At 43.2% G+C, this 144,179-nt stretch overlaps 3 protein-coding genes and 1 long non-coding RNA gene across 20 annotated transcripts in view; 2 read left to right on the top strand and 2 right to left on the bottom strand.

Annotated features, from left to right (window-relative positions):
- Positions 1–1,778: 1,778 nt before the first annotated feature.
- LOC308581544 (uncharacterized protein C3orf20 homolog) lies at positions 1,779–63,721 on the bottom strand. Of its 12 annotated transcripts, none has more exons than XM_081184081.1 (18): positions 63,384–63,679; positions 58,815–58,912; positions 57,430–57,591; positions 56,740–57,326; positions 53,956–54,066; positions 52,990–53,118; positions 52,305–52,377; positions 50,501–50,692; positions 47,754–47,906; positions 39,949–40,069; positions 38,913–39,044; positions 33,091–33,214; positions 30,910–31,111; positions 28,218–28,539; positions 26,010–26,117; positions 19,443–19,585; positions 5,491–5,538; positions 1,779–2,013 (listed from the first exon to the last, which is right to left on the bottom strand). In XM_081184081.1, exons 4-18 carry the CDS (start codon positions 57,278–57,280, stop codon positions 1,917–1,919), a joined length of 2,496 nt encoding a protein of 831 aa, XP_081040207.1. In that variant the 5' UTR covers positions 57,281–57,326; positions 57,430–57,591; positions 58,815–58,912; positions 63,384–63,679; the 3' UTR covers positions 1,779–1,916. The 12 variants fall into 12 exon arrangements, with proteins under 12 accessions (XP_081040207.1, XP_081040208.1, XP_081040204.1 ...); XM_081184082.1 differs by having other exon boundaries at positions 63,380–63,679; XM_081184078.1 differs by lacking the exon at positions 57,430–57,591 and having other exon boundaries at positions 28,218–28,410; positions 63,384–63,681.
- LOC308581685 lies at positions 30,006–74,841 on the top strand. 6 transcript variants are annotated; one of them, XR_014005151.1, is made up of 6 exons: positions 30,006–30,123; positions 30,515–30,710; positions 33,162–33,219; positions 53,968–54,099; positions 69,769–69,912; positions 72,392–73,227. It is a non-coding gene; the product is annotated as an uncharacterized lncRNA (long non-coding RNA). The 6 variants fall into 6 exon arrangements; XR_014005152.1 differs by lacking the exon at positions 30,515–30,710 and adding an exon at positions 74,437–74,841 and having other exon boundaries at positions 30,013–30,123; positions 72,392–73,112; XR_014005153.1 differs by lacking the exon at positions 30,515–30,710 and adding an exon at positions 74,437–74,841 and having other exon boundaries at positions 30,013–30,123; positions 72,392–72,452.
- On the bottom strand, positions 64,693–78,450 carry CCDC174 (coiled-coil domain containing 174). The gene is made up of 11 exons (XM_081184267.1): positions 78,286–78,450; positions 75,741–75,845; positions 74,864–74,964; positions 73,628–73,686; positions 73,238–73,418; positions 71,584–71,679; positions 69,927–70,063; positions 69,008–69,102; positions 68,214–68,337; positions 66,522–66,671; positions 64,693–65,938 (listed from the first exon to the last, which is right to left on the bottom strand). The coding sequence occupies exons 1-11, from the start codon at positions 78,325–78,327 to the stop codon at positions 65,613–65,615; spliced, it is 1,416 nt and encodes a 471-aa protein (XP_081040393.1). The 5' UTR covers positions 78,328–78,450; the 3' UTR covers positions 64,693–65,612.
- Positions 78,451–106,364: 27,914 nt separating this feature from the next.
- Positions 106,365–144,179, top strand: part of GRIP2 (glutamate receptor interacting protein 2) — a 385,704-nt gene continuing 347,889 nt past the window's right edge. Inside the window, exon 1 of the mRNA XM_081183991.1 lies at positions 106,365–107,049. Coding sequence (XP_081040117.1) covers positions 106,995–107,049 — 55 coding nt within the window. The 5' untranslated portion in view covers positions 106,365–106,994. The remainder of the gene's footprint in view (positions 107,050–144,179) is intronic.

Below are 144,179 nucleotides of genomic sequence, written 5' to 3' on the forward strand. Positions count from 1 at the left end.
CAGCCAGCTGCTCCATGGGAAGGCGGTCTCCACCATTCCTCCTCTGTCCAGTCCCTGGCATAGCCTTTGATAGCCCTCTCCCCCATAAATTTGTCTAATCCTCTTTTAAAGCCTTCAATGTTGGTGGCCATCACTGCCTCCTGGGAGAATGAGTTCCATAGTCTGAGTGCACTGTGTGCAGAAGTCTTTTAAGTGTCCTACATCTTCAAACATTCAGCTTCATTGGATATCCATGAGTTCTAGTGTTATGAGGGAGAAAACCTTTCTCTATCCACTTTCTTCACACCATGCATAATTTAATAAAATTCTGTCGTGTCACCTCTTACTCACCTTTTCTCTAAACTAAAAAGTCTCAGCCACTGCAACCCTTCTTCATAGGTTATCAGAACTGTACACAGTACTATTTTCAGTTCCATTCCTAAAGACTCCTAGCCTGCAATGTGACTTTTTCATGGCAACCACAAACGACATCAGCATCTTCATTAAGCGATCTACTATGACCCCCAAGGCCTCACTCCTGGTCTGTTCCCTCTAGTGCAGACCCCATGAATGTGATGTGAAATTAAGATTTTTTGATCCAACATGCATCACTTTACACTTGTTTTCATTGAATGGCATTTGCCATTTTACTGCTCATTCACTCAGTCTGGAGAACTACTACCAGTTATTGAAGGTCTGGTGTAGCCAATACGATTCCAAGATTAGGAAGAACTTTCTGGTGATAGGAGTTGTTTGACAATGGAACAGACTGCATCAGAAGGTGGTGGTCGCTCCTTCATTGGAGGTTTTTAAACAGAGGCTGGATGGCCATCTTTCAGGGATTCTTCAGGTGTGATTAATGCATTTCTGGGGCTGGACTAGATGACCATTTTGGGTCCCTTCCAACTCTACAATTCTATGATTCTATGGTTGCAACTCCAGGCTGAAAGGCACCTGATCTAGTCTCATGACTCTCAAGGGTTTTCAGAAGCTCCGGCCTCCCAATGATTCTTCCACCCACTTGATAAACATGTTACTTTTAATATAATGCAGGAAAGAGGTTATAGACAACTAAGAAGTTTACAGACATATGACAATTCTACTCCATGCTGTTGTGTTTCCACAGGAATCCTTCTGCAGTTTCTTGAATGAAGCAGTGTTGGCTCACCTGAGCTTGGTCTAATGTGAAATTGGCACAGCTTATTCTCATTTGCCATCTGAGAGCCACATGCATGTGGAACATTCAGAGCAGAATTGAGTGATATTTTCCCTAAATTGTAACATTTTAGGCTGTGACAGGGAAGGTGGTGGAGGGGAGCTCATGTCTGAATGCTTTGGGGGGGGGAGGAGAGGGGCACACAGAAGAATAGCATGTGGGGGAGGATACTAACACTGATATCTTCTTGTGAAAATGAATACTGGACCCTAAATTTCAGCTGGGCCAAGTCCATGCTATTGTAGTTCCTTCTTCCTCACATGTAAATGGAAAACTAAGAAGGTAAATTCACTTCTAGCTAACATTAAAACTCATATCTCACTTTACTGGTTTTGGCTCATCTCCATTCCCTTGTCATCCTGAGGAACCTGCCCTCCTGCTCTTTTGTCTTACATATTCCAAATTTGGATGATACCACTCTGATTTTGCTTCCATTTCAAAGTGTTAGGACTTTGGTACACTGGGAAACCAGACATTTGATGCAAATGATTACTACAAGAACTCTCACTGCCTGTTTGGAGAAGTGATTTCCATATGTTTTAGAAAGGCAACCTTCTGTATGGAATGAAAGAAACCAAGGCTGTCCATTGTGGGTTCTTTCTTCATAATGAATAAAATATAGTTAGCTGCATCTATATGGGTACATTAAGTGTGTGTGATACTATATATATCTATATACACAATGTCAACAACAACAAAAAATCTTTCCAGTCTCAGCATGCTATTTCTTTGATTTTTTCTTTCCACGTTTTGACTTCTCTGTCTCTTTCTGCTGCTCGCGAACGGGCTCTTCCAGAGGCAAAGGCTCACTATAAAAACTATATATAGGGGGAAAGAAAGGGAGAAGTTTGCAGTGTGAGTTGTATCATAAGGCTAACTGAAAACCACACACAATGGGAACCCTAATCATCTTGCAGGTGGTGTTAGGTGTTAAGCGTCATATTGCAACATTCATGATAAGCTTGTGAACTCTGGTGTCTATTTCAAGGCAATATAATATATCAATCTGGCAGCATGTTCTGAATGCCACTATGGTGAATTCACATGTGCCTCACTGTGTGGTCATCCCATCACTGTGCAAAGGTTCTGTTCTATCAGTTCTATCAGTAAGAAACTGATAAAAGAGCATTAATACAGCAGACCCAGTGTGTTTTTAGCCAAAAACTTGTCGCAGCAGCATAACAAACCAGAATCCTGCATATTTATCATGTCTGCCAACACTTCATTCAGGTATGGAATATAGTACATAATTTGGCATCTTGAGAATATTGGGTGGTATGCAATACTAGTCCTACTCAAGAGTAGACACATAGAAGTTAATGGACACGACTAAGGTCACATTCACACCATACAGCTGAAGCATTATAGGTTCAAAAATTTCAGTGGGTCTACTCTGAGTTGGACTAGCTGACTACAACCAATCAAACTGATCTTTTTAAAAGTAAGTTCCTGGCAGAGAAATAACAGAAATGTGCAAGCAATGATTGGTGAAGGTTAAAACAATGGAACCTTAGTGGGTTGGATTTCTGTTAACAAGCAAGTAAAATAATAATGCCCTGAGGCCCATAGCTGCACTATTCTGCAGTCATCGTTCCCCTGCTCTACTCTATAGTATTCATATTATTCTTTCCTGTTTGCACTCTGACAGCCGTCTTGTAAGGAAAAAAGGAAACCTGTCTTGAAAGCAGAATACATTATGCAAAGTATATACAGTATATGTAAATTTAATTTGCATAATTTATTAAGGATGCATAATACGGTTTTTGCTAGGCTGTGGTTTATAAGTCTTTAAATAATTCTAGTAAGACATCCAATTCAGAAGAGATTCTGCAGATTTAGGCTCAGTCCCATACATTAACCTGTGACTCCTATGCTCTTATTCCAGAACATCTCACATCCTAACCATGTCTACTCTGAAGTAAGTCGCCTTGCAATCAATGGGACTTACTCCCAAGTCAATGTGTGGGGATTGCAGCCTTGGCAGATGTAAGAGAATGTAATGAGCTAACCTATGCTGAATCAAACTCTAATGTTTATTTAAACCACCAACATCAATTCTGGTGGCAAGTATCACAGGCAGCGTTTCTCAGGCTGAGATCTTTTAACTGGAAATTTCAGGGACTGAATGTGAGCCTTCATATATACAGAGAACGTGCTCTGATATTAAGCTTGCTTCCTCCAAAGGAAGCACAGGAAACCTGCCTCCAGATATTTTTTGACCAAAGATCCCTTCAGGCCTGACCGTTGGCAGTCTTAGTTGTGGATGAAGGGAGCTGGAATCCAACAGCTTTTGGGAGGCTGCAAGGTTCCCGCTTCTGGTTTAGAGCATCATAATTGCTTTGCATATCAGGCCAAAGCCAGCATCCTCTAGTTTTTGAGCATGGCCAGATGGGTACATTCAGCACCAAACACATGTCCTAGTAATGGGAAATGGCCTTTTAGACTCTCTGCATCAATTTTATTTATGTCAGAGGCGGATTTAGAGGAGTGTGACTGGTTCAGTCACACCGTGCGCCTCAGAGGCACTGCTGGGACGCCACAACTATACTTTAGAATAGAGCACGAGAGGGAGAAGGACGCTGAACTTTGGTGTCAAACAGGGCACCGCTGAAATTTGAGACCCCAAGATCTGCCACTGTTTATGCACTACATTTTAATTTTGGTTGCCTCCAATGAGCAAAGGGTGACACATAATGTTCTACCCACCCAAGTTTTAACTAGGAAAAAAAATGCAAAGCAGATTATACTAAGATGGGACAGGTAGAGCTTTAGATTCTGGGTTTTGTTTTGTTTTTAAAGGTAGATTCCAAAGCCTGTAGAGAGACAGTGACAGGTCCAACTAAACTTCATGCCTGATCAGGGACTTGAATGTGGGTGTCCCCGGTCTAAGTGCAACATGGCAGCTGCCACACTATGTGGTCTCTCATGCAATCCTTTTGTACCTTCAAAGGATGCTTTAATTGCCTCTAGTGTTTTACAGACATGCCCCAGCGTAAAACGGTTACTGCATCACAGGAAAAAGACACGGGAAAGACTCCATACTCTCACTCCCATTCTGTCATTGAGGATTACTCTTCTGCAGAATCTCAACCAGCCTCACCCTTTACCAGGTAAAGTGAAATGGCTACAGGGGTGGAATTAGCATAGCCTAAACAAAATTAGCATGCTCCTGACAAGCTGAGAATTTAAGATGTGTCCTAACGATAAACTGCCAAAGCAGCCAGGTTCAGTTTAGTCGAGGAAATGAGCCCATTAACTTGGCATCCTTGTTAGCAGTTTGCTTATAAGCATATCCTGGGTTGGTATAAGTGTCCCCCCCCCAAAAAAAAACCACAACAGCCAATAATCATCATATAGAGCTATGAGAATCTACAAGCTTAGAAATCTCTCTGACAGTGAGCAATTAACAAGGGATTAGCTCACAAGTTATGACATCCACATAGTAATAGTTTCCCACTTCCTGATTCAGGAAGCCATCGTGGATTATTGCCCCCTATCATATCAGCCTATCACTCAACAACAGAAACTCTGAGCATGTTAGCCATTGGCTAAATTGCTCAAAATGTGAATTCACCATAAGTTGGACAAAAACTGGGCACTGAGATACGATGGCAGGAAATCAGTTAGTCAGATGATCACCCTGGGTGCTTCCAAACAGTGACAAAAGTAACGTAAATACATTTTGGGGGGTTAATGGTATGCTAACACTAGCTCTGTTCTGTGGTTATTGCAGCTTTATCTTGTTCCCATGTGGGAAAGCAGCAAAGAAAGGACGAAAAAGGAAAATGGAAGCTGTCAGATCAATAATTATTTGAGCAAAAGTTGTGATTTTACTGGATACTAGGGATGGCCAGTAACAGGAAGAGGCTGCTGTAGCCTCCCAGTCTTTCTCTTAGTACCAGGTTTTTAAAAACAAGAAAAGGTGTGCCAGTCTTGAAAGGGGGTGCTTTAGGAGGCAGCAGTGTTGGCACAACTTGCTTTTAGGTGCCAGGTGCAGCATGAAGTGGCCACCATCTTCTTTCCCCAAAATGCCTCTGGCTCCCTGTATAGCTTCACAGCCAGCGTAGCTTTGCTGGGATCCAGTGGCACCGAGGGTGGTGGATGGCAGTCATCGCAGCTGTGCCAGGCCTGCCCTTCTCCTCTGAGTGCTGAACCCTTGCAACTTGACAAAATGATTAACAATAAAATAATCCTAGCATCAGTCACTCCAGCATTTGCCCCACCATGCCAGGTGCTGATGCCAGGCTTGGTTTTTATTATCATAGCCCCAAATCCCACAATTTAAAAACACAAACCTTTCCAAGACAGGGACAGAGACCTTCTTTGGGTCTTCGAAAGTGGGACTGGCAGGAGAAACGAAAGAAGTTTGTGTCAATAAACACATGTAGGTATTCTGCACCACCTCTTATGCACATTTTTAATAGAAAGTTTTAATTTCTTCTCTTTTTTATCTTAAGCCAATGTTGCAAATGTCTACTCATCTGGTGTCAGTTGTGAATTACTCCTGGTTAACCAATTACTCACTCCATTGCTTTGAGGCCAATATATACACACATGGAGGAAAGTAAAGTTTCTGAGGGCTAATGCATGGTTTATTTACCAAAAAACCCACAAAAAACAGGATTAAGCTATTTTAGACTGTGTATGTATAATACATGCCAAAACCATTTTATGAAATAAATTGGATTTAATGACTCGATTACTTCTTCATGACAAGTTCCATTTCCCTATTACTAGTTGCAATTATTATTTACTACATTTTTATTTTTGTTTATTAAATTTATATACTGCCCTTCAGCCAAGGTGGTTTACAGTATTAAAAAAATACGCTGCCTTTTGTGTATAACAAACAAACAAACAAACAAACCAATACACACACACACACACAGTTTAAGAAGTCATAGATTGTTTACTTAATTAAAGGCCTTGGAGAATAAGACTATTTTCACTTGGCGTCTGAAGATATGTAATGAAGACACCAGGCAAGCATGCCTGGGGAGAGCATTCCACAAATAGGGAGCCCCTGCAGAGGAGGCCTGTTAATCCCACCCTTCCCCCAAGGCAGGGGTCTGCAACCTTTAAGACAAAAAGAGCCACTTGGACCCGTTTCCGAAGAAAAAAAAACTGGGAGCCGCAAAACCATTGCAACATTTAAAACACATATATCTCTGGAGCCGCGATCTGACAGCGGGTGGGAAGGTGACGTCGGGGCGGTGCGTGACTAACACACGCACCGCCCCCATGCGACATCACAGCCAGTACAGTGCCCGCCACAGTGGGGAGTGTCGGGGCGCACAATGCGCCTCCTCCCCTCGCTAGTATCCTCCCCGGAGCCGCGGCAAAGGTGTAAAAGAGCAACATGCGGCTCCGGAGCCACGGGTTGCAGACCCCTGCCCCAAGGAAATCAGGGTGGCATACATTTCCCTGCTTTTTCATCTCAGAAACCCTATATGATAGTAGCTTAGGCTGAGACTAGGTGACTAACACAACTTTACTCAATGAGTTTCATGGAGATTTGAACTCTGAGAGTCTAACACTCTCACCACAAAATGACATTGGCTCTCTTTTTAAATGGCAGGCATATGCAACTTGCAGACCTGTCATGCGTGTCTTAATCAACTCGTTTGGCACCACACCTGGGACTATACAAACTATGGAAGTTGTTAAGCACCTGCATGCCACCAAAGGGAAAGCTGGTGTGTTGTGTTCAGCTTATTGGGTCTCCAGTTTTGCAGGCCTGTTTTAATGCTTGCTGCTCTCATTGTCAGGGATATCAAGACTTGAGATCAATTTCATCACCTGACCCACCAGAACTACCCCAGTGTCACAAGTAAAGGGAGAAAGATCAGAAGATCTTCCACTCAAAAGGAAGTGTTGCATAAATCTCACGAATGCAGATGAGTAATAATCTTAAGAGGTTTCTCATGTTTGGGGGCACAGGAATCCTGTAACTGATTCAGCAAATGTGAGTCAAGTTGATTCCACCAATATTGCAATAAATGCTTCAGATTGGTTTAAGGCACCATGTACAAAGGTAAGAGGTACAAAAAGCTAGCCTACAATGAGATACATGTACCTCTGCAAACATCACTTATTAACTGCTAAGGTCTCTGGAGAAATGGAAGAGCTTTAGAACATGCAAGCTACGGCTTGTTCACTTAATTATTCACTTGTTCACTTAATTATTATTTCTTAATTTGAGAATTCAATCAACACAAGAAGCAGGAAACAGATGCACATACTGTCCTGATTAGTTGGTGATGATGGATGGGGAAAAGTCATTGCTATTCCTCCCCCTGGGAGGAGTCAGAAGCTTGTACCTCCCGTTATACATCTTGAGCTTTTCTAAGCAGGCCTGCCCAACACTCTGAAACCCCCTGCCCCTAAAATTAGCACTCTGCCACAGTCTGAACCACCATGATAGTGTACACACACCAGCTGCTATTAGACTTGGACCTACCAAGTTCTTAAGCAGTGTACTGCTTGGCAAAAGTAGTTTCTTTCTAAAGTACAGTACCATATTTTTCCGTGTATAACATGGTCCCATGTATAAGATGCCCCCTATTTTGGGGGACTCCAAATTAAGAAAATGGGGGGAGATTGCCCAGAGTTGCTGAGCTTTGTTTGGGAAGGATTGCCCATGGTTATTGAGCTTTTTTAAGGGGGTTTGCCAGAAATCACTCACCCATCTGACCTACGCTGCTGTTCCCTCACCAGCAGAAGCCACCAATTGCCCACCCAATTGCCGCAGCGACAGCCGATCATCACCAGCCCTTGCCGCAGCCACCAATAGCATGCCCAATGGCCACTGACAATCTCTGGCTCATGGCAGCAACCAATCCCATGTCCCCCCCACATGCACTATCCGTGTATAAGACGACCCACAATTTTTAACATACTTTTTTAATTTAAAAAACCCTCATCTTATACACAGAAAAGTACAATAGGTATTATCTTAAACAATTGCAAACACAGTAAAAAAAGAGTTCACTTGTAATGTGATATATTACATCAGTGGTTCAGTGCTCATTTCTTCTCCTTCCAAAATAGATTTGATCTTCAACAATTGCAAACACAGTAATAAAGAGTCCACTTGTGATATACCAGTGGTTCAGTGCTTGGGCGTCATTCTGGTAATCAGACATTTCATCACTAAAGAGCTTAGACATTGAGCTTTGTGGTAAATAATATACAAGAAAAGACAGCATTTAAATGACTTAAAGCAGGGGTATACCTGTCCCCATCTGCATGTTTCCATCAGGAGGAGCATAGAAAGAGGACAATGTTAAACCACCTAGGAGGTTTAACAAACTGAAGGACATCATTTATAGGCTGCCCAGAAGCTTCTGGTTGGCCACTGTAGAAAATGGGGTGCTGGTCTAGTTGGACTTTTGGACCAGGCCTATCCTGGAAAAGTAGTGGGTAGGTTCAGTCTATCTGGGCCCATCCTGAAAGGAAGAGACCATAGCTTTGCAGGGAGAATATCCTAGGTTCAGTCCTCAACATTTCCAGGTAGTCTGGAATAGACTCTCTGGAGCTCTCTAAAGGGTAGTAGGCAGTAAGCAGCTAGATGGACCATTGGGTAGCCTCAGTATAAAGCAGCTTCCTGTGTTCCTAATCTGTGCCAAAGCTAAACTGGAAGCAGTAATGGACAGAGACTGCCAGATTCAAAAGGTGACGTCTCTCCTGTATAGCTAAGGAGCCTACAATATGCAAATTTTATTTGGCGCCAGCTACTTCCATCACAGAGTAGTAATGATGGCAGAAGGCATGCTGGTTGACATCCTTCCTTGTACGCAATTGTGAAGATGGTATTGCCTGCATTTAATCCGGTTAATTTGTATTTAATCTTCCACTGATTCATGGAAGATCTTGAAGCCTCTCATAACTACCTGCACTTTAGGAAAGCTCCTCCTAGACTTTGGTCCTCACAGCTAAAGTCACATACCCAACAGAATCCACACCTTTTAAAGAGAGAAAGATTACAGCAATGACTCTTGTTTTCTTTTGAACTTGTGCTCCTTTGCTTGCAAGTTGTCTACCAAATAAAGGCAAGGGACTGCATCTTGATCTAAAGGGACACCATTAATTTCTTTTTTCTTATCCCTGCGCAAAGTCTGAGAAAGATTCCGTTTACAATTGGGTTAGATAAGAACCAGCAGAAATCCCAGGAGGGTCAGCAAAGTAATTCACTCCTGTGACCCATCCTTCTCTGAAGCCTGGGGCCTTGATGTACAAAAGAAAATGTCTATTGCAAAAGGCTAGTTCTACCGATGTTTAGTTTAAGTGGGGTTATGGGTACAGAGGCAATAATTTATGGCGCTAAAGAGATAGGTCTTTTAATTTTGAGAGAGAAGGTGGCACAGAAATATATTTTGGCAAAGATTCATCTTTATGTTATTCTAATATGTTAAAGCTCATTGCTTTAACAACAGGGCCAGTCTGAAGACCAGTGATAGAGGGACAAAGAAAGCTATTAGCACCAAAATGAATTGGATATTCCAAATTTAACCATTTATTTATTTCTATTGTGACCTGGATCTGTAAGAAGGTAGGGATGCTATAGTTCAATGCTTGTCAGGATGCCACATTTCTAATCTGTTTAATTTAATATATGTCACCACCTTTGTTTTACATTTTTTTCTGGCTTTTCACAAGTTCGTCTATTATTACAGGGCACCAAATGTGCACCATACACATCTGGATGCCGCACACAGAAGTGAACAACATCTGTTCAAAAATGCAACGTCAGATTTGGCAAGCACCATGGGATGGATTTGTTTGCTAGTGTGACTGGTTGTGAGTGTTAGCAGCTAGATTTGCAGTCACTAAACACCTGTCACAGACTTTGAAGGTGTTCGAACTCAGGATGAAAAGGAGGAATGTGCTAAGAGGAAGGCATGCTGGCAAACCCTCACCATGATCAACTCCTGCTCAGAAACCTAAGTCCCCACTGTGGAAGGACATGTGGATCCAGAATTGGCCTCCACAGTCATCTATGGACACACCATTAAGACCGTGTTCATGGAAGACAAATGAATGATCACCAATGAAGAAGAAGATCGACTCTTCCATCCAGCATTACTTGTAAGCTTTCCTTAGCAATTCTTCTATAATCAGGGACATTAGTTTTCTGCAAGTCACCAATAAAAATTCTCCCACCAATTTTTTAATGCTTGATATGAACAGAATGAATTACGCTACTGGTTTGGGATCATCTGATTTAAACAGGAGCCCCATGCTTAATCTAACCTGGTGGATTTGCTCAATATCCCACTGGGAACAAGGTTCCATGATTCATAGTATAAAAGCAGTGGTGACTAAAGTTCCTGGATTCTGAATTTCTGTTGTACTTGTTATAGCTGTACTGGGAAGGAAGTTCCTCCATAGGACAGTATTAGTTGAAAGGTACATTAAAGGGGCAGTGGAAATAAAGCTTATAAAAATAGGATTGCTGAAACAAGTGAGTCAGCCCAGAACCCATGAACCTTAGCAATTTCCCTAACTACCTTCTTTTACAGCTCTTACTTTCTCTTTACACCGCTTCTCACCTCAAGATAAGGCAGTGTGGCTTTACAAGAAAATTAATTTTGAAACGGCAAAAGCAATAGGGAAAAATTCTTTATAGCAAACTGGGGTGATGGCTCTACATAACGAAGTGCTCAGCAGAGCCCATTAAAAGGCCCACCTGCACACAGATCTCTTGCTAAGCCTGCAAGTTGGCTCACAGTTCTCTTATATTAGCTCCATCATTTTTCATTCTCAAATATTTTTGGGGGAGAGATACATTTAAACCATAAACTTGACTGCTTGCTTAAGCCCAGAAGATTACAGCTGTAAGGCTAGAAAACAGCTAACAGGGATCATATATATCCAAAGTACATCACTGAATAGAGTGATATAGTTGTATTGGCAGCAGAACAGGCTCATATAAATGTGCATCAACTGGTAGCAATTTAATAAGCGAAGGACCGTTCCCAGTTGAGTTGGGTGAAATCTTTGAGGTCTGGAAAGCTGCACGTACACTGCACACACACACACACACACACACACACACACACACACACTGCTTCTCCATCCCAAATCCACCTCTTGAAGCTGCCTCTTGGACTTTCCTTAGATGTATATTCACACAGTGTGTTCTTCCACCCTGAGATATGATTCTGAAATTGTATTTTGGTATTTCTATAGCTCTCCCTCTTTCTTAAAAAAGAATAAAATCTGATTTTAGTGCAATTGATTTCCCAAGCCCTTGGGGAAAAGTGAGCTAGAAAATCCAGCTAAGTAAATACCATTGCTTGAAAGGTTTAGTGATGGAGTGATAAAGTGTGGCTAAGAAATGAGTGCCGTAATGAAAAGATTAACCCTCTCTGGTTTTTTCAAAGGATATTTGAAAAGCCTAGGACCACAGTCCTTTCAATTTGTTTCAGTGGCAGAAATAATGATGGGCTGCTGATCCTATACTCGGAACCTCTCCTCTGGACCAACTGTGTTACATATACTGCACTGAAAGGACAGGAATAGTCCAGCTCCTCTCCCCACCTACACTCGAGATGCAATATGACTGCATCATATGTGGGCTGAGATGGGAGCATCAGGGCAACAGCACCAGAGGAAGTCAGTACCTGAGGTTGTGGGCTTGAGTCCTAGCACTGGTTCAGGAGGAATAATAAATTGTGCCTTCACAGTGCTGCCAAGATCTTTGTGCAGAATCTCCCGCTCGCAACTCAGAGTACAGGTCTTAAGTGCTGCTCTTTATTTCGAAGGGATGGAGGGGGTTCATGCTGGGGAACTCCACCAAAGCAATATATGTCAAGGGCCGCTTGTAAAAACTTCCAAACAGGCAGCAGCAAAGGTTCAAACGCCTTGGGATCTGGACATGATTTACAGGCCATTTCCTTGTTTCTTCCATTACTTGATTTAATTCAAAAATCATTTTAACTATTAGCAAAGTTCCAGTGTGTGTCACTGCGCTCAATTATTCACAGGAATGGACAGAGACGTTGACCAACTGCACAAGCGTGAATGCAATTTAGGAATGGGGACTTGTGGCTCCCTGATAATTTATTACGGCCGATTATGCAGACCAGGAGAAAGGCAGGGGCTTACTTACAATAAATGTGCAATCCACAATCCATCACAAACTGAAAGACACACTGAATACCCAGGTTCCTTAGCCTCCTCTGGATTTAAGGCCTTATTAGCAAGGCAATTTTGTTCTTGTTACATTCTGCTGTCCGGGATGCTTAAGACAGCCAAATGCATTACACATCTTCCTATTGGACCGTACGGACATACAGCAGGCTGGGCATTAGCAGACCCAGGAGGCACATTCAGCCTCCATTACAACATTTGTTCATAGTCCACAGCTATCAAAGTTAATCTTGAGCAGGTTTCTAACTGTCTCGCTTGCAGAAAACAAAACGTAAGGAAAGAGCAGAGGGGCATCTCATAGGACACTCAAATGCACATTCTCCAAATTGCTACATTTGCAGCGCATTTCTAAAGGGAGTATGCTGCAGTGATAGAAGTGGATAAAATTATGCATGGTGTGAAGAAAGTGGTTAGAGAAAGGTTTTTCTCCCTCTAGGGAGCATCCATTGAATATGAATGTTGGAAGATTCAGGACAGACCTGTTTATAATCAAACTGTGAACTCGCTCCCAAAGGAAGCAATGATTGCCACCAACACGGATGGCTTCAGAAGAGGATTAGACAAACTCATGGAGGATGAGGCTGTCTATAGCTTCTGACTCTGGTGGCTATGTTCTACCTCCACTGTTGTGCTCAGGTCCTCTTTGTGGGCTTCACATAGGCAACTGATTGGCCACTATGAGAGGAGGACACTGGAAAAGATGAGTCACTGGCCTGCTCCTCTTATGTTCCTATGATATAGCAGATGCTAAGCCTGATGGCACCAGGCAGCATTGCAGGGCAGCTGCCAACAACCTTGCACCACCTCCCTGCCGCTCTCCTCACCTTGCTAGCCATGCCTCAGCTTCTGCTTCCTCCACCCATGGCACTGGTTTTGTTACTGCAGTTTCCTCTCCTTGTCCACTGTGGGTGCGGCTGTCCTGCCCTGCTTGCCTTTCCACCAGTAGCAGACATAGGACAGAGGATGGGAGGGCAAGAGGAGCCAGAGCTGTCCACCCCGAGGCCCCATGCCAACCTGGAGCTGGCCCAGACAAAGACCATGTGCCAATCACAGAGCCAAGGCAATGGGTACAGTTTTGTCTCACCATGTCAGACAAGAAAGTAACTAGCTGCCCACATCCTGCATGTTGTATTCTTACAGGGAATTAACTGTGCACTGTTCACTTAAGCGCAAACAAAACTCTTCCTTCTTTCACTTCCCTTGGACTAGCAGAAACTTTGCAGATTTAACAGACCTATCAGGGTGCTCTATATAACCCTGTTGTTTAACTTGTATATATAACCTGCATGGAGTCTGAACCAGCAATCAAGGTTCAACATATAACACATCGTGCTCCACTTGTCCCACTCCTACTCCTCTGCCCATCTTCCAGCTGCTGCCACCAATTCACCACTTGTCTGCTCCAGTTAGTAACTTTTTTAACACTAGAAGATAGGAATGGGGAGAAATTGTGTTCCAGTTCACATGTAAAGGGGGAAATCTCCCTAACTCCCTAACCCAAACAATATGCAAATCATAATCTACTCTTCTTTGAATTTTGCAGTGGAGTTCTCCAGTCAGTAATGTTTATAAAAGATGAATTCACTAGGGTAATATGTGCATTAAAATGCATATAAGTGAAAATAACATTAAAATGCATCATGTTAGAGGAAAATGCTTTGCAAGAATGCGTGGATTAGGATAAATCTGCTGGTGAATTTTCATGAGGGTTTAAAATCGCAAACAGATATGGAAATATGGAGAACTGAATTTAAGGTTGGAAACATGAGAAACAGAGATAAACCAATATTGACAGGTTTGTCTATCCCTACTAGAAGGGAGAGGGTCATGTGTGCAACCCCCATAGCTCTGCATTTAATGCACAGCAGTACTATGATGACTGCATGGACTAGACTCTCTTGTGTTAATGAGCACTCTCACTCTTCACTTTGTGGTACAGAGGTCTGGCGCATGAATCATGAGCCAGGTGGAACCCTGAACAGATACAGGAACACTCCCGGCTGCAACATATTGTTTCTGGTCTCACTTGTTTTGCCTGTTTTCTTTTGATGGAGTGTTTTGTGTGTAACTTCCTCTCACTCCTATGAACTGCCTTGTTTTAACAAGAAATATATTGATTATTCACTATAAACACTTAGTCATCTGAGCAGAGGACAGAATGTGGTATATGTGCGTGTTTTTAAAAATGGTGCTCCTTGTAACAAATTCAGCTACCTTCAACTTTTCCTGAAAGCCAGTGCCAGAGTTTTGTCTTGCTGACCTTTGAACAACAGACTTTCCTTTCTGCTGCTTTCTAGCATTCCTTTGCTATGTCGAATGCATCCTATTTGACAGGCCATCAGCCTGCTTTCCTGCCCCCAACCCTGAGCAATTCATAGTGGCAGGCACAAAAAGGAACACAGCTGCTATGTTTTCATATATCCGTGAGTCATTGGTTGGACTCAGATCATTGCCCTGCTTAGGGTAAGCTGTACAATAATAAATAGCATCAACTCAACAATATCTGCAAGTTGCTAACTTGTTGGCCTTACTCTCACTCCTCTTGGTTTCCGGACATAATCATTTGACTGTTGTTGGTTTTTGTTTTTTTAATGCAACTCCTCTCATTGACTGTTCACACACCTGCAGTTATTTTTGACCCACAACTCAACAAAGGTGTTAACTACCAAAATATGTTTGGCAAGAATTAAAGTTAAGTCATGCTCATCATATGCTATTGCTCCCCCACTGCCGGCTCTTCCACATTAATGCCTATACGAAAGAGGAAAGTGCAGTTGGCCATAGCCTTCTCCATTTTCACATCTTTGCCCAAATGGCCGCCAGTTCTTCCTTATCCATTGATCTTCCTCTCCACTTGTTAATATTTGTGATCCTCTCTAATTTACACCCAGCTGATTGACTTCCTGGACTCCAGTCCATATGCATGTCTCCTCTCCCTGAAGCTGGTTCCTCATCCCCCCCCTTGGGTGCTGCATGGGTGGTATCAATGGCACTGGTCTAAAGGGTCACTCAGTAGAGCATGAAACTATTAAGCTCAGGGCTATGGGTTCGAGTCCCACATTGGGCGAAATATTCCTGCATTGCAGGGGTTTGGACTAGGTGATCCTCAATAGTCCCTTCCAACTATGAGTCTGTGAACTCCATCCCTTGTCCTGACATCAGGAGTTCTGAATAAGGCTGCAGAAAGGGCTCATTTCAAGCCGGTAGATGAAATACAGTTACGGCACTTTGCTATGAACAGAGAGCAAGTTTTGCTGTACTATCGAGCAAAGTGCAATACAGTAGTAGATTCCCTTAGCACTGGCTGTCTTGAGATGGATGAGTTGAGAATTTAGACCTGTAATACAAAGGTTTTTTGGGGGGAGGACTTGGTATGTTACTATTACAGAGTTTCAATAAAAAGAGAGGCTATCACATGTTTTCTCTATATTACTGAAAGTGCTAGTTCCGATACAATATTGTTTGATGATGGCTCAGGTGGTCTTTAGATATCAGATCTCTTAAAATAAGGAATGTCTATAACTACCACAGGGACGCAGGTGATGCTGTGGGTTAAACCACAGAGCCTAGGACTTGCCGATCAGAAGGTCGGCGGTTCGAATCCCCGCAACGGGGTGAGCTCCCGTTGCTCGGTCCCTCCTCCTGCCAACCTAGCAGTTCAAAAGCACGTCATAGTGCAAGTAGATAAATAGGTACCGCTCCAGCGGGAAGGTAAACGGCGTTTCCGTGCGCTGCTCTGGTTTGCCAGAAGCGGCTTAGTCATGCTGGCCACATGACCCAGAAGCTGTACGCCAGCTCCCTCGGCCAATAAAGCGAGATGAGTGCCGCAACCCCAGAGTCGGCCACGACTGGACCTAATGGTCAGGGGTCCATTTACCTTTACTTATAACTACCACCTCTTGGAAAATATTGCCAAGACTTGATAGAAAAATGTGTATATATGAATATATGTGGATCATATGTGGATATATGAATGAGTATAGTCTATATGAATATATTAAATATTACTGTGCTTCTAGAGATAGGATTAGATTCATTGGTCAGTGATTGTAAAAATTAACCAAGCAAACAGGACCTTGATCCTACAAATGTTCATGGAATGTTCATGGAAGAAGTCATGAAGGAAAACATTGCACTGAAAGCACCAAATCCCACTTCCTTTCTTTCGATATTTCGATTATTTTGCAGAGAGAACAGATATTTGCAAACAGTGTGAAAATGCTTCCTGACTTCCCCGCTAATCTTTACTTCATTCTTCAGTGTATGTTAGTTAAGATCATAAGCAAGCTCCAGTGACGCATAAAGGGTTTCCTAATCCCTGCAGTTCACACAGAGGCATCTTGTTATCAGCAGGGAATGGATCAGTTCCTAGACTCCACAGCCACAATCCATCAAAACATTAGTCATCATGACTAAATCCTAGTGAAAGTGATGATGGGCTGGACATGACTTAACTTGAGTCCCATTTATTTCAACGGGGCTTAACAATGGGTTGTGCCTGCTTTCTTTAAAGACTCTGAGATGCCTGGCACTGTGTGTATGTGTGCTTCAAAGTACTTCAAAGTAGAGGGAACACAACAGTGGTGCCATATATTTAGGATGTGAAATATCTCACCCTTAGAATTCCTACACACAAAGACAATGAGTTTCTAGCAAAGTCAGAGTCCACAGCCCTTGGTCTAGGAATCTGACACTGCGCTATAGTTTAAATTCCAACAGCAGCTAGTTTATGGGGTGGAGGGAGGAACAGAATGAAGTCATGTTGCTCCCAGATATCAGTGTCGCTCCAGTAACAAGACTCTAGACTTCTTGAACGTGACTGCGGAGAATACCACAGGAATGAACAGCCATTCGTCACCCACGGCAAATGGTTTAACAGACTGTAGTGGAGCTGATGCTATATCCATCCATTGAGCACATGCTTTGAATGGACTTTCTTCCTCCAGTCTCCTGAGCTGCTAAAAACAGACTGTAAATCTTGCTCGGCGCTGGAGTTGCTGCTAAAGGCGCCCACATGACATAAAATAATACGCACCAAAGCACAGGACTGGCAGGTAGGGACAGCCTCATATCGCTGATGGATAATCAAGGCCGCGTCACTAGTTCCAGAATAAATTCCAGGGGTGGGATGGAAAGGCAGTTCAAAATGAATTAAGCACATTTGGGGAACATGTGTCCATTTGATACATTTGTGTCTTTCATTCAGTTTCCTCAATTTGGGCTGTCCACAGAGTATAGGACACGCAACTAGAATACAGAGTAGGATGGAAAATACGCAGCACCGCAGAGTCATACAGAGATGGGCTGGGAATAATGGAAAGGAAAGGGAACAAGATGGGGGCAGACAGCTTCCCCTCAAACATCAGCAACAGACTCTCAAGAGGGCTGCGGAAGCCCCATTCTGCGAACATGCGCTGTTTCTTTGGTGCAAGGGAAGTTAGGCTCCAAAGCCACATTACGGATGAAAAGGGGATGAGAAGGCAGAAGGAGTAGAAAGAGAAAGGGGCTATAAGAAAGAATGGATGGAACTTATGTTGTAATTCAGTCTGTAACATTGACATTGACCCCTACAAGTTTAAGAGATATGGAAGGGGTATGGCTAGGCGAATCTCAAATTTATTTTTCTCTCTGCTTATTTTCCAAAGGTCCATCAAGTGGCGAACTAGATGCTTTGCAAACTAGATACCTTCAGGAAGCCCACAAGCAGAACCTGAGTGCAACAGAACTCCCCCCCCCCGCCTTATTATTCCCAGTACTAGCATTCAAAAGCATAATGTGTCCAATAGTGGAGTTATAATGCAGACATCATGGCCATTGGCAGCATTATCTTACACAAATTTGAATTCGTCTAATCCTCTTTTAAAGCCATCCAAGTTGGTGGCCCCTTACTACAGCCCATGGTAGCACTTTCTCCACACTTAATAATCTTATATTCCTCTACATAAATGCCTGCTTTGCTTGTTCCATAGGGCTTGCTCATGTTTGTTGCCCCTTTCTGAACCTTTTCCAACTTTACAATATCCTTTTGGAGGTGAGGCAACCAGAACTGTATCCAGTATTCCAAGTATGTTCTCACCACAGATTTGTATAATAGCATTAGACCACTGACAGTTTTATTTTCATTTCATTTCCAAATGATCCCTGACATGGAACTCACCCTTTTCACAGCCACCACACATTAGGTTGACATCTTCATTAACCTATCAATTTTGACCCCAAGGTCTCCTTCCAGGTCAGTCATCACCTGCTTAGGCTCCATTAGTGCACTTGTGAAATAAGGGGGGGGGGAAAATTGCCCCAATGTGGCACACATGCATACATTGAACTGCATTTGCCATTTGGGTGAAAAAGAAAATGATGGTGCCCTTTCCTAAGTGATGCAAGTCTATTAACCCAAAAGTTCATTTCTCTCATTCTTAATGGAAACTTCAACGGGCTAAAAAATTAGTCTCTATTAAAGATTTGGTAATATGCAGATTTATGTAAACATAATGCATTGATTACATGTCAGTTGAATAAGCAACAAGTATCCAACTGACTTCCAAGTTCTACTGAAAGTAGACTAATTGAAATTAAGAAACCTAAATTATTCATGCCCACTAACATAATGGGCTAACAAACACTAACTCTGAGAACTAGCTTTGGATACAACTCTAATTCAACCATTTTTCTTTTTAAAAATTATCCATCTCATTCATGAGTTGCCAACATGGTACCCCTGGATGTTCTTTAACTACAACTCCCATCATCCCTGACCATTGGCCAAGTTGGCTGAGACTGATGGGAGTTGTAGTCCAAGAACATACCGTCAGTTGGATTTTTACTATCAAGTGGTGTACTGTATAAATTTTATGAAATAAATATATAAATAACATCTGGGTGGTATCCCAGTGGCTACCCCTGCTCTAGTTATATACTTAGCAGCAAGAACAGCTAATAATGAAGTTTATGGGCACATCATTCTTATAACAGCTCATCTCTGGTCACAGTGCACCAGTTCGTCCGGTTCTTGTTGCAAACACAGACCTCTGCATGACACTGCCTCCCCTGTCCCCATTCCCATCTTCCCCTTCCCTTGGACTTCCTGTTTTACCTAAATTTGAAGCTCTGTGGCAGGAAGTGGCCCATCTTGCAGTCAAGGCAAACTTGGTTGATCTGCTTCAGCAGGTCTTTCTTGCTGAAGCTGTATCCGTTGAAAACACAGCCCCCAAAGACTGGCTTCCCTCCAGCATACATCTGTTGACAAACAGGCAGGAAGGAGGGGAACAAAAATGCTTTGCAATAAAAAATATATATATATAAGCGAGTTGGAAGGCTTGGACCAAATGGTTTCCTTTTCCTGTTATGCACAGGAGGCTTAAATGTTTTCATCCAGACATGAAGGGGCTTTGACAGCGCTCTCTCTCTCTCTCTCTCTCTCTCTCTCTCTCTCTCTCTCTCTCCACACACACACATAGACTTCCTGCACATCACTTAACACTCCTGATGTTGAATGAAACATCATTCACTTTGGGAAAGCAGAAACAGTACAGGTCTTACAGCCTGACCACAGAAAGGCTTACTGCAAACCCTTTTCGGCTGCTGTGTCCCTCAAGGCAGTGCCTGCTGACCACACCCCTATTCCCCACAAATCACAGGAGATTCCCAGCTGCTTTTTGTGTGTGCCAGATATCAAGACAGCAACATATTTTCACATTTCTGTAGGTGTGTGTGGTTGCAGCAAAGTTCAGTGGCTCGCTCTTGGATATATAGAAGATTAAATTGCCAAAAGTCCTGTATTTTAAAACTATTTGGTGTGTGTTTGTGTGTTTTGGGGGAACATTATCGCCTAAAATAACTACAGCAATATTGCTAACACAAGGCAAAGAGTCCACTTTTTTTTTTTAAAGGAGGGTTTGTTGTAATTAATTTCAAAATTTATGGTGGGCATGCTTCCCTACTACCTAGGGCCAGTTAAAAAACTTGTTTTGTTTTTGTAATAGATTCATATACACAAATAAATAATATTTCTGTTCAATGTACAGCAATAGCAATATGTAATGTACATATCTGCAGGCAATGTGCTATTGGATAGGGGGCTCTTATTACAAAAGGGTGTCAAAACTATTATGGAACTTGAGCTTTCTGGGCAGCAGGGGAGCACAGAGGAGAAGAGAATTTGTTTGTGCAGCAAAATGTCCTTCGGCCTCCAGACTGGAGAGGAGTGTAGCCCTTCAGAGTAAAGAAGCTGGCTATCCTTACTTTACTACTAATGCAGTACAGTAGTTTATTGTGTTTTTTTTTTTTTAAAAAAAAGAGTACACTGTAAAGGAAAATTCATTGGGCAAGAATAAGATTACAGAATATGGACATATCATGCTGGATAGAAAAGGTTCAAAAGCAGGTGGAGGTCAAAGACAGGACACTGCAAGTGCCTTACTGATGTTCATATGGGGCAAATGAATCCATCATAGGGGAGCAGCAAAAGTAGCCAAGTTGCTGTCCTCCAGATGTTATTGGACTACAACACCCATCATCCCTGACCACTGGCCTTGCTTACTGGGATTTATAGGAGCTTAAGTCCAACAGCATGTGAAGGGCACCACCTTGGCTATCCTTGCTGTTTGCTCAGAAGCATCAGCTTTCCTGAGTTCCAAACCAGGCTGAAAATGTTCTCTACATCTCTTGCTATATGTATGGGGGCATATCAGTATTGGTTAACATGAATGCATGTAGGTTAGGATGGAGCCATGATGCTTTTGCCAGCTCCCCACATCCATTCAATTTACCCCAAATAAACATGTAAAAGGTAAGTGTCCCTAGAATTAAGACAGGACAGAGGAGGGTGTGTACAAGACACAACACCACTAGGCAGATAAGTGGAACAGCAAGAGAGTGGGCAGTGAGGCTAGGTGGAGTGCTCATGGAGAAGAAGGAGGGAAACAAGGAGGGGGTGCATTGCAAGGGGTTGGAATAAATGGCCCTTGAGTCCCTTTCAACTCTAAGATTCTATGATTCTAAGTCAGAGCAAGAAAGGAAAGTCTCGAAGGGCTGACTGGCCAGGAAGGGGTGAAGAGGGTAAGAGAGGAAAGAGACGTGGGTGGGAGAGAAAGGGTGGCAGGCCACAGAAACAGGCACATGAGCAAGGAGAGAAGGCAGAATGTGGAGTTGCTCAGGAGAACTAGGTGGGGCCACAGAGAGAACAAGGGGTGTGGGTGGAAGGCCTGAGGAGGCAAGGATATGAGATCAGGGAGGTGGGACGGAGGGGCTCGGAAATGGTAAGGGTCCCTGTAGGAAATGGGTGGCTGGCAACCACATGCTCGCCCTGTGTGATTTTGTGTTGCTTCCGTGCAAGGAACAAAGCGTTCATTGTGAAGCCAAAGTTCTTTGGCAGCTGTAAGTTGCAGCCTCTTCTCTTCCCAGCTCTGCCCATTCAGAGCATCAGCAGTTCCCTCTAGTGGGCTACTGCTTCAAGTGCCATAGAAAGCACAGTATTACTAAGTTTTAAAAGTCACCTTTACGTAGGATGTAATGAAGTTTCAGGTGGTATTCACTATTTTCCTTTTTTAAAAAAAACAAATACCCAGCTGGATAGATGGGAGTTGTTGCTGTCATTGATATGATTGATTGATTGATTGATTGATTGATTGATTGAACTACGGTTCCCAGGATTCTTTGGGATAAACCATGACTGCTTTAAATGTACATTACAGATGGGGCCTTAGTCTGCATATGTAGTCGGCACCAGAATGATTCATTAACCCCGTGAATGTCACAGCCATAAGATATCGACAAGGCAGTCTCAAATATACCTGCTGGGCTTGCCCATTTCTATCTAGAGAAGAAAAATAGTCTCTGTGCACTCATTAATTTACCTCTGTATATTATGGCTGACAGTGCATAGATGGTCTATGGCCATGGGTTGCAATTTACAATTTCTTTCAGGTTGGAAGAACAAATCTTAGTGTGTTCAACAAATCTTTCCAGCTGATATAAACACCCCAGATATTACTGTTCTTCTAAGTCATTTTATACTCCAGTTTTTTTCTCCTGTGTGCAGACTAAGATGGCCAAATAAATATCCTATGCTTGATTCTTCATAGGGAGTCAGCCTGCAAGAGTGCAAGAACCCTTCTATTCTTGTGCTCTTCAATAGGCAATATTTTGATACAAAGAAACAATCCTTTTCAGGATAAAGGCATGGATCTACCGTATTTTGCGCCCCATAAGACGCTCCGGCCCATAAGACGCACCTAGTTTTTTGGGGGGAAAATAAAGAAAAAAAATTTTATTTTTCCCCCCCCCCCAGGTGCGGGGCTGGAAGAACCAGGTCGGGGAACAGAGGGAAGGCACGCTCTGCCTCCCCGCTGTCCCCCGAGCTTGTGGGGCTGGCGATGGGGAGAAGTGCACCAGTCCCGGGAGGGCAGGCAGCTCTGCCCTGCCATCCCGAGCGGGGCAGGACTTAGCGCACCGCTCGGGATGGCAGCGTAGACCCGCCTGCAGTCCCGGGAGGGCAGGCAGCTCTGCCCCGCCATCCCGAGCGGGGCAGGACTTAGCGCACCGCTCGGGATGGCGGTGTAGACCCGCCTGCAGTCCCGCGACGGCAGGCAGCTCTGTGCCGCCATCCCGAGCGGGGCAGGACTTAGCGCACCGCTCGGGATGGCGGCGTAGACCCGCCTGCAGTCCCGCGACGGCAGGCAGCTCTGCCCCGCCATCCCGAGCGGGGAAGGACTTAGCGCACCGCTCGGGATGGCGGCGTAGACCCGGGATTGCAGGCAGCTCTGCACAACCCTCGGAGCCGGTCTCCCGAGGGTTGCGCAGAGCTTCCTGAAGCCTGGAGAGCGAGAGGGGTCGGTGCGCACCGACCCCCCTCGCTCTCCAGGCTTCAGCGAAAGCCTGCATTCGCCCCATAAGACGCAGGCACATTTCCCCTTCATTTTTGGAGGGGAAAAAGTGCGTCTTATGGGGCGAAAAATACGGTATTTATTTTTACTTATAAAAATATTTATAGGCCACCCCATCACATAAAATATTAGGGCAGTATACAAGTGCAATAAAATGTGACATGAAAAAGATACAAAACAATCATAAAAATAGCTGGTTCATCTTGGAATAGTTTGAACAATTGAACAGACCTGTCAGTATAAAGAGGTCTTCAAGAGATGTCTGAAAACTAGCTGTGAGGATGTGTGCTGAATTTCTGCTGGAAGTAGGGCTGCCATATGTCTGGGTTTTCCCAGATATGTCCAGGAATTGGAGTGTCAAAATGGCATCTGGGTGGATTATTGATGAATCAGCAAATATCTGGGGAAACCCAGACATATGACAACTAGGGCGAAAATGCTTTAAAAATCCCTTTCAAGAAAAGCTCAGCAACTCCCCCCTCCCCAAGAAACGAAAAGGTCAACAACTTTGTCCAGATTTTCCCCTTTGGAAATATGGCAAGTCTAGCTAGAAGAGTATTCCTCAGCAATGAACTAGTGAGAATAAATGCCTGACTTCTAGTGGAAGCTTCTTCTGGCCGAAGACCTTTTGGCACCTGAGGTGAACCACAAAATGAGACTCCCTTCCCCACTAGGGAAGAAGGGTTGAGTGAAGATCTACATCAGGATCTGCTGCCCCTGTGGATCCTGCCGCCTGAGGCGGTCACCTCACCCTGCCTCATGGGTGGACCAGGTCTGAATGGGGGTGGGGCTGCTAACAGTGCTTCTCTGGATGATCTCAGTGACTGAGCTAGATTCTAAAGGCTCAGGTGGCCCTTAAGGTACCCTGGACCCAACTTGTTCAGGGCTTTGCTTATGAATACAAGAAAGCTGAACCTGGTCTAGTAGCATATAGGCAGCCAGTGAGGGTGTTTTAGCAGAGATGCCACATGCTGTTGGCCATCTGCCCCTGCCAGCAGTCTTGTTGCTTCTTGCTGCACTTAACTGGAGCTTCTGGACCAAGCCCAAGGATAGCGCCACGCAGAGCACAGAGCAGTATTCCCAAGGTTAGCAATGCATAGACTACAGTGGATGCTACCCCCTGGGTTTTTAATTGTATTTCAGTTCGGTTTTTTAAATTAATTTGTTATCATTTCATTGCTTTATACGGTAGCTTAGTGTTGCGTTTTATTTAATTTTTTGCTTTGTGAGCCACTCAGAGAAGTCATCACGAGACAGCTATATTAATGCAGTAAATAAATAAAATAATCCAAGGGAATGCTCACCAGATGCTGCTGCCTGGCACCCATCCATATTCAGCCAGTTATTATGCAGATTATTTGCACATGTCACATGCAAATATTATGGTTGCAATTCTAAACATATTTGCTTGGAAGTAATAGCATTTACTCCAAAGCAGACATGCATAGGATCTAGCTCTTTTAAAAGGGTCTTGGTTCTTAAATTTCTGGTGAACTCAGAGCTAACTAAATTGAATTTGGGGTGTAAAGGATAATATACATCTATGAAAAAGTTGAAAAGAGTAGATTAATTATGTCAGTACTAATTATGATCACAACAATATTGTGGAAGAGGGGAGAAAGTTACCTCACTTTCCCACCATTTTTAAAAATTATTTCTTCCCATGTGGATAATCTTGGGTGCCAGCCTTCTGCTGAGATGAATCAAAGTTCTTACCAGTGACCCACACCCCACCTCTGATTCACTTCCACCCCCATTTTTATGCAGTTAAAATATTCTCTCCTGCTATTAGAATCAATGCTGCCTGTACTTCAAAGTGGTATATAATATGATTAACTGCACTGGGACAGAGCAAGGGTGAAGTCAGCCAATAGATTCTTCTGTGCTGAAGGGAATGAATAATATCCTCCAAACCCTTTGAAACTCTGAACTTGACTTGACTACCCAGTGTGTTAGACTTCCATGGCCAGCGGTTTACAAGCATTTAATAGAGCACAGAAAGGCTTTCATTATCTGATTTGGCGCCTCTGTCAATGGGTCTAAATAAAAAACATCTCTCCTTATGTGCTTAAGGCTCCCAAGAAGAGAGCAATATACTGCAGGAATAACTAGAGTGGGAGCCCCAGTCATTCAACACAGTAGCACATTTTCTGCACAAAACATGAGGTTTGGGGGAGTCAACTGAATTCCAAGCTCTATTGCTCACTTGTTATATATAGACAGATATTAAAACAGATCATGATGCTGAGTTCACAGATCAGATGATGAGATTAAATCAAGCGGAAAGAGTGCTTTAAAATCTTCTGTTAGAAAAGAAACCAAAGAGAGGAGACAGGTATTTTACAGTGTATTTATAGGGATTGTGGATACAGTGCATAATCATTATGTAACTAGGACTACAACCCTAAACATACGAGGGAGTTCTGTGAAAGTCAACCAAGAGTCTCGTCAGCACTGGATATAGGGCACTTCCCCTGCACAGGGTGCTGAGCTAAGGAGCCACATAATCAGCTATATTTATATGGGTACTACTGAAAAGATCAACTGTACCAAAAGGAATTACTGTGAAAAGAAATATTTGGGGGCCCACCAAATTTTGTCCTTGTTCAGGGCACCATATTACCAAAATCCACCCCTGGTCTAGTGGCACCTTAAAGACTAACAAATTTATAATAGCAAAAGCATTAGTGAACTCCTCAAAAGGTTGTGGGGTCTCATTTATTAGAAGTTTGTGTTTGTGTGAATTTTTTTCAAGAAGAAAAAGACCAGATACTTACTACCACCATTCCAGGAACAACGGCATGCTTCTGCACCAGCAGAGGAGGTTTTTTGTTTAGAGGGCACTCAAGATCATATCTCAGGAAGCGGAAGGGATCATGCTTGCACTGGGAATGGAACAAGTGATACTGTCAGTGTATTGGAAAGGTCCTGGGGGTTTCTGTTCTAACCAATCAAATATGTGTAATGTTTCTGATGCTAGGGAGCAGAAACAGTCTCGCACAGGAACTAAATATTGCCAACTCCAGCAGGCAGGCAGATAAAGCGGAGACAGTGAGGGCTCTAGCAGACCTCTCTGTTTTCCTTGCATATGAGTAGGGTGTTTTTCGTTCTCTTTTCCCACCCACTGTTTGAAAACCTGTCTGAAAGCAGGAAGAACCTGTAGCAGAGACTTATTCCAGCTATTGGCCATATAAACTGCTAAGAGACTATGAGAAAGGCTGAGATTATCAGCTTCACTGTAGACCCCACTGAACCCACGTGTCTCTTCCCCAAGGACTGATTTGCCATACGTTGCTTCCTTCATTCCAAAGTCACCAAAGCCAGTTTGAGAATGTTATCTATTGTGGGCACCTCAACTGTTGCCGTGCCCTGGTAGACTTAAACTGAGGCAAAGTCCAACAGCAACAGTGCTCCAAGGAGTACCAGGCTTCTGAATCTAGCCTCCATTTTGATTTCTCACAATGCTCTGATGTAGTGTTAATTGTGGGGAATTAAAACGGCAGCAAGATCCAACCATTGTGTACTGGTCAAACAAACATTTTAAGGCGAGTCCAGGGCAGACATCAGCAATGAGCCCTGCTGAGATGCTGTGGTCCTGGCAACTGCCCATGGATGACATATACTGGCACAGGCCCTGAAAATAAATGTGTTGAAAAACAATATCACAGCCTGGAGGGATCATTGTGGGGAGTGAAAATGTTGTGTCTGGAGTTCCTGTGCCTGTAACAAAATATAAAGCCCTCTAACCTCTGTGTCCATTTTTCTTGAGGGATACGAGAAATTCACAGAGGATAAATACATAACAGTCACATTGCTACATTGCTCTTCTATGTTCAGAGGAAATAAATACCACCAAATACCAATTTCTGAGGACAAATGGCGTGGGATCTGTTTTTCACCTTCTTGCCCTGCCTGTGGGCCACAAGATGGCTGCCGTGGGAAGCAGAATAGTAGACCAGATGGGCCTTGGCAGTCTGTTCTAGCAAGGCATGTTCTCATCAGGCAATATGTGTCTGTGTGCGCATGAGCTGCCTAAATGACAGGGAGCCTGTCCAATACCTTTAGTGAAAAGAAGCCAAGTAAACAGGGTCTCATATCTAAGGTGTGTATATGCTTCACCAAAATCCAGTTTAAGCACCAAAGTAGTCCTATTCTTGTGACAAGGAAAGACTGATAGGGTGTTGTGAATCAAATATGGAAATAAGCAGAAGCTGTTTATTTGTATGACTGTTATGTACTGAGTTGAATAGGATCCAAACCGAAGCAGTCTGATTGGTCCTAGAACAATAGGATCCAAATTGCAGCAGTCTGATTAGTCCTAGAACAATAGGATTCAGAATGCAGCAGTCTGATTGGTCCTAGAACAATGCAGCAGTATGATTGGTTGGCAGGAACCACCCAATCCTGCTCCAGATAGAAGTGAATCCACAACCTGATTGGCTTACAGTAGAATTCCAGAATTAGCCAATCATGTGCAGCCCATTGTGTAAATAATGTATATAAAGCAGATACTGTGAGGGGACTTTCATTCATTCCTCCTCACCACTATGAGCTGAATAAAGAGCATGAAATCACTTTGCGACTCTGAGTATATTTCAATGACTTTAATTTACAGTGTAATTCTATGGATGTTTTGCAGTTCCATTGTGCCTATTGGGGATTAGAAAGTGGGCATAACATCGCAGCTTTATCTATTTTGAGAGGAGTGACAAAGAGCTTTTGGTGCAGAGATTAGAAGGGGTCACCCAACCATTGGAAGGTCTCCTTTTGGCTTCCACCCTCATGTTTCAGAGTTTATCTTATTCTCAGCTTCCATACGCTCCAGAAACACGCTTTTAAACTTAATCAAAATGAACAGGAAGAAGACTTCTGTGCCAGATATCAAATCCTATGCTCACAAAATGCAAACACAGATGTACAACCAAAACAACTTGTGTGTGTGTGTGCGCGTGCACATGCACACACATGTTTAGCAGGTAGCTTACCTGAATACAAGGTGAGGGACGGCCGTGTTGCATTTGTATGTACAGATTTTCGATGGACCACTCAAAGAAAGGGGAGTAGGAATGATCTTGAGGCGAGATCACACAGATCACAATGACCTGATCAGGGTCTCTTGGGGCAGTAATAAACTTTTCAAATTCCAAGTCTGTAATCAACGGGATCTTCACCACACACCTGCAGCATAAATCATCTCCATCTTTAGACATAATTTTGTGTAGCACGACCGGACAGTCAGCAAGAGAAATTGCCCAAGGTTCTGGTGGACGAACTGCATCCTTAGCTGCAGACACCTCTGCTTTGCTCCTGTGAGAAGCACGTGATGCGGTTGTGAGAGAAAGAGAGGCAATTGTGGGGGTGGGGGGCAGAGAAAGCAAAGTAAAGTTGCGACTTGAACCCTAGTCAGAGGTTGGTTAGTTATTTTAAGCATTTTCATACTGCTCTTCAATTGTATTCATGAGGGTGGCATACTAAAAGCACAAAACCATTAAAACGTAAATAAAATAATAATCTAAAAGACACAGAATTAAAAGAAGTAGCATAAAACAGCCAGCAGCATTTAAACTGCATCTTCCAGCATGGGGAAATAAAAAGTTATTTCTGCCTGGGACTGAAAGGACAATGAAGTTGGTACATATGGAAACAGGTGGTCTTTGGGATGCTGTCTTGTATTGAGTCAGGTCAACTGTCCACTGAGCTCAGTGGTGCTTACACTGACTGGCAGCAGCTCTCTGGGATTTCATAGAGGGCTTTCTCCCAACCCTACCTGCAGATGCTGAGAACTGTACTTGCTGCCCTTTGCACACAAGGCAGATGCTTTACCACAGAGACATGTCCTTCTCAAGTACAGTTCTGTTATGGTCCATCAAGGGCAAAATGCCAAACATGAAAGAAAGCAGGCTGCATAGTTGAGGACCTGGTCAGCAACTAGTTAAGGAGATGAAGAAATGAGTGGTGGGCCACAGCTCCAATCAAGCCTGTCATCTTGCAAAGTGGCTTGCCAACAATCTCTGTTTCCATAGCCCTTATCCCAGTTAATGCCTCTTTAATTTTGGGGCTAGCTAAGGAGGGCCAAGGGAGAAGCTGGGTTTGGTTTTGAACTTCCCAAAACAAAATGTGAACCCAAAAGCAGCAATCTTTTGAAATCTGCAGTATTCTGAATTTTGTGGTGCAGTTCTCCAGGCCCCCTCCCCCCAATGTTTATTAGGGGAAAGCGTGGACATAACTGTGAACACACAAAACTACATTATATCAGCAAGCCCATTAGGATAAATGCACACTAAAATGCTGATGAATTTTGTGAGGGCTTCTTTTGAAAATAATCAATCAATCAATCAATCAATCAATCAATCACAAGCTGGGGTACAAGTGTGATGAACTAAAGATTGGAAAAAGGAGAAACTGAGAGAAACCAAAACGGACAGATTTGTCCAGGGTTGGTAAAACAGGGACTGGTTTTTCTGCAGATTGATGTTTGTCAGCAGTAAAGAGGTTTTGCTGGGGAAAATGGCATGACACAACAAGAAGAACACTCCAGCCCATGCTGAGAAAGCACAAGCAGAAGTCTGTATGAGAAGTAATTCTCTCTATAGTTTCTCTCCTGTTTACGTTTTTGGCTGTTTTAGTGCTCCAGGGAACATTTAGCACAGCAGTTGTCAATTTAGTGACCTTCTGATGTTTTGGACTAAGGCTCTATGATGGACAGAGCTATGGTCAGCCTCCTGAAGACTTCAGAAGCCAATCAATGAAGAGGGAGTGAAGAGTTCAAAATTTGAACCTGACAGTTAAACTGTCAGATTGGGATGGACTATAAAATAGGAATCAGGCCAGGACGGAAAGGGCTGAGTTAGGGCTGAGACAGAGATAAATGATTTTTAATAGATTTTAAAAGTATGTGATACTGTGTTTTAGTATGAATGTTGTGTTTTTATTGTTGTAAACTGCCCTGGGACCTTGGGGTGTTTTTCGTGTTGAAAATATGCTATATGGTAATTTATGGACCTAATAAGTATCTAAAGCCACATAACAAATAGGAGCCTACACAACACAAAACACTGTTGCAGTATGTAGGTTTTATTTTATTTGTTTTTTATCTTATATTTTGGAAATGTACACCCATGTTTTTTCCCCTTTAATTTTTTTGGCGGGCGCCCAAGAGAGTGAGACCCTAAACTACAGCTTGTTTAACTTATATGTAAATCCGGCACTGGGCGGGGACCAGGTTGGCAAAGACTGTTCATGCAAATGCAACCAATATGGCAGCTTTTTTTTTCTACTGCAGGATCCTTGCCAATTTGGGCATCCTTTAGTGCACCTGAGACCAAGCATATCTGCATCCTACACCTTCTGCATCCATGTCATGCATCTGACGCAATGTGTCATGGCCTAAAAGTCAGAAGCAGCCTGCAGGGCAGTGTTGTCCATCCAGTTTCCCAATGTAGAGGTCACTGCTGCCAGCTGAGAGGCAGACTGGCACGGTAAGGGTGCTGTGGAGGGAGCATCAGAATAGCTCTAGTGCTGCACTCACACCACACCTTGCCCCTCTGTCCTGCTTACTGCTGCCCACTGAAATGCCTGCTTACAAGGATCATATCTGCAGCCGGCTAACCCACATGATTAGTCCTGCTTTTTTATAGAAACTAAGACACTTCCCCCACAAAAGATAACCCCACTGACCTTGAAGGAGGCCTATATTTCCCCCTGAAAGGCTTATCAAAGGCAAGATTCCGTGTAAGATATGGCTTGACAGTTGATCTCCGTTTAGCGGCCAAAGGTCTGGTATCAACTCGATCCCAGGCCAAAAGTACTGGTTCCTTTAACAAAAACTTCACTTGCTTTGAAGGGGCAAGGTCAATTGGATAGTCTACACAACATATCCCTGCCATAGAAACAAGAAGAGAATTGTCAGTTATTTTTGACAAGGCAGGCCCATTGGAGCTACTGGGACACAGTTCTCCCAATGAGAATGCAACATAATAATAATAATAATAATAATAATAATAATAATAATAATAATAATAATACTTACCCTCAATATCTCAAAACCATATTCTTCCCTGTCCCACATACATTTTATGCTTTTATTTGAACTCAAAGAAGTTCTGCAAACATTTCTGTCAATCCACTGTTCTCTGTCCAATCAGATCTCTGCACCACTCAGCCAACACTAATCCAAAAGCATAGCTATGGCAGAAAGGTGCCCCCTATCTGTTTCTGGGCAGATAAAATACAGTCATACCTCATGCTATGTTTGCTTCATGTTACGTTTTTTCATGTTGCATCCCTCAGCGACCCGGAAGTACCGGAAAGGGTTACTTCTGGGTTTCGTCGCTCGCGCATGTGCAGAAGCACTAAATCGCACTTCGCACAAGCACCAAATCACACCACGCACCTGCACAGATACGGCGCTTCAGGTTGCAGGCTTTTCATGTTGCGAATGGGCCTCCGGAATGGATCCCGTTCGTAACCAGAGGTACCACTGTACATGGAATTTGAGTATCAAGACTGCCAGCTTTTCAGTCCCAGTTGTGAAGGTTACTCCTCCCTCTTGTTACAAGGGCAATTCCAGCATCTGTATAGGGCAACACAGGGCTGATTGAAGAGCAGCCCTCCTTGCCTTCTGAGCATGCTCAGAGCTATTTCTTTGAAGACCCCATCTCCAAACAGTGCAAAGGACATTATTTGTACTAGTCAGAAGAATAATGTGGTTGCTAGCTTGAGCTATCTTTTTGACTAAGAGAGTGCAATGGGAGACACAGTGTGAGTCTCTTAAAACCTAATTATTTAGGTTTTAAAATGCTGTGTGTGTGTGTGTGTGTGTGAGAGAGAGAGAGAGAGAGAGAGAGAGAGAGAGAGAGAGAGAGAGAGAGAGAGAGAGTTTGGTAGGCTACTGCAAGAACAGAATGTTGGTCTGATCCAACAGGATATTCTGCTGTGGGGATTCTATTTGTACAAAGGATACATGTTGTAGAATCGCCAAATTAAATACAAAGAGGTTTCTCACTGGTGAGGCAGGTGCACTCTGTACATGCTCATTCCATTTATTTCTGAGTCTCATAGTGCCTAAACAGGCTGTGGTTTGTGGGGCACTAACATTACACTTTGATTGAGTTAGCTAGCATCTACACACTTTCCTTCTCAGTAAGCCAAAAATGGTAAGAGCCATATTGTCGTTAAAAACAACAACAATCACACCAGTTTCTTGATTCTTTCCTTTTTAGGTTATGCTTTCTTTTGTTCATTATTCCAAACCTGGTCCCCTTCACTCAATATAAAACTGGGGCAGGCAAACTGGAGAGAGACTGTTTGTTTATTATTTATCGGTATTATTATCCATTCTACTTTTCCTCTGAGGAGCTCAAGGTGGCGTTCATGTGTCTCCTTTTCCCCAGGTTATCCTCACAGCAACTCTGTGGGGTAAATTAGGCTGAGAGACAGATGGGCCAAAGGCCACACAGCGAGTTTCATGGCTGATTCTAACACTACAGATATGAATATAAGCACAAAACCTAATAATAAAAAAATCAGGTTCCACATTCTGAATTTTATACTTTTTAATGTTTAGATTATGAACTTTTAGTGGAACAAGTAAGACTCAAGAATTTGGCCACACCAAAATTCATTCTTCACTGGATGAAATACCATTTCATTCATTCATTCATTCATGGTGTGTGTGTGTGTGTGTGTGTGTGTGTGTGTGTGAAGCTTGCACAATTATTCATTTGAGTTTTAATTTGTATCATCATGGTGGGTGTGGGTGGATTTAGGTGTGTAAGAGAGATAGAGAGACCTCAGGATGCAAATTAAATTACATGCAATATGAATACCACATGACCAATAAGAATTACCGTACTATACCTGAGACCATCAAAATGCCATTTATAAATTGTCTCACTATCTTCTCAAACCTCTTCTTAATCTCTGTTAAGGCTCTGACCCACTGTCCTTCCTGGTCACCACTATCTGTGCTTTTCCCAGTTGGCTGTGGTAAGTAAAGAGAAAAGGAATTATTACTTCCGGGTTGGCGCCATCGCCGAATGGCGGATTCCCTCCGAGCTCCGGAGGGAGTCTGCTCGACAGGGGCCGGGTTCTGCCGCGCCGGCGACGCGGGGACCCTTAAAAACCACGGGCGCGGATGCCCGTGGACATGGTGACTCGGCGGGCACCGTTAGCGCCCTCCCGACCCGCGAAGGAGCCTTTTTAAAGGCTACGGAACGGGGGACGGGGAGTGGCGCGGTGCTGTGAGTCTACTGCTTCCCCTGCCGAACGAAGCCGCATGCCATTCGTCGGAGAGCGCTGACTTCTTCCTTTAAAATTTGGACTAAAAATCAAGAACAACAACCCGTGAGTAATTTGGAAATTGGATTAAAATTTTTCCTTTTTTGTGGATTCGGCACGAGCGGGGGAGGTGCAAAGAGGAAGTCCGTCTCCCCCCCCATTGTAAACATTTTAAAGCAAGGATTTGTCAACTAAGGTTGAGAGAAGAGTTGTTTTTTTCCTGATTGGATAAAAGTTATTAATTCCACGGATTTAAAAGTATAAGTTACTGTGCTGGAGGATAAGAGCTTTTTTTATTATTATTAAGTGCCACCCTTCCCGAGACCGGGAGTAACCCGCGAAAGGAGCCTGTTGAGCAGTTACTGCAGATTTTGACAGCTGTCAAATTAGCTGTCAAAGTCGGAAAAAATTGAAAGTTTTGGCTTAGCCGGTTATATTGTTACAAGGTGTTGAAAATAAAGAAAGATTGAAACAAATTAATTTGACTTTTGGACTGGAAGTGTAAGGAATACTAAGTAACCAGAATCCCTCTAGAGGGGGTTCACGGACATTACAAGAATGGAAATAGGTAGGAAAATACTGGCTGATTTGGATGAGGTTGTTTTTCTCATGGGAAAGCTGCGAAAGATGTACGAGCAAGGCCATGTTTTGTCTACAAGTCCTACAAAACTGAAGTCAACAGCAAATATATCTATTGAGTTGGAAAAGGACTTGATGTTTAAAACACAGGCAGCTGGACAAGAAAAGAAACCAGAGACTGAAGAGGAGGAAGAGATATACGCTGAACAGGAGGAGCAGAAAGGAGGGGCTGAAATGTCACAGAAGGTAAATGAGAGCCGGAGGCCTGCCAAGATGGTTATAAAAGAAAACAAGGATTGGAAGAGGAAAATTTGGTCTGAATCTAGAAATGAGGAATGGAAAGATCTTCTTTTGTGCAGATCTGAAGATCTAGGGATTACTAATCTGATTAAGGTGGAAGCTGGAGCTTTTGGGACATTTGGACTTAAGAAACAGGACTTGAGCTCCACCTTTAAACAAGGAGGCCTGGCTGGAAGGAACATGGACATTATAGAGAGAGTGCCCCTTCGAGACTGGGTGTTAAACATAAGGGACTTTCAAAGAAGCCGGCAGAAAGGGACTGAGAGAGATTCAAGAGCCTCGGACGTGAGGTCACCAGGCTAAATAGATGGACTAATGGACTATGGTTTTGGGATTGAAACCGGGGAGGGAAGGGTGGGGTTTGGAAATCCAAAGGGGGCCTGATCTTTTTTACTCTGTGTTTAATTTTATGTTGTTATCACTATAAGAATGGGGAATTCGTGGAAGGGAAATAGGGTCAACCTTAGAAAAAGTTTTTTATAAATGATTAAGGTACATAAGCTAAAAGGTGATATACAAATCAAACTAAATATAATAATGAATTAAGGGTAAAAATTTAATATAAATAAACATAATAACAAATTAAGGTTAAGAAATTAGAGATAAGAACTTGTTGGATAAATATTTGGATTTGGAATACAAGAAGGGGAGGTGAGGGGAAGTCGTGGAAAGAAGTTATTGAAAATGGGACTCTAAAGGTTGAATTCTTTTGTTTTTTGTTTTTTGTTTTTTCTTTTCTGTATTATTTGAAACTCTAATAAATATTACTTTAAAAAAAGAGAGAGAAAAGGAATTATTATTATTATATTTGGGCAAATGGAAATTTATCCATGGGAGAAGTGGCCCTTGCTGCATTTTGAGCTATTTGGAAATAAGGGAATATCCCCTGCTAAAACCCACAATACCAGCATGCACAGTTCAGCACCTAACCTTCCTCTGAATGCACAAGGCACTGCAGTTACAAATTCTAGCAAATTTTACAAATATGGATTTGAAAATATTTTTGTTTTCCTAACACATACATCAACAGTTTTCCTCTCAATGAGAAAAGGGAATTTAAAATATACATACATACATATCTATATCTATATCTATATCTATATCTATATCTATATCTATATCTATATCTATATCTATATCTATATCTATCTACCGTATATATTGTACACACAACACACACACACACACACACACACACACACACACACACACACACACACACACACACACACACACTGTATTTAAGAAGTGGAAGCAGTAGGGGGGAATGCCAGCTGGGACAACAATGAATTCTTAATCTAAAGAATGGCCCAATTAACACCAAGTGGCTGAGAAATATGTCATTCAGCCAGCCTATGAAGGCAGCCTGTGGGGTAATAAAGCATTTTAATGCAAAGGCTGTCTTTCCACAAAAGTGCATTCACAAAATAAATATTTAGAAGAAAGACCAGGAAATAGGCTCTTAAAGAAAGAAGGTTGCCTTTAATGCAGGTTTCAGTGCCGTTCCTGAGGGCTACTCTTCAAAGGTCAATGGGACTCCAGGGAAGCAATTTGAAAAGAGTCAAATGTGGCATACTTTCTTTTTATTATTATTATTAAGAAAGAGGCAAGCATGGTTTGCTTACTCGCCTTCATAGAAGAGTTAGCTTTTGCTGATAAGCATAAAACCTGGCTACAGGGATGTATTAGCTAAAGGGCACAGCACTCTAATGTGTGAGGCTTAAGGCAATGTGCTGGAAAACTTAGGACCAAACAATGCATGAAGCCAAATGTGCTGTTAGGAATCACATTGGTGGAAGAGTATGCACAGTCTGGTCACCTCACCTCAGAAAGACTGGTGTAGAGCTAAAAAGGGCTCAAAATGAGCAACCAAAATGATAGAGGGGGTTACTGCTGAGATCTGTGATACAAGCATGAGGCATCCCTTGTGATGAGACATCGCTAGCAGTACAGTGTGTGATAGCATAACACAAAAATATCACTGCAAATGTGATACTCTGCCTTTTCTTATCTGGAATGGAAACAACCAGACTAAAATAATATTCATTAGGCTTCCTGTTTCCGGCAGTGAGAAATGTCTGACTCCCACACGATCAGACCCCAGCCGTGCTGGTAATTCAGGGTTGATATGGGGGTAATTCAAATAGAAGGGGAAGAAATGGAGGCAGTGAGAGATTTTACTTTCTTGGGCTCCATGATCACTGCAGATGGTGACAGCAGCCACGAAATTAAAAGACGCCTGCTTCTTGGGAGAAAAGCAATGACAAACCTAAACAGCATCCTAAAAAGCAGAGACATCACCTTGCCAACAAAGGTCCATATAGTAAAAGCTATGGTTTTCCCAGTAGTGATGTATGGAAGTGAGAGCTGGACCATAAAGAAGGCTCATTGCCAAAGAATTGATGCTTTTGAATTATGGTGAGACTCCAATACTTTGGCCACCTCATGAGAAGAGAAGACTCCCTGGAAAAGACCCTGATGTTGGGAAAGATGGAGGGCACAAGGAGAAGGGGACGACAGAGGATGAGATGGCTGGACAGTGTTTTCAAAGCATGAGTTTGACCAAACTGCGGGAGGCAGTGGAAGACAGGAGTGCCTGGCGTGCTCTGGTCCATGGGGTCACGAAGAGCCGGACACGACTAAACAACTAAACAACAACAATGGGGGTAATTAGCCCTGGCAGACTCCCCAGGGTGGGGGAGGACTGTCTCGTAGACCCACAGACCATCCAAGATTGTCAGCTTGCATCAAGGTGCAAGTGGCAGGACGCTGGGTCCCAGAGCACGACACGGCTGGCACTCTCCGAAGTCACTCTCATAAGCCGGAAATATATGTTTGATAAAATAATTAGATTTGGACAATAAACAGACATAGTCTGGACCGAAGAAAATTGAAAAAAACCTACAGAACTGTACAGTCCCTGGTGTTTAAGACTGGACTTCAAAGAGAATCTCATCATGGCATTTGGATTACGGAGGTGATTGGTATGTCCTTTTTTGTCTTCTCAATATCTACAATTGGTTTTCTATGCCAAGCCTCATCAAGAAACCTACTTTTTTTGAAAAGTACAGATGGACTTCTATTTATAATTCAGTATTTAATTACACAGCTTTACTTAGACTTGAAAGACTTGATAAAGATAAAAGAAGAAACAAGATGGCGCTTGTTAATATGACACAGCACAGAAAAATAAGAATTCCTCCCTTTTTCGAGAGAAGTGGGAAATACTTGCTAGCTGACTTTATACAGACTTGACGCAATAATTTGGGATAACATACAGTGCATCTGTTTGCAGAATTCCTTCATTATGAGCGAGAGAGAAGGCCAAATGGAGGTCTTGCAACCCCCCTTCTAGGGCCCAGAGGTGGGGATTGTGTGGTCTCCGGGAAGGCTGATCGATCATCAAATGACTTATATCTATGGAATACAGTACATTTACATTGCAACATTGCAAACAGTATGCGCAACAATTTAACAATTAACCACATGGAAGTTACTGTGTCATTAAATTTCAAATGACAGATTTGGACAACAGCCCCGATTGGAATGATTTAACAACTTTGGAGTTGCTGCATCATTAAACTTCAAACGATAGACTTGGACAACAGCCCAGATTGGAAGACTGGAATGAAATCAGGAAAAGCTGCGCTGGCAAATCGACAGTTTATATATATACACATACACACACACACACACACATACACACACACACACACACACACAGCTGAACTCAATGGATGAAAGGATATATGATTTCTGACATGACTGAGAATCGCATAGCCAGGGATGGAGAACTTTAAAGCGTTAAGATCAGAATGTAGAAGATATGAGAACAACAAGAAGAAGGCAGGAACGAAGATATTGTACATATACTTCAGATGTCCAGACTATGGGAAGCCCAGAAAAAATTAATAATTCTGTCTGTAATTTGGTTGTTTTTTATTGGCTTATAATTGGATTATGATTATGATTTGATGGAGATGTTAATTGGCTGCTTTTATTGGAAAATTAATAAAAATGATTTTTTTAAAAATGATACTCCTTCATCCTGTGGATTGTAGTGGTACCTATGCAGTTTGTTTTATGCTATCTTAAATGATTATTCCATTTTTAATGCTTTGTGAGAATTTACTATGTATATGTGATTTGTATGTTAGCTGCCTTAGGAACTTACGTTGAGGGACGATCTGATAGATAGATAGATAGATAGATGATAGATAGATGATAGATGATAGATAGATAGATAGATATAGATAGATAGATAGATAGATAGATAGATAGATAGATAGATGATAGATAGATTCTATCACAATCTACAGTGTATGGAGGTAAGACTTTTGTATCCCAAAAAGAGAGATAACAGAAGAGGGATTGCTGTACTAGAGAAAATTAGACCTAGGACAAGTTTTCAAATGTTACTTCTAGAAATTTCCCTCAGGGTTATGAAAAAGTCAATGTACACGCAGTTACTGGATATCCTAGTGTTACTTGCATAATGTTGTTTCCATGCTGTGACTTCTTACCTGCCTATCAGATTTGGATCTATGCGTGCATCCATCTCTTACCAAAGACAAGGTGATGCTTTCACTTTGTTCGGTGAAAGTAATTGTCATTGAATTTTGATTAACAACCTTGAGTTTTAGCTGTTCATTTATCTAAGGAATAAAAGAAGATAATGAAAGTCTTAGGGGCTGATTCGCACAATTGGCATTTGCCACTGTCATCATGCTTACAGGATTGTACCCAGGGTCAGTCCTACTCAGAGCAGTCCCGTTAGTGGACATGACAGACTTAATTTCAATGAGTCTTACCTGAGTATAATTTAGTTGGGTGAAATGCAAAGTGTAAAAGCCTTCTTTCCCACATCTAAAAGTTCCCTCAACTAGTGGTGATGAATTTGGAAATGTTGCCTAAATTTGGGGTGCAGGCTCCGCATTGTTTAGGCTTCATGTTACTGTGATTCTGATGGGGAGTTCATTATAGTACTTTATGTCCACAGCAAACTCAAGTCTTGGACAAATGGGGCATTTGAGTTCCAAGCTAGATGACATTAGTTGTGTGAGTGCACTCACCACGCCATGAGCTAAGCCATGGCCTGGCTAAGTGTGTTATCCAAACCTAACCTCATGGATTCTCATCCAGACAACTCAAAAACAAATCTTGATTACAGCTCATGGTTTATCTGGAGCAAGACAAACCAAAAACCAGGGTTGATATGACATGCTAAGCCAAACCATGTATTAGCCCCCAGCAGCACAGCAGAGGGAGGACCAAGGGAGAAGTTCAGCAGCTGTGATCTTGTCTCTGGGAAACCTCACACAAGTGAGTTTGTGGCAACTAGCCCAGTGCCTGCTGGCAGTTCTGGGATTTTTAAAATGTGACTCTGGAAACCAGCAGGAACAAAGCATAATCTGGAATCTCTGCCTATAATTTCTCTCAGCTAGAAGAGCACACTTTTAGAGATCTTCGTAAAATTCTAGAGAGACCAACCACAGAGACAGCTATTCCAAAAATGTGAGGTGTTAGTGTATTCTTTGGTCTGAGAGTTTCATTTGATACCTGATAGTCTAACGACTGCAGAATCTGGTTTTTGGAATACCAGCTCCAGTGCTGGGTTAAATAGCCATCCTTGTCTCTAATGCTCCCTCCTTCATTATTCATCATCAGTGCTATTGAACAGCTGGGTGAGAGGAAAAACAGTTAAACTATGCAATTTAATACTAAGGGAGAAGTTGGTGGGAATACATACATAATAAAGATTCTGACTGTAGCGATTGCAGTAATATTGGGAAATTCATAACAAGGAACTCAGTGGCCCAATTTGTTAATATCTTGAACTGATGTGATTGAACCATGATATCCATAGCCCACAATAGATGTTATAATACTGTTGCACACCTCCCCAGTCTCCAAGCAGTGTGAGATTCCAGAGGTTCCAGGCACTTACCCAGGGTTCATGTTTCTTTGGGAATGAGGCACAGCGGAGATTGTGGCACCTTTATGATAGAGGGTTTATTTACATATATATATATATATATATAGCCTGAGCCTACAATGGAGGAGTTCACAGCATCAACACCCTAAAGGGTCTTGTTTCTCCCCTAGCCAGAGCCTTAGATTCAAACAAAAGCTTGCTGCTTTACTAAGTCACATCACTGCCAACTCTCAACTCTCACATTTGTCTTTTTTCTAACTACCAGCCAGCTGGGCCATTACTTTTCTCTGGTGTGGAACCTAAGTCCTTGCAGGCTTTCAGAAATTACTGTGTTAAAACTGACTAGTTGCATGCATTTACATCATTGCGTGAAGTCAGGTGGTCAGTCTAATGATCCCTTTCCTCATTCCCACGGGCACACCAGTTGGTCTCCCCCTTTTTAGGGGTCCTTACTTTCTTATGGACAGAAGGGCCTGCCAGATCAGACTAGTTAGCCCATCTAGTCCAGCACCCTGCTCTCACAGAGGCCACCCAGATGCCTGGGCGAAATCCTCAAGCAGCACCCGAGACTTCCGGGGAGGTGCCTCGGGATAATGGCGGAATTCCTCTGATCGGGAGGAATTAGCCCCGTGGGAATTTGGGTCTGGCCGCCACGGCGAAGGCGGAGACCCGCAAAAAAATCACAGGCGGGAGAAGCCTGTGAGTGTGGGATTCGGTGGGCACCTTTTGCGCCTCCCCTACTCGCAGGGAAACCCGGTTTCGGGGATCCGGAGCGAAGTGGGGTGAGCGGCGTGGTGCTTTGAATCGTCTGCTTCTTCCACGGAGCGAAGCCGCATAGCTGTTGCCGGAGAGCACTGACTTTTTCCTGTGGACAATTTGATTTCAAAGAGCTATCCATGAGTAGAGCGGAAGAGGGAGAATTGGACTTTAAAAGTTTTAATTTGGCATCGAAAATGGGGGAGGTCTAACACAGGAAGTCCGCCTTCCCCATTTGTAAATAGACGGAAGCAATAAGGCTGCAAGCTAAAGTCTTGGAAAGCCTTCTGTAAAAGACTAAATTTCCATCAGAAGAGAGTATAACCCCCCCCCCCTTGGTGGCAGGAGAAGGGGGGAGAGTTGAAGACAGAGTATACCTGCGAGAGCGAGTGATGAGAGTAAAAATACTGCTGCTCTGACCCTGGAAACGGGCTGCTAGCAGGATCGATGTTTGGAACGTTCATTGACAGCGCTTAGAACGTTCTTTGACAGCTAGCAAAATAAGAGAAATACACTGTTTCTAATGTCTCCGGCTGTTACTAAAAAGGAGTTAAAGTATTGAAAAATTGAAACTCATTCCAGATTGGTGTTTGAAAGAGGATACTAATTGACTATCACAAATAGAAACTGTTTCCCCCTAGTGGAAGTTTTTAAACTGGTTACTTTAAAAGAGCTGGGCTAGGGGAATTTCCAGTCACAAGATAAGAAATCGTGAGACTTTGGGGCTGACCTTGAATTTGTCAAGTGTTATGGCAGATGAAAAGGGAAAAACAGAGCTGCCAGCAGCTGGGGGAACATTAAGATCTGGTAAGACTTGGCAGCAACCCAGGAGAGCTTCAACATCAGGCCCCTCAGCCACTTCTGCAACTGCTGTTTCTGCATCAGTACATTTAAAATCAAAAGGAATGTCGACAGAAGAGACTCTAGCAGTTGCATTAAGTAAGATAAATGCTGCATTGGAACAACTTAATAAGAAAGTGGACACTGCAACTGAAAGTATAAATAACCTGGGACAAAAGGTGAACACTAATACAGAATCCATTCAGAAATTGATACAAGAATCCACTTTGACAGGAGGAAGCTAAGGAGAAGAAGATTCGTTGCAATTGAAATTCAATTACAAGGAGAGAAATTTTTGATTGTAGGTATTTATGCACCAAATGAAGGAAAATTGGAGTTCTTTAAGAAGCTGCATGAGACTTTGATGGACTATATGGACTATAATATGATCTTGATGGGAGACATGAATGGAGTGGTGTCTACAAATATGGACAAGGCACAGAGACAGGTAGTCACCAAAGATGGTAGACTACCAAAAACCTTTTTTGATATGACTGAAAGTATGGACTTAGTTGACATTTGGAGAACGAGGAACCCTCTGGGAAGAGTGGGAACTTTTTTCTCTGAGGCTAAAATGACTTGGACAAGAATCGACCAAATTTGGGTAACCAGGGGACTGGTCCCGAAGATCTGCAAAACGGAGATTTGCCCTAAAACCTGCTCTGATCATAATGCTGTGAAGATAGAAATGAAATTGACGTCAATTGGTTCCTTTAGATGGAGGATGAATGATACTCTGTTTAGGAATGAAGAGGTGACCAAGAAGGCCCAAAAAACTCTAAGAGATTATTTTGAGATAAATATGAATACTACAGTGGAAAAAAGAGTAATTTGGGACGCAAGCTAGGCGGTTATGAGAGGATTCCTAATACAACAGAATGCAATTAAGAAGAGAATTCAGAATGAAAGAAAGGATAAAATCCTGGGGAAAATAAAGGAAGGAGAGAAAAAATTGAGAGCAAAACCAAAGTCACAGGAGATCCTGAAAGAGATAAAGCTATATCAAACACAATATTTGAAGTTGATGAACCAGGAAATAGAATGGAAAATCAAACAAATGAGGCAAAAGACTTTTGAATCGGCAAATAAGTGTGGAAAATTGTTGGCCTGGCAGATGAAAAAAAGACAAAAACTCAATACCATTACGAACTTGGAAGTGGAAGGAAAGAATATACAGAACCCAGTGGAGATCAGGAAGTGTTTTCAGAGATACTTCAAACAACTCTATACACAGAAGCCAAAAGAAATGGATATTGGCCGATTTTTAAAACTGAACGGACTATGTAAAATCTCTCAGGGAAAACAGTTAATGTTGAACTATAAGATAACGGACCAGGAGGTGGAAGGGGCCATCCAAAACATGCAATTAGGCAAATCTCCAGGACCAGATGGTTTGACTTCAAGATACTACAGATCTTTGAAAGAATGGTTAATACAACCATTGAAGGAAGTCTGCAATGAAATAATGGAGGGAAGACAGGCACCAGAGTCGTGGAAGGAAGCTTACATTACATTTATACCGAAAACAGAGACTGAAAAGACACAACTCAAGAACTACTGTCCTATATCGCTGCTTAATGTGGATTACAAAATCTTCGCAGATATTTTGGCTAAAAGATTTAAAAAGGTGTTAGCAGAAGAAATTCATACAGACCAAGCAGGCTTTCTCCCGGGCAGACATTTGTCTGACAATACGAGGAATATAATTAATATTTTAGAAAAACTACAAGTGAATATCAACACTAAAGCAGTCTTGATATTCGTGGATGCAGAGAAAGCCTTTGACAATATTTCTTGGAGTTTTATGAAGAAGAATTTACAGGGGCTGGGGGTAGGACAAGGTTTTGAAAATGGTATAGGTGCAATTTATTCAGAACAAAAGGCAAAATTAATTGTGAATAATGTGATGACAGAAGAGTTTAAGATTGAAAAAGGGACACGACAAGGCTGCCCAATTTCTCCATTGCTTTTTATATCGGTCCTAGAGGTTTTGCTAAATATGATTAGAAAGGACCAAGAGGTTAAAGGTATACAGGTGGGAGCTAAACAGTATAAATTGAAAGCATTTGCTGATGATTTAGTATTGACCTTACAGGAGCCAGAACCTAGTACTAAAAGGGTATTGGAGCTGATTCAAGAATTTGGACAGGTTGCAGGTTTTAAGCTGAATAAGATGAAAACCAAGGTTCTAGAGAAAAATTTAACTATGAATGAGAGAGAAGTTTCAGGAGGAGACAGGACTAACATTGGTTAAAAAAGTGAAATACTTAGGGGTTAACATGACTGCTAAAAATGTGAACCTATTCAAGGATAATTATGAAAAATATTGGACTGAAGTGAAAAAGGACTTAGAAGTATGGACAAATTTGAAGTTATCATTGTTAGGCCGAATTGCTGTGATAAAAATGAATGTGCTGCCAAGGATGTTATTTTTGTTCCAAACATTGCAAATATTGGATAAGATGGATTGTTTCAAGAAGTGGCAGAAGGATATTTCTAGATTTGTTTGGCAGGGCATGAAGCCTCGAATAAAATTTAAGATATTAACAGATGCTAAAGAAAGAGGTGGATTTGCCCTGCCAGACCTTAAACTTTATTATGAATCAGCTGCTTTTTGTTGGCTGAGAGAATGGCTGCTTCTTGAAAATACTGAAGTGTTGGATTTAGAAGGTTTCAACAATGTATTCGGATGGTGGTATGATAAGGTAAAAGCACATAAAGCATTTAAAAATCATATTGTTAGAAAAGCATTGTTTAATATTTGGATAAGATATAAGGATTTGTTAGGGAAAAAAACCCCAAGATGGTTGTCACCAATGGAAGCAAAGGCACAGAAAAAACTCAATATGGAGGCCAAATGGCCAAAATATTGGGAAATTCTGGAACAAGATGGAGAGAGAATAAGATTGCAGAGCTTTGAAAAATTGAAAAACAAAGTGCGAGATTGGCTCCATTACTATCAAATAATGGAGGCATATAAATTGGATAAAAAAGTTGGATTCCAGGTGGAAAAATCAAAATTGGAAACTGAATTGTTAGATCCAAAAATTAAGAATTTGTCAAGAATGTATAACTTGCTGTTGAAATGGAACACTCAGGATGAAATGGTGAAATCAGCTATGATTAAATGGGCACAAGATGTTGGACATAATATAATGATGGCTGACTGGGAACGGTTATGGACCACAGGTATGAAATTTACGGCATGTAATGCCTTAAGAAAAAAATTAATGAAAATGATTTATAGGTGGTACATGACACCAGTTAAGCTTCAAAAAATCTACCATTTGCCCGATAATAAATGTTGGAAATGTAATGAGACTGAAGGTACATTCTTTCACCTTTGGTGGACATGCCCAAGGATTAAGACATTCTGGGAGATGATTTATAATGAAATGAAAAAGGTATTTAAATATACCTTCCTGAAGACACCAGAGGCCTTTCTCCTGGGCATGGTCGGCCAATTGGTGCTAAAGAAGGATAGAACTTTTTTTATGTATGCAACAACAGCAGCAAGAATACTCATCACGAAATATTGGAAGACACAAGATTTACCCACCAGGGAAGAATGGCAGATGAAGTTGATGGACTACATGGAATTGGCGGAAATGACTGGCAGAATCCGAGACCAGGGAGAAGAGTCGGTGGAAGAAGACTGGAAAAAGTTTAAAGACTACTTACAGAAATACTGTAAAATTAATGAATGTTAGAAAAATGTTGGAATGAAGTTATATGGCTTTAGTAGAAATGTTATAAGGAATTAAGTATAAATAGATTATTAGAGCATTAAAGGGAAAAATAAGGTTAGAGTGTGTTAAGACAATTATAGGATAGAAAATAGAGGAAGATGGAAAGGAATTGCTGAAACAATCAATAGAAGTGGAATACAAAAAGGGAGGTGTGAGGAGGTTGTGGAAATTAGTGAAAGAAGGATAAAATGTTGAAATTGGACTGTGTTTTACAGTAAATGGTTTTTGTTTTGTTTTGTTAGTTGTATGTTAATGTTTTGCAGTTTTTTTTGTTTCCCCCCCTATTATCATTGTACTGTATTAATGTATGTTTTTTCTTTTTTGGTTTTTTGTAGTGTTGTGTTCAATTTGTTGGAAAATTAATAAATATTATTATATATAAAAAAAAGAAATCCTCAATCAGCACCCAAGCACCAGAACATTCTCCCCTCCTGTGGTTTTCAGCAACTGGTATTCAACTGCATTGCTGCCTCCAGCCATGGCCTCTTTAACCCTGGCCTCTCAGTTTCCTCAGATCTCTCTATAGCTGCTGCGCTTTTGTTCTGGTTGCTCTTTACTCCCCAGGAAATATCAGCCTGCCCCTGTCTGGCTGCAGAACTATCTTAGTCCCCCCCTCCTTCCAATCACCTTTCCAAATCCTCATCACTCCAATGACCTTTTTCTCCCTGAGCAATGCCATGTAGCGTAACCATTAGTTACACCCAGTGGGGTTATGCTTTTAACACCTGCCATTAGCAGCTTCCTATATCACACACTTTAAAGACTGAGAAGTGAGATAATTAATTAATCCTCCCATATAAAAGGAATGATGGATGCAAATCATGACAATAAATGACCAATAGCAGATCTACACTACTTGGTTTTAAAAGTCTACCATGAACGATAAGGCACATTTGATTTAATTGGGGTTATGGCCCTTGGCTTTTCCATCCATGTCACTGGCTAGTTATGTGACCTTGAGCTTTCCCTGTGTTTCTTGTTTATTCATCTGTAAAATTGAGATAATGCCTCTCTCACATGATACCTAAGAGGTCCAGGAAATGAAGGCATTTCTATAAGCACTCATTAATATCTTTATAATCCTGAAGTTACTACCACCACCCAGTCAGCAGAGTTGAATGTTCTGATCCTATGAGACACTTGCAGGTATCAATATAAACAGCTTGTTCTAGCATGGCTGGGGTCAGGATTACGGTACCCATGTGTGCTACTTTACAGAGGACAGTCCTCTCTTTGAATGGCTTTCACAGGATGATGGTCCTTTACTAAAAGTAGTCTTCTGTTTGGGCTGTTCGGTTCAAGTCCAGTTTAAAGAAAAGCAAGCCATAAGAAGGGAGAGCAGCGGCCTTGAAACTACCCATCAGCAGTGAGTCCCTGAACAGCAGTCTGAGCAGGCACCCAGGTGAGCTGGCCACAGCCTCGCCCACTATGGTGAGATGGATTGTGGCTAACGTGTGCCTCCAGATGTTGTTATACTACAAACTTCACCATCCCTGATCATTGGCCATGGAGACTGGAGCCAGTTAGTGCTGGGGTCCAACAATGTCTGGAGGACTGCAGGTTCCCCGTCCCTGATTATAGTAAATTATAGTAATGAGTTCTAAATTCACATCTATACATGTGTAAATTATATGCACATTTGCGACCTTTCTGGTGATGCCCATCCTTTTTGGCCTAAGCAGTGATGCCCATGTGGTGGCGCAGTAGTGACATCGGGGCATGCATGTGCACCAGCGGGAGTGCTAGATCAGCAGTGTCAGCCCCACCCATTCACCTGCACAGCCCCAAGACTTTTCTAGGTAAGCAGAAGCAATGCCAGTGCCAGTTGTGAACGACTGAGCCAAGGTCAGTATAATTCAATGTGGGTTGCTTTTTTTTAAAGGAATCTCTCAGTGTGCTTTCACCACTGTTTTGAAGGTGCTGCTCCCTTCTTGTTTAGACATTTGGAAATAAGGAGAGTCCTACTGGATTAGGCCAATGGCCCATCAGACACCAGTACCCAGAATCCACTGCATACTCAGCTGTTGCACTTTTCCCCGCTCCACCCCCTGACCAAACATTTAGGATCAATAAGGGACACTCACCTGGCCTTAAAGCAATAGCGGATCCACGAATGGCCCTGAGACGTAATTGTACCTAGAAGCGTTTGACTAGGAGCATCCTGAAACAGAAGGGTGATGGTTTTCCCCACACAGCATATCGGAAACTGGTAGACGGCAACACTTCCTGATGGGTAACTTTGACATGGGTCAAGTAATATCACACTTTTTTTTAGAAAGAAAAAGAAAAGAAAGGCATTTATCTAGTTATCCATTGTGGGATTGTAGTGTAATAATACAAGTTCACTCAGCTGGATCTTTGATGAGGGCTGTTTCCAGTGTTACAACTAAGACAAACTTGAGCAACAAACTGTAGGAACTGCCTTAAGGCAAGTCCTCAAATTACCAGCTTCTTAATACTAAGGTCATATCCAATGCTTTTAAAATAATAATAATAATAATAATAAAGGTGTCAGCACTCACCATGAAGTTGTTACAGTAACTGCACACTTTTAACATTGGGGGTGTGTGATGGTACTATGTGCCTTTGAGTACCCCTTGAAAAAAAACACTGGGCATATCTCTGAATTATAAGGTCTATGGTTCTGATTTACTCTTGAGTCCTGATTACTGGCTTCCTCCTCTAACCAGCTCCTTGTTTCCTGCAACTGATTCACCCCAGACTCTTGCCCATGGCCTGGTAGTGGGGGGGGGGGAGGGCACGGGGTGGGGGGGATCACTTTAAAGTCCCTGCAAGTGCAAAACTAACACAATTAATTAGCCTCCTCTGATGCACTAGCTTTCCCCATGAAGGGAGATTAGCAAGTGCGTACTCTATATCTGAAATCATCGTCCTCATCATTCTAGGGCTTTTTGCCTTCTTGTATCATTTTCATATGCAGATCCTTGCCAAACTGCCAGTAGTGAAGTTTTATTCAAGGCTTCTGAGTGTCTGGTGGAGCATAAGGTGCCTCTGTCTGTGAAGCAATCTGCCTCGGAGGAGTTATTTCCCTGACATGTTCATAAGCAGCACAGCAAGGAAAAGAATCTATTAGCCAAAGTGATCAGCTAGAAAAAAGGGGGTATGTAAAGGTCTCAAAATGAGGCTTTTGTGTTTAACGCGCTGTGTTAGAAAACGGAGACTGACAAATGGAGTCAATTGAACTACAGAACTGATCTGAAAGCCTGCACTGTCAGAGTCTTTCATTCTTAATTCCCAGTTTGGTGGAAAGATCAAATGGAGCATGTGCTTCTGTGAAACAACTCCAAATGAACTGCAGCCAAGGGGCTGTCAAGGAAGTTTGGGGAGGGAGGGAGAGAAGAGAAAGCAAGAGGGCAAAGGATTTGAAATAGCTTAGCTCTGTGCTCTTGCAATGCAAGCAGAGAGACTTCAGCAGCACCAGCTAAGCTAGCAGGACTTGAATTACATCACCCCCTTGCTTTTTTGTGCCATTGCTCCCTTAGCTACTGATCTTAGAAGGCTACAGTGCAGCCATTATTTGGCTGGCATTTGGGGGGGAGAGATTCTTGGAGTATGGCTGTAGATCTCATTAAGGCTCTCTCCTCTGACCTCTTTTCCTGCCCCCAAATTTGGGGTACGGTAAAGTGACATCCCACAGGAAGTGAGTCCGTGTCCTCTGCAAGCCCTCACACAACAGGGATGAGGGGATTTCTGATAGTTTATCATTCTGTGGGCTTGCTCTGTCCTAAATTCTACAGCTCTCAGATGCCAACTTCACTAGGAATCTCAAATTAATTTCAGAACTGGAACAGGCACACTTTGCTGCATCTTTTCTTCCATTCACTCATTTGCATCCTTACATCCACAAGTGCAATGAAATTCCCCCTTCCCTCCCCCTTTGTGCAGCCCCCACCGCCAAATCTACTCTGGGTTCCCCCCAAGTGGTGCCTGGTACCTATTGGTGCTGGTAGGGTAGAAGGCAAGGAGACCAACAGCAGGTGGCGCTAGAGACAATGACAGGCAGAGCCACCCCTGATTCATTGATTGTAACAAGGCAAGCAAACAAGGGCAGACTCAGGTTGGTGGGGCACTGCCTCATTGGACCTAATGGAGCATTCTCCACTGGCTTCCCCCATCACTCTTTGGAGGAAGCCCTGCCCCATTTGTCCTGCGAGGCCAAGCCATGTCCACCTACCCTGTGCCTGATGTCACATACAGTGGTGTCATGTGTGGCGCAACTTAAGGTGTAGTGTGCCAAAGTGTGAGGGTTGCAGGCACCGCTGATCAGCTGGTCAGTGGCCCTTGCAAAGCCCAGTGCATCACACCCGGTGCAGTTCTTTGCAGCAAGCCCCACAATCAGCTGACCTTTAAACATTCCATTCCAGCACAGGAGGTTTGGCTTACAGAGATAAACTGAACAGTCCAGACCCATTAAAAGTCTGAAAAAACTGCTAATCAAGAAGTCACACTGAATTTTGTAGCTGTACTCAGAAGGAGGAGGAGAAGAAGAGGAGGAGTAGGAGGAGGAGTTTGGATTTCATATCCTGCTACCCTAAGGAGTCTCAAAGCAGCTAACATTCTCCTTTTCCTTCTACCCCCACAACAAACACTCTGTGTGGGGCTGAGAGACTTCAAAGAAGTGTAACTAGCCCAAGGTTACCCAGCAGCTGCCTGTGGAGGAGCAGAGACACGAACACGGTTCACCAGATTACAAGTCCACCACTCTTAACCACTACACCACACTGGCTCTAATCCCTGTACAGTAGGGATGGAAAAGAACAACAACCAATCCTATTTCCCAAACTCATTCCCCATACATTCCTAAGGATACAACATCAGGGATGTTCCATCAGGAAAGGAAAAGAAGAACTTCTTCCCTTTCATACGCCGGACCTCGGTAGCTATTAGGGACACTGAAGCCCTTTTCAAGGCCTGAGACGGTGATCTGTGGATTGTCATGTAATTTCTCAGGATTAGGGGCCTCGTATGGCCTTTAGTTATGGCTGCATTCCTCTCTTCCGCTCTAAAAGGAACAGAAACAACAGCAGTGTCTCTTATTAGACACCTGTGTGTCAGCAGAGTTGGGACTTCAGTAGGTTTTTTTAGTTAGTTAGTTAGTTTACCACCTTTCATCCAAAGATCACGGGGCGAGGGCGGGGGGATAAAAATACAAAATGAAATCACAAAATACATAATAAAACAAAAACAAACTGATGGCATTCTCAGGATTATTTTTTTCAATAGCTCTCATGTTTGGGCTGCCAGCAACTTTACAGAGCAAAATAAATGAAAGGGGCTGAAACTTAGAATTAATTCACACATACGTAAGTGCCACTTGGGAGAGGGAGTCTGAACAGAAGGAGCAGGAGGGGGCCCCAACACAGCAGGGCTGACTGGCTACATTTTCAAGAAAAGGCAACATCCACACAATACATTTAAAGCACTATCATACCACTTTATCACTCATGACTCCCCACAAAGAATCCTGGGAAATGTAGTTTGTTAAGGGTGTTGAAGGTGGTTAGGAGACCCTGTTCCCCTCACAGAGCTACAATTCACAGAAGGGTTTAACAGCCAAAGACTTTTATGAGTGAACTCTGGGAACTGTAGCTCTGTGAGGGAAACGGGTCTCCTAACAACTCTGGGCACCCTTAACAAACTACACTTCCCAATATCCTTTGAGGGAAGGCATGAGGCCTGTGACTGTTTAAGTGGAATGCAAGTGAACATAAGGCCATGGGCCCATCTAGTCTAGGATACTGTTCTCATAGTGGCCAACCAGATGGCTGTGGGAAACCCTCAAGTAGGAACCCAGCACAAATGCATTCTCACCTTCTGTGCTGTCCAGCAACTGGTATTCAGATGCATTACTGCACTTGGTAACTAGTGGTATGGATGGGGCCTAACTGAGTAATACACATTTCCATCTAAAGATGAGGTAGCCCTAAGACCATTCCAGAGTCAGTAATGGCCAAAATGTTTTGAGCTAGGTTTGAGCTACATTGTTGGCTAACGGTGCAAATCCCCAGTTTTGTATGTATAAAACCCACTGATCAATCCCTGTCCTCTTCAAGTACAGTGGTGCCCCGCAAGACGAATGCCTCGCAAGACGGAAAACTCGCTAGACGAAAGAATTTTCCGTTTTGGAGGTGCTTCGCAAAACGAATCTCCTATGGGCTTGCTTCGCAAGATGAAAATGTATTGCGAGTTCCTGCGGGGGTTTTCCCCCCTCCCCCCCTTTTTCTAAGCCGCTAAGCCGCTGATCAGCTGATCCGATAAGCCGCTAAAAGCCGCTAAAAGCCGCTAATAGCGCTAATCCGTCAATGGGCTTGCTTCGCAAGATGAAAAAACCGCTAGACGAAGAGAATCACAGAACGGATTCTTTTCGTCTTGCAAGGCACCACTGTAAGTCTCTCATGGTGCAGGGTAAGGAAAGGCCAGTTCCTGGAACTCTGGAGAGCTACTGCCAACCAGAGAACCAATTACACGCCTAGATGGACTCTATATAAAACATCTGTCTACATATCACCCCACTGCTGATGTGGGGTTGCGCGCTGAGCTTTCAACCTATTAAAATAACCCATGAGATTACCCTATAAAGGTGTGTTGTATCCTAAACATTTGAAGATGCTTACATAGTCCGGCAAATTTCTCGGAGCAACTGCCTAGCTTCAGGACACGGGTCAAGTCTCTCATCATAAACTTTACCTGGAAAACATACATACATACATATATATATATATATATGGAAAGAGCTCTCCTAAAGTCTTCCTGTAAATCTGTCAAATATTAAATTTTATTCAATACAACCTACTGGATAATTTTGACATTTCCACATGGTGTTTTTGTAAGTTGCAAATAGCCTTTTGTACATTATACTTCACATCACTTTATCAAAACTGGAAGTCAAAATTCATTATTAAAAATTCTTTGCACTCACCAGTAAATCTCTCTCTCTCTCTCTCTCTCTCTCTCTCTCTCTCTCTCTCTCTCTCTCTCACACACACACACACACACACACACACATACACACACACACACACAAAACCTGTTTGTTTATAGGTAAATAGCCACATGGATAGCCCTGCTGTACCAGCTCAATAGCCCAGTTACACTAATGACTGCTACACCATGGTTATGTTGGCATATTATAGTCATGATCCTGTGCTCCTCCAGCAGTAAAGTCAAATGCAAAATGCTACCAGTATCTACAAGGGCTAACACAGCAACAGCATTGCAACATGGGCTCCCATAGCATCTGTGGAAACTCTGCCCTACGGAGCATTTAGTATTCTCTCATTTTCTAGAAATTGTATCTACCTGCGCTCTTTTGCTGCTTGGTGTCTTTCATAGACAACTGAAAGCAAAGACAGTTCATTGACATTTGCTGTATAAGCTGGGTGGTGGAAGAAATAGGAATCGCTGGAAGTATTGGTGCCATACCACGTCCTGCGGCAGTAAAACACAAACTGATGAGTTAAGAATTCCTTTCAATTTCAGATTGTTTTAAAAATGAAAACACTCTGGAGAGCAGAAAGTAAAATACCTCAGAGGTACCACATCTGTGAAGAAAACCTGAAATGGCAACCGAAATGGGCAGCCTGATGGAGCAGCTGCTTCAGGAGGAAAGCTTACAATGTTTGGGGCTTTTTAGTTCAGAGCAGAGACATGATAGAAATTATGTACAGAAAATGGAAAGAGAAAGGTTCTTCTCCCTCTCCTAACATACGAACTCAGGGGCGTTCAGTAAAGCTGAATGTTGGAAGATTCAACTCACACAAAACAAAGTACATCTTCACAAACTGCAAAATAAAACTGTTAAGGGTGCAGAAAGTTATTAGGAGATCTTCATTCTCCTCACAGAGCCACAATTCTCAGAGTGGTTTAACAATCCAGTTAGATGGTGGAATTGTTCTATCATGCATTTCAATTGTGAGTGGATATTTTATAATTGATTTTGTTCTTGTAGGCTGCTTAAGAAGCCATTTTGGCATGTAAGTAGTAAATATATAAATTAATAAATAAGAATAAAATAACGTAAGAATAAAATATGCTGGCCTGGACTCTGCCACCTCATTCGCATCTCGTTCTGGTGCATGAATGCACCAAGGCCTCAGCCCAAGTGTTCTTGCTACCATACCCACTCGTTGGCCCATCTTCTTGGCACATGCAAAACTCCTGGGAACAAAAGCATTTCCAGCTGCAAAGGAGACTAGAGTATAAACAGTTAAAGGAGTGGTGCTATCACAGGGTCCAAACACCTGACAACACTGTTTCTTCCCCAACCTCTCCTCCTAGGTTCTTTGGGTGTGAATTCAGCTGCATCTTCACGTGTTTTCGGGATCAGATTTTGGCCACCTTCCAAAAACCTCCTTGCAATCTCCTCAACACTGGGGCCTGGGAAGGAGACATGATGGTTAGAAATTAAAGGTAATATTTGAACAATTGGGGTGTACATTTAGATAGATATAATAATAATAATAATAATAATAATAATAATAATAATAATAATAATAATAATAATAATAATAATAATTTATTATTTATACCCCGCCCATCTGGCTGGGCCTCCCCAGCCACTCTGGGCGGCTTCCATAAAAACCAAAAATACAGTAAAATGTCACACGTTAAAAACTTCCCTGAACAGGGCTGCCTTAAGATGTCTCCTGAATGTCAGATAGTTGTTTATCGCTTTGACATCTGCTGGAAGGGCGTTCCACAGGGCGGGCGCCACTACCGAGAAGGCCCTCTGCCTGGTTCCCTGTAGCTTTGCTTCTCGCAGTGAGGGAACCGCCAGAAGGCCCTCGGCGCTGGACCTCAGCGTCCGGGCAGACTGATGGGGGTGGAGACGCTCCTTCAGGTATACTGGACCGAGGCCGTTTAGGGCTTTAAAGGTCAGCACCAACACTTTGAATTGTGCTCGGAAACGTACTGGGAGCCAATGCAGGTCTTTCAAGACCGGTGTTATATGGTCTCGGTGGCCGCTCCCAGTCACCAGTCTAGCTGCCGCATTCTGGATTAGTTGTAGTTTCCGCGTCACCTTCAAAGGTAGCCCCACGTAGAGCGCATTGCAGTAGTCCAAGCGGGAGATAACCAGAGCATGCACCACTCTGGCGAGACAGTCCGCAAGCAGATAGGGTCTCAGCCTACGTACCAGATGGAGCTGGTAAACAGCTGCCCTGGACACAGATTTGACCTGTGCCTCCATGGACAGCTGTGAGTCCAAAATGACTCCCAGGCTGCGCACCTGGTCCTTCAGGGGCACAGTTACCCCATTCAGGACCAGGGAATCCTCCACACCTGCCCGCCTCCTGTCCCCCAAAAACAGTACTTCTGTCTTGTCAGGATTCAACCTCAATCTGTTAGCCGCCATCCATCCTCCAACCGCCTCCAGACACTCACACAGGACCTTCACCGCCTTCACTGGTTCTGATTTAAAAGAGAGGTAGAGCTGGGTGTCATCCGCATACTGATGAACACCCAGCCCAAACCTCCTGATGATCTCTCCCAGCGGCTTCATATAGATGTTAAAAAGCATGGGGGAGAGGACAGAACCCTGAGGCACCCCACAAGTGAGGGCCCAAGGGTCTGAACACTCATCCCCCACCACCACTTTCTGAACACGGCCCAGGAGGAAGGAGCGGAACCACTGTATAACAGTGCCCCCAGCTCCCAGCCCCTCAAGACGGTCCAGAAGGATGTTATGGTCGATGGTATCAAACGCCGCTGAGAGATCCAGCAGAACTAGGAAACAGCTCTCACCTTTGTCCCTAGCCCGCCGGAGATCATCAACCAGTGCGACCAAGGCAGTTTCAGTCCCATGATGAGGCCTGAATCCCGACTGGAAGGGATCCAAATGGTCCGCTTCTTCCAGGCGTGCCTGGAGTTGTTCAGCAACCACTTGCTCAATCACCTTGCCCAGGAATGGAAGATTTGAGACTGGGCGATAGTTGGCCATCGTGGCCGCATCTAAAGATGGTTTTTTAAGAAGCGGTTTAATAACCGCCTCTTTCAGCGGGTCTGGGAAGGCTCCCTCACGGAGGGAAGCATTCACCACCCCACGAAGCCCATCGCCCAGTCCTTCCCGGCTAGCTTTTATAAGCCAGGATGGGCAAGGATCCAGGAGACAGGTGGTTGGTTTCACTCGTCCAAGCAGCCTGTCCACATCCTCGGAGGTAACAGGTTGAAATTGATCCCACTCAACTTGACTAGACAGAACTCTAGCACTCTCCCGCCCCGGCCCTGCTCCCACGGTGGAGTCTACTTCTTCTCGAATCTGGGCGATTTTATCTGCAAAAAACTTTGCAAAATCATTGCAGGAGAACATGTGGCCCGTACTGGGCCCCGATGTTGCAGGTATAGATATTAAAGCAGCTACCATGCATAATAAGAAAAGTGTGTGTTCATAGCGGCAGCGGAATGTAATTTCCCATTAACCAGTGTGATTAACTGCAGATAAAAAATGCTGCTGAGTGAAACCATTGGTCCCACTACCTTGGTGTTGTTTAATTGGAAGCAGTTTCCCAAGGTTTCTGTTATTATTACCAAGCACTTGTTATTATTAGTGGGAGAGGCCAGAGATTGAACCTAGAACCTCAAAGCAAGAATGAAAGCACTAGCCCAAACAAATCTGGCCTCTTTACAGTCCCATGTCAAAAAATTGCATATAATTCATGAATGCTAACTCAGCCTCTGAGTGCTAGCTCAGCCCAACTCAGATCTTACAGATTTCATCCTGTACACTCAAATATAAGGCAAAAGGTGACAGGGTCTGCCCATGCAACACACATGTTCAATCAGATATTTGCAATGTGCCTACATTCACACAATGGTACATGAAAAGGCAATAATCCACATCACCAGGAACCCTGGTTTTTGGTGTTTCCAACTGCAGGGACCATAGCATGTGCTGGTAAGCACATGACAGATATGTGCTGCCTTCCACAACACTCAGTTTCATCCTGGAGGATGGTGCCTACTTGTCTGATAAGGTTCAGGATTTCCAAAGAGATTACTAAATTCTATGTGTAAATTGAAGCTGGCAGGAACACTTAGTTTAGATGATCTCACCAGCAGCTGCTTCAATCATTAGTTTCATCTTCATCTTCAAGAGTTCAGTGAGGAGATGGACAGACCGTTTTTGGAATTTGAGAAGCATCTGTTGGTCTTCAGATGAAGGGGTCACATAATTCGCTTTTAACCTTGAGGGTGTTGGACCCACCTTCTGAGCTCTTGAAGTAGGAGTGGAGGAAATATCAGCGTCCTCCGTGGAAGCAAACTTGACCACAGGACAATATAAACCAGCAAATGATTTTCTCGGTGGTGTCACCAGGAGCTCATCCCATGTAAACTCAAAGATATTCTTGACCCCTCGTGGCACATGGAAGCCCATTTTCCGCCAAAGGATAAGCATTTGTACCATGTCTGCCAGAACTCTTGGTGCCTTGGCTTTGATTTGTGCATAGTCTACACTTTTCACTGGGGAGGTCCTTGGGCTGGGCTTCTGGTCAGCCTTTTGGTCACCCTTGTGATCAGTCTTTTGGTCTCCTTTGGAGCTACCCTTTGAGTCGCCTCTTTGGTCAGTCTTTGTGTCTGGTTTTGGGTCATTCATATCACCACTTCACCTATTCCATGGGCTAGAGTTGATGTGAGCAGACCTTTAAAAAATGTGATGGAGAAGATTGTGTTATTGTGTTATGAATGCCTTCTACAGCTAGCACTAACACTACTTCACACATATTTATTTCATTTATATCCCACCTTCATCCCAAAGAGCTCAGGGAAGCATGCCTAGCGTTCCCAGATAGTATTCTATTCACATCAGCCAGATTTGCTTCCACAAGATTTCTGCATCTTTCAGAGCACACCCTGGGACCCACATGGAGCTTGGTCCTTTTCCAGAGGACCTGCACTCTACAATAGCTAAACAAAAAAATGTGGTGGACAAGAAGAGGTTAGGGTTTGCCAAGTGGATATTAGGGACAGGACAGGGAAGAATCAGGGGACAGAAGGGGCATAAACTAGATTTGGATCATCAAGAAATGGTTTGCTAGAGGAGGAAAGTATGTTGATTGACAAAGAGAAGTGCATTCTAGACAGATAAACAAATATAAATGTTTTGATTAGGGGTGTCTGTTCTTTGAGATTTTATTCAGCTTGGGTCAAACCAACCTAGACTGTAATCTTTACAGGACTCTTACAAAGTGGAAGCCTTTCTGAATCATTTGCTTTTTGATCCTGGGAAGACTATGCAACTATCCCCAGCCCAACCAGGTTATTTGTCAATACTGCAGACTCATTTCTAGAAAATGCCTTCTTCCCCTATGCTTTTAAATCACCATATTCACCACTCTGAGTTCCTTGGAGGATGAGCAGGAAACACACGTATAAGAGACAGCTAGATAAAATGTGTGTGTGAGGGGGTGGGAGCTCAAATTTAGCCATCTCTCCTAGAGTCAAGCTGGGACGTGGGTGGCGCTGTGGGTTAAACCACAGAGCCTAGGACTTGCCGATCAGAAGGTCGGTAGTTCGAATCCCCGCGACGGGGTGAGCTCCCGTTGCTCAATCCCTGCTCCTGCCAACCTAGCGGTTCGAAAGCACGTCAAAGTGCAAGTAGATAAATAGGTACCACTCTGGCGGGAAGGTAAACGGCGTTTCCGTGTGCTGCTCTGGTTCGCCAGAAGTGGCTTAGTCATGCTGGCCACATGACCCGGAAGCTGTACTCCAGCTCCCTCGGCCAATAAAGCGAGATGAGCGCCGCAACCCCAGAGTCGGTCACGACTGGACCTAATGGTCAGGGGTCCCTTTACCTTTTACCTAGAGTCAAGCTACCCATCTGCAGCAAGGCTTCCACCATATGGAGGTAGGAATGCTGCTTTAGAAGGCCCCAAGCACAAATGCTTCATGCTTAAAGAAAGCCTGCTGTAATAGCTCAGTTGGTAGAGCATGAGACTCTTAATCTCAGGGTCCTGGGTTCAAACCCCATGTTTGGCAATAGATTGCTGCATTGCAGGGGATTGGACTAAGATGATCCTCGTGGTCCCTTAAGCGTCTATGATTCTGTGCGTGGTGAAAACAATTCACAAGCTTTGGTCGTTTGGTTCCATCTACAGCCCTCATACCAGTCATACTCTTTTTGGTGCAACCTTTTCTGTTTCACTTAGCTCTTTCTTCAGCAGTCAACAGGTATATTAAAGCTCAGCTCCAGGTTACAGCTTGAAGACTGTGACATGAAATGAACCAGCTGTAACGAAGGAGAACAGGATGTGCATCTCTTCTGCTTTCTTAAAATTTAATCTAGAGATATGTATAAACTGTGGGTCCAATTCAGTCAAGCCACACTTAGAACCACTTTGTTCTGGTACTCTTAGAAATACATCTTAAAAGAAACTGACTGAAGTGGCCTAAAGACAGAAGCTGGCACAGTAGGCTTGAAGGACAAAAAATGAACTGAGTTATCATGTATAATTGAAAAGGCTATGAGAATTAAAACATGGAATTCAAGAGACATTAAAACTTCCCAGCATAAGTAGGCAGCCATGCTTGTTTTTATTGCCCCTATGTTCACCAATGAGAAGTCCAAAAATAGTCCCAGGCATTTCAAGTGTGACAGATAAATTACCCTTGATTTAATTAGAAAATGCATCTGAAGCACTTTCTTAATTACAAAGTAAACTTTCAGCTGGAACTAATAAACTGTCAGTCTAAGTTTTATGGAAGTTGAGGTTTCTACGGCTAGCTAGAGGCTAATACCCTCTGCAGAGGAATGGCTAATTAAGTTCAGCCTCCTTCTCACACAAGCCAGCTCAGTAGAGACTTCTTTGCACTCATTTAGGGCTTGCTTTGCGATCTCAAATGGAAAGAAGCAACCAACATATTAGACGGGCTGTCCAGTCCACCCACCTGAACCACGAGAAGACAACATGGTTCCCTCCAGATGCTGTGGACTACAACCATAATAATTTTATTATTTGTACCCCGCCCATCCGACTGCGTTGCCCCAGCCACTTTGGGCAGCTTCCAACTGATATAAAATCACAATAAAACATCAAACATTAAAAACTTCCCTTTACAGGTGTCTTCTAAAAGTTGTATATAAGAAGCAGAGTAGATAAATAACTACACAACTCTCATCATCCCTGGTCAGCATGAAGAAAGTCTTCTCAGTGGTGGGTCTTCACCATTGGAATGCACTCTCTAGGGAGGCCCACCTGGTACCCTCACTTCTACCATTCAGACACCAGGCAAAAACAGGGGAGGCTGGTCCATTAGGGGAATGGGTTGCTGTCCCAACCTCCACCTGCCCTTAGCCCAACCCCACCTGCTTTCCTACTAATGAGTCCAGGTGGTGTCACTGTCATCTTCTTCCTACTTAGCCTCAGTGTTGCTGTTGTAGAACTCAAGAGGGAGATGGCAGCAGCCAAAACTGGAATTAGCTAGCTATCCTTGTGAGTGGCTCAGGCTCCATCTACTGTTGGTCTCCCTGCTTCCCCCCCCCCCAACAGCCCTAATTTACCATCTCTGATTGGACAGTTGCTGTGTCAACCCAGGGATCATAAATTTATGGTGAAGGTGTGGGATGGAAACGTTGTAAACAAGCTAATAAATGCTATTGTCCTTTAAAAAACACACAAAATATTGCCCCTCCTCCATACCTGATAAGCACAATTACTGCATTTTGAAGAGTGTGCCGTCTGCCCAGTCTCTACAGTTAGACTGGGAAGAACCACATGGTCAGTTCTACTTCTGACTAGGGATAAGCATGCAGGAAGCCAGCATAATTTTTATTTTATTTTTAAAATGCATTTGTATCCCACCCTTCCTCTAAAGGAGGTCAAAGTGGCGTATATAGTTCTCCTTCTCCCCCATTTTATCCACACAGCAACACTGTGAGGCAGGCTAGGCTGAGAGACAGCGATTGGCCCAAGGTGAGCTTTGCAGCTGAGTGGCGATTTGAACCCTGGTCCCTCAGGTCTTATTCTGATGGGCCCTAGATGGTTTGGAATGCGTGTGAGATAGATAGATAGATAGATAGATAGATAGATAGATAGATAGATAGATAGTTGCTTTCGTAGATTTTCACGGGTACAGGAATGCAGGTTTTGGTGTCTTCGGGTGTCTTCCCGTGTAAGAGTTGGGGTGTCTAGGCGACGTTTCGACGAGGTCTCACTCGTCATCTTCAGGCTGGTGCTTTCGGCTTCTTGTTACTGGAACAGAGCAGGATCTCAGTGTTTGAGTTCCTATAAATACTGTTGAGGGGGTGTGGTGTATAGCCTCCAACGTTCTGGGCAGAGAGGAAGTTCCCAGGTTAGTGTGTCTTTTCTTCTTTTGTTCATTAATTACTTGAGGGATATCTTGAGTGATTTCTTGAGTGATATTCTGAGTACCACTTAGGAGGGTCATTAGGTGTGGATTAGTTGCTAAAGCTTTCGTGTCTTGACCTCTTGACCTTGTGAAGAGTTTTTTCTGAGAAGATGGCTGTACTGCACTTAGTTGTGCTCTGGCTTGGCTTCGTGTATAGGGGCGAGCTGTGGTTTTGTGCCCACCACCTATCTGGAAAAAACCACCAAATCCAAAATAAAAGCCTCTCCTATCAGTGAAGAAATCCAGCTAAGAATCATCCCCAGAGAAAAATCATCCAGATGCCCCAAACTCTACGGTCTCCCCAAGATACACAAAGAAGGAACACCACTCAGACCAATAGTCAGCTCCATAGGCTCACCTCTACAAAATCTCGCTAAATTTCTCGCTAAGCAACTTCAGCCCTATGCAGAATCTATCGCTTCACACGTTACAAACTCCTTCCAGTTCATAGAAACAATAAAGAAGCAAAACCTACATCCCGACGACCTACTTGTGAGCTTCGATGTTGTATCTCTCTTCACACAAGTGCCCATTAATGAAGCCTTGACAGCCATTCAAAACAAATACAATCCCCCCGAATACATCCTGGACCTGACCAACCACTGCCTAACCAACACGTACTTCATCCACAATGGACAAAGATACAAACAGATAGAAGGAGCACCTATGGGATCACCCCTCTCACCGGTCATCGCAAATCTGTACATGGAACACTTTGAAACCAATGCTTTAGACAAGTCAGAACACAAACCCAAACTTTGGCTCAGGTATGTTGACGACACCTTTGTAATTTGGCCACACGGGAAGAAAAAACTAGATAGCTTCCTCACACATCTCAACAGCCTACACCCCAAAATACAATTCACTATGGAAATAGAAGCCAACAACCAACTTCCCTTCCTTGACGTCCTAATCTACAAAAAACCTGATGGCTCCCTAGGACACACTATCTACCGGAAAAAAACACACACCAACCGCTACTTACATGCACAATCACACCACCACCCTGCACAAATAAACTCCGTAGCCAAGACTCTCATCTCCAGAACCAAACGCCTGGCTGACAAAGACCACTTGACAACTGAGTTACAGAATCTTTCAAATGTGTTAATCGCCAACGGATACCAGCAAAACAGGGTTACGAAGCTAATCCAAAAAGAAACACCCCCCAAAAAGCAAGACACAGAAGAAAACAATGGCATGGCCCTCCTTCCTTATATCAAGGGCACTACAGATAAAATTAGCAAAATCCTCCATAAACACAATATCAAAACAGCCTTTTGCACCAACCAAAAAATAGCCAATATCCTCAGAAACCCCAAAGATAAAATCCAGTTAGAAAACCAAGGGGTCTATGAAATACCCTGCAAAGTCTGCCCAGCCACGTACATTGGACAAACAAACAGACGAATAAATGCACGTATCGCAGAACACAAGAATGCCGTCAAAAAAGAAGAAAAAACTTCCTCTCTTTACCAACACATGAAAGAAACAGGACACGAAATTAATTTTTCAGATTCCAAATTGCTCTTTAACATGGAACACCACCACAAGAGAATAATCATGGAAGCCATCGAGATAGAGAAACACCCTCACAACATGAACAAGCGTGACGATACGTCCCGCCTGCCAGACATCTGGAAAATAGCCCTCCCCACAAAAACCGACACCAGAACCAGAGGCACACAGAACGCCATCTCCAATCAACCACACCAGACCCAAACCCAGACCCTCTCCACAGATAAATTACAGACACCATCCAGTAGCCAAACCATAGTGGCACCTCCGGATGCTGCACCCCCCTGCAATCCCTACACAGATCTGACTGGCACAGGGCACAAAACCACAGCTCGCCCCTATACACGAAGCCAAGCCAGAGCACAACTAAGTGCAGTACAGCCATCTTCTCAGAAAAAACTCTTCACAAGGTCAAGAGGTCAAGACACGAAAGCTTTAGCAACTAATCCACACCTAATGACCCTCCTAAGTGGTACTCAGAATATCACTCAAGAAATCACTCAAGATATCCCTCAAGTAATTAATGAACAAAAGAAGAAAAGACACACTAACCTGGGAACTTCCTCTCTGCCCAGAACGTTGGAGGCTATACACCACACCCCCTCAACAGTATTTATAGGAACTCAAACACTGAGATCCTGCTCTGTTCCAGTAACAAGAAGCCGAAAGCACCAGCCTGAAGATGACGAGTGAGACCTCGTCGAAACGTCGCCTAGACACCCCAACTCTTACACGGGAAGACACCCGAAGACACCAAAACCTGCATAGATAGATAGATAGATAGATAAACAATGAACTTCAATGCTTTCAGTGAAATGCTTTGGATTACCTACTGTTAGCCGCAGATGTTCCAAGAGTCGCAACAGCACAGTTGAAAGTTGTTGGTGATGCTGCACATTCCATATGACATGCCCATTCTTGCATCATAATAGGAGAGAGCACTGTTATGTAGATTCTCACAGTGAGATTCAGGCCACTTACGCAAGGCCACTCTGGGCAAGAATGAGCTGCAGCTCAACTTGTTGTTTCTAGAACACAATGGACACTCACCCTTTACAGGTGGGTGGTGGTTACGGCCTCTTGCTCTGTTGCCACTCTGTCAGACAGTTCTCACATGGTTGCTGGCCATTTGAGAATTCCACCGGCTGGCGTGATCTCAGGGCGGGGCTTCCTGACTGAACGCCAGCTTCAAACGGGCCAATCAGAGGCCCCACCTGATGTGCAGTGCCTTGCTGGCAGGCCAGGCATTGGCTGCTGCCTGCTGCCATGCCCGGTCAGGCAGCAACACTTTTAAAGGCCGACTGCTCTTACCTGCTCTTACAGTGCTGTTGGCTGAAGTGCTTTTATATTGAAAATGTCAGAAGTGAAAATGAGAAGCATCATGAGATGGGGAAGGGCCAGAGCTCAGTGGCAGAGCATGTGATGATATGCATGAAAAAAATCCCACATCTTGTGCTTGCCATCTTCATGCTGGCTGGGAAGGGCTTCTGCCTAAAACCCTAGAGAGAGCAGCAAGCCTGTGTAGACATAACTGAGCAGCACCCCACATACAACTATGCTAGAAACTGAAGTCTGCTTATTAGCAATGCTATAAGCCACAGGGTGCCAGCTGCTGGAGTCAACCCAGATATTCCAGGGTTTCTAAAGAGATTTGTCTTTAGATTGGTCTATGTTTTTCTAACACCCCTTCAAACTATTAAAGCTCCTCTTAAGTACTAGAAATCAACAGTTGATTAAAACTTTTGGGTACATAAAACAGTTGTCTGACCCTTGTGCATAGCTTGTCAATATTTTAGTAGTCTGTTGCCATCTAGTGGGCTGTAGCTTTGTTAAGTCTCAGGAATGCTTTGGAGGATAGAAGTTGCCACCGTTCATTGGGCTTACTTCTTGAAGAGAAATGTGATCTTGAGACACATGGAATTGCTGTTCCCTTCCACCAACACACACACATTTGCACCCACCCACCCCGCTTGTTGGCTCCATCCAATGCAACACTGTTGTTCCTGTTTACATCACTGAGATAAGTAAATCAGGAAAGGGACTACACGAGTGTTGCCTTATTTTTTAAAGCAATTGCAAAGCTATGAGCCCCCCAGATCCTTCATCAACTTTATAGCTCAAACTAAAATAGACACTGCAGAATTGGAAAACGCATCCAGTTTTATTTTGCTGCCAGTTGTCATCCTAATCACTCTGCATCAGTGAAACGGACAGCTTTAAATATTTAAGTAACACAAAACAACTGTTCGGGTTAGAGAGATGGGTGGAAAAAAACCGCTGAATCTTTCCATTATATTAAAATAGCAGCTTCTGGTAACACTCACCCACATGAACTGCTTGCTTTGTCAGCACTGTCAGAAATCCAGATGATTAATGGGATAGCAGAACCAGCACCATACTAATCTTAAGAAGCTTCCATTCAATGCACTATTTTGCTCGGTATGTGAACAAATGCCAGCTGCCACAGGGTGGACATGGTTTATAATTTAAAAGACCTTTCATGGAATGCTGTTTACTATACTGTACAAGTTGGCGCTAAATTACTCTAATGCTGGGATGCAAAGGCCTGGACAACTAATTCTGCATGCCAAAAGGAGGTGTGTGCTGTGTTTCTCAAAGAATAGCCTGTCATGTTAAATAATAAACTGTATTTCAAAAACTAAGGGGATTTTCAAAAGCAGTTCACAAAATAGCATGGTGGCCTCTTTCTGGGTATGCATACCATTTTATTTTATTTTTAAATCATCACTCCTACTGGTCAGATCCAAGGCCTTAGATGTGCCTAAAGGAGGCCCTTGGATCTTAGTCATCGTATTTATGGTGATGCAAACAGCAGTGGAAATGGCAGCGAATACAGAATACTATAGCAATAATCTTTAAAAGCAGAAACCTTTAATGCTAGTGGTGACAGAAGTAGCACAAGGGCTGCAGTAAGATGCATACATGACAAAAGGCATGTGATACCTATCCTACCAAGATACCTTTTCTCTTGAGCTTTAAAACAAAATGAAAAGTGAGAATCCCAAACACTGTTTTCTGATTAATCTCAAAACATCCAAAGCTCATGTTACTTGTTTATAGTATGACAGCATGTCATCTAAAGTTTGGTAAGCCGGCTGTTGATTTTGCAGTTCACTGTCATGTTCCTGAGTAGGGGGGAACTGATTGCTCTGTGAGCTGCTACGGAAAGGCTCAGTTGATGGGGATGGCAGGTTTCTTGTCAGGGTTTCTGTTTTTTCATATGAGGTTCCAGGCTTGTTCCAATTCTGGCTTCTAAAGTCATGCGTTCTCTTTTGACCCATAAAATAAGCAGAGGGAGGTGCAAATTCCGGGTCTCGTTCATTTCTGAGATCTTCCTGCTTCTTTGACCACAGTCCAAAAGTGAATTCTATTAACGGGAAGAAGGGAAAAAAGAGCAAGCTCAATTTTATTTTATTTTTTACATACTATGCTTAACCATCAAACTCTTCCATTAATTCAATCTTGGTCACACTGTCGCATAGCCACAATAAACTAGAGAGGCAGAACTAACGAAGAAAACACACATTTTAATGCTATGAATGTGTCAACATTCCTCTTGCATGGTGTGCCCTCTAGTGGTTTTGGTAGGGAATAAATAGTTTGAGAACAAAGTCACCGGTTGAAATAAGTTCTTATTTCAGGTGATAATTTTTCACTAAAAAGTCCTCAAGGGAATCAAGGAACACAACAGAGAAAAAGTAAGGCTAAAATGTTTTCCATTTTTGCCTAATGAATAAAGAGGTAGCATTGCCTTCTCCCCAAACACCTTAGATTTGAATCCACAGGAAATGCTATGCCTTCTCCCCCCCCCCCCCCAATGCAGGACTATTACAACATGAAATTCCTTCACCAGCCCACCGAAGCAGAGATTATACTGACACAGTATGAGCAGCTCACCATTCAAAGGTTTTTTATACCATGCTAAGCTGATGCACATTTCAAGTCTTTACCTTTGCCTCTATCCCACTCTCGGACATAGGGCACGCCAGGCTTTGTATCTTTCCTTTCCTGAATGATCACTTCCACTTTTCTATTTTCCGCGGAAACCCTTGGCACTTCAATGGGCTTGGATTCAGCTGCTGCTGGCATAGCAACTTCTTCTGTTTTCGTGGAGAATAAAGATTATTAAAACAAATGTTACTTTGAGCCAGGAGATAATTCAACAAGCTACTGCCATGCTACAAGTTGACACTCTGAAGCATTACCTAATGGGGGGGGGGGCATCTCACTGGGATGTTCCCTCCCCACCCCGCAAAGAAAACTGCTGTAGATAAAATCACAACAAAGCAAGAAATTGAAGAAAAAATAAATTAAAGCCCTAGCATTTCAATAGATAGCTCAAATGTTGCTTAGCAATGTATCTTTTAAAGGCTGCATTGGAATAACAAGGGGGGGACTAAGCAAGACTGGAAATATTCCACTATAGTTTCCTAGACTTCAGATAACTTTTGGCCCTGCAGATATTGCTGAACCACAGCTTCTAACAGCCATAGCAAGCATGGCTAATGGCCAGGGAGTTGTAGTTCAGCAGCATCTGCTGGGTCAAAGGTTCCTTCTACTTACCCCAATTGTTTTATATCACAGGTGGGGAACTTCCAGTCCATGGGCCCTTCTTGGCCTGCCATGCCCTCTCCCTAGAACTACGCCCACCCATCAGCATGGCAGTGTTGAATCCTGAATAGGTTCCACTGCCCTGTTCCCAGCTGCAAGCAGCATCATGCAGCAGGATGTAATATGATGATGAGCAGAGATTAAAGCCCTGCCCTTTCCTTTCTCCTTCAAGCAGGGAGCGAAGGGGCATTACTGCTACTGCCCGCCCACTTAAAGGAGAAGTAGAACAAAGCACCACTGGAACCAGGAGGGGAGAGACTGATTCAAATAGCACTTTGAAAAGCTGCAGAGGGGATTTTGATGGGTGGCCAGTTTTGTGTACCTCTCAAATTTTACTCACAAGGCTGATACTGATAAAAATCTGGACCATGGAGTCAAAAAGGTTCTCCACATGGTTCTATATTGAGCATGTATCATGACCTTCACTTTTGCCAGGCTTCACCAGTCCTCCAGAAGCCAATTAACAGTGGCAACAGAAAGTGCCTTGAAGTAGATGGAAATAATCCTAATAATCTTAATGAAGACTAACAAAGGCTTCTGAATATCTGACAAATGAGAAAGTTTGGAGACTAGGCACAGATGGCATATATGAGCTCTGAATTGAAAAAATAATAATAAAGTTTAGCCGTATCAGTACATCCCACAATCCTCTGATTCCCAACTACTTCCCCCTCTCTAACATGCATTCTCTAAGTGAACATCTTTCTCTACTCTTCTCAAAAGCTGCAACATCATATTGGATTCAAGGTTTTATCTGAGCAAGCCATATTCTGAGAAGTCCCAATGAAATCATGGCTAACTTAAGTCAATTTATTTCAATGGGTCTTCTCGCAAATGTTGCTTAGTCAGATATAACCCTCAGAAAATGGATTCTGAATACCATCTGAAAAAAAAATGCAATACAATAGAGATGAAATATTGGTCTTATGATCAGCGTTTAACGAGGTCCTCATTAACAGTTCAGCTTTATGAATACAGATGTGGCTCCTTTGTTCTCTGCATTTAAGGAAAGTAATTTATAGAGAAAGTACCTCCATTTTCCTTTGTGTCACCTTCTTTCAATCGCTTTTTCGCTCGAAGCTTGGACAGCCTGGCTTCCAAAACAGCCTTACGTTTCTCTGCTAAATGTTCACGTTTTGCTCTCTGGTCTGTAGTCTTAGAACAGTCAATGACAATTGATTTATGTAGTCAGTAGCAAGTGATGTACGTTGCTATTTCCAATAATTCACTGCTTACAATCACACACAGACACTACTTAACAGCCATGTAGTTTACTTCAACCCATCTCCCCCCCCCCCATATTTTTCAAATCCAAACTCTGATATTGCAAACACTTCTGTAAGTGGCCAAATAATTACTAAGGCATGATAATAAAACCTTGGTATGATCAAATCTTATTTCAGAGACAGTCTTAAAACAAACAGTAGGACGTACAAGTTTTTCATTGCAGCCACACAACTAAAGGTTTAGAAGGAAATGAGTATTTTAAATCGAAGTCACACTAAGAAATCTATTTGGGAAACTTGAGCTTCTGCATAATTTTCTGCACCTAAACCTAAAGAATAAACTGCAACCCAATTTGAAGTTTTAATCTCCCTACATTTGCACACGTGGAGATTCATTACCCACAGATGTCACAATAATAATTCGGACACATATTGGCAGTTCTTGATTCAGCTACGATTACTACACGTCTTTCAAAAGGGGGGCACTGGACATTTTAGGTTACTGCTCATATGCACCAACCATACAATACCCAAGGAAAAGCTCCACAGTGGAACATATATTTTCCCCCAGCACAATTGTGAACACTTAAACTTCATACCTGTTCTCTTAGCATTTCTAAGGTTTCCATTTGCTTTCTCCTCAAAGCTTGATCACGGGCAAAGGCAAAGTAACCAACACCAAGCTGTCTGGCCTCTGAAAGGAAGATGTTTTTGTACAGTGTTATGAATTCATCCTACATTAAACTACAGGGATATTGGGACACAGAGAGTTGCCTCTTAGGATGATATTCAACACTAGTCACAGGAACACAGAAGAGTACTGAATCCATCTAGCTCTGTTTTACCTAGAGTGACCTGCAGTTCTCTAGGGCTGCAGACAGGAGTCTTTCCTATCCCTCCCTGGGATGCCAGGGAATTAAGCAGGGATCTTTTGAAAAAAGAAAGCATGTGTTCTACCACTGACCTACAGCCCTCCCTAGGCAAAGGAAGACAGTGCTTGCTTAAGTCAGTTTTCAATGAAGCGGAATAGTAACCTGTTTATTACACCTCTAAATACACACAGATTACTCACATCACAACAATCTTAACCATCTTTTTTCAATGGATTTCCCCCACTTTCAACGGATGAAGGATGGGGACTACTCTTCTGACAGTAATCACTCTGGATCGAGTTTAAACTTTTTATGATTTTATTGTATGACTTTATTTTATATATTGTTATAAACTGCTGTGATATATTTTATGATACAGCAGTATATAAACATTTTAATCACTAATTAGGTAAAGATGTGTGATGTATTATTATTATATGTGGTATAAGTTCACGGGACTTCCCAATTTCCCCAACATATAATTATAGCATCCTCTGAATTCTGCACGCTGATGATCACCTTGCTAAAAAAATCAGGATATGGCCTTGATCGAGAAGATATACTGAACTGAATCTATTTATGCAATGGAAGTAGAAGTGCACCTCATTTCTCAAGGCAGATCTGCATGCACAGTAAGAATACACACCATTTTCTCTAATGTCCTCATAATGCATTGGTCCCATAGGTTTCTTTAGGGCTTCTTCTTCTTCCCTTTCCCACTGCTGACGCTGAAGCTCCTTTCTCATATCTTCAGACAACAAAGTCTTCTCTTCTGTAATTTGCCTAAGGGGGGAGGGGAAGCATCCCTTAAGAGTTTGTGAGTGAGAAATGGTTGTAAACTTACCAATCCCAAAACCAATTAAGTATATCCTATCTAAAAGCACAATGCCTTAGAGCACCTCTGGGTAGATATTCTGCTGAACTGCCAAGACACTTGCAGAGCAGGCACCAAAAAGCATTCCTCTACATGTCCTTTGAGTTATACATTCTACAATATAAAGGGATTGTAATTACTCGATGCTGTAAATTGTTACATAGCTTTCAGAAACTATTTCGAGGGAGCAATGTGCTGCTGACACAGTACTGTAAAGTCCTGCCTTAAAAAGCATTTCATTCATTATCTAAAAAATAAAAAAGAAATGTTAAGAGAAAAAACTGGAAAATTCCTAAGAATATACAAAATAACTCCTCCCACTGCCAAGTGTTCACATTTCTCTGCAGAAGGCATTCTCTTGAGGGGAAGCAAAGATGGAATAAAAAGAAGATAAAGCAATTGGCAAGCTACCCTCATCAGATCAACAGTTACATTTCAAGATCTTTTTATTTTTCCTACTTAGCTATGGAAAAAAATGAATGAGCCAATTACTTAATAACTCATGCGATTAGTTTCCCTAAAATGCGCATTTTGCCCGGTTATCATAAGACTTAATAGTGGAAAAACAAATCAAGTTCTACTTAATAGAACATCATGTCCTTGACTTGATCAAAAAGCTTTGAAATGCATTTATCCAAGAACAGAAAATGCCAGACTCCTCTAGGTTTCATTAGGACACATTAAAATTCAGTTTTATTGCCTGCGGACTGTCTCACCAGAGTGGTGCATGCTCTGGTTATCTCCCGCTTGGACTACTGCAATGTGCTCTACGTGGGGCTACCTACTCCAGAATGTGGCAGCTGGACTGGTGACTGGGAGTGGCTGCAGAGACCATATGACACCGGTCCTGAAACACCTACATTGGCTCCCAGTACATTTCCGGCGAAAAAATTAGTCACCCCTGACTTCCCCAAGTTGATCCTCGACAAGAAGCATTATAATATTGCTAACTTGGCTGCAAACACAGATTTGACCAGAATGCACAGACAAATTTGTCAACTTGCTCATCTCCTAGAAGCTTTTTCATGTATTTATGTAGAATTTGTTCTCTACAAAAAAAATCAAGTGTCCTCTTAGCTCAAACGAAACAAGATTCTTCAGGAACCTGTGCCGGGCTTAGGACATGGGGTAGAGAAGCAGCTGGATGTACGCTTCTGTGAACACGGAACATTTTCCATCAGATTCCAACTGGCCAAGTACCCGTACCCAGTGGCGTAGTGTGGGTTGTCAGCACCCGGGGCAAGGCAAGTAATCTGCGCCCCCTAACCCGTGAGCCAGGTAGGGGCAGAGAGCTGCGAGCGAGCGCCCCCCAGATGTTGCGCCCAGTGCGGCCGGCCCCCCTGCACCCCCCACGCTACGCCACTGCCCGTACCCCACCATTCCATATGTGAAAGAAAACAACAGCTGTTTAATTTAGTACAAGCCTCACCTCTTCCCCTGAAGCTCTTTATCCATTTGAAGCAGATGTGGCAAATCTTTCTTCATACAGCGTCTAGAACGGCCCAAGGAATCCACATAATCTACCCTAGAATTATATGTAAAATCAGCTTTATACAGAAGTTAACAGTCTGATTTATAACTTAGAAAATAAGGAAACAAATACATACATGTAATATGCATGCTTTGCATAGAACAATTCTTTAGTTACCTCACCATAAATGTTAGCAGTCACAAGTTTAACAGAGCACTATTTCTTTCCCCCCCCCAACATTCCCAACATTTATGAGAGTCACCATTTCTAAAACTCACTGTAATTCAGCTGCTAGCTTTTGTGATAAGGTAGTTAAAGAACCATTAAAAATGTACAATAGCATGCATCTAAACTGGCACACTGTGCCTGCTCCCTGTGGCGAAAATAACGATGCAGCATTGACTTCCCACACAAGTATTAAATTTGAAACAATATTTTTCAAGACTCATTTAATGATCGCTTCTGCATTTGTTCCACTATTTTAATGAAAACTGAACACAAATGCAAAGCAGAAGGTCTGTCAATGTTCTTTTTATGTAAAATGGTTTCTCAGTTACTTCTCTTATTGAAAACTGTTCAAGATCCAGACAAGTACAGTAGCAGTAAATGCTGTCCTTTAAGAGTGGCAGTAATATTTGGTGTTTAATGCTCCAAATTATTTAGAGTGCACAGGCACATAGCTGTCCAAAGTGCTGATGGGCCCAGCATGCAGTGCTAATTATTAGCTATCAATGAGTTATGCTTTCATTATGCTGCTTTTTCCAAGAATGCCAAGGACCCAGGAGTAGCTCTCTCTATCTCTACCCACCCCCCAGGAGCAACTACTGGTAGGTATCCAATTTCTGTTTATCAGAGTTTTTTCCAACTCTGGGGACCGATTTGGGGGCGGGCGGGGAGAGAAACCTTGCAGCATCTCAACACTTTTCTTACACATTCACTGACTGTCCAGAAAACAATTTATGAGTTGTTTGAAGTACTAAGATGACTGTTTGCAAGATGCATGCTTTTACAACTAAAGTAAATTTAAATATCTAGAAATTTAACTTCTGTAACACAAGCTTAAATAAAGCAGCTCCAGGCAAGCCAGGAAAATAGCAGTTGTGATCTTATGGGCCAACAAGTTCACAGAAGTCTTAGGAGAGACTGACAAATATCAATGCTTTTAAAAAGTATGCACTTTTATGAAAATATTGCTACAAAAAAGGGAAAGGTGGCTGTTTATCTAAGAGATGTGTATACATCTGATAGGAGAGCAGTGAACAGAATTTCAGCTGGTTGATTTAATGACTTCTGCATATGAATCAAACTTAAAAATGCTGTTCAAAAAAATATTATGACTGAACTCTATTCTAAATGGAGGAGGGTGTGAAATTCATGCAACATCTAACCAAGGAAAACGTACAACTGAATCACCCTTAATATGAAAAAGCATAGTCTACTGGAAATTCTTTTGCAAGGAAAACTCATGGAATACTGTTTCCTTATAGGTAAGAAAGTTAACTATAGATTAGTTGTATCCTTCACTTAAGAGATGCTCTCTGTGTGGGAGGTGGTATGGGACTGATGGTAGTAATTGCAGAGAAATAATAGAAAACAAGATTGAACCACAAACCATTCTTCAGTGGGGTCCTGAGGAGGTGGAATTTCTGCTTCAGAAAGTCTCTCTTCCTCCCTGTTTGCCTTCTCTGCTGCCTTTCTAGCAGCTTCATTTGCACACAGTTCCTGTACTTCTCTCCGTTTGTCTATAATCTTCTGGGTGAAATCCACAAGGTACAAATCCTCAGTTTCTTCATCTAAAACAGAAAAATCAATCTGTAAGTGACAGATATCAAAAGGACCCAGCCAAGAGAGGAGTCAATATAAAATTGCAGCAATCAGCTCTACCGCTGCCAACAATGCCCTTGACTACGCTACATGACAATGCGCAGAAAACAGAATCTGACAAGCAATCCTAGGGAGATAGTTACCAATTTTGCTGTACATAAAGAAGGCTTTCACTCACCTGGAAAGTCTCCTTTTGTCATCTTCTCATAGAGCTGTGCTTTCTCTTCTAGTTTCTGCCTACAAAACACAGGAACACATCCCTTTCAGTTAACCATGAGAAAAGCAAGAAGTCTTTTGCCATAACGAATATGGGAGAAAGATTTCATTTCTTACATCATTGCCTGCAGTCAAGGCTGCTTCCTCTTAAGGCAACCTATGCGACCTAAACCAGCAGCAACAGGGGCGCTTTTGGTTCCCAAGGGTGGAATGGTGAGAATACTGGGTCACTACTGATGTAACTGTGGACAGAACAGCAACATCCTCCACACAATCATAGGCATGCATATATACAAGGACCTCTCAGGAGGAATCACACAGAGGCAATTTTACTTTTTTTTAAAAAAAGAGGCTACAGTGCTTTCCTAGAGGCCCAGAAGGCAATAATCAAAGCCATGGGCACCATCAAAAAATAGCAATGCTAGGGAGAAACTTTTTTCGGTTTAATAAAGCAACTTATTTTGGTAGAAACAACAGGAGCCCTAGCTGCAAGCACAATTCTCTCTTCTCTGTGCACATTACTTCCTTCCTTGTTCCTTCCTTTTCTGTAATGCAACAGTTTTTAATGAATTTGCCTGTGTGTTCCAAGCCATTTGTTCCTTAGCGCCCTCAGGAACAAGGAGATGGGAAAAGAGGGATACTACTAGTTCCAGTTGGAAAGACACCAAACCTCCAAGAATGTGATGCTGTACATAATTGTCAAAATGCAAAGAGTGTTACACTCCCCAGACACAGAGAATGAAGGACATTACTTATTCTTCTTATTTGCAGATAGACTTCAATCCTGAGCACTTCCTAGGGACGAATGACCCACTGAAGTGAACTGAGACTTCTGAGCAAAAATGCTGATGAGCGTCCTACAAAGTTGGGGATGTATTTCAAAGGAGCATATGCCTGAATCTGAACTCTCTCATGTGCAAACTGTCTGATAAATCACACCCTTAGAAATGGACTTCAGATGCATTTTAACAGGCAACCTGTGGCATCAGATGCACAAATGGTTACACACTTGGTGTCAGAGAAATTATTGTCTATAGCACAGGCATTCAAGCCTAGGGCTGCAAAAGTTCAGAATTAATTTCAGAAGCAGAAACTGAGCATCAGCTCTGAAGCACACAGTCCTATTTTACATTTGTTCAGTGTGTAATATGTAACCAGACTAATGAAATTTTATGTCTTCCCTTCTCAGAAGTATTACCTTGATTTGTCCAAGGTTTGTTGCTCTTCTATCTTTTGTTCAGCATCTTTCTCAGATCGATCTGAAACACCTTTATTCTGTTTAGTCCAAATGCTTGGCTTCTGTAACATTAAATTTTCAAAACGAAACATAAATACTATACCAGATACTATATCAGTTATCACAAATAGTCATAGAACATCCAGCACCTCCATTGTCAGAGGCAGCATGCTTTTGAACACAAGTCGCTGAAAACTGCAAGAGGGGAGTGTGATGTTCCACTCAGATTCTACTTGTGTGCTTCCCAAAGGCATCTGGCTGGCTACTGTGAGAACAGCATCCTGGACTAGATGGACTTTTGACCTGATCCAGCAGGCTTTTATTTTTTTGTTTAAAAGAAAGATAGATCTTTCCATCATCTAGGCTCCAGTACTGGCCAGTTATAAATACATCAGAGCTCAAGTGTGTGACATAAGGCCCCTACCCTATATCCAGCGCACCAAAGCTTTCCATTCCTACAAAACTCTTCCTAAATGTAATAAATGGTCTGCAAGCAAGTTGCCTAACAATAGCATGGGGTTCTACAGGCTCTCCTTCTTGAAACAAGAAGGTCTATTCTGTAGTATAGAGAACTACAGAATTATTGAATGTCAGTTTACACAATTCTTCAAATTGCATCTTTCTAGCTCCTTAGCCTTGAGCCTGTTACATTTCTGGAAACTACCGTTCAGAATGTCAGGCAGCTGTTCAAGGAGAAGATTACTCTTGAATTAGAGTCCCACTGAATTCAACAAGGTTATTAAGTTGTAGGCTGCAATCCTATGTACAATTCCCATTGAATTCAGCAAACTTATTTCTGAGCAGATAGTTATAGGATTGAATTGTAAACAAACTCTACCTTGTTTGTTGCTTTAGGTTTTACAGGAACTCCAGCATCTTTCAGAAGTTTTTCTTTTTTGAATTCTTCCTGTTTTCGGAAAAGTTCAGCTTTCAAGTCTATGAGCTGCATCAAGCACAGCGAAAAAGAAAGACAATTTTCCAGTTAGCAAGACAATAAAGAACTTTAAATGAGTCTCGGTGGAAAAGAACATAAATTTGCAACTATAGTCCAACAACTGAAATACTTAAAACCTTGAGAAATTAAAATACTGGTAAGGTGACCAGCGCAAATGCATATAAAGTGAGGGTTGACAAAACTTTACCCCATACAATGTTTGCTTAGAAATAGGCCAAATATAAAAGTTAAAGGTACCCCTGCCTGTACGGGCCAGTCATGTCCGACTCTAGGGTTGCGTGCTCATCTCGCTCTAGAGGCTGTGAGCCGGCGCCGTCCGAAGACACTTCCGGGTCACGTGGCCAGCGTGACGAAGCTGCAGCTGGCGAGATAGCACCAGTGCCGCACACGGAAACGCCGTTTACCTTCCCGCTATAAAGCGGTACCTATTTATCTACTTGCACTTAAGAGTGCTTTCGAACTGCTAGGTGGGCAGGAGCTGGGACCGAACGATGGGAGCTCACCCCGCAGCGGGGATTCGAACCGCTGACCATACGATCGGCAAGTCCTAGGCACTGAGGTTTTACCCACAGCGCCACCCGCGTCCCTTAGACCAAATATAATATAGGATAAATAAGCAGTTCTAGATTCAGATGTTCTTTATAGCCTTACAAAAAGACAAGGACTGATATTTGATTACCTCAGATAAAACCTGATTATTTTGAAAACTCAATTGATATGCCACACTTGCATTGACTGGGATCATTCTTGGCAGCAAAGGAAAAATGGGTCACCTGATGTTATCTCCCTCCTATCACAGTGGTTCTTGGGGGGGGGGGTGAGGATGTAAGAACACAACTTACCAAGCTGAAAAGGTTTCCAACCTCCAATTAAAAACACTAAATTGTAACACAGTTTATTTTATGGAACATACACTGTCATTTTTAATCAGTCATTTTTAAAAAGATTTGCAGGGGAAATTGATGAGATTGTCAGTCCCAGCTCACTCTCCCAATCAATATACTTGATTAAGCAGAATATTTACGGTATATACCTAAGAGAATATCCAACATCATCTTATCAGACATTGCACATTCCTACCCAAGTGTTTCTTTTATGCAAAAAACCCCAAAAATGTGAATAAAAATTTAACCGAGCATTCTGCAACACAGCAGTGGCATAGCTCAGGTATCTGACCAACTGCTCAGAATTTTCATGTATAATAATAATAATATTTATTATTTATACCCCGCCCATCTGATTGGGTTTCCCCAGCCACTCTGGGCGGCTTCCAACAAAATATTAAAATACAATAATTCATCAAATATTAAAAGCTTCCCTAAACAGGGCTGCCTTCAGATGTATTCTGAAAGTCAGATAGTTGTTTATTTCTTTGACATCTGATGGGAGGATGTTCCACAGGGTGGGCACCACTACCAAGAAGGCCATCTGCCTGGTTCCCTGTAATTTGGCTTCTCGCAGTGAGGAAACCGCCAGAAGGCCCTCAGCGCTGGACCTCAGTGTCCGGGCAGAACAATGTGGGTGGAGACGCTCCTTCAGGTATACTAGGCCAAGGCCATTTAAAGGGCTTTAAAGGTCAGCACCAACACTTTGAATTGTGCCCAGAAACGTACTGGGAGCCAATTTCTAAAAACACTGGTCTGTACTTCACTTAAGAGTAGTACATTCTGGTTGGATTGAATGAACAGGTCCAATAGCTGTCTACATCAACAGCATAAAAATCTTATTGTACTCTGGGTAGCGAAAACATTTTATGAAGGAGTGAGCCAGACCTAAAAATGATCCTAAAACCTAATTGGGTTTCCGCTCCCCTTAGCAATGCTTTCTGAAATATTTGAATTATCAGGACATAGAAAGAGCTGGAAAATTACATTGTCATCAGGACCTCTTCGCATTTAAAGAGCCCAGGAACTGTCAAGATGGTCTTGACAATCTGAAAGGTTCACCATCAAGGGAGGCCCTTGGGATTAGCAGAAAAGTTGAGGTGTATGAGAAAAGGGTCTTAATTTATACCTGGCGCTCAACCCTAATGTCGAAAGGTAGATATTCTTACTACACGCCCCCCCCCCCCGCTTCAACCCTAAGGTCCCGAGGCAGGTTACAGCATTAAAACCACAATATTAACAACAATCTAAAGCAACTTATAACCATAAACATTTAAAAAGACAAGTAAATTAGAGCTTAAGGGCGCATGTAAAGTGGCACAAAGAAAACATTTGTTTCCCACAGCTTAGCCTGGGCTGCTCACAATCTGTGCAAGGGCGGCAACTTCTTCTGTCATGCGAAAGGTAGTAACGCTGGGTTTTCCAAGTACCCCCCGAGCATGTGCAGAGCGCCCCCTTCCAGCAGAGGCTGGGCCTTCCAGCTCAGCCCCCTTTGCAGGGGAAGAAGGGCACCCTATGGGCTTCCTCCCCGCTTCGCCACTCACCGAGGATACCGTAACATCCAGCGGCTTCTTCTTCTTGTCCATATTGCCGCTGCCGCCGGCCGCCCCAGCGACAGCCGAGAACAAGCGACGCGGAGACAGTAAACACAACGAAACGAAACCCCGTCTCCGGATACTTCCGGCTTCAGGCGCGACGTAAAGCGCGAACCCGGCTTCCGGGATGGAGACGGCTGCTTCAGTACCGCCGCTTACGACAGTGTCGTAAGGGGGCAGAAAGGCTTTGCGGCGCGAGGTGTCGAACGTTGCGGGAGGTGCGCTAAGGGAGCAGCGCAGAGCAGAGAGGTTGGGTGGCCAGGGGAGGAAAAATAAGGCTTGTTAACATAAGAAGTAGCTCTGCTGGGTTCATTCAAAGGAAAGTCCAGCTGACTATAATCAGTTGCCTCTGCAGAGTCCAAAGGCCTGGCATGGAGGCAACAGCCCTGTTGTACCTCTTGTTGCTTCCAGCAGGTGGTACTTACAGGTTACATCGCCGTTGAACCTGGTAGTAGCGTATAGCGCAGAAGGCAGATGGGGGCGCCCTTGGACAGATTGCGGGGTGATTTGCAGTACGTCGAGGCTTTCTTCTGGCTCCTAATTATTTAACAATAACTGCAACGGAGAGCGCAGGATAATCAAACCATAGGAAACTCACCTTGTTCGTAGCATAGACAGAAGCTATAAACAGAACCTGATGTTCAGAGGACGAGGATAATTGTTTGCGGAGCCAATCTTAAATTTGTGTGTGTGCAGGGGGTGTATGGATATGTGTGCTGGCACACATCCCTGTCCTTTTAGTACTGAGAGGAAAGGTCTGAAGGCAGACTCTTAAGTGTGTTCGGCTGAAATGACAGTCTTCCTCATGCTCCAAATTCTTGATCACGAGAGGATAGTAATCATGTAGGGAGGTTATGGTGAGATAGTCATGCTCCCCTGCACATCACCTCCATGTGCAGAATTTAAGAACGCCTAAATAGCGCTAAATAGAGAAAGTCAGACTTCCCTTCTCTACAAAGATCCTCATGATTCCCTATTATAAGAAAAGTAGAATGTCTTTGGTAAATCTTCCAGCTTCTAATTTTCCATAATTAGGGTTACTCTGAGTCTACATTCATTTGTTAGTAGGGTTTGAGGTTTGATCAAATGAGCCCTATATTATGCCTACCTTGAATGTATTGCGTAGCTGTAGCCTCTCATTCCACCCACCCCAAGGCTGACTGCAGCACAATGCTTCTAACTCTAAACTTCCCAATGTGGAGGAAAAGCAATGTTACAGAGACGCCAATTTGAATGGAAGTTCCGACTATCCTATGAGGTTAGAATTAATTGGCGTAATAGACTGTTACTTAAGCTCTGATTTGGCTGGGAACTGGCTCAGGCTCACGCTTCCATTCTCTCAGATGTGTATGAGTCATTTTAATAAAGGAGAAATGTGCCTTGGTTTGACATGTTTGAAATGTGGTGTGTAACCAGTCAGTCAGTTTCACACTGTGATATTGCATAATTTATGGGCTCAAGCCACGAGCGTAACCTTTCGCTGGCATTCCCTTCCTCAATTAAGAGAAAGAGAGCAACAGGCAGTAATGAATACCTGCTCAATTGATGAGCAAGCGGGGGCTATGGAAATCGGACTCAGCCCCTCACCCAACCCCTGTTCCTTGATCTGCTATTGGCGTGTGATTCACCGCTCTGAAGAGTAGCCGAGACAGATAGTTTCAAAGGCTTTCTGTTCATATCAGTCCAGTACTGTCTAAGGAATGAAAAGCTTTTAACGTACGGTTCCATCAAGGAGGGCTGTGCCTAACACAAGTACTGCAGGTTTGCTTCGCATTGTAAAAGCACCATGCAATTGATCAAAGTATTTTAATGATCAGAGGTATAGAAAGCCTCCCTGGAACATGCCTAGCCTACTAAAATTGGAAAGGTGCACACTCCTCTAGCATAGTGTTGGATTTCCCTTGCCTGTTCTAGCAGAGGGGTGGAAAACCTATGTTGCTGGACTACAGTTCCCATCATGCCTGACCATTGGCCATGCTGGTTGGAGCTGATGGGAGTTGGAGCCCAACAACAATAAATGGAGGGCCACAGGCTGTGGAACTCCTGTTCATTATCCTAGTTTACATTATAAAGTGGATATTATAATAGACCTGACCAGGCTCTTAACAAAGAAACTGGATCGAACTTTTTAGTGGTCTGTTTTTCTGTAAAATCCAACTTTAGCAATATAATAGCAAAGGATTTGAGGTGTTTCTAAAAACTCATTAAGTTCAATCTCCTTACATTCATTCACACAGAAAGTTGGCCTCAGTGAATGGATTTTACTGACAGGGTTTATTGGGCAAAACTTTTCTGCCACCTTATGTTTGCTAGATAACACTGGAGGTTGCTGCCTTCTGCTACTTGAAAGGCTTGATTGTTTGTACTTTAGACCACATTGAAAGCAACCCCCCCCCAAAAAAAAAACAATTCAGGGCGCTATAGTTTGTTAAGAGTTGCTGTGAATTGTAACTCTGTGAGAGGTAATCTACACTGCCCAGAATTCTTGGAGGGAAGGTACGTGCTGTGTGCTTTATGGGTGCAACGTGTGTGCAAGCCTTTCTTGAAACACCTGGGAGCATTTGCTCGGTAGTAGCCTTTTATATAGTGCACATGAATTTCAGATGATGCTCTGCTGCAGTCTGTAGATTTGATTGACCTTAAAACAGTAATATTGATTGATCTGATGAGTGGACGGCTCTGCTTATGAGGAATCAGTTGACTAAATGACCTTAGCCCCCCAAGATTCTACCTGCCCATTAGGGTAATGAGCCTAAAATAAGAAGCACTCTTGCTTGATCAGAACATAGGCCACATTCTCCAGCATATTTTATGTCTGACAGCAGACAAACAGGTATCAGTCGGACTGCAGAAGCAAGGCAGCAAGGTATGTCCTCAGGAATTGGTAGTTAATCAGAGGCACGCTGTTCTGAGCAAATACCTATGGCACTGTCTAATCAGATGGATACTCTTTTTCCTTCTGAAGGCCGTCCCCATGCGGGTAATCTAGGAGCCTCATGCTGACAGTGGACAGGGCCACAGCCAGTGGTGGGCAGGGCCAAAGTGGGTAGGGATGCCTTTTCTCTTTTTGCCACTCCTTTCTCTCCACCCCCCCCCCTTGTCCCCTACTGAGCAGGCTGCTTGGGAAGGGATATCTTGCCAGAGATCTGATCATTTGCAGAGAACGCCTCTTTCCATGACTCCAACCATTTTGTCCATTTCTCCCCTTCCTCCTCTCCCTCTGGGCTCCCCGTCACATGCATTTAATTAGGCTGAGCCCTCTGGCCTCAGGCTTCTCACCCTTGATGCAAATCACAATCTGATGAACCAGTATAATTAAAAAGAAAGGAAAACAATGTTATTAACTTTTCAGATTGCATATAGCTGTCATTAAGTGTATGTAATATACTTTATTAGAGATCTGTGAATGCTAAGTAAGCCATTGTGTTTCTAATCTAATGTCGTTGATAACTCAGGAATAATTGATTCAGCACTTCTCACTAATATGCTCTAGGTTTTAGCACAAAATTGCCTGGATAAAACACACACACACACACACACACACACACTTATCACCTAACACTTACTAAAGGAAATAAGTTAAGGAAATTGTCCCCAAGATTAGGAGGTATTAGGTTCCTATCATCTGATAGACCTGAAATATCACAAATATCTCATTATGAGGCAATTTCTCAAGATGAGATATGTGGAAAATCACAGACATACATCATAAACCCCTGCTCCCCCCCCAAAAGGGAGGGAACACCATTGCCTTGGAACAGGTGACTTTAAAGAAATAATTTTAGCAAACTAATTTGATGGACTTGCTATTTTGAGAATAATTCTTGTGTTGTTTGTAATAAAAAAGCCTAAAAATAGAGCTTCTCAGTCTTTTAGTGTCACATTGCTTCAGAGAGAGAGAGAAGAAGAAGAAGAAGAAGAAGAAGAAGAAGAAGAAGAAGAAGATACAAGCAGATGTTTCAGCCTTACAGACAGCATGTGGACTGATAAAATAAACCCTTGGAACAAATATCACAGGAAGGGAGGAATTAGAAAATGCACAAAATTCATCTACCCTTTTTAAGCATTAGCCTTAAAGATGCCCACAATAAGTACTATATCCCTAACAAACAGCAACTGCTTGCATGCTAATAGTTTCAGATTGCCTTTGGCATATAAATTTGTTTGCAGTGCAAAGGAATGATGTATCTGATTAGTACAAGGTGCAGGAATATGAATGTAGCAGATACAAAGCATTTGAATTTTCTACAACTCTGAGGAAAGATTTAGTAATAGCCTGGTTCGATCAGTCCAAATACCTATAAAGTCGAGCCTTCTGTTCCCTGCAGTTGCCGCATGCAGGCACGAGCGCAATAGCCCCTCTTCAGTATCGGAGGCCGTATGCTGATAAACATTAGCTGCTGGGGAACAGGAGCAAGACAGTGCTATTGTGAGACTTGTGGGCTTCCTTATAGGCAGCTGTTTAAAAAGGTAAAGGGACCCTTGACCATTAGGTCCAGTCGTGACCAACTCTGGGGTTGTGGCGCTCATCTCACTTTATTGGCCGAGGGATCTGGCGTACAGCTTCCGGGTCATGTGGGGCCAGCATGACTAAGCCGCTTCTGGCAAACCAGAGCAGCACACAGAAACACCTTTTACCTTCCCACTGGAGCGGTACCTATTTATCTACTTGCACTTTTGACGTGCTTTCGAACTGCTAGGTTGGCAGGAGCAGGGACCGAGCAACAGGAGCTCACCCCATCGTGGGGATTCGAACCGCTGACCTTCTGATCGACAGGTTCTAGGCTCTGTGGTTTAACCCACAGCGCCACCCGCGTCCCTAGGCATCTGTTTAACCACTGAAAAACAGGATGATAGAACAGATGAGACTTTGGCCCAATCCAGCACAGCATGTCTTATTTTCTTGCATTGTCATTTTGAACCAAAGGAACTTAATAAAGACCATATTAAGCTGCTGTTTCCAACAGCAAAAATAATTGCAGCATGTAACTGGAAGTCTGGCAAGCAAACCTCTAAACTATTTTGAGGTGTGTGAGAGACAGCTGTGTGTGAATCTTTCCCTCAAGATTAACTGTACCACAAACCCACCCATTATGCACTAAGTGCTGCAATCATTTCCCTTTCCTTTCCCCCCCTTTTAATTAGTGGTTATATTGTATTTTTATTTGATGTTCTTGCTTTTGTTCGATTTTTTTTAGTTTATTCCAAAATAAAAAGAACTCAAGTCTTTTCCTTTTAAGGGCCTCATACTAGCTCCATTAAGCTTGAGGGTGCTTCAGTCGCAATCAAAAATAAGTTTGATCATGAAACCAGAGGAGACACAATTAGAAAGTTATGTGTATGTGTGTTTATTTTCACGCTTATGAGGAGAAAGAGTGAGGTGAGAAGTATTGGATTAGTAAGTGGTTCATGTAGTTGATGGGCCAGAAAAAAATCTTACCTTTTGTTGATCACAGAGAACCAGAAGTTAATACTTTTCATTTTAATTTGGCAAGGATGACTTGTGAGAAATCTTTTTGAGTAAATCACTGAAATATTATCCTACACATGCGGCTTACAGAATAATAAATGGTTGGCTTGTTTGGTAAAGGCTAGGATTACAAACTGGAGAAGGGGAAATCCCAACTGAGGGGTGGGTGAAGCAGAGGAAAGGTTTAAATCTATTACACAAGCCTCTGTTTACTCCCTGATTCTGGGCAGAAAGACAAAAAATCTCTTTCAAAATGGCACATGGGAATTGATTGTCTAATATCTATTTCGGGGTTTATCAAATCTCTTCCCCTGAGGGTTGATACCCCATCTGTACACACACACACACACACACACACACACACACACACATTCAGAATTTAAATAGGGCTGAAAAAGAAGAACATTTGTGAAAACGGAACTTGCCACATAACCCTCTCTTCTCCCCCCCGTCCCAATAACTAGTTTCTAATCAATTGACAGGAAATGTTTGTCTTGACTATCAACCCTAATGTCCATCTTCTGTGAAATTTTATCTCCCCGCACCCAATTCACTGTAGCTGATCTTAAAAAATGAAAGGTGCATGTTACTTTTTCGCAACCTGAGTAGTTGCAGCATGTAACTGGAAAGGAGATGTTTTAGCCCTGAGAGATTCCATTTTATTAGGAACTACTTCATTACTGAGCACTTACTTTGCAGAATGTTATAGTGCACTCGGTTAGCGTAAGCACCAGGCATCAGTAAGAAGATGTTCTGCTATATTTTCACTTTGTGAAGATTTTATCAAGAAGATCTTTGGAGCATGTTGTAAACTGCCCACACATTAAGATGTCTATTGCGGAACTCAGCTACAGCCAAAGAGCACTTTAAAACTGCACTGCACAACAGTTTTGACAACGATTATTATTATTTTAAAAAATCATATCCGATATACATCGATAGAATTTCTATCAAAACTGAAGAACACTAAAGCAGATTCCGTGAAATATTGCGTTGTTTGTTGGGTATAATAGGAGGGGAAATATTAAAAGCTGACCAGAAATAGTTTATGTATGCCACTACGGCAGCTAGAACTTCATTAGTCCAAAAGTGGAAATGGAAAGAATTACCGATGGTGGAAGAATGGCAGATGAAGATGCTGGACTCTGCGGAATTAGCAAATCTGACGGGGAAAATCTGAAACCAGAGCGACCAAGCGTTTCAGAGAGAGTGGAGTAAATTTTTCACTATATAGACAATTATTGTAAACATATAAAAACACTAGCAGGACTGTGATAAATCCTGCAATGTTTATTAGAAGGAAATTTCTACATGTGATTAAAGTTTAAAAGAACATTAAGAAAAAATGTAGAATTGTGAAGGTATAAATGTTTGGAATTATGATGTAGTTTTTTTATTAAAAAAAAACAGACGATGAGATGGAGGGAAGTCAAGTGGCTCAGTAGAACTAAAAATATGTAAAAGGAAATAAGATGTTATATTAATGTTAAAAATGGAAAATTAATTTAAAAATGAATTATTGCATTGTGTGTTTCTACAAGTATTCAGTGATGATGTCTTGAATCTACATCCGGCTCCTAAATATTTTAAAAATACAACTATAAAATTCTATGCACGTCTACTCAGAAGTAAGATTTATTATGTCCAATAGGATTTAATCCCCGTTCAGAACATAAGAAGCACCTGCAGGATTAGCTCAAAGGCCTATCCAGTCCACCATCCTGTTCTCAGTGGCCGACCAGATGCCTGTGGGAAGCCTGCAAGCAGGACAGCGCTCCTGCGATTCCCACCAACTGGCTTTCTGAAGCATACAGGCGGCGACCATTTTGTGTGAGGATTCTGTTCCCAGCCCCTGTGCCCGTGGCGGAGCACACATGCCCTGCCCTGTTATGGCCTGTTAGACCCTCTTCCGGGTCCAAAAGGACCCTTGCATCTGCAATCACACCTCAATTGGAGGCGCCTACAATGTCTGCCGCCTGTACTGTCTCCGACAATGGAGGCTGAGCATAGCCATTGTGGGTGTTAGCAGTTGATAGCTTTATCCTCCATTAATTTATCTAATCTTCAGGTTGGTAAGGATGTGTAGACGTGCAACATGCATCTCAGTTACATGCTCAGTAACATGAAAGAAATTTATATCATGTGCTTGTAGCCCTTGTTGGAGTTGAAGACATGGGCCACTTGTTTCAGGTGCCATTCAAGTTTAGCAACTAAAGGAAAACTTACGTTTGTGGCATGCAGGACAATTTTTTTATTCATGTATTTAAATTTATACTGCATCCAACGCCACAGGCTCAGAGTGGCCTACATTTTGCGTATTTGTGTGAATGCTTCTCTTGTCTTTCTTGCATCTTTCCCCCACTCTCCGTAAACCTGATGACATGTGCTGGGTTTTTATGTTTTATTTGTTTTGAAACATCATTTCATGTGCGCTTCCTCCTCTGTGTGTGATAAAATGCAAGGCAAAAAAGCAAAAAAAACCCAAACTCCCTGTGATTTTCCTATAAAATAAATAGAACTTTGCCAAGTTGAACGTTTTCCAAAAGTGACTTGAATATAGTAAAAACTAAAATACTAAAGTGACTAGAATGTATTATTAAGGCTATGTGGTATACATTATTGTGTATAATGCATCCTGCAAATGTAAGCCAGTTGGCAAGTACATTATTATCATGTATCTCTCTGCAGTAGAAATTACCGAAAGGTAAGCCAGCTCTTTAAGGAACAGCATGGAAGAGCCTTGCAATTTGCCCTTCCACCTCTTCAAACCTTCCCTTCCACTCCCAGCCATCTGTTTCTTTTTGCTGTGAGCATGTGAGATTGCTCTATCCTGACAGCAAAATTAGGTCCTGGCTGATGCTTTGCAACGAGGTTTTCACATAGTGTGAACCAGAGTTGTGGATTTTTCTCCCCGTCTTAGGGACCATTTATGGAGCTGCCTCAAGTGTCTAGATAGAACTGTCAATTCATAGAAACCAAGGTGGATTACAATTTCTACTGCGCATATACAGACCCCTCCAAGAGGCTGACAACTTGCAGTTTCTTTGTCTCTCTCCAGCACCAGAATGCCATGTTGGAAGAATAGTCTTGCTTTTTGTCTGCAGGCATTGCAGGATAGAGGTAAGGCTGGAGGCATATATCATACGGGAGCGGTGGATTAAAAATATTTGACGGCAATGGAGGTAAAATCGGACTCTGTCCTCCCAGATTTCCTCCCGTATTCATTGCTAGAGAAAGGGAAAAGGGCATACAACCCATTTTGTAAAAAATGTATAAATGTGGTACAACCTAACACCTGACAGAGGAAAGTAAGAATATTCATTGTTTCATCCCCATTAATGGGAATGGGGCTTATAGAATGGCAGTGTGCAGGTCAAATGTGTGAATCACTTCCACAAAGCCTGTTGGCACAAACTCGGCAAAGATTTGCCAAAATAGTCAATGAAGGGGTCAACAGCTGGCAACCCCCAGACTAATATTGGCTTCTGGAATGGTGCAGGCTAACTTTCACCCCTGGTGAAAGTGAGATGTGGTAGGAACAGTGGCTGAAAAAAGAATGGATAAGGCACTTGGCCCATCAATGTCCACCTTCACAGAATGGGACACTCAGCAAAAAGTCATTGGCTACAGGGTACTCAAAAATTCCCAACCACCGAATGCAGTTGCATATCATATCCTAAACCATATCAGATAGTATTGTGCCAGCCAAAATAGGTATGTTTAGAAAGAAAGCTGTGGTATTTACCACATGCTCAGAAACTACAAGCCAGCATCCTGTATACATAGTGAAATAATAGCTTTGGTGTTAAATTTCTATTATGCATCAATTAAATAAGTACAGTTGGAAGGTAAGATTGAGTAGTCGAACTGCCACTATTCAGATCTCTATTTATTCAGACTTTAAATGCCTACTGATATCCGCCCCCTTCTCTCGTGTTTTTCTCCAATGGAATTGTACCTAAAGGGTTTACTTTTGATCTTAGCAAAGAGGTTATTTCCTTGTCTCAAAACATTTCAGCTCAGCTCTTTGTGTTCCTTCAGAGTCAGTTGATGTCACAAAACTGTACATGTCTCTTGCACTGTTTGCAAAATTATTCTGTTTGCATCCCACTGTGTTTGAGATGAATTATTTTTAAACCTGCCAGCTGATAGCAGCTGGCACGAGAGCTCAAAGCACCCGTTCAAAATGGCGGAAACATTTGCTCCCGCACAGATTGAAAATGGTGTACAAGCTAAAACATGATAAATGTGGGAAATGTGGGGAATAAAGGAAGAAACTTGGTCCAGATCTGAAGGCATTTTACACAATTGTGTTGCTTTACAACATTGACGCTGTTAAGAAAACTGCTAGATAGGATAGTCCATTAGACCCTGTATTTTTCTAGTTTCCCTGGGAAGAAAGGGGAAGATAAAAAATACAATATGGAGTTTATTTCTAATCTATTACTTGCGACAAAGTTGTCTGCTGAGGGTAACGGAAATACAGTGCTTCACCAGATTGTTTTCACTGAAACCCGATTTAGAATATAGTGACCGTAACAGAACTGACTGAATTTTCAGTCCTAAGCATATTTACTTGCAAGCAAATCCCATTTAAATCAATTGGGGTAACTTCCAGGTAAATATGTTTACCACTGAGCTGTAATTTTATACAAGTGAGAGAAGGCAGACAAATATTGAATAAATTTACAGAGAATTGGGTATTATTTGTTCAGTAATTGAATATGGAATGCAATTATCTCAAACTATTTACAGTGTTTTCCTCCTATCTGATTTTCAGTCAGTTACTCTCAAGATGGGGCCTGCTTGTTAATGAGTGTTAATGTGTTAGTACCTCTTGCTTAATTGTGATCCTGTTTGTTAAAATAATTGCTAGGATAAAATGAATAAAATGTTTTATTAAAAAAAAATAGGTGGGAAAGAGGGGCATGGGTTTGATTCCTAACTGATCCACTATGAATGGAAGGGCTGCTTCTGTTACTTGAGGGGACTGGGACCCAGTAGAGCTTCCACTGGAGTACTGGCATGGGGTGGGGTATTTTTGCCGATCTCTCATTCCCCCTTAAGCCCCCTGCCCTGCCTCTCATGCTGCTCCAGAGGGTCCTTCAACCCTCCACAGCAGATTTTAGAGGGGCAAATGGGCTACAAGAGGAAAGGGACATTGGGGGGAAATGCTGCCACACTTCCACTGGTGAGAACATCCTATTGGTGGAGGCAGTTGAAGGAAGGAATGCTGCTGAATACCAGATACTGGAAGCCACAGGAAGGGAGAATACTCTTGCGCTAAGGTCCTGCTAGTCAGATTCCCACAGACACCTGGCTGCCCACGGTGAGAACAAGATAATGGACTGGATAGGCCATTGGCCTCATCCGGCAGGGCTGTTCTTATGTCTGTATAAAATGCCACTGAAGGCTCCCAAGAGCATAACCTAGGTTAGAAACAAAGCCATGATCTGTTTCAGCAAGCTTCCTTCCTGTAAGCTCCTATCTTGCTGTTGTTTCCTGAAGCACTAGGTTTAAGTTTTGTTTTGTTATTTAATTGTATTGCTTTTCCTACTTCGATGGTGGGATAGAAATTTAATAAAATCAATTAATTGGAAACCAATACTTGCTTCCATGGATGTTCGTGCCAAGCAAACAATGGAGCATCACTGCTCCTAAGGATGCTGTTTTTATTGAGCAGTAGCTAATCAAGTCACATGTGGAGCCCTTGCCTGAGTAATTATGCCAGCCCACCTCCAGTTCACTGAACTGCAACAACCTGTAAGAAACAAAAAATACTTTCCCTAAGAAACCAGAAGCCTTTCTCTTGGGCATTGTCAGCCAATTGGTGTCAAAGAAAGATAGAACATTTTTTATGTACGCTACAACGGCAGCAAGAATACTCATTGCAAAGTATTGGAAGACACAAGACTTACCCACTCTGGAAGAATGGCAGATGAAGGTGATGGACTATATGGTTTTGGCTGAGATGACTGGCAGAATCTGAGACCAGGGGAAAGAGACGGCGGAAGAAGATTGGAAGAAATTTAAAATTTATCTTAAGAAATATTGTAAAATTAATGAGTGCTAAAATGTTATGGTTATAGAAAGTAAGTGGATTACAGCTGTAAAGATCAAGTAGAAGAAAAGAAAAAGAATCAATTAGATAAAATTAAGGGGGAGGATTTGCTGAAATAAATTTTGAAATTGGAATGCAGAAAGGGGAGGTATGGGGAGGTCGGTGAAACAAGTTTTAAGAAAAAAAGGATTTGAAATGTACATGTTTGTGTTTATGTGTTTGTATGTTTGTATTGTGTATTGTGTGTGTCTATATAAATTGTGAAAACCCAATAAAATTTTTATAAAAAAAGAAACAAAAAATAATGGGCAGAATACATAGGTGTTTGTACTGTCTAGGCATGGATTGCTTCAGGGATAGGTGATGTCACTGACATGTTTGCGCTTACCGTTTACTTTTTTATTATTTGCATGTGACCCTTCAGTAGAAATATCCCCAGGTAGAGAGGCCAAAGTACATAATCTGTCAGTACAGGGCTGACAGTAGGTTTATTTTATTTACATATATTAAGATCAAAAGGATCAGAAAATAATTAATAACGTCAAGCATTTTCACCAGAAATAATTGCCGCTGTTGTTTTTTTGTTATTTTGAATGCCCCATCTTTGCATTTTGAGGTCATATCTTGCCCGCATTGCACGTGCCCAGACATTTACTCACTTTATCTCCTATATTTAGTGTGGGATAATTCATGCCCCCAGAAGAAAAGTGTGGAAGTTACATTTCTGAAAATTATGACAGGTTGCCAAACTATACCGGTATGTAGGGTTCTCAAGTGTTTTTACTGGCCTTGCTCCTGTCTTGTTGACGGAAGCTTGTTGTTGTTTAGTCGTTTAGTTGTGTCCGACTCTTCATGACCCCGTGGACCAGAGCATGCCAGGCACTCCTGTCTTCCACTGCCTCCTGCAGTTTGGTCAAACTCAAGTTCGTAGCTTCGAGAACACTGTCCAACCATCTCATCCTCTATCTTTCCCAGCGTCAGGGTCTTTTCCAGGGAGTCTTCTCTTCTCATGAAGTGGCCAAAGAAGCTTAGCATGCAAGAATTATGCAGATGATGCTGTTCATAGCTTGCAGATAAATGGATGAGGAAAGCTTCATGGGTTTTGTTTCTGTGGTTATAGGCCCCAGGCAGAGAGCCATCAGCAATGTTGGCAAACCTAGCAAGAAGCATAGGAATGATTTTGCAGAATGCAAGGGTATACTTCTTCAGGAGGGTGTGAAAGTTCTTGAATAGGGATGGGCAAATCCGTTAATTTCAGTTTCTCAGTTTTTTTTACCCTTAATTTCATATTATGTGTTTTCATATCGGTTTGTGAATGTGTGCTTTTGTTTTTTGAAAGACCCTCATGAAAATTCAGCAACACTTTACTGCAAATTTCTCCCAATATGTACATTTTTGCATGCAATCTTGCCTAATTACACAAATTCGCAAAGCAATTTCCCATAATATAATGCCTTTTTGGGGTATATTACAGTGGTGCCTCGCAAGACAAATTTAATCCGTTCTGCGAGTCTCTTCGTCTAGCGGTTTTTTCGTCTTGCGAAGCAACCCTATTAGCGGCTTAGCGGATTAGCACTATTAGCGGTTTAGCGGCTATTAAAGGCTTAGCGGCTATTAAAGGCTTAGCGGATTAGCGGCTAAAAGGCTATTAGTGGCTTAGCGACTTAGAAAAAGGGGGGGAAGTGGAAAAAAATCGGAACACTCGCAAGACGTTTTCGTCTTGCAAAGCAAGCCCATAGGGAAAATCGTCTTGCGAAGCAGCTCAAAAACGGAAAACCCTTTCGTCTAGCGGGTTTTCCGTCTTGCGAGGCATTCGTCTTGCAGGGCACCACTGTATTTTCACCGATGTATGCATTTTATATACATTTTTCCTGGCCTAGTGTATTCATTTCTGTACACATTACTTGGCTGATGAACTGCTTTGAAAAATTCAGAGATGTGTGAATTTTGAAGGATAGCTATGCTTCAGTTTATATATTATTTCAGAAAGTGTAAATTAGGTTAAGTTTGCCTTTAAGGGTTAACGGAATCAACCCCCCCCCCATCCCTATTCTTGAATGACCCCAAATGGCAGCAAATATTTCCTGCTACCCTATTCACTCCTCTAGGTTTTACTATATTAAGGCACCATATAGTGTAAGTACAGGGTGAGTCTTTTAAAAGAGGCCCCATGGAACATGTGTACTCTGTATCCACGGGGCCTCTTTTAAAGGACTCACCCTGTATAATCTTGCCATAAACTAGATTTTATGGACTCTGTGTGGCCTACAGTAGCCCCCGTCAATAAGGGCTGAGTGAGCATGCTGGCGCTATGGGGACCGCTAATACTGACCTCCTCCCCATTCTTGGGAATTCTGGCATAAGAATGTGGAGAGGGTGTGTTCTTCTGGTTTCTTTCTAGCCCTGTAATAATACGGCGTTCACCTTTCCTACTTGGAATTGGTACTTTCTCAGTAGATGGCAGTAAAAGACTGTCGCTGGAGATTCACAGTTCAGATGGCTCAGCAGGGTGGCAATCGTTTAGCAAAACATGCGGCTTATTAATGAGAACATCTTTCTACCCCTGTAGCCCTATCCTCTCTTTAAATTGCTATACTGTATTGTGAGAATTAAATTGGTTTTTGCCGTTTTATTTTCAGAGTGCCGGAGGCATAGTTTCACCTCGCATTTAACAAAGAGAGCCACCTACTCCTGCCAAAATGGAAGGGATGAAAGGCAAGAATTGCCAGTCTCACAGGGGCTGTCTTCTGGCCCCAGCTGCGAGTTCAAATCCATGCTCAGGGATGGGGTAGAGGAGAGAGGTGAATGTATCACATTCCGATCCTTCCGTTCCTGAACTGATGCAACTGACCAGAAGACATTACGAATAATACATGAAATCAGCAGCAGTGGATGCACAGTTACCATTGACTTATTCAGGAAAGGCACTCTTAGCAGTGAGGTGAACTGTGTGTTCAGAATGAAAACTTCCCCCTCTTTGAGGAAGCCCACTGAATGAAAGTAAACAATATAGTTGGGCGCAGCTTATTGTTGTGCTGCCTCAGCCATTCCTAGATTTGGGTGCGTCCCTGATTTCAGTCATTTTTGGTGTTCCAGATCTCATGGCTGAGAAGGTTCCTGGGTCTTTTAAGTATTGCACATCACATCACTTTAGCATCTCCTATCACTGCAAATCAAGGCTGGCCCAAGACATTTTGTCACCTGAGGTGAATCAGAAAATGGAGGCCCCTCCAGGAATTGTAGTATCTTTATTGCTTTTTTAAGAATACAGGAGGTGGGACTGAACTGGGGGCAGAGCATATGGGTCCCCCCACACCAAAATGAGTCAAGCATTGGCTACAGTAGAAAGAAAGCAGCCTTAGCCACATCAATGAGGTGACTCCCAACTCACCTGGTTCCTCTCCCCAGCCCTTCAAACAGAAGACTTCCTTCAAATAGAGGACTATCCTCAGTAAAATAGGACACATTGCGCTACCCTAGTCTTCTACTACCTCTGTATATGCAGACCAGGCCTATGTGATACTCTCTTTGTGTAGAACATGCCCCAGAAAGTTGGTGTTTCTCACATAGTGGAGAGGCACCACAGCTGGGAGTGGGAATTGGCCTAACTGATGAGGAGAAAAATGTAGTGCTAAAAGCAATACTGAAGCTACCATGAAGATCAAGAACACCTGACTGGGGGTCCCATGTGGTAATACGGCGAGAGAATGGAATCAAGAATCATAACTGTCAGAATACTAGAATTTTAGGCATATACCAGGCTTCCTCAACCTCAGCCCTCCAGATGTTTTGAGACTACAGTTCCCATCATCCCTGACCACTGGGCCTGCCAGCTAGGGATCATGGGAGTTGTAGGCCAAAAACATCTGGAGGGCCGAGTTTGAGGAAGCTTGGCATATAGAAAAGGCTGGACAAGGTTAAAAATGTATTTGATAAATTATTTTTCCTGGATTAAGGACCAGAAAAAGACACATTATCTGATTAACAAAAGGTAAATAACAATTTTGCAATTAAGAAATGTATGGAGTTTTCTTTTCATACTGAGGATTATACAGCAGCACACAAGTCCTTGTGAAGTCAATAGCAAACTTGGCAAGGTACAGAATGCACTTAACACACACACCACTGGGTTTTAATGAAGTCCCCAGAGCAAGCCTGTACACACACAAAGCATGGAGGGACTTGCTTATATTATACACCAAGTTTGCAGATCAGCCCCAGATGTCATTGTATTGAAATGCCACCAAGATTTAAGCAACTGCTGAAAACACCTGCACTTGATAAAGCAACAGTATACACCAGAGATGTGCAATAAATGCTGTATGTTAGTCACAGGTTAGCAGCACAGACAAGGGGGGGGGGAAACACCAGCCATGGCTGCCCAGAAAACTTGACTTGAAATAGAAAATTAGTTGGTGGGTTGAGAGAAAGAAAGGCACCTTAAATTTTCTGGGAGGTTTTTCTCATTTTTTGCAGGTGGGGACTTTGTGCAATTTAATTGCCCTCTCCATCTTAGTGCTCACAAGCGATAAAACGAATAAACAAATTGAGGTCCAGGTTTAATTTCAAAGAAAAAACAATGGAAGTTGCTCGTGCCATGTATGTATGTATGTATGAGATCTATTTCCTGTACTGGAAATTTGCATGGGGTATTATGTATGTCACATCCAAGGAATCTGTATTTGAAACTTTCGGTTGTACCCTATGTTAGTCCTCTGGAGGGTAGACCCATTGAAATTAATGGGCATGGCTAACTTAGGTTAGTAATTTCCTTGGGTCTACTTTTGAGTAAGACTACCATTTAATTCCCATGTGAAATTTAACATGGAACTGAAGTTGGGGGGGGGGGAAGATGAACAAACTGGGTCTTGTCCTGAGCTTCATTAGCTGGATTTGTTCAAGAAAATTTATGGGGTTCTTGGTGGAAATTTGCAGAGGAGCAAATTTACTCAAACAATCTGAAAGATGGTAAAAATGTTTCCAGTTGCCCCACAAAGGGCTCCACTGCTATGCTGCTGAATAAATCTGAGCTAAATTAGCCATGGAAGACATTGCATCACATCTGCGGCGTACCCACGACTGAGATGCCAACTGCCAAGATTTTGGAACTCAAAATTGATCCAGTCGGAATGAATGGCAGAACAGCTGTTGTCTCCTGCATTACACAATTACAAGTGCAAGTTAATAGCATGAAGCAATTGTGGAAAAGGAGCTTGTGCTCTTTTGCTGATAACTTGGAATAGGAGACTATGCAGGGTCGCATGGTAACGTGGTCAGTTGTACCAGTAGATTGAATTACAAGCCAAAGATTCCATCAGCGGATCAGAAATCGATACGTGGCAGCGGCTGTGGAACTTGAAAGCAAGCCTCTGAGAAATACTAGAATGTGAGAAAGTGGGCAATGAGGCACAGTAGGGCTGCTTTTGGAAGCTTAGGTGGTGGAATGCTTTTTACCAGATTGGGCTGGTGCGGCAGCTGCACTCTATCCTGGGGAAGGCAGACCCAGCCAATATGGTGTTGCAGTTAGAATGTTGGACTAGACCAAGGTTCAAGCCCCCACTTGCCTGTCAAACTTCACTGGGTGACTTAACTGGCCATTTACTGTCTCTCAGCCTAGCTTCCTTCACAAGGCTGTTGTGGGGATTAAAAGAGATGGGAGAACCATGCAAGCAATCTTGAGCTCCTTGGAGAAAAAGGTGGGATATAAATGCAAGCAATGAATGAATGTTGGTCTCATAGCTGTCAACCGTCCCTTATTTGGCGGGAAAGTCCCTTATCCCAGCGCTGTGTCCTGCTGCTGTCCCTTATTGATGGATGTCCCTTAAATGTCCCTTAAATTTCAAAGGAAGCAGTTCCTCTCCCTCCCTCCCTGCCGGCCAGGGAGGAGGGAGGCTCCAATTGTGTTGCTTGGCTGCACTGCTCACCCAAAAAGGAGTCTAAGAACGACTGGGGGGGTGGAGCTTGCATGCCTTGTGCTGATCAAGTCGGCTGCATTGCCTAGGGACTCGCCTTTGCTCAGTGCTTCCCAGCGGAGAGGTGACGGTGGTTTCCCTTGCTGCATCTCCTTTGCTGGGTTGCTGCGCTGTGGGAACCACCACTTGAGGCTTCATTTGGCTGCTGGCTGGGCTTTCTGCCTTGGAGGGGCTCAGAAGTCGAACATACCTGTGCTGGGAAAATCCCTTATTTTGGCTGCTGATCCCTTATTTTGGCGGCTGCTGGTCCCTTATTTTCAAATCTGTAAATTGACAGCTATGATTGGTCTATCTCCACTGTTAATATGCCTCTGAGTGCAAGTTGCTGGGAAAAGCAGGTAGAGGGGAGCACTCAGGATCTGCTCAAGCTTCCCATAGGCACCTGATTTGCTCTTTTGCCTGAACCAGCAGAGCTCTTCTTATGTTCTCTAGTAACCTTCAGACTGGAGTACTCTAACGTGTTCTGTGTGGGTCTCCCCTTTAAAAGCACCTGCAAATTTCAACTGGGGTGCTGCTGCCAGAATGTCGACTGAGATCAGCCAACTGGAGTGTATGACCCCAGGTGTTGTTCAATCTGCAGCTATTATGTTATCTGAATCAACATCCGAGATCGAGCTTTGCTTCCCCAGCCCCCATGACATAGAGCAAGTGGCTCCATGGAACAGGGGTCTTTTTATCATCAGTGTTTGTAGTTCTAGAGGGGAAAATACCTGGTATTCAGACTTTTGAGAAGTGGGGAAGGAACAACCTGATCCAACCCTTTTGTAATATACAGAAGTTTGCAAAACCAGGTAATTTAAATGTGGAAATGCTGTTAAAGCATTCAATACCGCTCCTCTGAAGTTGCTAGCTACCCCATAATCTAATTAATACACTATCTTTTATCAGTGCTGCTTTTAAGACAGTGTCCCTTGACAGTGCTAATTCCTGACATCAAAGGAAAAGTCCAAACTATTATTTATTATTATTAGAAATGTGTTGAATTACTCTTTGCAAAGGTGAAATGTACATGCCATTTATAGGACTGATGGTCATCCGCTACCTTTATACTACAATGAGCAGACCTTGCAATTACTCACAACTAGCTTTAAAATAGAAATCATTTCCTCTAATACAAAATTCCAGTGGTGACTGCTGACAGACATAAAGATAAAATGGGGTCACTGAGGGCCAACTTCATGTGGCACAATTCATATTATTTGGCCTTCCACTGTTGTTTTAAAACTAAATAGCTGTCATGACCCCAGGATCAGATTCTCTTTCTTCAGGGAATGAGGTAGAGGATTTGAGTCAGAAAGCTGGGACATATGAAGTTGTAATCTATTATCACATCCACATCATACATTTAAAACATATTGCTTCCCCCCCCCCAAGAATTCTGGCACCCCCTGACAGAACTTCAGTTCCCAGCACCCTTAATAAACTACAGTTCCCAGGATTCTTGGGGGAGGGAAGTCATGTGATTGAAGACATGCTTTAACTCTGTGAATATGACTCTGTGGTGTGAATATGACCCACAACATTTAGAGAGCACCATGTTGACTACTCCTGGTGACAAAACAGGATGGGCGATCCCTGAGAACTTTACTCATAAAACACTGCTATCGCACCAACTGCCAATTGAAAAAGAGGGGTGGGACTTCCTGCAGGCCATTCTATGTTTGAGAGTTGGTGGTGGTGCCTTCACCAACTCCTACTTCCTTCTCAAAGTGGCCATGGGATGCAACTATCCAGTAGCTCTGGACCAGGGTACCTGAAATATTGACTTCCCTTTCATTGCTTAGTACCAGCATTATGATAAGCAAACAGAACGAGGTTACTCCTGCCACAGCCTAATGCTGATTAATTGGCAGAGGTGGGCCTTTTTGCTAGTGGTACCCGTTCTATGAAGCCTGCTCCCTGCTAAAATACAGGAGACCCCAGCTTTACTGACATTCCATCAGCTTTTGATGATGCACATGTTTACACAAGCATTCTCTTGATCTCTAGCCTGAGCCTCTTGTTTTAATTACCATGTCAATTTAATGGGGTTGTGTTCTTGCATATTTTAATTACAGATGCATGTATTTGACTGGGATTGTTTTACTGTGTGTTGTAATTATGGATGTTTAAATTTTAATGCTTGTGTAATTGGTTTTTATACTTGTACACCACTTGGAAGCCTACCTGGGTACTGAGTGGTATATAAATTAATTAACAGCAACAAAAACAGCTACGGGATGAAAAATGTGCCAGCTGTCCAGTGGTTATGGGGAAAGTGTCTGCAGCAAAACTTGGCCAATCTGCTGCACACTTTTTGCTGGTATGAGAGTGAGAGTTTACTCTGTAACCTCATAAAGGTTATCTCTCACTGCCGACAATGTAATCAATCCTACAATAGAGAGAGATCCACATTGAGACCTACCGGTCTGCTAATAAAGGCCTGGCAAAGTACAGGAAGATCTGCCAGTCACTGCTAAGAAATGTCGTCCTCCAGGAAATTAAAAAACCTTGCAAACTTTGTGTCATGCACGTCTCCTTTGTTATCCTTATGTTACGGCTCTGCTGAATACTGTGAAATCAGTGAGATATTTTTGAGGCCATAGGCATAGATTCTTAACTCTTTGTGAGCAGTCATTTAAAATGAAAAGAAAAAAACCCTATAAAACTTTGACTTGAGTTCTGCCACCTTATTCATACGAGTGTGTGTGTGTGTGTGTGTGTGTGTGTGTGTGATTGAGACTGGAGACAAAACTATTTTGCTCACCTAATTGTGTACTTAGAAAGGCAACCAACTGCCAAATACACTCAGTGAAAAAAATATTTTATGATCCTTTATTCTTCCCACAACCATGTGTCTGTTTCCTTCTTTCAGCTTGGACCATGAAAACCAATGATGCGTGCTTTACTTCTGCCTATAGACAGCTTGACTTCAGGCTCCCAGTGATGGCTGAAAGATGTTTACTTGCTTAAAACTAAGTCATCCGTATCAGCCAAACTTTTGAAAAAAGGCCAGATCATGGAAGATCTCCTTTGGTTCTAGGTCATCCTGTCTGAAAACAGACAAAAGCCAGATGATATGGAAAGGAATACTGGCATCTTTAGAGGTCACACATAGTCTATGGCCATTAAAAAATAGTGAATGGCATTACTGGTTCCATTGGTGCAATGGGTCAAGTGCATATGGCTGTTAACCAGAAGGTTGGTGGTTGGAGCCCACCCAGGAGTCACTGTGGGCAGGATTCCTGCATCACAAGGGGTTGGACTAGATGACCCTCTGGATCCCTCCCAATTCAATGATTCTATGAAGGGAAGAGCGAAACAAGCAAAGATGCTATCTTGTGATTTGCATATGGTCTTGATGGACCATAGCTGGAGCACATGATGTGCAGCCAACAGATGTGTGTGTGTGTTTAAATTTACTGGATTTTCTTTTGTTGTTGTTTAAAAAATCCAGATTAAATGAGGCTGGCATTTTGATGCTGATGATGAACTTCATAGAATCATAGAATAGAATCATAGAATCATAGAGTTGGAAGAGACCACAAGGGCCATCGAGTCCAACCCCCTGCCAAGCAGGAAACACCATCAGAGCACTCCTGACATATGGTTGTCAAGCCTCTGCTTAAAGACCTCCAAAGAAGGAGACTCCACCACACTCCTTGGCAGCAAATTCCACTGTCGAACAGCTCTTACTGTCGAACAGCTCTAACTTATAAGTGCCCTGTTGGATCAGTCCAAAGGTCCATCTAGTCAAGCATTCTTTTTTCACAGTAGCCAACCAGATTTCTGTGGGAAGCCCACAAGCAAGACCTGAGTTCAACAGTGCTTTCCCCACCTGTGATTCCTAGCAACTGATATGGCAGAATCTTGGCATATGGCAGAACTTTGCCATTGTGGCTAGTAGCTATTAATTGATTTGTTGTCCATTAAAACTGTCAAATCCTTTTTTAATGCAGTCCAAGTTGGTGGTCATCACTACATCTTGTGATAATGACTTCTAGCACAAGTCTATAACAAACTCTCTTGATTTCCAGCATTCAGCTTCACTGAGTAACCCCAGGTTCTAGCTTTGTAAGGAAGAAAAACTCCCCCCCCCCACACACACTGTGCATAATTTTAAATAGCTCTGCCATGTCCCCTTATACTTGCCTTTTGTTTTAACTAAAAAGCACTTTTCTTCATAGGCAAGTTCCTCCACCCACTTGATCATTTTAATTTCTTTTCTGCACCTTTCCCAACTCTACTGTATTTTTTTGAGGTGAGGCAATCAGAACTGTGGTGGAAGCATAGATTTGTATAATGATATTGGCAGCCCCCCCCCAGTCCCTTTCCTAATTATCCCAAGCACAAAATTTGCCTTTTTCACACTGTGTTGACATCTTTATTGAGCTATTCACTACAACTCCCACATCTCCTTCCTGGTCACTCACCTCCAGTTCAAACCCCCATCTATGTATATGTGACATTAGGATTTTGTTTTATTTTTGCCCCCATGGGCATCACTTTATACTTTCTTCCATTAAGTAAGATGTGCCCAAGTGGAAGATGGACATCATCCCCGCCCCCCCCCCCGCTCCCTTGGCCATAGAAGGGATAACAAACCTGTATGATCAGGGGCGTAGGAAAGGGGGGGTCCACCCCAGGTGCCATAATAGAGGGGGGGGTTTGACAAATTATCAAGGAACAATTACTGCCCTACTAGGGTGGTTCATGGGACGCAGGTGGTGCTGTGGGTTAAATCACAGAGCCTAGGACTTGCCGATCAGAAGGTCGGCAGTTCAAATCCCCACGATGGGGTGAGGTCCCGTTGCTTGGTCCCTGCTCCTGCCAACCTAGCAGTTCGAAAATACTTCAAAGTGCAAGTAGATAAATAGGAAAATACTTTCTGGCGGGAAAGTAAACGGCATTTCCATGCTCTGCTCTGGTTCACCAGGAGCAGATTAGTCATGCTGGCCACATGACCCGGAAGTTGTACGCTGGCTCCCTCGGCCAATAAAGCAAGATGAGCGTTGCAACCCCAGAGTCGGTCACGACTGGACCTAATGGTCAGGGGTCCCTTTACCTTTACCTAGGGCAGTTCATAAAAAACTTTTTTTTTGAAAATGCGTGCTCCAAATGTCTTCTCTTACTACACTAGGGATTATAGCTATATATGAAATTTCATACATATCAGTTAATATCTTGACCCTCCACAAAAATAGCTGTTTACTTGGCCGTTTTCCTATGTCGTGAAGGCTGAAATTTCAATTCAGTGGAGCAGGGTCAAGATATTAACTGATTTGCATGAGATTTCAGATATAGCTATATAATCCCTAGTTTAGTAAGATAAGACCTTTGGAGCAGGCATTGTAAAAAATAATATTTTTTTTTAATGAACCACCCTACTGCCTTACCCTACTGCCGCTGGGCTTCCCAGGTCCTGGAAAGTCTGCCTACATGAAGAAAATGAGACTAGGCCGAGTAGATTAGGCCTTGCCTTGCCTTCGCCCCGCCCCCTGCACGCAGCCAATTTTTATTGATTTTACTGCTGTGGTTTTTTTGTTTTTGTTTTTGGTAAACCACTTTGCAGGTTTTTTAAAATAAATTTTATTAAATAAATAAACAATAAATATAAATAAAACAGCACAAGCCAAAACACAAGCCAAAAGTCCATCCTGTAGATTTAAGTATCTGTTCATAGTCACCTACTTGTTATCAGAGGCCCAGAATCCACATTCCTTTGTAAGAAAATATGAAATAAGGAAAAACAATTTTTGCAGGCCAAAAAATTTAAAAAATATCTATGTGTGTGTGTGTGGGGGGGGGGTGACCAGAAATTTTCCGCACTGGGTACCACCTGACCTTCCTACGCCTCGGTGTATGATACAGTGTAGCAGCCTTGGAAAAACTGTGGAAACAAGTCAGGGTGAATGCTTAATAAATACATCACCTGAAAGTGAACATTATGACTGAATCCCACACCTACCTTGCAAATCAATATCGCCATATACAGTGGTGCCCCGCAAGACGAACGCCTCGCAAAACGAAAAACTCGCAAGACGAAAGAGTTTTCCGTTTTTGAGTCGTTCCGCAAGACGAATTTCCCTATGGGCTTGCTTCGCAAGAAGAAAGCCCATAGGGAAATCTCCGGGGACCTCTTTTAAAATGCTGGCGGTTGGGAGCAAAGACTTTTGCCCACCGCCGGCCTTCAGAAGAGGTCCTGGACCTCTTCTGAAGGCCGGCGGGGGGCAAAAGTCTTTGCTCCCCCCGCCTGCCTTCCCGGGACAGCGGAGACTTCTCTGCTGTCCCGGGCGATCTTAAAATGCTGGCGGGCAGCAGCGAAGCCTTCGCTGCCGACCCCCATCATTTTAAAATCTCCCCGGGACAGCGGAGGCTTCTCTGCTGTCCCGGGCGATCTTAAAATGCTGGCGGGCGGCAGCGAAGCCTTCGCTGCCGACCCCCAGCATTTTAAAATCCCCCCGGGACAGCGGAGGCTTCGCTTCCGCCTGCCAGCATCTTAAAATCGCCCTGGGACAGCAGGGGCTTTTAAAATGGTGGCGGTCGGCAGCAAAGCCCTCCTGTCCCCGGAGGTTGTGGGGCGGGAGGTGGAGAGAAGGGCTTTTCTTCCCACCGCCAGCCTTCAGAACAGCCTTCTGAAGGCTGGCGGTGGGAAGAAAAGCCCTTGTCCCCCCCCCCCAGCCTTCAGAAGAGGTCGGGGGACAGACTGTCCCCGGACCTGGTCTGAAGGCGGTTTCCATAGGAACGCATTGATTGATTTTCAATGCATTCCTATGGGAAACCGTGCTTCGCAAGACGAAAAACTCGCAAGAAGAAAAAACTTGCGGAACGAATTAATTTCGTCTTGCGAGGCACCACTGTATGTAGCCTTGCCTGAACAGGAGTTCTGCGCCTTTTCAAGTTTGCATCCCTCTTTGGCAAAAGTAGGCGGCCCCTCCATTTATGCTGGTAACTTGGTCATTCTTCCTGCCACTTAAAGTAGCATCACCAAGAGCACAGACCACACACCTTTTCTATCCCCTCATGCTCTCTTTCAAATAACCTTCCTTCAGCAATAAGGCATGCGCGCTGGCAGCAAATCAACTGATGTGGATTTAGGAGGCATGACCAGTTCGGCCACACTGGGCACAGAGTCTTGGGGGGGGGCACCACAGCTATGATACAGAGTGGAAAGTGAGAGGCAGGGGTGCTGAATTTTGGCGTGGCAGAGGGCGCTACTGAAATTTGAGACTACAAACACACCTATTGACAGGCATTTGCTGGCTGCTGATGTGGGCCAACTGCCGTAACTTTTAAGGTTAATTTTTGTAGGGACTAGATTCAGGTAGGTAGCCATGTTGGTCTGACGCAGTCAAAATATATATATATATAAAATAAAAAATTGTCCAGTAGCACCTTAGAGATCAACTAAGCTTCTTCTTGATACAGTGGTACCTCAGGTTAAGTACTTAATTTGTTCTGGAGGTCCATTCTTTTTTTTTTTAAATCATATTTATTAAAGTTTCCGATAGAAATACAAAGAAAAAAGAAAAAGATAAAATACACTTAAAACCTTACTTTCATTACCAACGTTCTGGGACTCCCCCATCCCCCTCCCAACTGTATTCCCCTTTCATTAATTTGGTTCTACAAGCTCTCACTCCCAATTTAAAAACTTAATTTGTTTAACCCAATATCCAATTTGAATTATACAATCTTACCACCATCCCACATCATTAACAGAAAAAGAAAATAAGATTTTTCCCCAAGTTCCACCCCAATTTCCTTCCACGAATTCCCTTTTTTTAAACACATCCAATCAAAATAAAATGATATACAAGAATTATATAAAGATATAGAAGATAAAAGATATAAAAAGATTCAAAAAATAGTTACACAGCCTTTGGATTCCCAATCTCCCCCCCCCCTTCCCCGGTTTGAATTCCCCATGTCCATCAGTCTGTATGTTGTCAGCCTGGAGGTCTCAAATCCATGGCCAGATTTCTCCCCAATTCCACCTTGCCGGTTTTCTTTTAATTTATTTATTTTAATGATATTTAACTTCAAACGTCCAATCTAAAAAAGGCCTTTAATTTCCTTGTTCTTTACTGCTCCTCCCGTTGTTCTTTCCATGTCGTAGTCAGTCCTTTGTTCTTTTTGTTCCTCACTTTCTCAGGTTTCTTGTCCTGTTCAGCTGTTAAAACGTTCTAATTCAGAAATCTGGTGTCTCTACAGAGGTTATTGTTGTTCAGGAACAAAAACTTACGTCCAGTCCCTTCCTTTCTTCAATAGAAAATTCTATTGTCTCCTTTAGTATAAACACCTCTGTAGACAAAATACTGTTTCAGTTTTGCAGCTTTCCCAGAAGATAACAAGTCCTGTGCGAATCCAAGAGTATTTTTCCACTTACGACCGTTCTTGTAATGTCCCGAAATCCCTCTAGGGGGATTGTAGTAACTTTGTTTCCTCTAATCCAAAAGTCAAGTTGTTGTTCCTTATTTTCGACAGTTTATATCCAAATTGTAGCAAATTGTAACAAAATTAACCAGCAAAGTCCTCATAACAAAGTCCTCTTTATATTCTCCAACTTTGACAGCTACTTTGACAGCTGTCAAAGTCTCCGTCTCTCTTCACCAGGCTCTGCAAATCGCCCCGGTTCCCAGGGGGGGGGGGTTACCTTTTCCTTCTCACCTTCCACTCTTCTCCTCCAGCACAGTTCTTATAATTTCCCATCGTGGAATTAAATTTTTTATCAAGAATATGCTTCTCCTTCGACCTTGGTTGCCCAGTCCTTGTTTTAGAATGTTTACAATAGGGGGGGGGGACTGACTTCCTTTTTGGATCACCCCCGCTCGTGCCGAATCCAAAAAAAATTTCTTTTTTTCTCCTTTTATACCCGGTTTCCCAATTACTCACGGGTTGTTGTTGATAGTCCAAATTTTCAATGGAAGAAGTCAGCGCTCTCCATCGAATGGCATGCGGCTTCGCTCGGCAGGGAAAGCAGAGGACTCACAGCACCACGCCACTCCCCGGCACCCGATCCGAAGCCTTTAAAAAGGCTCCTTCACGAGTCGGGAGGGCGCTAACGGTGCCAGCCAAGTCACCCATGTCCACGGGCTCCGTGCCCGTGGTTTTTAAGGGTCCCCGCGTCGCCGGCGCGGTAGGACCCAGCCCCTGCCGAGCAGACTCCCTCCGGAGCTCGGAGGGAGTCCGCCATTCGGCGATGGCGCCAACCCGTAAGTTCCTCTGGAGGTCCATTCTTAACCTGAAACTGTTCTTAACCTGAAGCACCACCTGAAGCTAATGGGGCCTCCTGCTGCTGCTGCGCCGCCGGAGCATGATTTCTGTTCTCATCCTGAAGCAAAGTTCTTAACCCGAGGTACTATTTCTGGGTTAGTGGAGTCTGTAACCTGAAGTGTATGTAACCTGAGGTACCACTGTATAAGCTTTCGTGTGCATTCTTCAGGTATCTGAAGAAGTGTGCATGCACATGAAAGCTTATACCCAGAACAAACTTAGTCTCTAAGGTGCTACTGGACATTTTTTTTGTTTTTTGTAGGGACTATTACACTCTGCATGATTTCTTGTGTTGTCTTTGTAGTACCTCTAACCAGGGCTCTTTTCAGCTCAGCCAGAACTCCGTTCCGGCACCTCTTAGGTGGGCGCCATTGCCACTGTAAGAGAGCATGGTTTATGGTGAGTTCTGGCACTTTTTCTAGAAAAAAAATATAGCACCGCTTCTAATGGATTTTGTTTTAAACGGCCTTGAGATGGGTTTCCCTAAGAAGTGGCACATAAACATTTTTAATAAGTTTAAAAAGGGAAAAGAAAGTGGAAGTGTGTGTGTGTCGGGGGCGGTTGGCGGGGAAAGTGAGGTGTGTGCGCGCGCGCCAGACAAGTCTCGAGCTCCGCGCAGCTCGCCTGTGTGGGCTGTAGAAGAGCCGGCCTTCCGCTCCCTTCGAGGACCCGGCGTCGCTCGCACCTCCTCGGGGGGTGGAAGTGGAGGCGCAGGCAGTCGCCCAGCCATTAACAAGCGCTCCCCTTCGACGTGTTGGCTAGCGCCGTTCTCCCGCGTGTCTCCTCCTTCTCCGTTGCAGAAGCGTACCCTACATACCCTCAACCCAAGCAGGGAAAGCGCGGGAGGTGGGGGGAGGCCGCCGGCCTCCTTTCCGACAGCCTTGCTCGGGTGAGGCACCCAGAGCTGGGAGGCAAGGACTGCGCGTGGCTGCCTCCCATGTGCTGCCTAGCGAGACGGGCAAGCGTCACCTCTCGCCTCAGCTACTTTCCCTTCCTCCTTCTGGACCGCGGGGGTCGCCGGAGAGACTCCCGCCACGTGCGAGGAGCGGCGGCTGAGGCGAAAAAAAAAGGTCGAAAGCGCGGGAAGGCGGCGAGCGAACCAGGTGCCCGAGCTGCTGCTTCTCGCTGTAGCTGAAGGAGCCCTTCTCCTCCCGCTCACCTGCGCCGAGAGAAGATGCCGACCGAGCGCGAGCAGAGCCGGCGCGCGCGGCTGAAGCCTGAGCCGGCGGCCTGCACTCCCTCGGCCGGCGGCGCCTGCAGGGAATGAGACGCGAGCGCCCGGAAAGACATCGCCGGGAAGAAGGGAAGGCGCGCGCTAGAGACCTGGGCCGGCCAGGCGCTCGCGGAAGCCCAGAAGCCCGCGGCGGGATCCTCCCGGACGTCGAAAGATTGGACAGAAAGGCGAACTCCCCTCCTTTCCCTCCGCCTCCTCCTCCTCCCCTGGCTTCTCTTGTCACATAGTACGGTCCCGACACATTAAGAGCTGCGGCTGCTGTGGACGTACCTCAGTCACTCCAGGGCAGGCGGGAAAGGTTTCGGGGCGCCGCTAGTCCCACGCACCTTCTGTATCTCAATCTATACACGGGGCCCTTCCGCGCACTCGCCTCCTCGGCCGATTCCCCGCCCGCTCCCCTCCTTCCTGCCGGCCCCAAACCCAGATGGAGCACGCGGCGCGAATCAATGCCTAGCGTGGCCGAGCAGGCAGCCTGGCTCCCCCAGCGGCTCGCTGCCCGCGCTCGCCTCTCTCCGAGCCACAACACTTTCGGCGTGCTGTGCTGGGCGGGGGTGGCGTGGGGAACTCTCCGCTTAGCCTTATTCTACCCAAGAGGGGAAGCCTGCCGCCGCCGCCAGCACCTTCGGGGCTTGTGCACAAGCGCGAGCAGGTTGACCCTGTGCCGGGATGCCGGGCTGGAGGAAGAACCTGACTCTGTGTCTGCAGAGGATGCAGGATGACGGTAAGGCTCGCTGGCTGGCTGGCTGGCTGCAGGAGCCCCTCCGGGGCAAACGCTACCGCCGGAGGGCATGCGCTTGCCGTTGGCTTGGGAAAGCGCCCGGGAGCTGCCTTCGCATTGGGGTTTTTTTTTTTAGTCTGTTTCTCTTGTCCCTGTTGGGGGGCATGCTTGGAAATGCAAGCCGTCTTCTGAGGCCCCCTGCTGAAGCTCTTTATGTTATTATTGTTGTGCATTTATTGTGTGCATAATGATTTTAAATAAAGTACAACGCTCTTTCAAAATGATTTATGTATCAGGAATGGAAGTCACCTTTCTAAACTGGGGGGCGGAGGCGGGGAGGAGGTGGAGGGAATCCTCTTTGCAACACAATCGGCAGCATCGTGAGCTTTGAATGCTCTTTCTTGGTCGGTGATGGGAAGAGGATTAGGCAAGCAGAATTGTTGAAGTGCCTGATGTGGTTTTACCCTCTTGTCAGAAAATGTGGGGGGCATATGTGGAGAGGTGTAGTTTGTGGAGGAATAGAGGCAAGGACCGGGGAAAAGCTAAAAGCTTCATTGTTGATTTTTCAGCTGTCAGGGGTCTTTTTTGGGCGGGGGGATGTAGACTAAGTTTCATGTGTGTGATTTTATGCTGGTCCTGTGAGATTTCCTGCTCTCCTGTTAGATCTCAGAGGTAGGGGATGAAGATGTTTGCAAGATCTGCAAGGGAGGGACAGTAAATGAGTGCTGCACCCGGAGCTCATAAAAGTTTGAGGAAATGTCCCACCAGGTGGCGGAACATGAAGGATATGGGAAATCTTGCACGTTTGCTGGTTTCGCTTCATGTGCTTAAGAGGCTGAAAAACTGCACTCCTTGAAATCACCAGCCCCCCCTTTTTTTTACTTAAGTAGCAAAGTCTCAACTGATAGACATGGATTTCATCATGCGTATGTGTGTTTGTCTGATGGAGAGTTTATCTGCCTTTGCCTCATGCTTGATGTGACTTGAGAGTTCCTCCGACATGCATCCTTTTATGTGCCAGCTTTGCCACTGAAAACATGGTAACTCCTAAGAGGGATTAAGAATTGTGGTTAGTCAACCATCTGCACACTTTCCAACTAGCAACAAATTAGGCAAATAACTTTCTGCTCTCCACACTGTATGCATTAGATAAGGTTTGTATAAGTAAATAAACCAATGGTTTCAGGAAGTCCCATTTTTCCTGTGGGTTTCCACCCCATAAACCACTGGGTTACTGCCTATGTCTGAGCCACACATTATGATTAGTTATTAAATTTGTATACCAGCCTTCCATCTGAAGATCACAGACAGTTCACAACATAAAAATACAAAATGAGGACACAAAATAAATAATAAAACTAAAACAAACTAATAAAAACAAAACAAAAAAAACAGCCTAGCTAGCTCAGTTGGTTAGAGCGTGATGCTGATAAAACCAAGGTTGCAGGTTTGATCCCCATATGGGACATCTGCATATTCCTGCACTGCAGGGGGTTGGACTAGATGATCCTCAGTGTCCCTTCCAACTCTACAATTCTATAATTCAATAACCCCCCTCCCACGAACACATTTATAAGGCCACAGAATGTTAATCAGCCAGAGGCCGAGATGCTTTTGCCTGGTGCCTAAAGATATGTAATGAAGGTGCCAGGTGAGCCTCACTGGGGAGAGCATGCCACCAATGGTGAACCACCACAGAAAAGGCCCGTTCTCATGTTGCCACCCTGTGGACCCCTCTCGGAGGCACACAAAGAAGGGCCTCAGATGATGGTGCAGTGGGTGCCACAGCTTCTTCACTGCATTTTAAACACGGGAATTGAATACTTTCAAGAGAGATAAATGCTGCTGAAATGCTTTTGTCTGAAAGTATCCTATTTCACATCGGTATTTTAGCTGTGTTCAACTTGTTTCTCTCGCCAAGATGCAACCTATGTGCCATCTTCCACTGTGAGTTGGGCAGCAAGTCCAGTGACTTCAAGTTGTATACAGACATTGGCAGTTTTGAACCATTTCCTGAACTCAAGTGTGGCATTAGTGGTCTGTGCTTGTGTTTTTGTTTAAGGTTTTCCTCCATGACTTTCCCAGCAAAGCAGCTTCCTTTTAATTTAATCTCTTTGTCCATCGATGAACAGTAAGTAGTTGGGCTATTGGTTGGCCATGTATTGTGCTTGCTACTCCAGTTTGCACAGGATGTGCCCAGAAGCCAAATAAATAATGACACAATTATTAAAGGATCTAAAATGGGCTGTAGACCTTTTCTTTAGCTGTTAGGAAATTGAATTGGAGGAGTAGGGGAGCAGATTATCTGGCATCTGGTAAAGAGCTGGCAGATGTTGCTTATTTTGACTTGCTGTCCATTGATTCCAGAACTTTGCAGGCTCAGAGGACGTGATCGGCATATTGGGAACATTGCATTGTTATACTTGATAGAACAAGCTCTTGCACTGCTTCCTGATATTGAAATTTTGATCTTGTGGTTCTATAGTGGCTACTGTCATGCAACCAGAATTAAATGAATTACAGAATGGCAAAAACAAGGCAGTTTCTACACTGTTCTTTTTATTTCTCCTGATAGCATTGTCGTTTCCAAAGAGTGCTCTCCAGAGAAATAAGCCTAACCAATTATATGGTCATTTCCAATGCTGTAGCTGTGTATGAAAATTGGAAGAATTTCTTGCATAAGAGATTCCTAGATTTGGGGCCTCCATAATGATTACCTAAAGTTAGAAGCCAATATGAATTATGTGCTGAATCTCAGGAGAAGGGATTCCCTCTCATCTTTTGAAATTACATCCTTCTTTCTTCTTCACAAAAAAGCACTAAGCAATAATGTTTTTATATTACAGACTGAGACAGTGCCTTTCCACTGGGAAAACAAGAGATAGCCCATCAGTATTGCACGGAGAGTACATTGTTCAGCTAGGCTTCAGAAAAAAAACTTTCTGCATCTTGTCCTGATATAATGGCATCACAAACTTGCAACATAGCTTTGTTCAGATATTTCTTTTGAAAGCCCAGCTCTAAATACAGTCTTCTTAATGACTGTTTCCAATTTTCTTTGCTGCTGAGTATGTTACCTGTCTCTGCCTGTTGTCACTGTGTGATGGAGGAAAAAGATGGCATTCCTGGTTCAGTTATCCATGACTTGAAGCCATTAGACTAAAAAAAAACACCCAAAAACTTTTTGGTGAAGAGAAAGTGTACATTATGCTATAAGTGAAGGTGGCTTACTGGGCTTATTTCTGTCTGCAGAGCATTTGTGTGTCAGTGGCATGTGTTTAAAGGAGTTAAATGTGCCAATTTCTGGTGGGATGCTTGAAGGTGTCACCCTAGTGAAAACAGGGAAAACACGAATTTTGCAGATGTAAAGTCATCAATACATCACAATACTGTGCATACTTACTCAAAAGGAAGTCCCACTTAGTTCAGTGATACTTACTTCCAGGTAAATAGGATTGCAGCCTTGCAGCCTAACCTAAGTGTCTTTGCTAAGAAGTAAGTCTTCCTGTATTTAGTGCAGCCTTCTCAACTAGTAATTGTGTTTAGGGTTGCAGCATTAGTGGTGTATGTTATATTATTTTATATGTTATATTATATTATATGAACCACAGTTTCTAGTTTCTGAAGTAAGTGTTTTGGAAACCTCAGTCTACTTAGGAAGCACACCATCTTGGTTACTGGAGAGTCTTGTGATCAATAACATTTAGTATATAGTCACTCTTCATTTTGGCACATCACAAAGATGCTGCCCCTTTCTGGGAAAGATCCTTGAGAGGGTGGTTGCCAGCCAGATCCAGGTACTATTGGAAGAGACAGATTTTCTAGATCCATTTCGTTTTGGATTCAGGCCTGATTTTGGCACAGAAGCTGCTTTGGTTGCCCTGTGGTGGGAGAGACCTGGGGGTGCGTGTGATCCTTTTGATCCTCCTTGATCTCTCATTGGCTTTTGATACCATCAACCATGGTATCCTTCTGGAGCTGCCATCTGTATTGGGGGTACTGCATTGCAGTGATTCCACTCCTGATTGTCTGTCTGACTCCAGAAGGTGGTTCTTGGGCATCAAGTAAAACCTTACATTTTCCCCAGACAATTTATGGACTGAGTGTGCTGCTAAATCTTTCCACCATTCTTTGGAGGGACTGTTTTGAATTATAAAAACATTAATGTTTCATATAAATTTATTTGTCCCCCATTTCATTTATAGTATTGTATAATGTATTTGTGTTTATGTTTTTACAGGTTAAGTTGCTTTTACGTCAGTGATGGGTGGGGGTGCTGGGGTTGTAGACTCCATGCTTGTAGGTCATCATGGGGTAAGTTCATACATAGCCTTCCATATCCATGGGATGATAGGGTGGTGGATTTCCTATTACTTTATCACACCGAATTCCTTTGATAAATAAACTGTGATTTTTGGAAAGGGTGCCCAATTTGGTGCTCACTTTGTTATAGAAAAAACTAAAGTGCTCACATACATTTAGAAGGCCATTTTTGTGAGGCAAAAATGAGGGTCATGAGCCATGAGCATTCAGTCAATGGTTAAGTAGTAACGCAGTTTCTTCTCTGTACCCCCAAGCGTATGCCGTGGTTCCTGTTATTCCCTATCTAAACCACTTTGGGGATGGTTAGGATAGCCTTACAAGGCATAATCAAAATGCACGGTGAAGCAATTTTGTTTTGAGAGGAGAGGTAAGAGTTGAGCAGTGCACTGGAGGAACGGGTGTAGTTCAGGGGTTAAGCCTTACATGCTGAAGGTTCCAGGTTCAGTCTCTGGCATCTCCAAGTAGGATGAGGATTGATTTCTTCCTGAAACCTTGGGGATTTGCTGCCAGCCAGTGTCAACAGTCATAAGCTAGATGGACCCATAGTCTGACTTGGTATAAGGCAGCTTCCTGTCTGTTGGCTGCTAGGCTGTGGTGGCTCTCAACAGGTGGCACACATGAAACATTTTGATGTCATGTTTTCATGTATAGTCATCTGCAGGAAAATCATCCAGGTGTCAGCCTGTCAGGGCAAAAGATTCCATGTCAACCAGCCAACAGTTTCTGCTGAGCAGCGTAGCCTCAGGGCAGCTCCCATCCAATGTCCTCATGCCTGCCTGCCTGCCTGCCTGCCTGCCAGTGAATTGGGCTTCTTCCAGGTTCTCTCAGCCACTGCAATCACATGAGTGGACTTCTCTGCATTCACTTCACCTCAGAGATACTGTGCGATACTCGGCAATGGCACAGCCCTTCCCTAACTCCTCCTGTGATGATGCTGAACAAATAGAAGCGTTAGGGGGAGCACAGATCCCTCAACTTTGTGAATAACTTTCTCTGCATGAATCAGCTTGGGAAGGGGGGTGGGCGGGCGGTGGAATTGTACCAAGTGAAAGCTGTTCTTTATAAGCAGAGATATTGTAGGATTAGGTTGCTGCTGCATTGTTCCTTTCTTTCCGCTGCGTCTATCCAGTTTATATGGTTCTGTGGTGGTTACCTAGGAAACAGCTGTAGGAGTGTACAATGGAATTTTATTGGCTGTGTCATTAGGCTGACTGTTAAGGTTGTGGGCAGAGGTTCCTATTGGTAGGTCTGAGCAAGTGAATCCCTGATATTGTTTTGATTTGTAAGATGAAAGAATGTGGCTCCGTCTTTAATAAGCTATACCAATAACCCAGCTTTTCACTGTGTAATGCATGGCCTACCTTAAGCAACCAAACTGGGAGGGGGGCAGTATTTAAGAAGAAATTAAGTTGATGATGGATTGTTTTTTTGAAAAGGTTCTCACTTATATCCCATGTATGGTTCTAATATTGAACTGCTTTTCATCTGCAGTTCAGTTTTTTTTGGAAATTTGATTACAGACATAATTTCTTTAATTACACCCTTACTTGTGGGCATAATTTCAATCATTTCCCCCTTACTACTTGTTTAATATGTTGTCTGTGAGAGAAGAACAATGACTTAATGCTGGCATTGATTTCACTTTTTAAAAATGCAATACTTTTTCAAAAGGCATTTGATAAGATGCTTGTGTTGAAGGTGCTGGAGCAAAGATAGATAAAATTGCATGAGCAAAAGACAACAACCCATGGATTGTATTGTATCCAAAGTTTAAATTCTGCTTGTACAACAGACTTCCCCTCCTGCCCCTCCTATTCTACCCCCTCATTCCCCATGCACCTTCAAAATCTGCTCCAGAGGGTTGGGGACCCACCAGAGCAGATGGGGGGGCGGCATGCAGGAAGCAGAGAGGAAGGGGAGATTTCATTGTGCAGATGGAATGTCACTCGCACAGCATTGTATATAACCCTGTATCTTTGGTTCACTGAACTGAGCTGCTTTCCTGCTAATTCCTCTCTCTAAAAATGTGGAGCCAATTTCTAACATGTATTTGTTGTTCATATTCAAAGTCCTGGCTTTTTCCTGGTGCATGCACTTGCAGGAAAACAAAGTGGGCATTTTCTGTTGATGTTGACCCCTTTTTCTTGTAAACTTCTTTTACAGAGGTGTATAAATGTTGTTAAATAATAAAAAGGGTGCTTTCACATTTCAGTTTATTGTGTACTTGGTGCTGCTTATACTTGGAGATTTTCCACAGTGTCCACATTGCCTTGTCTTTATCAAAATGCCGATCTGTACTTTTTCTTCATAAAATCGGGATTTTCCCCCTCTGCAGTAAACCAGCTAAATAAAAATAGCCCGTAATACACCTGCAGTCTGTCATTCCCAATGATGAAGCTCCTTGGGTGGTTTGATGTGTTATGGCATTTCAGTGGGTAGCCTCTATTGCCACACTCCTAACAAGAAGATTTGTGGAAAACTTGCAGTAATAGAAACAAATGTTTTGGGCTGCTTAATGCTCTGGATGGAGATAGGCATGTGTGTGTCAGTCTTTCTGCAAATCGGGATAATTCCTCTCTCCTAATCTTTTCCTACTCACATCCAGCTTCAGTATAAAGCACCCAGGGACTTTGTTGCGGAGAGGCAGGAGGGTAATCATTTGGGGTTCTTCTCACTGTCCCCCCCCCCAAGCTTCTCCACAAATCTCCTGAGATGGGAAAAAAGCATTGTGCCTGGATATAGCGTGGGGAGATGCAGTGGGGAAAGGAAAACATCTCCATGGAGCACGAAGCCCTCTTGCTTTCCCCGCTCCCCCACAAACCTCCTCAATACTGCAGGGGACTCCTAGAGAGGCTTGAAAAAAAGTTGGGAAGAGGCTTAAGATGGACTTTGCACAATCCTGTAAAATCACGATTGTCCAAAAAAGAAGAGGCAAACTGCTCTTTAATTCTCTACATTAAGTGGTAGAGGACAGAGGAGTGATTCTGGGTGGGGATGGAAAAAATTAACACCCATAATATTTTTCGTCAAGCTGAGCCTACTGGGGAGGATGGCAAGAAATGGAATGGCAATGAATGTGATGGTTGAAAAAAATGGAAGTGGGTGGATCCTAATGTGCCAGTTGCACACACAGGAAACTTGAGTGGGAATGACCAGTTTGCGAGATGACACCTCTCATATATATGTGATTACCTGGGCCATACATTATACATTATGTTTGCCCATAGATGTGTGTAGCTCAGGAAAGGGCAATGCACATGAGTAATGGATGCAATATGTAAATCAGCATGTAGAAATTTAAACTATTAAAAATGTGGCAGTATATTTTAAAAGGGATATGCTCCATTGTAGTTAAACAGATGAGCAAATATTTGCAGGATCAAATCAGGGATGTTAATAAGCCACGTGCCCATTAAAGGCATACTCATGCATCAGCTATTGTGGAAAACTTAGATCTGAGCTATGGCAGTCACATTTAACCACTAGGGCCAAATGCTAACTTAAATCCTAGAAATTTTTGTCTTAACTGGTTTGGTTGATTAGATTGCTAGTTTATTCATGAACTTTAATGAGATCCTTTTATCCATTACCCTGAAGTCTCAAGTGGATGTTATAAAGTACTACTTTACCGTTAGCCAATAATGACCTGGCTTGCTTTTAACCAACCAATCAATTAATTAACTGATTAAAATAAATTGCACCATATCTCAACATAGTGGCATACTTGGAGGACATTTAATGAAGGCAACAGTTTATCTTGATTACATAACACATAGATAACAATTTTGTCAGAATTTCTCAAAGTGGGGGCTTGAACTGTTGGTGAAGTCAGTTTCTAGACTTCCCAGAAGGAAACTCAGTGTGGAGCCTGACTTCCTCAAAGAGGTGCTTGGCCAAGATCTACCGGTACTTTGGACAGTCATAGTCAAAGCTAAGCACCCTCAGGTCCTATTGATTTCAGAGGGAAGAAATCTAAACGTGGGTCATGCTCATTGGTGGCAAGCAATTTCCCAAAGCACAGCTTTCATTAAAATCTAGTTGAAATTCATGTTCTGGATCAGACCAAGGGCCCATCTGCATTTCCAGTTGTGGGCATATGGTCAGCCTCATGAAGCAGGGCATGAATGCCAAAACCCTTCTCTGTTGTATGCCCCAAGCACCCTATATTCAAAGATATACTGCCACTGAGCATGGAGGTTTATTTCACTCTCATGGATAATAGCCACTGATAAACTTCTTCCCTGTGAAATGGTCTAATCTAGAAGGACTCTGAGGGATATTTTGTAAGTCACACTGGCTGTTCGAGGTGGGTGAGCTACAATGCTATCTTGAGCTAAACTGTCCCTTTTCTAATTAAAAGCCATCACTTCTATTTTGTTCCAGTTCAATGTATAGCCTGAAATTTTTCTGTAGATCTTTATGCATAGTTAAAGAGCTTTTCTGGAACTGACTGGATTAGTTAAATAAAGAATATTGTCATCCACATAAAGGCTTATTTTCCATTGAGAGTCTTTCATCTTTATGCCTGCTATTTCATTACGTCGTCTGAAAATAGCTAGTGATACAATAGAGGTGGGGAAAGCAGACAGCCCTGTCTTATCAAGCTTGCTTTGCTGGGGAGTGTTGTCACAAGTTTTTTGGATGTCCAAATCTATAATGCAGTCTTTCCCAAACTTACATACCCAGATCTTGTCTGATTTCAGCCCCTGTCATCTTCAGCCAGCATGGCCAGTGGTCAGGGATGATGGGAGCAGCAGTCAAACAACACTGAGGCACCAGATGTTGGGAAAGATTGCTCTGATGTCTTCTAGACAGACCTATTTATAGGCTTGCAAATGTTTCTTGGCATAAGCCATGCTGGTTTATCATGAGCATGGCTTATTCTTCTATGCACTTAACAACTTTACCTTTAATAACACTGTCTTTGAAATTACCTTGGACAGACATCAGGTTGGCAGATGTGTAATTTCCCAGATTCTCTTTGGCATGCATTCTTTCTCTCTCTCTTTTTAAAAAAGGTCATTATCTGGCTTCCAGTCTTCTAGTATGAGTATTTTTTTTTGTTTTTTAAAGTTTAGCTCTTTCACATCTGAGAACCCTAAAAACTCTTGGGTGAATGCCATCTGGCCCTGGTGATGTGTTAATTTGTAAATTGTCAATTAGCTCTCATCTTTATCCTTTGCCACCACAGCTTGACATAGGTCCTCAGATCCCACCCCCAACCTCCGAAAACAATAGCTCAGATATGGGCAACTCTCCAACACCTTCCATGGTGAAGGCACAGTGCAAAGAATTTATCTCGCCTTTCTTCAATCTCCCTGCATTTAAGGAATTTACTGATTAATAGCAGCAGTTATTCAGTATTTTACCTTTGGCACTCATTACCTTGGGGCATCCAGTATACAGTAGCTGGCACAGCACCTTTTGTTCGTAAATACAGGGTTGCTGTTCTTTAATGTTACACACAGATGGACCAGGAGTGGTGGTGTTCACTGCCTGCCTGCCTAAAGGAGGGATTGGTAAGGCCACTCCTTAAGGCACACTTAACAGAGCTGGAAAATCTAAGTAATGGTCAGTTGCTAATGTTCTCTTCTTGGGCAAGGTTCTTGAGCATGTGGTTGTGAGCCACGCCCAGGCTCTTTTGTTGGGGTTTAGGCCTAGGTTTGGCACAGAAACTGCCTCATTTGTCCTGAATGATGGAAGAGAGACAGGGGGAGTGTGTCTTCCCTGGTGTTTCAGTGGCTGCCGGTGCCATTGTCCATGCTGCTCTTCTGGAGTGCTTATCCAGCTTGAGGGTGGGCAGTGTTGCTTTGCATTGGTTCTGATCCTACCTGGATGACTGGCTGCAGAAGGTGGTCCTTCAGGCGGCTACATTCACACTGAGACTTCCTGCAGCGTATGACCTGCACCTGCATTATTCACAGACTCCCGTGTGGAGTAGCCCCCAAGTCATTTCCAAAATAGCCAGTATTATAGTGGTCTCTCAGTTAAGGCAGCAGAAATAACTGAAGGGAGAAATGTTACTCCAGATTTATGCTGCTATGTGAGAGATGAGAATTTGCTACAGTCTTGCCTGAGGGTTATGATGCAAAATACTCCGAAGGGCTGCATTTTGCACTAATGCTCTAATCCTTATAGAGAGTGATGAGTTTCTTCCTCAATAGTGATTGATTTCATTGAATTACAAGCTACAGTAAAAAGAAAGAAAGAAAGAAAGAAAGAAAGAAAGAAAGAAAGAAAGAAAGAAGAGTGCATTTTTTGTTCAATTTTTTTTAATGCTTTTCTGGACACATTTTATGAGAAGGAAGAGCAATGAAACTTTCTTTTTAGAATTCAAGAGCCATATCCTTCCCACCCTCAGCACCATTCCTCTCCCCTCCAGTCTCCTATATATCCTCCTTCTTCTGAAGGTGACGGTGCTGAAATAGGATAAATGCCACATCCTCAAAATTGTAGGTTTTATGATGATTCCCATTTTGCTTGACTTTTTCTTTCATTAACATTAGATGTTTTTGGCAGCCTGTAATTACCAGCTTTGGATCTGTAGCCAGAGCTGTCTTCAGCTCAAGCAAAATTCACTGATTCCAATGACAGTGTTTAAAACATTGCCTTCCACTGGGGAATTCATTCAGTCAAACACACTCTGCTCTGACACATTTAGCTCCAGGTACTCTGCATTCTGACCGCATGGGATGTAAGCAGAAGCGGGCCACAGTGCACCCTGCGAAGTTCAAATGACTCCCCCCCCCCTTGGATCAGGCAGCGATTAAGTTGATGCATTAAGTGAGAGATGTTGCTGACCTTGCCAAGTGAATAGCTGCCTTCTGGCTAGCAGAGGGCAAAGGTGATATTGTGAAGACACACACTGCTTTCCAAAGGCTTACAAAACAATTTCTCTCACAAATCTCTCACCCTGGCAGGAGTCATATTGTTAATAGAACCATAGAATGTTCGAGTTGGAAGAGACCCTGAGGGTCATCTAGTCCAGCCCCCCACAATACAATCTCAGCCAAAACATCAATGACAGATGGCCATCCAGCCTCTGCTTAAAAAGCTCCAAGGAAGGAGAGTCCATCATCACCTCTTGTGGGAGTCTGTTCCACTGTTAAACAGTCCCTGTAGAATTTCATTTTGTTAGTTTGGACCCAGCTCTCCAATCTGTTAAGGTCATCTGGAACCCCAATTCTGTCTTCTGCAGCATTAGCTACACCCTCCCAGTTTGGTGTCATCTGCAGATTTGATAAACATTTCCCCAGTTTATTCATCCAAGTCATTTATAAAGACATTGAACAACAATGGGCCCAGAACAGAAGTCTGTGGTACCCCACTTGTTACTTTTTTCCAGGAGGATGTGGAACCATTAATGAGCACTCTTTGAGTTCTGTCTGTCAACCAGCTACAAATCCATCTAACAGCATGCAGATCTTTTGGAGAATCAAAACTTGAGAGGTACATTTAGACATTGTATTTTAGCCCAGTTTCTTGGTTTTCATATTGCTGATCAGTTCTTTGATTTGCGGAGCATCATATATTTATGCAGCTGCAAAGCTGGAGAACAATATGACCATATTCCAGTTTAGTGTAAGTTAGTAGAAGTTGTGAAGGGATGCTCAGTGAACACTGGTGCCCATTTACGTCAGTGCTTGAGAGATGCAAGCAAAGTCAATCAGAGAGCATTCAGGACCTTGAACAGCTCCAGGGACTCTATTATAGCAGCTAAAGACATTCTGTCTGTACAGGGAGCTAGAGACATTAGAAGTCCTATGTAGACTGACAAGGAGCATAGCAGGCTCTACCTTCATAAAGGAGCTGCCAGGCTTGTTAAAGGGCAGTCTTTAGCTTCTATGAAGAGAGCATGGCTGGCTGGTTGGAATCCTGATCAGGAACATTCAACAATGCAACATTTTGTTGCAGATCCCATTTGTTATTCTGTGCAATACAGCAGAGTTCTCTCAATGCATAGCAACCCAGCGGAGCCCTCGGGTTCAATCAGCCATTCTTACTGTTTCCATTTTCCTTACAAAACCTCTTCATAAGGGGTTCATGGGATCTTTCTGTAGAAAAATGATTTGCAACCAACTCAAACTCAGTATATCTTCTTAGTTTACATATATGTCCATCCTAAATGCTTATCAAAATGTGTGAGAATTGATAACTGGCAGAAACTAAGTCTGCTTTACTCATTCATACTCTCAAAGTGTTGTGTGGATAATTTGCTTAGCCCCCCAACGAAAGCTCATTTAAGGAAAAACAAGTTTCATTCACATGTCTGTGTTTGGATCATCTTTGAAAGCTGCATCAGTCCATGCTTTGGTGTGTCAAAAACTGGGCACACTGAATCATTCAGTACTAGGCTTGTGCATGCAAATTCACTGAAAAAGTCAATCCATGTTTCCTTCCAACACATTTTTTAGAACGGTTGTAAGAAACAGCCTCGAGGCCTGAGTGTTTGTTTCCTTTCGAGTAGCATTTATTAAAAGCAGGACCTAGAAGGAAGCATAACGAAGAGCTAATATTTGTCCCAACAAATAGAAATGAATAATTGTGAAAGCTTTCCCCACTGAATCAGGATGAAAGACAACTGTCATTTCAGCCTTGTAATGCAGAAATAAGTAGCAGTGGCTGGAAAATGAATGAAGATTTTTTTAAAAAAACAAGTTTAGGTTTTTCAGCTTTTCTTTGTTGGAAAAAAATATATAAGCCTTGTTTCAGCCTGCTTTTAGGAAAGGTAGCAAGATTATGGTCCTGTCAAATACTAGTGTTGTAGACTCTTGAGCCTCGAGCTCTGTGTCTGAATGCAGACATCACATATCATTGCAGTGCTGAAGCAGCATCTGGCCTTGGTGCTTTGGAGGCTGGGAACTGCAGGTTGCTTGCATGAGCGCCAAAGTTCCCAGAAGGGTGAAAAATATTTAGGGGGAAAACTCTCAAAGACACAGCACTCCGAAGTATGCCCCAGATTGATCCGAGACTGCATTGGCATCTGTGCCAATGTATTGATTATCAAGAAGGGTTCACTTCATCTTCTTGGAGTTGGTTTAATTCTTCTGTTCAGAGTGATTTGAAGCATTTGTGACACTCTTGCAGTTGCCATCTCTTATTGTGCAGGATCTTCTGCTGCTTCTTGTTTCCTGCATGGAACACAAAGACCATGGTACCATGCAGCCACAAACCATAAGCCTTGGTGTGGTTTCTTATTGTGAGATGAGTATGAGTCTCCTTTCCATTCATGCTTACTGACTTTCACACCATTCAAAAACTATTGTGCAGAGGACTGTCTTGAGATTAATTTTTCAAAGAACCCGGCCATCACAATGTTATGATCAGCGATTAAGTTTTCTGTACGCTCTGTCATTATACATGATCAAAATGAGCCTTAGGTGAGCTTCATGCTAAATAAATATTAAAAATCATATTAAAGTTATTACATTAGTTTTTAGTTATAATTTTAATAGCAATACAATTATTTATTATTAGAGTTATATTCTATTTTTCCTTTGGATATTTCAGGGTGGCGTAAAGGGTTCTTCTCCTTGTTATTTTATCATTACAGCAACCCTGTGAGGAAGTTTAGCTTGAAAGAGTGTGACTGGTTCCAGGTCACCCACTGAGCTTAATGGCTGTGTGAAGATTTGAATTGTGGCCTCCCAGGTCCTAGTCCCACACCTTAAGCACCCTAAGCACCCTCCTGAAATTTTGTGAAACACACTTTGCTACTGCAATGAACTGCTTGCTTGCCAACTTGCTTCATGTACATGCAACCTTTATTGCTAATGTTATTTGTGTTGGGGGGGGGGTTGGAGTGGCACAATGATGATCCAATTTTATTTCATTTGTTTTTTCTCTCCATTAATTCCTGCCAGAAATAGTCAGCATTTACAAAGACAGTTTCTGACAGTCTGTTAATAGTTTGGTTTTTTAACTGGCCTGATTGCATGTCATTTTTGAACATCCCCAGATTTATGGAGGAAATTGTGGAGAGCCAAGAGCAGAAGGGGATGCCAAATAATTTACAATGCAGAAATCGGAATGTAACCAGAGAGTCGCTCCCTCACTTCTGCTACAGATCTTGACAGCCAACAAATGGCCATTCTCTTGTTGGCTTCTTGTGTTTGCGCCTCTTCGGTCTTCCCTGGTGGCTACAAACTCCAGATGCTTTCCTCGCCCTGATTGTTTTACATGGGCAGCCAATTGCTTCACTTCTTTATTGAGTGTGTGGCATTTGCCAGAGACCATGTGCTGCAGGGTTGAAAGGCAGACGTTAACAAAACATCAGTGAATGATAGGCTTTTAGTGGTTTTTAAATAATTAAAGGAAAAGAGGAATTGAGCCTTGAACAGGGAAGGAAGTTGGGTTGGTTTTGTTTTGTGGCTTTGTTGTGTTTTGTTTAGCCATCCCATCTGCCATCTCAGATGCTAACTGCCATCAGCATCATTGCTGAGAGAGCAGCTGTGGCCAGTCGTATGCACATTGCAGTAGAATCCTCTTCCGCTGAAGAAGGCTGCCGAAAGCATGTTTGCTGCTCCAGGTGAAACAGCATCCCTTTCTCTCCTTTCTCTGTCCTCCTTAAATCTGGTGGCCTTTCAGGTCTGGCCCAAGAGCTTTGCTGCCCGCAGCAGAGCCAGTATGTGGACCAAAGCACGACTATCATTTCAAAGTACACAATTCTTGGAATTTTGCAGTGAGTTCTTCAATGAAACAAAATGCATGTACAAAATATGCAAAAATGCATATACTAGGGGGGACATTTTCTTTAAAATGCTTAGATCAGTGAAAATAACATACAAAAATGCATTATATGAGGGGGAATTCCTTGCAAAAATGTATATGTGTGTTTGAGAAGAAATTCACACTAAAATGCTCACATATTTTCATTATCACAGAGAGAGAGAGAGAGAGAGAGAGAGAGAGAGAGAGACCAGTGCAGAAATGTGGAGAACTGAATTTCAGATGCAGGGGGGAAGGAATGTGCAAGGGGCAAAGGCTGAAGGGGACCAGTCCCAGAAACAGAGGGGCTCAACTGAGAATCTGAATTCTTATCTGAAAATGTCTTCTGTTCATGGGGCTCTGTCCAGGGTCCTGAAAGACCTGCCTTTGACTGTCCTTCCTCATTTCTTGAATCATCCAACATTCAGTTTCATTGGATGTGAGTTCTAGAAAGAGGGAGAAAAACTTCCCCAAATATAGTGCACATTCTTTGTTTGGTTTGCTCCAGGTTTGCCTGGATGTTGGATGCCTCAGAATACTTTGGAATGGGTAATTTTTTCAAAGGCAAAACAAACCCAAACATGAGAGTCTGTCACTTCCGCACTATTTGTTTCTTTTGAAAAATCTCCCCCATAGATTTTCTGCATCTTCAGTCAATCATCTCCTTCATGTGAGATTCTAAACATGCATATTTCTTTCTAGCTGCATGGACACCAAACATCTAAAACACAATTTTAAGTAATTATGGTTTTCTCCCCAATAATACTGGGAACTCTGGTTTGTTAAGGGTGCTAAGAGTTGTTAAAGGTAAAGGGACCCCTGACCATTAGGTCCAGTCACGGACGACTCTGGGGTTGCAGCGCTCATCTTGCTTTATTGGCTGAGGGAGCCGGCGTACAGCTTCCGGGTCATGTGGCCAGCAGTGCACGGAAACACCGTTTACCTTCCTGCTGGAGTGGTACCTATTTATCTACTTGCACTTTGATGTGCTTTCGAACTGCTAGGTGGGCAGAAGCAGGGACCGAGCAACGGGAGCTCACCTCGTTGCAGGGATTCGAACCACCGACCTTCTGATCAGCAAGTCCTAGGCTCTGTGGTTTAACCCACAGCACCACCCACATCCCTAAGAGTTGTTAGGAGGCCCCTATTTCCCCCCACAGAGCTGCAGATCTCAGAATAGTTTGACAAGGAATCCCTCTTCCCAGGGAGCTTTGGAAATTGTAGCTCTATGAGAGGAATAGGGGCCTCCTTAACAACTCTCAGCACCCTTTAAAAATTATAGGTCCCAGGATTATTTGGGGGAAACCATTGTGGTATTATAGTGCTTTAAATGTATGGTGTGAATATGGCCTGTCTCCCCCCTCCCTGTTTGTGGTTACAAATGTCTGATATTTTTTGCTGTTTCCCATTTTTTTACAAACCCATTCCTTCTGCTACCTGAAGCAGCAAAGTATTGACTGGACTTTCAGGGCTTAGGAAGCTATAATGAAGTGAATTTACTTTCTGAAAGAATGTTACAGAAATATTCTGGCACTTCTACAACTCTCTGCTGGATAACAGCATGAGAGTGTTCGCTTTACAAATTCCAGTTAGGAAATAATACATTTTATCCCAATAGATCTATTCTGTGGCATCCATTTTCCATTGAAATAAGTAAACAGTTCTGCCCATTTCCTGTCTACACTGTTATTTATTCTAGGTACATAAAATGAAGCCCAGCAAGCAGGTAGTCTTCTGAAGTATGCATCTCTAATTTACAGCTTCTGTTCCAAGTGAAATGGAGACCTAAACATCCCATTTTGGGTCTGTAATATATGTTTTCAAAATATTTACAATTGTTATAATTCAGGGCTTTTATGAAGTCCTGAAAGTGGAGCTGCTTGGCTTTCGTTATTTTTTAAATATTGGCTCGCCCTCTAGAAATACAAGTGAGATTATAAATTACTAGAAGCCTCCTTTTTTAATACCATACTTGCTGCCATGTTAGTATCTATTGAGATTGTAGGCATGCTGTGCACTTCTCTGTGCTAAGATTCAGATATTGATATCAGATGCTTTAATTTTCTACAACAAATCCTCTTAAAATTTTCCTTACTTCCAGAAAGAAAAAGATGTCCAGGTGCTAGCAAAATAATACTAATTATTTCTGCCACCATCTAAGCAGAATGCATTGCAAGCTTTTTGATTTCATGCTTCTGACCAAGGATGCTGACCAACTAGAACAGGGTGATCCAATGCAAGGCCCTTGTAGTGTTTTTGGTGGCCCTCAGCAACATCTGAGCCCCTCTCCCAGCCTTCGCACTGCCTTACCAAAGCCAGTTAAATGAGGTTTTGGGCTTTGTGAAGGAGGCATGAGGGCTCTGACAGGGTCCTAGAGTCCTCTCACTTCCTTCCCAAAGCCTAGTTAACTCTTTCCCAAAAGCCCAACACCTCGCTTTACCTGCCTTTGGGAAGGCAGCACAAGAGTGGGGGGGTCGTCAAATTTTGGGCTCCCCCTCCCCGTGCAGCAAGGCAGTGTGCAGCCTGCAGGTCCCATGTCAAAATACTCTTGGTATGAAAAGTTGGGCCACCTTGAACTAGTTGTACATTCCACTCGACAATTACTGTTCAAGCACCTTTTTCAAACTTGGGCAATATCCTCCTTTGTATTTTGATTACCTGCATCAGTTTTTCTCTCCCATAATGAAGTTTAAAGATCTAATAGATTTTGTCTTTGGCTTCATTGTTCTTCCTACATGTGTGTGTTTGTGTGTGTGTGTGTGTGTGTGTGTGTGTGTGTGTGTGAATGTATTCTCACAGAATATCACAAAAAGCTTGAACAGTCAGAATGTTTCCTATTTTGAAGAATCAGGGTGTTGTTGTTTTTTGGTGGTGGTTGAAAATCAAACCTAGCTTGCACATTGAGTTCACTGTGCATGGACCTAATGTATGGAATTGTTATTTCCAGATTTTCAGTGGTAATGGTCATGCCAGTGGTGGCTGATGCCCATTGGCCCTGGTGGGGCAGAGTGCAGGGAGATGGACAGGAGGTAGAGCCTGTGCCAATGATAGGCAAAGATAATTAATTCTTGTTTTGTCCCCATCCTTTTCCATGTTGAGTTACGTAAAGGCAACACTGAGACTCAGGGGGAGGAAGCTGGCAGGTAGTGCCACCCCTGCAAGTAAGAAGGCAGACGGGTGGGGACTGGCCGAGGGCAAACTGAGGTTGGTGGGACAGTGCCCCATTTGCCCTAAAGGATCAGCCTCCGGTGGGCTATGCATCATTAAGGCTTCATGCATTGGACCCTCTTTGCCTGTGAACCAGTTAGATGTCACATGCAGTGTGTAAAGGCAAGCCATGCCTATAGCAAGGCCAGGTGGGCACCACCTGTTGTCCTGCTATTGCTTCACTGTGTATTAAATTCATGGCAAGTACAAAAGTGTAAGCAGATGTGTCAGGCCTATGGCTGATACAACCTTCCCCGCACTTCTGCTGTGCTATAGTTTGAAATCCACAACTGGCTCCTAATTCTCAAAGAGATGCTGCTGCTTATTGTAATGCCTGCTCAGAAATAAATCCCACTGACTTAAGTGGGACTTAGTCCCAGATAAGTGGGCATAGGATTGCACCCTTAATTACATTCATAATTATTCTGATTCCTATCTCACCTTCAAGAATACCTCTCTATGTACTCTCTGAGTCTGTATTTGCAGTTGGAAAGCTTTTCCCAAAGGTTTCCCTCGGTTCACAGTGGGGCTTACTTCTGAGTAAATGTGCATGCATGGCCATCTTTGTGAAGCTTACTGAGCTATCTCTCAGTTTAGTCAGCCTCACAGGGCTGTTGTGAAGCTCAGACACTCTTTGACATTGTTGTAGGAAGGTCAATACAAGCAATACAAAAACATTAAAACTTTCCCTGATTTCATTAAATTTATTATGGGGCATACAGATCCAAGTAAACAAATTCTAATATTTTGCATTTGGTCATTCCTTCCATTCCATTCCTCAGTCTTGTTGTAGGGCATTTATGCCACCATGTTGTGTGGAGTGTGGTTGTGTAGAGAGAAAATGAATGAGTGTATATGTTTGAGGAAATCAGCTGGCCTGGATTTATTGGCCTGACAACACTCCTTAAACCTTCCCTCTCCTCTCTGTTTCCAGAGGTCCTGTTACACCTTCTGTGCATATTTTCCTCCAATATGCTGCAAGCATCAGTTTAATTAGAAATAAAAATTGATTAGGGTATTCTCAATGGTTCTGTTAGATTTTTGGCAGCAAATGCAAATAGCATGTGTGAAGCTGTTTACTGAAGCAGGGAAAAGAAGTGTTATCCCCCTTTAAAAATTGATCAGCACCAGTTCTGCCTATTGATCTGCACAGCCTGAGCTAGCAGTTGTGATGCCAACCCATTAGGGGCAGGAGGAAAGGTGGTGAATAGGCTGGCAAGCAAGACGCAGGGAGGAGGGTTGGCTTAGTGACAGCATGGCTGTCTAAAATCTTTCTCAAAACCATCAAACAGAATAACTCTCACAGTTTGATTAAAACAAAAATGTAGTCATATCATCTATTTGCTTACAGCATTTATATAAAGAAATAAAATGATAGGTACTTGTTTTATTTGTCCATTGGAAGCATGGCAAAATCTGTGCCAGCTCCTGTACAGCTAAGAGATGGACAGCTGTCTTACACACAGTCTAGCTCAGTATTTGGGGAAGGGCCTTAGCTCAATGCTACAGCATCAGCTTGGCATGTAGTAGGTTCAAAGTTCAATCCCAGACTGGATATGTCTCCTGTCTGAAACCCTGGAGAGCTGTCAGTCATTGTAGACAACACTGACTCGCCTGAGTCTGCATAGGAGAGCTTTTTGTTCCTGTTGTGTATATTGGCTTGCAGCTGCTCTTTGAGCTCTCAGGCAGAAGCCTGCCATGTTGCCTGCTATTTGAAATCTTTTACCGTGAGTGAACTTGGGACCTTCTGCATGTAAACATGTGCTTCACCCCTGAGCTGTAGTGGAATGTTTTTCTCTTCACTTCTCAGATGTATTGTTGAGCCTGGGTAGTCAGTGGATAAAAGTGTTGGATGTCAACCAGTGGATGTGGAATGGAGTTCACAGGGCAAGTAACAATCTCTCTTGCCAAACGGGGGTGAACTGTTAGGATAAAGTTCCACATATACTACCCTGTGCTCCTTAGGGAAAGGGTGGGACGCAGCTGCGGTAAACAGGTAAATCAATAGTGGTCAGATGGACTTGCTGATTATGCTGCTGAATTGACCATGCCCATTCTTTTGAGATAACAGATGGAGGTGTTCTTTTTTAAAATGTATTGAGCATATGTCTTTGCCTGGAGTACAGCAATAAGTGGTAACGTCACACCTGCTGCATGTCCCCTGACTTTTTCATTCCTTTAATTAATTGTTGCCCTTTACTGAGCCACAGTTTCAGGAGGCTAGGAAAGTAACATCCCAGTCCAGTTTGGCAGCTGCAAGCACCAAGTTACAGATATGATTACTTCGCAGGCAGAAATGCTCAGTGCAAATGTGCTGACTGTCAGCTTTTGACTACAGCCTCTTCCTACTTGCGTGAAATTCTCAGTGATGATGTTGATAATGACAACAACAACAACAACAACAACAGAGACCTCCTTCAACCTTATGGACTTAGAAAGTGTGAACGGATGCTAAAGAGGAGCAGAAGAATGGGATAGATGGAGGTTTCATGTCACATTTCATTCAGGCAATGCCATTGCTCAATGGTAGAGCATCTGTTTTCCATGCAGAATATCCCCAGTTCATTCCCCAGCAACTATAGCTAGGGCTGAACATGCCCTCTGTATTATGAAACCCTGGAGAGCTATACCAGTCATTTTAGGCCAGGGGTAGCCAATGTGGTTCCAAGATTATGAAGGAATTTCTGAAAGTAAGAGCTATTCAGTAGTGGAATGGACTCCCTCGAAAGGTGGTGGACTATCCTTCATTGGAGGTTTTTAAGCAGAGGCTGGGTGGCCATCTGTCAGGCATTCTCCAGCTGTGATTCCTGCATTGCAGAGAGTTGGACTAGATGACCGTTTGGGCCCATCCAATGCTACAAATCTATGACTCAGTGAAAAGGAGTTGGTAGAACCCTTAGGTGGTAAAGTTTCATTGCTTGTTCACATTAAAATGAAAAGAAAAGTAAAAAACCAATGAAAAACCACAAAGCCGCAAGTTGGAAAACAAGCATAGCTGTGAGAGATTAGAATTTTCCTTTGTATGCTAGTTTTCTACTTGCAGGGAGCTTAAAAATAAAATCAAATCTGAGAACCAGGCAAAATAGAACCACCCCACCTGCAGTCTGAAGTTGTGCTCCATGAGCCTCAGATTTCTGCTAGCTCGTTTTGCCACAGATGTAGAGCTTACTTTACATTCACAGTATAGCATTTTCATGGAATGAAAGAGATGGCTGGGACATCTGCGGCTGCACCTGTCTCTTTAAGGCACTTAGGTAAGTGGAGATCTTTATCCTTTATTCAGGATAGGAATCCATCACTTTATGCATACATAGTGGCAACCGTATAAATACTGTTTCTCTTCCTGGACCATTTAGATTAAAGCAGCCCACAAAATGAGAAAAACTGATAAAAGTGAATGTTAGTCTTCAACCTGCATAAAATAGCACAGAAAACCTGCATAAAATAGCACAGAACCCCACACGTATCTCACCTTTGACCAATATTTCTATGGCCTCTCTGCTTGGACCAGCCAGACTGCTTTCTATAGCTCGATAGGGTCAACCCTCTTATTTTAGCTTTTTGTCCTGTGAACTGATGCACAACACCAGATGGAGCAGTTAGCTGTTCATTTCTGTTCTTTGCATGGTGATGCTGATGCCTCCTATTCCTTGGCAGGATCCATTTGCAATAACATTGATAGGGCTGAATGTTGGAATTGCTAAATCCTTTTTAGCAGTAACATCCTTTGCTACCCATTTCACTGCATCCTTTTTTTCTTTTTTCTTTAGTTTCAGGATGCCCATAAAGCATCACTCCCACTGGTGTGAAATAAATTTAGCGTGACATGCTGGTATATTGGTCAAAAAGCCACTCCTCCGTAATGCAACAGGTACTGCAGTTTGAAAGGAATGTTAGAAAATGGGACACCATAAGCATGGAAACTCCTGCAGTATTCCCCATGTTTGAATGCACCCTAAGCTGATACGCAGGGCCACCCTCTGGACTGGAAGGCAGGTGGGGGCTAGCTGGGAGCATACTGAGGTTGGTGGGGCAGTGCCCCATTCTCGGGCCAGCCTTTGCTGCAGTAGGGTGTAATACCTGTATGAAGATACTTAAAATGCCACCAAGTGGTGAGTGAGCTATTTGAGTTCTCCAGCTGGAGGCTCTTGTGGTTATGGCTCCTGATCATGAATCCATCTCCCCTTCAGCATATTCTCTGAGCTGGACTATACAGATGGCTCTCTCTGGAAGCAAAAACGGTACCCCTGCACCTTTTATGGCCAACCCATAATAGCTCGGCAATGCTAATGGCCGTCGTAAGATGAGAGGAATCAAGCTGGCTTCATCCTTGGCAGACACGGGATTGTAAAGCTAGTTTATAACAGTTTATATAAAAAAGTATTATTAAATTTGCCATCAATCAGCAGCATCTGTGTCTGTGGGCATGAAAATGCAGACATTTATTTGGGGATGTGTCTGTTCTAAGGACAAAGTGTTTGCTCTCAAGGGCCACTTCAGGCTCATTTTTCATTCACCAAGAATTGGAGCGTATTTAAAACAAAACAGATCAATTCCAGCCTGACAATCTCAATAAGAAACATAGGTAACTACTAAGTGGGGAGTTGAATGATACACAGAGCATTTATAGATCTTTGGAAGTGACAACAGGATGCCTTTTCTTCTTCTTCTTCTTCTTCTTCTTCTTCTTCTTCTTCTTCTTCTTCTTCTTTTTTTAGAGAGGATGCTCGCAGCCCTCTGTCAGGCAATAGGAGCACCTGCCCTGGTATGGTACAATCAGGATAAGGGAGCAAAACAGGCATATAATTCAATGTTGCACTATTATGAATGTCTTGTGAACACAAACATTTCAGCTTTCCAGGAAGAACAATTCCCCTTCTCCTCCCTTTGCTTGCTGTTCTGGGGGAATCCTCCTGGTTGCCCCAGAGGCAGTTCTGGGGGCACACAGGATAAGGAGAGAGGGGACATCCCCACTGCACAATTGGAAGTCCTTGCATGAGGCTTCTGTTGACAGGTTCCTTTGATGAATTCTGTCCCATGTTTTTCCACCTGAACCATTTATGTCAAATGCGAAGCCTGGGTGATAGTTGTAGGTTGGCTCCATGGCTTCCATAGAAGTAGCTAGTCAATGTAAAAGAGATCACCTTGCAAAAATTGCAAGGAAAAACTTGCAATTCTTTATCTGGGGACTGTGTGTGTTCCCTGTTGTCCTGAAAATCTGACAGTACTAAAAGCTCCCAATTAGAATTAAACACGCACACAGAGCTGCAAGTTAATTTGAGGTAAGTTATTCAATGCTCACCAAACCAAAGCACTTTTAATCATCCCCACAAACTATCAGCTGTTCTTCTCCCCTCCTCCCGACCCCTGAATCAGTCAGTCTGCAGCTGTGTGGCGGAGGATGACTTTCTGAAATCATGACCTAGAGCCAGTTGACTCTGAATGTACTGATCAAAAGGAGAAATGTCAATTGTGCCGCAAACCTTGTTGGGCATGCATTTTTTTAAGGGGAAATCACAGATAAAAACTAATTGCATGTGACAAAGTAAGAGGTCTGACTACAGCACATACATGAAAAAGGCAGGTTTTAAACGTCAAATTGGGGAAAGGGCTAGATACCAGTTTTCAGCCAAAATTGGGAGGCTTTCTTGAAACAATTCAGATGTCCTCCCTTTGGGGCACAGGGAGACAGGCAGGACAGTGACAGGAGAGGTAATTTTCTTTCTTAAGCCAATCGGTTACCCCACTCTGGAGGCAGAGGACCTCAGCTTGAGCTCCTTGAGTTCTGTCAGCAAATAAACGATCTCACCTCATCTGGTCAGGGAGAGCAACACACTTTTCTCAGAGGTGGTTATGAGATAGAGGAAGATCACCGTGAAGCACTTTCTCCTCTAGGCAGAGAGAGAGAGAGAGAGAGAGAGAGAGAGAGAGAGAGAGAGAGATGTTGAGCAAGTCTAGACTGCTTGATTTTCTCCCACCAAGATGAATACCTGAGACCTGAAAACCGAGTCATCTGCTATGGCCTTGTCTTACCTTCCGAACACTGCTTCAGTAGCTGACGTCACATGAATGGGAATGCTTCTGAACTGGCAGGCACCATTTTGAAGGCACAGGATTCAACTTGGGTTCTATATGCCTTTGAGTCCCTGTATGGGGCCCAGGAAACCATGGCTAAACAGAAGGACAAAAAGCAGAGTGATCATAAAGGCTAAAGCCAGCTGACTTGGCCCATTTTTCCTTCTCTCCCTCTTGGGTACTTTCACTGCAAATGCTAGGGATCAAGCAGAGCAGAGCTATCATGGCTGGTTGCCTTACTTTTCATAAATTTGTCCAATACTCTTTTAAAGCCATCCAAGTTGTTGGCCATCGCTTTCTCCTGTGGGAGCAAGTTCCATAGTTTATCTGTGCACTGGATGAAGAAGTACTTCCTTTTATCTGTCCTTATTCTTCCAACATTCAGCTCCATTGGATGCCAATGAGTGCAAGTATTATGAGAGAGGGAGAAGAGCCTTTCTGTATCCACTTTCTCCATGACATGTATACTTTTATAAACTTCTATCATGTCGCCACTTAAAAATTGGAATGATGCAAACAAACCTGACTGTACCAAAATTAAAAAATTCCTTCCAGTAAGGAAGACCAATTACAGTTGTTAACAGTTGTCAACAGGTTTATCACACCTATCTGCCAATCACCCATTTCCACCACCCTTCTGAGTAATACCCATCCCCACCCTCTCACTATATATAAGAGTCTGGTGAATTCTGTTTCAGTGTATCTGAAGAAGTGTGCATGTACACGAAAGCTCATACCAATAACAAACTTACGGTAGTTGGTCTCTAAGGACCAACTGGAAGGATTTTTTAAAAATTTTGTTTCGATTACAACAGACCAACATGGCTACCTACCTGTAACTGACTGTACCAGTTACAATTCTGGCAGCCGAATTCTGCACTAATTGAATCTCCTGAATTGCCTTCAAGTTAAAAGGTCTTCATGAAAATTTGTCAGCATTTTAGAACAAATTTCTCCTAATGTTCACATTTTCTTTGGATGCATTTTTGCCTGATGTGCACACATGATTTTTGCAAGTAATCACCCGAATATAATACATTTTATATGTTATTTTCATGAATGCTTTTGAATGTACACTATACTCTAGTATACACATTATTGTAACACATTATTTGGTTGGAGAACTGCATCACCAAATTGGGAGAAGTGCAGATTTTGAAGGACACCTGCGTTTGTGTCCGCATGCTATCCATCAACCCAAGAAGTGGAAAGCTATGTCCCTCTTTGGGAATGATGGTGCAAATGTAATCTAAGATGTGTTGTAAAGATAATTAAATGGAGGAGAAGCATCCTATGTGGGTATTTCTGAGGCATTTTAATATTATGTGCAATTATAAATCTCCCTGGCTAGCTATGCTGAATTAAATTATCCTATGGAAAAGTAAATTGGTTTGAGTAGTGCTGGTAAATCTAAGCTAACGACCACGTCTTTCTTCCAGTACGTTTAGGTACTCCTCATTATATTTGCATTTAGAGGATCCTGTACAGTACACTATGGAGTTTCTTTACTGCCCTTACAGTGAAATCCTTCACCTGAAGCTCAGGTGAAATGGCCACTGCTGTCCAATCTCAGGACTGTGCCAGGGACTTGACAGAACACAGTCAGTGGCTTTTATTGGAAGATCCAGTGCAGTGAACGTTGGACATGGGCTGAGGATCTGTGGGTTCAGAAGCCTGGTCTGGCATGTGTGATGTGAAGCCTGTCAATACTGTCCAGTCTCATCCAGGTGTAGCAAATGGGGTGCCCTCCAGATGTTGGACTACAATTCCCATCATCCCTGTTTTGGGAGTTGCTGGCTTGAACCAATGGAGTCCAACAGTATGTGGAAGGCACCACGTTCATCACCCCTGGTCTAACCTATCCATAGGTACATTCATTATTTCTTTACCCTGGTTTTTGACACTTGAGATGTATGTTTTTGGAACCCACTTTATTTCCATGATTGTAAGTTGTTTTAAGCTGTTTTGGATATTGTGTTTTAATAGTACTGTTGCATTTCGCCGATCAGAAGGTCGGTGGTTCAAACTGGTGCGATGGGGTCCCAGCTCTGTCCCAGCTTCTGCCAACCTAGCAGTTTGAAAGCATGCCAGTGCAAGTAGATAAATAGGTACCACTGCGGTGGGAAGGTAAATGACATTTCTGTGCGCTCTGGCACTCATCATGGTCTTCCGTACATCAATAGTAGCTTAGTCATGCTGGCCACATGACCCAGAAAGCTGTATTTGGACAAACGCCAGCTCCCTCGGCCTGAAATTCTGAGATGAGTGCCGTACCCCATTTGACTGGACTTAACCATCCAGGGGTCATTTATCTTTTACCTTAATAATAATAATAATAGTTGCAGCAGGGGGTCAACTAGGATAACCCCATGTGGGCTTCTCTAAGCTCCTTGGAGAAAGTGTGGGATACATACATAATAAGTGGGATCAGAGAGTTAGAGACGTCTTTGGAGGCCATCTGGAGCAAAGCCCTGTTTGATGCAGGAATTGCAATGCCGCAGCATCCCCAACAGATGGCTATCCAGACTTTGCTTGAAGCTACCTTCCATTCTTTAGTGATGGGCTCGCAGTTCTGTTCATGCATTTAACACTACATTATCAGCAGGAGCAGATCACCAGGTGTGGGTGGAGCTGCAGTCATCTCCTGTTGGCAAAAACATTACTGAGAGAAGGGAAGGGAGGTCTTAGGTCAGGGCTGCACAAGCATGCTGGTGGAGCAAATCCAGCATGCTTGCTACTACGCCAGTGTAACCCAACCTCACCACTGCCTTACCAGTCAGTGGCAGTGATACTTCTACTGGGAGGTTGTTGCTCTGCTGTTCCACCCACCAGATGAGTTCCTGATTAATTGTCCCCAAAGACAAAGTTCACACTGTTTGCATTGGACCATTAAAGCTGCCTTTGTTGCTGAAAGAGCAAAATTAGATGTGATGTGCTTGCTGTGCCAGGTTGATGTTCTGACATTGCTGCTTGCCAGTTTGCCCTACCTGGGATACAGTTTCCCTCTATGGCCTGAGCACAGTGAAAAATGTAGACTGACTGTCAAATGCTGCCATCCTTCAGGAGCTCCAAAGTGCGCCACCAGCGCATTCTAGAATCATAGAATCATAGAATCATAGAGTTGGAAGAGACCACAAGGGCCATCGAGTCCAACCCCCTGCCTGCCAAGCAGGAAACACCATCAGAGCACTCCTGACATATGGTTGTCAAGCCTCTGCTTAAAGACCTCCAAAGAAGGAGACTCCACCACACTCCTTGGCAGCAAATTCCACTGTCAAACAGCTCTTACTGTCAGGAAGTTCTTCCTAATGTTTAGGTGGAATCTTCTTTCTTGTAGTTTGGATCCACTGCTCCGTGTCCGCTTCTCTGGAGCAGCAGAAAACAACCTTTCTCCCTCCTCTGTGTGACATCCTTTTATATATTTGAACATGGCTATCATATCACCCCTTAACCTCCTCTTCTCCAGGCTAAACTAGTACAAAAGTAAGTACTAAGTAAACTCTAGTACAAAAGCAGATCTGGGCTGTGTGTCAGACTCACTGGTAGTCAGAAATGGCTACAGATCAGGATTTCTCATGAGGACTGTTATCTCTAAGGAGCAAAATACTTATGTCAAAAAACTGTAGACTGCCGTGCTTTGCAAGTGGACTGCTAACCTTTTCTTCCATTCCAGAGTAAGCTCTTGCCTGCTGGTGGGGTCCCTGTGGGCTTTTCCTCCGCAGTGATAACTGACCCTGGCAAGTTTTGCTTTTGCTGCAGGGCCCACCTTCACTCTGAAGGGATTTCCCCCGACATATTTTGAAAGAGCGCGAACCAAGTTGTTATTTGTTTGCTAAATGCAAACTGAAACCTAGCAAATTTCATTGAATTCTGTTGGGGGGGGGGAGCTTCCTTCCACCTTCCCACAGCTGTTTTGCCTGAGCAGAACTTTCAACGTTTGCCTCAAATGCCAGTTTAAGTGGCAGCTTGAGTTGTAAGCTTGCATGTTTGGGCAGCTGGGTTGGCAATGAGGAGGGTGCAGGTGGGCATGCATTTGTCCGATCAGATGAATGCTTTTCCTTCTAGACTGAGCCTAGATGGAGCAGTTTCAGTGTTCCCTGTGATAGGTTGCTTCCATTCCTGTTTAGAGCACCACTACAGCCCATAAATTGGGTGGATTCCAAGGGTGCCCATGAACTCACGTGGCCTCTGTCCACCAGCGTAAAGGGTGAGGAGACTCTTTTTGACACTTACCTCTCCACTTGCAGTCCCACTGTGCAAGAAGAGTCCCATGCTCTTCTGGTTTTCATGGGGCACCAGGAGGAAGAAGGATCTGTCAAAATTTTCTCCCCTCCCCACCCTCCATTGGGGGGGTGGTGGTACCAAGAACTCTGCTTAGGATCCATCTCATTGTGTTTCTGCAACACTTGGCCCTAGATTGACTATATTTTAGTTTGCCATCTACCCCCACATTGTCTTTATACTAGAGACAGACTAGAACGACTATCCACAGGCTATTATTTACCTCTTTTGAATTTCTTTCCTTGAATTGCTAGGGTTAAGCGACCAAAGATTAACTATAATGGGTGTGATCCAGAAAGGAGCATAGTTTTTAATGTTTCATGTTGTATTATGTTTTTATATGTGTTGGAAGCTGCCCAGAGTGGCTGGGACAACCCAATCATATGGGTGGGGCATAAATTATTATTATTATTATTAGTAGTAGTAGTAGTAGTAGTAGTAGTACTCATTTGTATAGCAGCTGCTTGGCATGCAAAGGTTCCAGGATCAATTATTGGCATCTCCAGTTAGGGCTGGGGATGTCCCCTGTCTCTAGAGTTGGTCTGAGTTTATATTATATTTCTAAAGCTCTAGTCACTGTGCATATTTGAGTTCCATGGGCAAAGGATTATACCTTCCTGCTTCTACTGTACTCGACCCACTGTAGAGTTCCCACTGAATCCATGGAGAACTCCCGTCTTAAAAACAGGGCAGTTCCCCTATACACACAACTTCCTGTGGGCACTGGAGACCCTGCATGTGCACCAAAGCTGCTAACTCTCAGTCACAAGCACATAGAGAAGACCCAAAAGTTCTTTAAGTGACTTGGAAACTTACCTGGAAAAAGACATTGGTTTGCATAGGGGGTACTGACAAGTTTCTAACTGCTATGTTGCAGTGCCTGGACCACGTAAGTAGCTGCTTTTTCTGGGTAGGAGGCCTAGAATCACAGCATTTGAGGAGGGGTATAAATTCAGTGCATCTGCTCTCATTCTATGCGAACAGGTTTTCTTTGCTGGCAGAGGTACCTTTGTAAATGAAAGAGCTACTGAGACAGAAAAGATGCTGGTTTATCCTGGCAGGTTTGTCTCTTGCCGTGTCATTGGATTGCTCTCCTGGTGTTGAAGCAGGGAGGAAGGGAGAGAAGGAGAAAAGTGTACAGACATCAACCCTACAGGCTGTGGGGCAGAGAGGTGGGCAGGGAAAACAGCTGCATGTCTCCTTTCTTCAGCAGTATGTTTCCAGTTCAGTTCCTGCATTAAGAAGACATTAATAGTCCCTGATGACGGTTTCACGCTCTGTTTGTATTCTTTCTAACAAGTTCCTTTCATGTTTTTCTTTTTTTATGGGAATATTTTCTCGGGGGGGGGGGGAGGAGTGCCATCTGCAGACGAGCTGCTAAATTGCTGCCAAAGAAATGCAACATGAAAACCTCTCTCTGGGATCAACGCCAGTGTCCTTTTGCCACATGCGCTGGTCTCTCGAGAGCCCAAGGGCACCCAAAGAGGAGAGAGAGAGAAATGCCTTTTATATCAAGACATTAGTGGAAATGATGAACTGCTTGTGGTCAGTGACGATCCAGCATGGAACGAGGCCATCCAGTGGGAGATTTAGAGCAGAAAAAAGAAAACACGTCTTCACATGTGGCACATAGTTAGACTGTGGATTTCGCTCCCACAAGAGGCAGTAATGGCCAGCAGCTTGGATGGCTTTAAAAGGGGATTAGACTAATTCATGGAGGATAAGATTACTGACTAGAATGACTATGTTCTCCCTCCACTGTTGGAGGCAATATGCCTTTGATTACCAGTTGCTGGGAATCCCGAGTGGGAAGAGTGCTGTTGCCCTCAAGTGCTGTTGCTTGTGGGGTTCCCACTGCGATAGGCTTCCAATTGGCCATTGCAAGAAGTGGACTAGATGGGCCTTTGAGTATGATTCAGCCGGGCTCTTCTGATGTTCCTATGTAGGCTGGAAGTGGACACCACTACAGAAGCACTTGCACTTGTTTTGATGTTACATGGGCAGGAGAAAAAAGTGTGACTACAGTGTTAGAAGTAGATCAAGGAGTCCTGGGTTCAAATCTGCCCTCCTCTACAAAGCTTGCAAAGTGACTGGCCCAACATCATTATCTCATAGCGTGGCTTACTTTACATAGTTATTACAAGGATAAACGTGTGTGTGGAACAGTGAGTTCCTTTGAGAAAGAGTCTGCCTTGACATCCAAGAAATTTAGACAGCCTTATCAAGACTCCTTCGGCTTTCCTTGAATTCTTTTGAAGTTTGGCGTAATAGGAATCTGGAGGTGGACATTTAATTTTGCTGCCAGGAAAATCAGTGGCAGATGAGGACAACATTTCTTTTTCCTTCTCTAGAAAATGTTTAGGTGCTTTGAATGAGGAGGAGCCTCCAAGTTCACTTTGAATTGGCAAATGAAGCCAGAGACAACCCAGAGTTGTGTGGAGCCTTCTGATAAGTACATTGGAATCCTTCAAGTGTTTTGCCCTGACGTATCTTACAGATCTTGCCAACAAAGGTCCATATAGTTAAAGCCATGGTTTTCCCAGTAGTGATGTATGGAAGTGAGAGCTGGACCATAAAGAAGGCTGATCGCCAAAGAATTGATGCTTTTGAATTATGGTGCTGGAGGAGACTCTTGAGAGGCCCATGGACTGCAAGAAGATCAAACCTATCCATTCTGAAGGAAATCAGCCCTGAGTGCTCACTGGAAGGACAGATTGTGAAGCTGAGGCTCCAATACTTTGGCCACCTCATGAGAAGAGAAGACTCCCTGGAAAAGACCCTGATGTTAGGAAAGATGGAGGGCACAAGAAGAAGGGGACGACAGAGGACGAGATGGTTGGACAGTGTTCTCGAAGCTACAAACATGAGTCTGACCAAACTGCGGGAGGCAGTGGAAGAAAGGAGTGCCTGGCGTGCTCTGGTCCATGGGGTCCATGGATAAGCCATCAGTTATGTGCAGATGACTTGTCAATGCAAGGTGTGCTTGCTGTGAACTTTCCATGGTTCTGAAGAACCTGGTCCTGCTCTGTTATCCAGATTTTGCCCTTTTCAACCTGCCATCCTGACACAACACATGGTACATATCTGTTAACTGGAACCAGGCAAGATGATGACTAATCAAACCTTGCTTCATGAGCAGGGAGGTCTTTGACTGGCTTGTGCAGGACAGTTTTATGGGCAGCTGCTTCTGCTTCTGTTGTAGCATAACATTCAGTGCCCAGTGACAATGCATTTTGCAGCCCAGCTGGAGATTTTAAAATGTTTAGATAAAATTGGGGGGGGGGAGGAAATAGCCATTCTTATTTGAGAGGTCATTAGGGCTTGGTTAAGTAGCAGCTGGTGTCATGGAGCAGAGCCACAGAGCTCATCTTCCATCAATAGGGTTGCTGTAGCTTACCAGAATAGGGCAGGGGAGGTTGATGCTGTACCTACCAGAGCCCATCCAGTGCTCCCACTTTTGCATCTGTGCAGCCCTGACCTCACTGCCATGAAACCTCCATCTCAGTCTAGGTGAGCTGTAGAGTCGCCAGTGACAGGAGGGCAGCTCCACAGTTCTGCTCTACCACACCTTCTGCTGCTGGTGAATTCCCAAAGAGGATCACACTAGTTCTGGATTCAACCCCCACTTCACTGTCCAGATGCAGTAATTCAGGTCCATCCCTTGAGGGGCACCACTGTAATTTTTCTTGGCCGGCACCACTGTAATTTTTGAACCACCGACACTGCAAGCTAATCCCAGGAATGCGTGTTCATATATGAAAATGGATGTCATATGAAGAATGTTCACAGTGGCTCCTAATACACAGTATCATGCTAAAGTGTGTCCATCCCTCCAGGGCAAATAGACAGGGAAGAAGACAGATAAGCCTTTGAAAGATCTGTTTCAAGAGGCCAGTTTCACAGAATAGGCACACAGTGACTTTTGTGTATGGAGGGGAAATAAGGGAAAATAAAAAGGTTCTTTGCTTTATTGTTCGTCAAAAAGGACAAGGGGCAGATGCCAGGAACAGATTTTTCTAGGGCATGATTGAGTTAGTGAAGGAAATTAGGGTCAGGCTGGAACAGCTGATCACAACAGCCAAACGTTTGAAGGCTGCAGGGGGTGGAGGAGAAACCTAGATAGCTGAACAATGTGGAAAAGAAAAGGAAAAGAAAAGGAAAGAAAAGAAAAGAAAAGAGGGGAGCCGCTGGCAGATGTATGCTGTGAGGAAAGATCTGGAGTTGGGCCAGGCATGCATGGACTGCATTGAAGCTGGATAGAGAATGGCTAGAAAGAGGGAAAAGAAATCTAAAAACCTGCATGCAAAATTTAATGAGAAAGAATGTGTGTGTGTGTGTGTGTGTGTGTGTGTGTGTGTCTGAGAAATGTTCCTAGAGCCTGCAGATTTCTGCAGGTTAAATATTCCAGGGCTGTTGATATAGTCTAATGGAAGCAGAGGTTTATCTTCAGGCCTCAGATGTGGAGTGGGAGAAAGATGGCAGTCATGATCCATCCATTTTCTCCTTCACCTCCTAATCAAGCCAAACCAGGCATTTATCCTCAGCCCATCCTCTTCATCCTCCCCATCCCACACCTCTGCTCCCCCCATTTTCACTTCCCTGTCCCTTATAATGTTCACTTACTAGGCACTCGCAAAACCACCCACATCTGCCCCTATGGATCCAGCCTTGATTTTGTTCACTTACCTGTGGGTGAGATACCCTCTCTAGGTGAGACACCCTCTCTGCTAGCCACACCCTTTTCATCAAGCCTGCTTGCAACCTGCCCCACCACAGGAAGCATCATTCCTGGAGCAAAGTTACTAAGGAAACTCTATCTAAGGTGATAGGTAAAGGTAAAGGGACCCCTGACCATTAGGTCCAGTCATGACCGACTCTGGGGTTGCGCGCTCATCTCGCTCTATAGGCCGAGAGAGCCGGCGTTTGTCCGCAGACAGCTTCCGGGTTATGTGGCCAGCATGACTAAGCCGCTTCTGGCAAACCAGAGCAGCACACGGAAACACCGTTTACCTTCCCGCCAGAGCGGTACCTATTTATCTACTTGCACTTCGATGTGCTTTTGAACTGCTAGGTTGGCAGCAAACTAAGGTGATAGTTACCTCTAATTTATATCTCTCTAACAGTTACCACTTCAAGTGAATGAATCTGTCGATTTTGGCTTCTCTCCATTTCTCACTTTTCCAATATTAAGCTCAGTTACTTCTACATCAGGTTCTCTTGAAAATTCCTCAATGTTTCAGAGCAAATTCATCCTTTTATACCCATATTTGTATGCAGTTTTGCCCAATAAACTCATTGCTGCAAATCAGTTTTCCCTAATACAATGCATGTATTTATGTTGCTTTCATTAACATATGCACCTTAGAGAAATTTTGAAGGATGGCTGTGTTTTTTGTTTTTTTACCTTGCCTGCCAGTTTGGGGAATGGATCTGGTCTAGCAGAGGCTGGTTGGTTATGAGTTCCAGAGCTGACGGGGTTCGATGCAAAATGCCTTTCCCCACCAGCTTAACAGGCTGGCAAGCAGGGTCTCTGCTGTTGATTTCTTGTACAAAGTCCCACAAGAGGGACATACTGTTGGATGTCTACTTGAGCCAAAAGGCTGGATGGCTATCAAAGTTCAAATGAATCTTTTTGCTGAAAGACACCAATAAGATGATGATCTATAAGATAACTCCTTTCACAGTGGAAGCTGCCGAGAGTTAACAAATTGTGAATAATGATTTAGCAGGCAGTAAAAGTGATGGTTATTAATAAGTTTATAAATTCATTTTTTATTTAGTGGACTATACAATAGAACTGGATGTCACTGATGAATTTGAGACATATTACAAGGCCATTTTAATTAAATTTTTTTTGGCTGTACAGTAAAGAAATGGTTGGTTGCTTAGTTGGTTGGTTGGTTGATTTTTGGAGTAAAAGAAACTCTGTCCAATTCAAATATGAGGCTTTTGGAACCTGTAACCAAGATCATATGTGCCGTGGCTCATAAGGGCTCAAGCCTTTTATTTTGAACACCTTGACTTACGTCTAGGACATGTCTACAAAAAGAAAAGAAAAAGTGTGTAACCTGTAGGTGCCCAGAACGCAACGCAGAACCACTGGGTAACCAAAGCCAGAGACCATATGCAGCTAGGAATTAAATAAAAGGGCTTCCAAGTTAAATAATGTGTCTTCTGGTGAAGTTTGAGCTGTATCTTTTTTCTTTTAACATAAATTGAGTAATGCAATCTCTATTCCAGACAATCTAGTTAAGGGACGTTGCTTCTGGGGACAAATGATATTCCTAGAGAATTCAGTTTGTACTTTCTGTGGCTAAAGAGTTTCTGTGCATTCTGTGTCTGCCAGGATTTCAAGGATCAGGAAGGCCACATGAAAGAATTCCAACTGGGCAGGAGATAATCACTGGAAATGTATGCACGAGTGTGTGTACACACAAACACACACACACGTACATGTACACGTACACGTAAAGGAGCAAGTAGGCATACAGAAGCAATTGGGCTTTAGATGCAATTTTCATTCCATTAAGTGTAAAGACTGTCTTCTTTACATTCCTCAGCTACAGAAGGTCTGTGCAGGAGGCATTTTCCTATTTTGATGCTTGGTAGACTATGAAATGTACTTAGTCACACTGCTCTGTCGTTGATCACAAAAATTGCTCTGATCTCCCACTAATAAAAGCTCCTTAAAGACAACATCTTAATTCTTTTCAGAACATGAATACCTCTTTTCTCTTTTGCACATTTTTGATGCTCCTGAATGCAATCATTTTTTAGGAGATCTGATATTGTTGTTGTTGTTACAGTCTTTTTCAGCTATTTTAAGCTACTATATTTACTTTGTGGGTGTTACTAGCCAGCAAGGGGTTCTGTGCCCAACATCTCTGTACACCATGATTACCATTTCATAATTGTTTTGCCTTGTGTTTTGCATGCTAAAAACTATCTACCATAGGTTCATAAAGGAGGAGTGGCATTGGTGTATGTGATCTGATTATGGACTTCCTTTCCAAGGGAGATCTGCCTGGTTCCTTCTTTGTTTTTTTTAAAGCAGCAAGTGATTTGTCCTCTTAACATAAGTGACTGGTGGGTGATTTGTTTATATTGCTTGACTCTGCTTTCACTAGGCTGGTCTGCTTGGTTTAGTTAATTAACTTTGCTTTCTTGCTGTTAAGTTTTTCTGGCTGTTGGTTCATTTGTTTCAGTTTATTTTAAGTCCGCTTACCTTAACTGGTGGGCGGTTTTGTGGCCGGGCCACAGGCCCCTGCAGTGATCCAGTGAGGGGCCAGAGTGTGGCTGCCTCCCTCCTGGTGATTGGCCAGGGCAGCATGCTTTGGGCATGTATGGATGGACTTGTGTTCTAACTGTCTTTCTTAGCGTACATTAGAAATGAGGGTCTACGATGGGTCTGGACTTTGACTATTCAAAGTGGTGTTGTGTGGTTATCCATACAGTGCAAGTATGATCAACAAAACTAATAGCCAGTGACCAGTCAAGCATCAGCGCTTTGATTTAAAGTGCTCCCTAGTTGCCATGGCAATAGGTTAGGTGGTAGACACCTGCACAATCTGAGGTAGCCCAATTTTATAGGCATAGAGTGGTACCTTGGTTTATGAACTTAATCCGTTCCGGAAGTCCGTTCTGATCCCAAAACCATTCTTAAACCGAGGTGTGCTTTCCCTAATGAGGCCTCCCGTCGCCTGTGCCCTTCCACCGTTCAGATTCCATTCTTAGACAGATGTTAAGTTCTCAAACCAAGACACTATTTCTGGTTTTGCGGAGTTTGTAAACCAAATTGTTCTTAAACTGAACTGTTCTTAAACTGAGGTACCACTGTAGTCTCTTCTCAAGAACCCTCAAGTCTCACACCTGATGTGTGAAGCTCATTCATATTCAGCCTCTCTCTGAGTTTCCTGAACATTTCCTACTCACTGATAGTAGAGGCAGGTGACATAGCTGTGGCACAAGATCAACCATGTATGTAGATTACACCTTAATCTCAGTTTATTTACCCTTGACGTCTCAGAGCATAGGAGGCATAGAAGACCAGCGTGGCAAGACTGAGAACTACAGGGATGTATTCCCCCCCCCCCCGGAAGAGGTCGCAAGTCAAAAGGAGTCATATGTGGCTGAAGGGAAGGGAATTAGAGGACATCCCTGGAGGTGGGATGTAGTGTGCCTGTGGTAGATCATGGCTCTCACCACTCGTGTGACTGGGTGTCAAAGTTGCATGGAGCCTCTGGGGTGTGAGAGTGACATTTCAGACTTATTGCATTGTTTGTTTGATGTGGTAGATTTAAACCTGATTTATGTCTCAGTTATGAATACTCTTAGGTGTCAAGCAGCTCATCAGCTCTCCCCCAACTCATGTAATAGGGGGATGATAACGTTGGCTTACCTTACAGGGCTGTTATGATTGCTGGGATGACGACCTAGCTTGCGTATAGTGCTAAGCTAAACCATGACATCGCAGTCACTTTGTCCTCCTCTGGACTTTCTGCAACAGTGCTGCTGTGAGCTAAGCCATCATTTGGCTTGAT

The sequence above is a fragment of the Podarcis bocagei genome (assembly GCF_964188305.1).
Source record: "Podarcis bocagei genome assembly, chromosome: 2".
Lineage (NCBI taxonomy): Eukaryota > Metazoa > Chordata > Lepidosauria > Squamata > Lacertidae > Podarcis > Podarcis bocagei.

What these genes read in the sequence shown, in the direction of transcription:
- LOC308581544 (XM_081184076.1), bottom strand. Translation starts at nt 57,280, where the DNA reads ATGAATGACCCAAAACCAGACACAAAGACTGACCAAAGAGGCGACTCA. An exon ending in CGCTATTGCTTTAAGGCCAG is followed by an intron (nt 40,070 to 47,753) that starts GTGAGTGTCCCT and finishes CCTCTCACCCAG; the next exon opens with CTGTTCAATAGCACTGATGA. An exon ending in TCTGTCCCTGTCTTGGAAAG is followed by an intron (nt 2,014 to 5,490) that starts GTTTGTGTTTTT and finishes CCCTATATATAG; the next exon opens with TTTTTATAGTGAGCCTTTGC.
- CCDC174 (XM_081184267.1), bottom strand. Translation starts at nt 78,327, where the DNA reads ATGGACAAGAAGAAGAAGCCGCTGGATGTTACGGTATCCTCG. An exon ending in CAAACCTTGGACAAATCAAG is followed by an intron (nt 73,687 to 74,863) that starts GTAATACTTCTG and finishes TGTGTTTTGTAG; the next exon opens with GCAGAAACTAGAAGAGAAAG. An exon ending in TGAGGACATTAGAGAAAATG is followed by an intron (nt 69,103 to 69,926) that starts GTGTGTATTCTT and finishes TCTTCCTTTCAG; the next exon opens with AGGCCAGACAGCTTGGTGTT.